Here is a 144,179-nt window from a genome sequence, read left to right as displayed (position 1 = left end):
AAAAATCACCCTAAATATCAACAATATATCATCTTTTCTGACTCACTTCTTGCCTTCAGGCTATTAAAAATATTTCTTGTAAACATCCACTTTTATTAGAAATTATTGAATTATATAATGAGCTTGCTACTGGCCAATGCGACATCGTATTTTGTTGGTTACCTAGCCACGTTGGCATTTCTGGGAACACAATGGCTGATCTTGCTGCTAAGGCAGCCCTCAACAAATCTGTGACACCACTTCTTATCCCATACTCTGATTATAAAGCCAGCATTAGAACATTCATCCGTGATCTAATGCAGAAGAAGTGGGACACCCAAGTAGGTATTAATAAATTACATGCCATAAAACCCTACATTGGTTACACCTACTTGGGTTGTCAGTCCAGATTTGAAGAGGTCAGTGTGCGACGATGTCGCATTGGCCACACTAGATATACTCACCAATATTTACTGAAAGGCGAAGATCCTCCGTTTTGCATCCCTTGTGATGAAAGAATCACAGTCAAGCATGTCCTGCTTGACTGTGTTGAATATTCCATCACAAGGGATAAGTATTTTAATGTCAAGACATTGAAGGATTTTTTTTATAATGTTAATTATCATTTAATAGTTGAATTTTTAAAAGAATTAGATTTGTGGACTGATCTGTAAATAGTTAAATATTATATTGTTTGTAGTTTCTATTAGTAACTGAGATTGTTAGTGGCTGTACCCTTAAAGGGGGTTGACGTAGCGTAAAATTATTGTGCTCCTGAGAGGGTACGTAAGTCCCAAAACTTTCAAAGTCAATTTAAACTTGCCAGGATTTTTAAACGTAGTATTCTTGTTCTTTTAATTTTGGCTAACATTTCTTCCAATCGCCAGCAGCTGAAGGGATGGTGTAAATCCAGCTAGGGTCCATGCAGGTAGCAAAAGTAATGTAAGTCCCCATGGTCCCTAGTATGGTGCTCTACCTTCAGTTGTTGGCGATCTATTGCCTATTTTTATATTGTGCTGTCCCCTAAAGTTAAAATGTTTTAGATTTAATTACTAGTTTTACATGTATGTCTGTGATATTCTAGTTGTTTTACTGTCCTTCGTCGGCAGGTTTTTATAATATCTGTATATATATTCTATTTAAAATGTCAAATGTTCTCGTCACGATATGGCTGAAATATTGCCGATGTGACGTTAAATATTAACTCACTCACTCACTCACTCACTTGGTTTGGCCAAAATAGAAAGTTACTACACAAAAATGCGAAATGTGGTTCCGTTGATGTTGGCATCCTGATTAGACCCTCTCTATTATCATGGTGCACTGTTAATGTTCTTAACTCTGTTGAAGGTATTTTATGGTTATCTATGCAACACGTGTTATCTAACAATGTGTACAATATATGTTTATGCTATCTGCCACCCGAACATTCTTCCAGAAGCGGAGATGTTTTTGACACACTTACCCTCAACATATACTCTTACCAAATGTCAGGGGAAGTCCTGGTATTCGGTGATTTTAACAGCAGATGTGGTGACTTGGAAGATCACGTCGTTGGTGTGCATTTTTACCCGATAGAGATGTTATTGGTTTTAAAACCAATAGGTATGGTGAGTGCATGTGTGCTTTTCTTGCCGGACAAATATGTGTATTCTGAATGGTGGGAACAGCAAAGTTAAATATATTACTTCATTATCCACAAAGGGACGTGCAGTTGTTGACTATTGCCTTGTTGCAGATGAAGACTTGTATATGTTCAGTGAGTTCAAGGTTGAGAGAGCAAGTACACTGGTAGATCGTGCACTTGGTTCTATGGATAATGACCCTCGTACAATATCTGACCACTCGTTCCTCACCTGGACACTGAGTACCCAGGAGACCGTATAGCGTAAACCCACTGTATACACTGATGAAACAGATGAGTATATCAAGTTCCTCATGGATAAGGCACCCAATAATTTCGTGTTGGAAGACAACACTGTACATTTTGTACACCTTTCAATTCTGAACTACAAGCGGTTAAAAAAGGAAAATATAGACTCTACATATGACAGTTTTTGTAAATTGATAAAGGACGAAATGTACGACAAGATCTCTTATAAGTGAATCAAATTGAAAATTGGCGTGTGTAATAAACGGAAGAGTCGGAGTAAAGTTTGGTGGTCAGCTTCTTTGACAAAGCAGTGGAACAATCTGTGCACAGCTGAGTCTGCCTATCTACGAACTGATGATGTCAACAGAAACGTTTGAAGGAAAACTGTTTGATGGAAATGTACCAAAAAACAAAGAGATAATATCGACAGGAGATACAAACTGACATTGCAGATAAAAACTAAAGTTATGTCTGTCTGTCTACGTTCAAGCTTACACCGAAAACTGATTTGAGTAAGGTAACAGAGCGGTGCAAGCGCAAACAAACAAAATCAATGGTGGATTAAGGTATAATGGAGTCTTGTACACCAACTGTCATTTCACATATTCTTAAACACCTTTTAGAGTGTATAGCTTCTATCGTATAAGTTCATAATGTTTTAATTTTGTTTGCCTCAGGTTAACCTTTTATACACTTTTTTTTTTATTCAGGGCCATTACAGTTACAACTCATATATACAACGGATAGTTTTTAATTACTTTGAAATACGGTTGAAAACCGTGTTGCCATATGCCCCAACGCCAGCGTTGTTTTCTCTCTCGGCCGACCTCTCTCTCACAACTGCCCGTGGCTCGCATCGTCTCGCCTGGCTGTCACGTGACCCATACTTTTGCTCTAAATATAGCTTACTGCTGTCAACCAAATGATATAACTGGCATATATGTATGTGTGTGTGTGTGAGAGAGAGAGAGAGAGTGACAAGGGTATGTGACACAGTGACAGGGTTATGTGACAAAGTAACAGGGTTATGTGAGGGTAATGTTACAGGCAGCAACAGGTTGTGTGAGGGTAATGTTACAGACAGTGACGGAAATCCGACAGAGAAACTTGGGTATTTGAGGGGGAATGGGACAGACAGCAACAGGGGTATGTGACAGGAATGGGACAGACAGCAACAGGGGTATGTGGACACAGTGACAGGGGAATGGGACACAGTGACAGGGGAATGTGAGGGGAATGTCACAGACAGGGGTGTGTGAGGGTAATGTCCAAAACAGTGACAGGGGTATGTGAGGGGAATGTCATAAACAGTGACAGGGGTATGTGAGGGGAATGTCACAAACAGTAGCAGGGGTATGTGAGGGGAATGTCACAAACAATGACAGGGGTATGTGAGAGGAATGTCACAGACAGTGACAAGGGTATGTGAGGGGAATGTCACAACAGTGACAGGGGTATGTTAGGGGAATGTCACAGATAGTGACAGGGGGTATGTGAGGGGAATGTCAAAAAAGGGTATGTGTGACAGGGGGTATGTGAGGGGAATGTCACAAACAGTGACAGGGGTATATAAAGGGGTAGGGGAATGTCACAGATAGTGACAGGGGTATGTGAGGGGAATGTCATAAACAGTGACAGGGGTATGTGAGGGGAATGTCACAAACAGTGACAGGGGAATGTCACAAACAGTGACAGGGATATGTGAGGGGAATGTCACAAACAATGACGGGTATGCGAGGGGAATGTCAAACAGTGACAGGGATATGTGAGGGGAATGTCACAAACAGTGACAGGGGTGTGTGAGGGGAATGTCACAGACAGTGACAGGGGTATGTAAGGGGAATGTCACAGACAGTGACAGGGTTATGTGAGGGGAATGTCACAGACAGTGACAGAGGTATGTGAGGGGAATGTCACAAACAGTAGCAGGGGTATGTGAGGAGAATGTCACAGGCAGTGACAGGGGTATGTGAGGGGAATGTGACTCAGTGACAGGGGGATGTGAGGAAAATGTGGCAGATAGTAACACATGTATGTACGAGGAACATGGACGATCTTGGTCGGTACATTTACAATTCGAACAACAAACTTTTGTTTTGAGGCAACAGGGCCACGCAACGTTTCATTTTCAATAACTCTACTCACTCTCAAGACACTGAGCAATACTCGTCAGCATTGTAAGGAACATTACGTAACGATTAAAAGCATAACAAAACACGAAAGTCCCGCGGTTTTATCTAAACAGTGAATACTGTCAGCTGGTAATCACTGACCTGCAGCGTGAGCAGTCTTCGGCTGAAAGTGGGTCGCACAGACCTGTGTCCCAGTGTTCAGTCATTGGGTTGGGAGGTTGACAGACAGAGGAGGAAAAAGATGGACCTTCTGCAGGTTACATCTCGTCTCAATCGTAAATCTGTTGTCAAGTCTGTAGGGACGTCTGTTCTCCTGTACGTTACGTACCGAGTGATCAAGTTCCTGATATGGTATAGGCGTTTATACAGCTTCTTCAACAACTGTCAGGGAGTCAAGGACTTCTCCTGGAGGACAGGCAATCTGCATTTGGTGAGTCAGTTTATCTCGCTCTTGGCCATCGTTTGCTTTGGAACAAAGTCATCTGAGATAGTATACAGACAGTTTTCTGTTACTGTTGCTCTTTCTGCATCGCCGTTTATTTTTGCAGCGTAACCTGCTTCTCATTCAGTCACCGCTAGTCAAGATAGGACGAAATGAAGTTGTCATTACACGTCTGTGTCCGTTCATGCATAGTATATAGGATTAATGATTACGAACTCATTCATGCCAGTAACTATGCAGAGAGTATTAGGTGTGACTAGTTTAAGACTAAGCAATACATGGAAATATAGAGCATAAAAGTTTACGCAGCTAAGATCATTCAAAACATCATTTTATTACCCAGCTTTCGACATTGTTACAGCTAGGACAGGATGACAATTGACTCGCGGCCAGTGACATTATGAACAGCCATTATTTCACTACTCGTGTCTATGCCGTGAGCATGCATGCGTCTGTGAAGGGTCACCCCTGTGAAGCTCAGTCAACTGAGTATCTGTTAGGGACAATGTATGTTACGCAATATGATACACCACTGTGTAAGATCTCTTCTCACACAATAGGCTGCGTCTATAAAAATAGCTGCGTCTCACATGCCGGGGAAAGATATCGCTATGAAAATGCTGATGTCATGTGTAGGTTCACAGAGCGGACAAACCTCGCAGCCGAGGTCACGCTGATTGATTCAACCCGCATCGCAGCGACATGTCTGTGACAGCTATATCTGGTATATATAATGATTCAACGTACACAGATACAGTCCCCATGGGTTCAAATGAGAACGATGAATGATTAAATAACTCGAAATAGGGATAGGTGCACAAAACATAAATACGACACATGGTCCTGAAACCTCTGTACCCAACAGGATCTGAAATCTGACGTTTTATGATCGATCCCTGAAAACGTTGTTTAAGAAACTATCATGTAACATTGTTCTATTTTCACGCTTCACATCGAGGGGATAATACACAGCTGGTGGAACAGCGCCGACCGTCGTTTGCGCCTGAAGTGCGTGCCGGCGCTGTTCCACCAGCCGTGTGTCACCCCTCGGTATGATGCGTGAAAATAAAACAACAGAGGTTTTGCCAAATACAAAAATATCTCTCATTGATTACACAAACATCACAGGGCTTGATTCGACCGCACACCCGTTTTGTACGGATACATCGTCATCCACTTGTGTCAAGATCTTTCAGTTGAGACTCAAACTCGAGTTTCTATCGACTTGCAGCAAAAACAAAAGAAAATTGGTAGGTGTCATGAGTGGTGCTCGATAAGCCAATCATCCACGATTCGGTAAGAGTTCCTCTCGTTCCCCCACCCCAAATAATATTTATAAATATACTAAAATTATTAACAAAACTTAACATAACAATTACTAGAGAACACACAAAATGACTAAAAGTCCAAAATTTAAGTTAGGGTTGGGTTTAGAGTAAGGTTTAGGGTTGGGGGAACGGAAGGAACTCTTTCCCATGATTATGTCTACATTAAGTTTTTAAACGATTGCATGCGCGGCAAAGCAGGCGGTTGGGGTGCAGCGAATTGTCCGGCCTTGTCATGATGTATTGTACTGTGAAGCTTTTTGAGTCGGGAGTCATCTCAAAAACAATATTTGTTCTTCTTTATCCCCGCAAAGACACGAGGGCCTGTTATTCACCGAGGTTGTGTATTTGTTTCAGTTCCCTAAGTTGTTTGAGAAGCGTGTTGCAGTGGAGCAGGACTGGATGAAGAGATACCCCAAGTACTACCGGGTCTGGATAGGGCCCTTCAATCCAGTCATCAGGGTCTACCATCCAGACACAATCAGAGCCATCATCAAGTCCACAGGTGACCATAAAATTACTCCGTTTTGTGTGTTTTGAAATACGTTTCAACGATATCGGAATTGCGAGTTGATTTTCATCACTTTGTTCTTTTTCGGTAGTAAATTGATGAAAATGTTACTTGGCAAATTGGAAATTCTGTGCTAAAACATCTTACCTTGAGTAAATGCCCCTGCAAATCCATAAAATTCCCTTTGGTTGTGTACTAATAGTTACAGGTGTGCTTCGTTTAAAGAGTAATGTTCCAATTAAAAATAAATTTCATTATACAGAAACAAATTTAAAGAATCTTGACCCTCTCGTTGCAATTGTACTTATAGAACCCAAGGCAACGGGATTCGGGGGACCATATGCAACGTTACTGCCCTGGCTTGGGGAGGGTCTCCTGGTTGCTGGGGGACAACGCTGGTACCGATCTCGTCGACTCCTTACCCCCGCCTTCCACTTCGACATCCTCAAACCCTACGTCGACGTCTCCAACAACGCCATTGACACCATGCTGGTTAGTTGAGACTTAATACATACCTCTACGTCACCCCAATAATTCAAATATTACAATTTTATTATGGGGTTGAATCCCAGATCTTTATAAATTTAAATTTGGTTTTTATAGTCCTTGCTGTTTTAACGCCAGTCGCCTGAGACATAATTACGCCCCTTGGACACGCCAGGATCTTGGTTCGAATGCCGGTTTATGTTCCTAGGTTCTTGTTCCTTGTTAGCACTATACCCTTCATGAGTTTTACTAAAGTGGTAAACGTCTTAGACCTTAGGCTTTCGGGGCTTCCTCCCACACGCTGTTACGCGCTGATATAATTGAACCAGGTTAAAAACCGGCGTTGATCCAAAGTCGCTGAACTCCTTCCCATGAGGGCCAGCGACTCTACACTCAATCGAGGGTGTCGTGTTTCTGCAGTGAGTTTTCTTAATCGAAACTCTTGCACAGAAGCAAGAAAGGCAAAGCCAAATCGCTTCAGAAAGCTGACACTTGATTGGTTAAAGTTGAAGTTATCGTCAGATCTCCATAGAGAAGCATTGCATAAAAGTAACAGATATGACTTTAATAATACTGACGCTGCGAACATCACAGTGGACCGTCTATCGAATGAAATCAGAATAAAGGTTGAGTCATGGTAAACATATACCTAAACACATGTAAATGTTTTGATGCCGTTTGTATTGTTAAGAATCAAGATAATGCGCGTTCAAACAATTAATGAAGTTTTCATTGCATGAACGCGTCTGTTAATGTCCCGTACATTTCAATGTCAGTGGGACTACGACAGTGTACCTTTTAGGTATACATATTTGAATATTAGATTACAAATTCACTAGATATTCAAGTACACCAGCTGGTGTCATTGAGACTCGTGGTTATATGACACCAGTATTCCAGGCTCATAATATAGCATGCCAGTTTATTTTTATTAACAAATTTAATTTGTCATTATAATATGTGATATATTTTCATCGTGTCTGCGTTGTGTCGTCAATAAACATGCCTCCGGATAAACTGAACTACTCGTTCAATTTCCTAAACATGTGTTGACAATCAGCTGAGAATATTTGCCGTATGTATTGTGTGCCCTGCTGCCCTGTCTGCGGTATTGGTAATACTTAAATTGCGGTGGCAGTAGGCAATGATAATTAGTACACTCTTGTGGTGTTAATTACCATGTACCATGATTATATTTATATAATCTGTAAGCAACCAATATTCAAGTTTAGATTTGTATCATTATTTTTTGTTCTTTTTATTTATTTTATTTATTTTTTTGGGGAAGGGGGGGTTCATTTGTGTCTTAAATTCTATTTGTCTTCAGAATGGTCGTGATGATGTTATGTATAGTATGTTAGTGAGTGAGACTGGTTTTAGCAATATCCCAGCAATAGGGGTTTCACACATTGTACCCGTGTGCGGAATTGACCCCTGATTTTCGGCGTTGCGAGCGAAAGCTTTAACCGCTGGACTACCCCACCGCCACGATGTTGTTCTAAGGAGCTAGGGATGACGAACTGCTTAATGTGGACGGTTTTACCAGGCCTGGGAAAGGGATCAACCCAGTGGTTGAATTTTGTGACACTGAAGATTCCCCATGTGGTTACTTCGTATGTGACGTGGTGTAAGCATTTACATGTCAACATTTGGTTAACAGGAGAAGATTGACAAACACGTGGATGAAGGCACCAGCTTCGAGTTGTTCAACATAGTCGGTCTCTGTACATTTGACATCCTGTTGAGATGCGCCATGTCGGTAGAGGAAAACATACAGCAACAGGGGTGAGTAGAGGATATGTGATCGATAAAAATAAGGTTGAGTACTGGGAACTTTTGACTACTATAACATTGGTGTGGGAGGGAATTCGACAAACCACAACAGGAGTAAGTACGGGGCACTTGAAGGACCACAACAGGAGTAAGTACGGGGAACTTGAAGGACCACAACAGGAGTAAGTACGGGGAATTCGACAAACCACAACAGGAGTAAGTTCGGGGAATTCGACAAACCACAACAGGAGTAAGTTCGGGGAATTTGAAGGACCACAACAGGAGTAAGTACGGGGAATTTGACAAACCACAACAGGAGTAAGTTCGGGGAATTTGAAGGACCACAACAGGAGTAAGTACGGGGAATTTGACGGTCCACAACAGGAGTAAATACGGGGAATTCGACAAACCACAACAGGAGCAAGTTCGGGGAATTCGACAAACCACAACAGGAGTAAGTACGGGGAATATGACGGACCACAACAGGAGTAAGTACGGGGAATATGACGGACCACAACAGGAGTAAGTACGGGGAATATGACGGACCACAACAGGAGTAAGTACGGGGAATATGACGGACCAAAACAGGAGTAAGTTCGGGGAATTTGACATAGCACAACAGTAGTAAGTTCGGGGAATTTGGCAAACCACAACAGGGGTAAGTACGGGGAATTTGACGGACCACAACAGTAGTAAGTACGGGGAATATGACAAACCACAACAGGAGTAAGTACGGGGAATTTGACAACCACAACAGGGGTAAGTACGGGGAATTTGACGGACCACAACAGTAGTAAGTGCGGGGACTTTGACAAAGGGACTTTGACAAAGCACAACAGTAGTAAGTTCGGGGAATTTGGCAAACCACAACAGGGGTAAGTACGGGGAATTTGACGGACCACAAAAGTAGTAAGTTCGGGGAATTTGACAAACCACAACAGGAGTAAGTGCGGGGAATTTGACGGCCCACAATGGGAGAAAAGTACGGGGAACTTGACGGCCCAGAAGGGGAGTAAGTACGGGGAATGTGACAAACCACAACAGGAGTAAGTGCGGGGAATTTGACGGCCCACAATGGGAGAAAAGTACGGGGAACTTGACGGCCCAGAAGGGGAGTAAATACGGGGAATGTGACAAACCACAACAGGAGTAAGTTCGGGGAATTTGAAGGACCACAACAGGAGTAAGTACGGAGAATTTGACGGCCCACAATGGGAGTAAGTACGGAAAATTTGAAGGACCACATCAGCAGTAAGTACGGGGAATTTGACTAACCACAACAAGATTAAGTACGGGGAATGTGACGGACAACAACAGTAGTAAGTTCAGGAAATTTAATGGACCACAACAGGAGTAAGTTTGGGGAATTCGACAAACCACAACAGGAGTAAGTTTGGGGAATTTCACAAACCACAACATGGGTAAGTACGGGAAATTTGACGGACCACAACAGGGGTAAGTACGGGGAATTTGACAAACCACAACAGTAGTAAGTGCGGAGAATTTGACTAACCACAACAGGAGTAAGTACGGGGCATTTGACGGACCACAACAGGGTTAAGTTCGGGGAATTTGACAAACCACAACAGTAGTAAGTGCGGGGAATTTGACAAACCACAATGGGAGTAATTACGGGGAATTTGACAGCCCACAATGGGAGTAAGTAGGGGGAATTTGACTAACCAGAACAGGAGTAAGAGGGGGAATATGACGGACCGCAACAGGAGTAAGTACGGGGAATTTGACGGACAGCAACAGTAGTAAGTTCGGGAAATTTGACGGACCACAACAGGGGTAAGAACGGGGAATTTGACAAACCACAACAGTAGTAAGTGCGGGGCATTTGACTAACCACAACAAGAGTAAGTACGGGGAATTTGACAAACCACAACGGGAGTAAGTGCAGGGAATTTTACGGCCCACAATGGGAGTAAGTACGGGGAATATGACAAACCACAACAGTAATACTTTCGGGGAATTTGAAGGACCACAACAGGAGTAAGTACGGGAATTTGACGGACCACAACAGTAGTAAGTTCAGGAGGAAAGTACGGGACGGAATTTGAATTTGACGGACCACTACAGGCATAAGTACGGGAAATTTCGAATAACACGAGTGACGGACCACAACAGGAGTAAGTTCGGGAATTTGACAAACCACAACAGGAGTAATTTCGGGGGAAGTTCGGGGAACGGACCACAACACGAGTAAGTAATGGGGAAATTTGACAAACCACAACAGGCATAAGTACGGGGAATTCGACAAAACACAACAGTAGTAAGTTCGGGGAATTTGACTAACCACAACAAGATTAAGTACGGGGAATTTGACGGACAACAACAGTAGTAAGTACGGGGAATTTGACGGACCACAACAGGAGTAAGTACGGGGAATTTGACAAACCACAACAGGAGTAAGTACGGGGAATTTGACCACAACAGGGTAAGTACACAACAGACCACAACAGTAAGTAGAATTTGACAAACCACAACAGAGTAAGTAGGGAAATTTGACGGACCACAACAGAGTAAGTACGGGGAATTTGACGGACCACAACAGGAGTAAGTACGGGGAATTTGACAAACCACAACAGAGTAAGTACGGGGAATTTGACGAACCACAACAGAGTAAGTACGGGGAATTTGACAAACCACAACAGTAGTAAGTTCGGGGAATTTGACAAACCACAACAGGAGTAAGTACGGGAAATTTGACGGACCACAACAGGTAAGTACGGGAATTTGACAACCACAACAGTAGTAAGTACGGGGAATTTGACAAACCACAACAGTAGTAAGTGCGGGGAATTTGACTAACCACAACAGAGTAAGTACGGGGAATTTGACGGACCACAACAGAGTAAGTACGGGGAATTTGACAAACCACAACAGTAGTAAGTTCGGGGAATTTGACAAACCACAACAGGAGTTTGACAAACCACAACAGGTACGGGGAATTTGACGGCCACAACAGGAGTAAGTACGGGGAATTTGACAAACCACAAAAGAGTAAGTTCGGGAATTTGACGGACCACAACAGGAGTAAGTACGGGGAATTTGACGGCCCACAATGGGAGTAAGTACGGGGAATTTGACGGCCCACAACGGGAGTAAGTACGGTCAATGTGACAAACCACAATATGAGTAAGTATGTTAAATTTGACAGACCACAACAGGTGTATGTACGGGTAGTGTGACGGACCACAACAGTAGTAAGTACGGGGAAGTCGACAGACATCAGTATGAGTAAGTACGGGGAATTCGACAGAGCAAAAAGCATAAATGCTGAGGCACGCTGCAACATGAACGTATGGGGGAATTTGACAAACACAATATTTAAGTCATTAGTGCGAACGCCTCGCAACTCTCAAACATAATAGAGTAGTGGTACCCATCTTAACTCGGTTGCTCACTATGCTTGCTGGTGCCATCACTGATTGTAGTCATTTGATATATTTACAGCATTTTGCCCTATTTAACTCAACAGAAATGTTCACTCTGACATCATAAAGTAAAAGTACACTCACCCACGAGTTACCTCCCTTTTCCCGCGCAAACAGTCATGTGACCAGCCTTACTTGTCACTCACTCCTGATTATTTTTTGCCCATGCACCTGGCTCTACTGTGAAATCTGAAGTGTTTCCAGCGGGGAGGTTGGGAGGGCTTGACCTCATGAGTCAGGATAAGTATAAAATATCAATTTTACTTACAAAATTACATATATTTCCTTATCCAGACAATCTTTTCTTACTTCCCTCTTAGACAAGTGAATCTTCTAGATTCATGTGGATTAAGATATACTAGTATCTTCATTTTACTAGTTGTCTATGACTACCCATAGATTATGATAAGATCGTTATCATAAATGAGTTGCAACCCCTTAACGTATCTTTACCCGTACAGAGTCTTAATCACTGATGCTAGCCTAGTCTAGACTGCGCGCATGGACTTTCAAACTAGAACATTTCCGTAGTAAATGTTATCAACAAGTCAACGTGATAAAGGGTGAGATTTCCAACTCAGCGCCTTTGTGGAACAGCTAGTTGTTGTGCTACAACACGAGGCCGAAACTGGTGAATGCCGGAGACGTCTTCGGTGGCTATGTCTCGGAGGTAGTGGTTGGCAAACACCGTATCCGACTTCCAAAAGCAGCACTCCATAATTGATGATATTGAGCAATTTTCATGCAGAGCGAGTGTTGACGCCAGTGCTCTGACTTCATGTGGGTTGGAAGCTCTCGGAGGTTCTAGTCCTGCTGCTTTATAGGCTCTCAATAGGACGGCTCTCATCCAGAACGATATTGTCCTTCTTGAGACTTCTGCTGATGTCTCCGTCGACAAGGGGATGAAATGCTCTTGAATTTTCTTCTCCTTGTTTTAGTCTTTTGAAGATATATTTTCAAAGCTCTGACAGGACACAAGGATTAGTCCTTGGTGTCCTCTGGACCGAGGATCGTAGATAGCGCTGGTACATGGAACTGTCTATCTGGTTGACCAGGTAGTTAATTCTTTGCAATAAAGTCCCATCTAAGTCCTAGATGTACTGCAGCACGGTGCCCCGTGTCGAATCTAGTTCGTCAAAAATCCAGCGCATGTACCTCTGACATTCGAGCTGCCGTGGCTAGGGCAAGTAGAAACAGATGTTTTGTATGAGTAGCTCGAAGGTTGTCTGTTCTAGAGGTTCGTAGGCATCACTCATGAGATGTCGTAGAATTACGTTCAGATCCCAAGCGGGTGCTCTGAATTTATTTTGCTGGTCTTCCAGTTTAAAAGAGCGTAGCAGAGCAAGTAATTCAGGTACTTTCGTCAACTTGATGCCTGACTTCATAGTGACGACTGTACTAATGGCTGCCAGATATGTAGATAGTGTCGAACCTTTCAGATGTCTAGTGTATCTAAGGTGACATAGATATTCCGCCACTTGAGGATGAGAAGCTTTCATAGCTGTGAAGCCTTTCCGCCTTGCATACTGTTCAAACTTCTGCCATTTGTCGTCATACAAATTGCGAGTAGATCTGCGTAACGCTAAGGTTACTGCTTTCGCTGCTCTGGCAGAGTACCCTCTTTTCTTTAGACAAGTTTTGATACGGTCCACACATGTAGCTGGAACAATGTTTGTTTCCTGTGGACTTGTTTGGTGTGCGGATGTGTGAGTAGTTTCGGCCATTCTGGTAGATTGAGGGTTGGACTTCCGAGTTCTTCTATTAGATCTAGGAACCAGACTCTCACTGGCCAATAAGGCGCGACCAAAGTCAGATGTAGCGCCTGTGTCTGTTTGATCTTCAACAGTACTTTCGGTAGTAAGCTCGGAGGTGGAAACGCGTAAGCGTTTAGTCCTTCCCCTGATATGCTCAGTGCATCTGGTACTGGTGAAACAAACGTCGGTAGGTGTTTGTTGAACCTCGTGGCGAACACGTCTATGCATGGGGATCCTATTTCCCTTATGATGAGCCGAAATGCTTCTGGATGGAGCATCCATTCCGTGGGTGACGGGCGAAGTGGTCGGGAAAAAACGTCTGCTAGTACGTTATTGGCTCCTGGTATGTGACACGCCTTTATCCAGATGTGTGCATCCTCCGTGATGTTGAACAACTGGAATGTGAGCTGAAGTAGGCTTGGCGATCTTGTTGAACCTTGCCGATTTATGGAGAATGCCACTGTTGAGTTGTCCGTGTGGACCATCAACATTCTGTTGATCAGCGAGCTCGACCATAGTTCTAAGGCGTTGATCACAGCTTTCATCAGATTGATGTGAAAATGCTGTTTCTGACCACTTCCCTGATCCTACTTGGTTGTTGAGATGCGCACCCCATCCTTGTAGCGATGCATCTACGTAAAGATGTGTGTCGAAGGCCTGCTCTTGTAAATAGCTCCCTCCGCAGACATTCGACCTGTGAGTCCACCTTAGTCCTACTGGCTTCAATCATTCCTATCTCCTAGTCTCATGTCAACACGCCGTACATAAACCTCTTCTATTGTACAAACCAATACCCGCCATGTATATATTTCTCCTTGTGCAAATGTTGTGTATCATTTGCTTGATAACGGTGTTAGGATCTACACCGAAACATCGCAACTACTACTGCAACAAAGAAGTTGTCTATCCATAAAAAGTGTTCCACTTCATCATACCAGCTTCTAAATGCCACTTAAGGAAGCAACGCAATATGTACAACGCAAGGTGGAAGAACATGGCTTAATGCATGACGGGCATTGGGGGTGATGATCAGCCACTGATAGCCGGAACCTGCAAACACTGCAAGATTTCATGAAATGTAAACAAGTTACATTACGATGAAAATACGTCATAAAATACAAATAATATCTTCAAAATGTTTACATATAATACAAGCTAGTTATAGCCAAATACCATACACAGCGTAACTGCGATAAATAGGATCTAAATATAAAGGATATATGCCGCATACGGGACTCCAGGGCTCGCGCAACCATCCGCTTGGGAGAAAAGGGAGAGAGTGACAAGAAAGGCTGGCCGTATGACTGTTTGCGCGGGAGAAGGGAGGTAACTCGTGGGAGAATGTAGTTTTACGTCCGCTTTAGGGAACTACAATTCGTATAGAAAAGGGAGATCAGCAAAGATCATGAGTCAGGATAAGGGAAAATATTATTGTTAAGAATGAGGACATTCTGCTGAGTACTTCAATGTGTGTTCGTATTATAGATAACCGCATTTAGCATGATATAATATGTTTTTTTTCTGGAAGCCGCGTTGACTAAGTGGGTCAGGTGGCAGACTTTGTGTGCTGGCGATTGGGTGCCTGACTCTATGGATGTGGATTCGAATCACGGATGAGATTCAACCTAACACAAGTACCAGAATCTGTACATTATACTGAGAAATTGCCATCCCAAATATACCATGTGTTATCCCATTTAACCACTTTCTAAATGCCATTGTGTATTCATAGTATAATACGACCGTGAAGATACGGGCTGGAATTGATCTTCAGTAACCCATGCTTGTCATAAGAATCGACAAACGGGATCGGGTGGTCAGACTCGCTGACTTGGTTGACACATGACATCGTATCCCAATTGCGTAGATCGATGCTCATGCTGTTGATCACTGGATTATCTGGTCCGGACTCGATTATTTACAGACCACCGCTATATAGCTGCAATATTGCTGAGTGTGGCGTAAAGCTAAACTCACTCACTCTCTCTATCACTTACAGTATAATACGCTTTCAACGGTTGATTGGCGAATGCTTATTTGAGGGAAATAAATCGTTAAAAATTGTTGAATTTAACAGCAGCATGCATTTGTTTCAGACTCACTCACCCATATGTGAACGCAGTTAATGACCTACTCTTCCTGGTTACAGATCGAAATATGTAAGTGTGCGGGTATACTGGATACCATACATTTAAATGTAGACGGCATCTATTTGTGGGGTAGCATAGTGATTAAAGCGTCCGCTCCTCACGCAATGTGAGTGAGTGAGTATGTTTTTACGCCAATTTTAGCAACATTACAGCAATATCACGGCGGGGGAACACCTGAAATGGGCTTCACACATGTACCCATGTTAGAATCGAACCTGGGTCTTCGGCGTGACAAGCGAACACTTTAACCCCATTGACCCACCCACCGCCCCAAAAACTTGTAGAATTGGCGCAACGGTGATAAAAACTACTGTTTCAGGAACCCATGGCACTTCCTTGACTTCATCTTTTACAACTCGTCCTCTGGGAAGAAGTTTAAGAAGCAGTGTGACTTTGTACATCGCTGGGCGGAAGACATCATCGAGAAGAGGCGACAGACCTTGGTCAGTGTCTTACTAAAACAAACAAAAACAAAACAATTTGTATGATACATTTCACAATAATATCCAGAGACGGAATGGTCCTCCATAACATTGTACTGCATGTAACCTAGTTCTGTGTTCTACTACTGGATTCTACTCTCTATACATCATCGGTTTATGTTTAACATTGCCCTCATTGTACGATGTAAATAACATTGTCCTGTGTTTAACATTGTACTATGTAAATACCACTATTGCACTATGTACACAACATTGTCCCATGTTTCACGTTTTACTATGTGAATACCACTATTGCACTATGTACACAACATTGTCCCATGTTTCCCGTTGTACTATGTGAATACCACTATTGCACTATGTACACAACATTGTCCCATGTTTCACGTTGTACTATGTGAATACCACTATTGCACTATGTACACAACATTGTCCCATGTTTCCCGTTGTACTATGTGAATACCACTATTGCACTATGTACACAACATTGTCCCATGTTTCCCGTTGTACTATGTGAATACCACTATTGCACTTTTGCACACACAACATTGTCCCATGTTTCACGTTGTACTATGTGAATACCACTATTGCACTATGTACACAACATTGTCCCATGTTTCACGTTGTACTATGTAAATACCACTATTGCACTATGTACACAACATTGTCCCATGTTTCACGTTGTACTATGTGAATACCACTATTGCACTATGTACACAACATTGTCCCATGTTTCACGTTGTACTATGTGAATACCACTATTGCACTATGTACACAACATTGTCCCATGTTTCCCGTTGTACTATGTGAATACCACTATTGCACTATGTACACAACATTGTCCCATGTTTCACGTTGTACTATGTAAATACCACTATTGCACTATGTACACAACATTGTCCCATGTTTCACGTTGTACTATGTAAATACCACTATTGCACTATGTACACAACATTGTCCCATGTTTCACGTTGTACTATGTAAATACCACTATTGCACTATGTACACAACATTGTCCCATGTTTCACGTTGTACTATGTGAATACCACTATTGCACTATGTACGCAACATTGTCCCATGTTTCACGTTGTACTATGTAAATACCACTATTGCACTATGTACACAACATTGTCCCATGTTTCCCGTTGTACTATGTGAATACCACTATTGCACTATGTACACAACATTGTCCCATGTTTCACGTTGTACTATGTGAATACCACTATTGCACTATGTACACAACATTGTCCCATGTTTGCCGTTGTACTATGTGAATACCACTATTGCACTATGTACACAACATTGTCCCATGTTTCACGTTGTACTATGTGAATACCACTATTGCACTATGTACACAACATTGTCCCATGTTTGCCGTTGTACTATGTGAATACCACTATTGCACTATGTACACAACATTGTCCCATGTTTCACGTTGTACTATGTAAATACGACTATTGCACTATGTACACAACATTGTCCAATGTTTCCCGTTGTACTATGTGAATACCACTATTGCACTATGTACACAACATTGTCCCATGTTTCCCGTTGTACTATGTGAATACCACTATTGCACTATGTACACAACATTGTCCCATGTTTCACGTTGTACTATGTGAATACCACTATTGCACTATGTACACAACATTGTCCCATGTTTCACGTTGTACTATGTGAATACCACTATTGCACTATGTACACAACATTGTCCCATGTTTCACGTTGTACTATGTGAATACCACTATTGCACTATGTACACAACATTGTCCCATGTTTCACGTTGTACTATGTGAATACCACTATTGCACTATGTACACAACATTGTCCCATGTTTCACGTTGTACTATGTGAATACCACTATTGCACTATGTACACAACATTGTCCCATGTTTCACGTTGTACTATGTAAATACCACTATTGCACTATGTACACAACATTGTCTAATGTTTCACGTTGTACTATGTGAATACCACTATTGCACTATGTACACAACATTGTCCCATGTTTCACGTTGTACTATGTGAATACCACTATTGCACTATGTACACAACATTGTCCCATGTTTCACGTTGTACTATGTAAATACCACTATTGCACTATGTACACAACATTGTCCAATGTTTCACGTTGTACTATGTGAATACCACTATTGCACTATGTACACAACATTGTCCCATGTTTCCCGTTGTACTATGTGAATACCACTATTGCACTATGTACACAACATTGTCCCATGTTTCACGTTGTACTATGTAAAACGACTATTGCACTATGTACAATAACATTGTCCCATGTTTCACGTTGTACTATGTGAATACCACTATTGCACTATGTACACAACATTGTCCCATGTTTCCCGTTGTACTATGTGAATACCACTATTGCACTATGTACACAACATTGTCCCATGTTTCACGTTGTACTATGTGAATACCACTATTGCACTATGTACACAACATTTTCCCATGTTTCCCGTTGTACTATGTAAATACCACTATTGCACTATGTACACAACATTGTCCCATGTTTCACGTTGTACTATGTAAATACCACTATTGCACTATGTACACAACATTGTCCCATGTTTCACGTTGTACTATGTAAATACCACTATTGCACTATGTACGCAACATTGTCCCATGTTTCACGTTGTAATATGTAAATACCACTATTGCACTATGTACACAACATTGTCCCATGTTTCACGTTGTACTATGTGAATACCACTATTGCACTTTGTACACAACATTGTCCCATGTTTCACGTTGTACTATGTAAATACCACTATTGCACTATGTACGCAACATTGTCCCATGTTTCACGTTGTACTATGTAAATACCACTATTGCACTATGTAAATAGCACTATTGCACTATGTAAATACCACTACTTCGCTATGTATATACCACTATTGCACTATGTAAATACCACTATGTACACAACATTGTTCCATGTTTCTCATTGCACTGTGTATACAGCATTGTCCCATGATTCACAGGGCGGTGGGGTAGACTTGTGGTTATAACGCTCACTCGTCACGCCGAAAACCCGTGTTCGATCCCCGACATGGGAACAATGTGTGAAACCCATTCCTGGTGTCCCCCGCCGTGATATTACTGGAATATTGCTAAAAGGGATGTAAAAAATAACCACTCATTCACTATCATGTTTCACATTGGACTACGTATACAACATTGTCGAATGTTAAACGGTTTACTATGTATACAACATTTTCCCATGTTTCACACTGGACTATGTATACAAGACTGTCCCATATATAACAGTTTACTGCGGATCTACACAACATTGTCCCATGTTTAACATTGTATTATATATACAGCATTGCCCTTTGTTTATTACAGTGTTATCAATACAACGGTATCCTGTATTTAACATATTGTATACACAGGAGAGAGATGGACCCCCGAAGACCCGCTACCTCGACTTCCTGGACGTCCTGCTCAGTGCCAGAGATGGTGATGGCAAGGGCCTCACCCCGCTAGAGATCAGGAATGAAGTCGACACGTTTCTATTTCAAGGTACAGTCACTAATCATGTCGCTGTTTATTGTATTGTACTGACTGACTGAGTTTAGTTTTACGCCGCTTTTAGCAATATTCCAGCAATATCACGGCGGGAAACACCAGAAATGGGCATAACACTGTTGCCCATATCGAACCCGGGTGTTCGGCGTGACGAGCAAACGCTTTAACCACTAGGCTACCCCGCCGCCCCTGTATTGTATAAAACGCTTTTGAAATATCGTGAATAGTCTCCCAACATACTAATTAACATGCGCACGCACGCACACGCGCACGCACGCACACACACAAACAAACACACGAAATCATACCTGATTTCATTGTTTTCTACAAAAGCAGCCAATAACTACCCTGAACCCAAAATCAGCGCAGTTGCATATAGAAATTCAGTCATGGTCGAGCTCGGGTTGTGACATCATAGTGACGAGACGGACGCCATTTATGAAGTGATTTCCCGTTATTCTCGGTATGTGGAAGACATTGTATTGTCTTTACGAGAAGGGACGTCATATGGTGTTTGTTACCAATATTGCATTGAGGATGCTGTCCTTCCTGATGCTTGTTTTAATATGCTTTACAAATAACTTAAACCCATCTTTGGTTTTAATTGTACATCCGATTTTTAGCCACTGGTAAAACCAGGTGTTGCAAGTAATACCGTGTTCATCTGGCAACAAGCAGCCTTGTTGAAAGCAGTCACAGTTTGATGAACATTGTTCTGGAAACTATTAGTCAAATTTGAAATTTGCCTCATATTTTCGTTTATTAACAAAGGTATAAATGCACCGGATGTAATCAGAAACTTTATGTTATTGCCTTATCTTATAAATAACTATACACTTACCTATACACACATAAGGAACCATACGATGTGTTTATATATGGAGAACATGGGTCTTACTTTTAAGTAGTTGTTTTGGTGTTTCCTTGTGTTTTCCTTTCCAGGTCACGACACAACGGCCAGTGGGATATCATGGACGCTGTTTACCATGGCCTCCAAACCCGAGTTCCAGACCAGGATCCAGGAGGAACTGGACATTCTACTGGATGGAAGAGAATCCAAACACATCACCTGGTAGGGCACATTACCTCGCAGGGCACATCACCTGGTAGGGCACATCACATGGTAGAGCACATCACATGGTAGAGCACATTACTTGTAAGGCACATCACCTAGTAGGGCACATTTAGGACACATCAACTGGTAGGACATATCGCCTAGTAGGGCACAACACCTGGTAATTCACATTAGATGGTAGGACACATCACCTGGTAGGGCACGTCGCCTGGTAGGGTACATCACCTGGTAGGGCACATCACCTGGTAATCCTCATTATCTGGTAGGGCACAACACCTGGTAATTCACATTAGATGGTAGGACACATCAACTGGTAGAGCCCATCACCTGGTAGGGCACATTACTTGGTAGGCACATCACCTGGTAAACTTCATTTTTGGTATGTCACAACACCTGGTAATTAACATTAGCTAGTAGGACACATCACCTGTCAGAGCACATCACCTGGCTGTTAGAGAAATGCTATTGGGGTTGGTGCTGCAACTAACATTTTCGTTACTGTGAGCAGAACACACAGCTGTTCCCATTTTGTTAGAAATCCATAAGAATGTCAGTTGCAGATCACCTTTCCGAAGAGGAATAGCCTGTACATGTCGTACTAATATGGGTTGGGTTGGCGACGACTGATTGGTAAATGAAAAGTGAAATAAATCTGTATATGTTACAGGGATGACATCCCCAAGATGGAGTATCTGACACGATGTCTGAAGGAAGGGATGAGGTTCCACTCGCCTGTTCCGCTGGTCAGTCGGAAACTGGAACACCCCATGGACATCGACGGGAAGGTCTTTCCAGTAGGAACACTCATTTCACTGGGGATATGGAATGTTCATCATAACCCGGAAGTGTGGGAGAACCCGGAAGTGTATGATCCTGATCGGTTTCTGACCGAGAACATCCAGAAGAAAGACCACTATGCATATATCCCCTTCTCCGCTGGCCCGAGGTAATACTAAAATTTAGTTGGCAATTACGATAACTGAGTGAGTGAGTGAGTGAGTGAGTGAGTATTTTTACACAGCTTTTAGCAATAACCCGGCGGGGACACCAGAAATGGGCTAGATATTTTGTACTCATGTCGGGAATCGAATCCGGGTCTTCGGCGTGAAGAGCAAACGTTTTAACCACTAGGTCTGTAAATAATCGAGTCTGGACCAGACAATCCAGTGAGCAACAGCATGAGCATCGATCTGCGCAATTAAGAACCGATGACATGTGGGAACCCAGTCAGCGAGCCTGACCACCCGATTCCCTCTTGGGTAATAAAGTGTACTAGCCACATGAAGAAACTGTGCACACAGAAAATAAATTCCTTCAGAATTGGAATACAACACAGAAAAGACGAAATGATGTAGACACTTTATAAGCTGAAGTATCGGACCACAACAAAATGTCAAAATGTCAAAACACCATAAACAATATCCGTACCGATGACGTCAGAAGTTCAAAATCGAGTAGGGGGTCACACGACGAAGTCAGAAAGTCAACAACGGGTATGACCACCATGTGCGTGAAGCACAGCCGTGCATCGACGACACATAGAGGCTACCAAATGAGCATTGAAGGCCTGGGGAATGGTCTGGGACGTGGTCACTACCGTCTGGAACCTGTGTCCGAGATGAGTCACCCGAATCCATTTGTCCTGTCTTGGCGTCGTTACGTCGGGGGCGCCCAGAACGTGGGTGGTCGGCGACGTCATTACTGTTTCGATAACGCCTGACCAATGCAGATATCGTGATACGATGGCATTGGAAATGTGCTGCCATCTGTTGTTGGCTCATTCCTGCTCGAACCATTCCAATGGCTTCATGACGTTGAGCAGATGTTAATCTTGGCATGATGTGCATGTGACTTCTCATGTGAATTTGTGAACGTTTGAATGACATAAGATCAAGCTTTCGACAGTGACAGCAATTTCTGAGTCTCACATGTTGTGTACAGCTGCACGGGCCGCACGTGCAGTAACACATTGCAAGTCCATAGGCCACCATCAACGACGTCACGTCGTCTGGCACGTGCATGAGCGTTTGATTGTCTCCAATACTTACTATGTTCACACCTGTATTTATGTATAAAGACGCTGTGTGCCTATGTTTATATTTTTGTGTGCACAGTTTCTTTATGTGGCCAGTATATTATCTTACCTTATCTTATGATGTCACAATGCTAAGATCTCTGTCCCAGTGGTATTAGAATTTGCTTGAATCGCGGAAAGCGTCATCACACTGTAGACCGTTTCTATCAGTTTATGTTGGAAAGAAATAAACAGAATACTAAACTGGCTTCCCTGAAATACCATTTGTATAAAACTCGTGAAAAATTTAGTACCAGATCATTAACTCGCTTAATAAAAATGGTATTATACGGAAGGTCGTTTAATATCTTCTATGAATAAGTAATATCATAAATTCATTAGCAGTTTTTGCCGTAATAGATTTGTGACGTTTAACTTCCGCTGGACATTTTAAGAATAAAATGTAACATTAAATGAGAATGTGAGATTGTTCATTATGACTTTTCTTTTCAGAAACTGTATCGGGCAACATTTTGCCATGAACGAGGAAAAGATCATGCTTTCAAGAATACTTCACAGGTATTCAAGAAACCTTTCTCTCTTGACATAAAGTGCACGAAATCTCCTTAAAATAAATATGTTGTTATTGGAATGGGGTTTTTTAATGAGGTTATTTTTATATATTTTTCCTTATCCTGATTCATGCTATATTGCTTATCTCCGTTCTGCTTTCGACGGTTACGTGGAAACCTGAAGCCCAAGTTCCCTAAAGAGAACGAAAATCACACGCCATGAGTTGCCTCCCTTTTCCCATCAAACGTGTCCCATGTGACTAAAGCCAAGCTCTCATTACTCTCTCCTTTATTGCCCAAGCAGACAGCTGAGCGGTCACTATGGGTCCCTTTTGCGACTAATATCTTTCCAATTTCGGCCTATCTATCCAAATTAAGGCCGTTAACTGTATTGAGGCTGGTTAAGAAAAAGAGATCTTCTGCATCGTCTAAGAAATCATCTACGTCGAAAACAACATCATCACATCATTCATCTAGATCTACTAGACCATCAAAGTCTCCCAGTGAGACTACATCGTTCAAGAATGTATTGACGGCATTAGACGATATAGACACATTGCTACCGGTTCTCGAACCACAGATAACTGTGATAACTTCACAGAAGACGACGACAAGTTAAACCTCAGGGTTTGGGAACCCTAGCTCGCAAAAACAACCATGAACTGTTTCAGCGTCGAGGAAAATGCAGCCATCTCAACGTAGACCTTCCTCCACACCATCAGGGCTCGCAAACCCATAGATCAACTCTACACGATCTACGGAAGGGTTAGTGAACCCGTTGGTCAACAATAAACCAGCTTCGTCTCAGTCTACTGATTGTCCTGATTGTCTCTATACAATTCGTGAAAGGGTTCGCGAACCAGTCAACCAGCAGTCAATCTACTGTATCTCTACCTGCCCAGAGAAATATAGAACCCGCGACTGCATTCACGAACCCATCTATGCAGACAACCTCAAATAAGCAGCGTCATCATCAAAGCAAAACAGCTTCAGCTACGTCACAAGCGTTCGCGAACCCTCTAGAGAATGCCAGGCTACTGTTGGACCGGGACTTTGTGTCAAACATTACCAGACAAGTCGTTTTAGCCATGCAATAATAACAACGTTCAACGGAATCACATATTCCTCACAGCCACTCTACTCCAACGGAATCTATCAGTGACTCCATTCAAGACGAAGCAGCGGCCTCATGTGTGAGCGACCATGAAATGGAAGATGACCATGAAATGGAAGATGACCATGAAATGGAAGATGCATCCATATATACAGACTCAGAGGTCTTATCATGGATAGCATACCGATAGCATAATCCCAGCAGAGACCTACTGCATTGTAGAGGAAGACTTAAAAACGCTAACTATCCATCCTATAAAGCCAATATCGCAGGTCCCACCTAACCTCAAGGGCAACATACTCCGGCGTTACTGGGAGAAAATTTCCCTTACACAACATGGAACCTTCTTTCAGGCGCAGGACATAGATGACGACTTCCATCTCCTTGGCGACGCTAAGTCACGCAGCTATAGAGTGGAAGATAAAAAGCTGGCAAATCTAGACACGAGAAGGACCTTCTTCGGGCTGACTAGATCCCAGGCTATCAACGAATCTTTGATCAACAACTTCCAGAACCCTAAGACAGAGACCATCGACTCGCTGTTAGCAAAAAACGCTGTGCAGATCCTAGACCAACGCGGTCTCACTCCCAGCGTTTATTCTCCAATTTTCCCAGTACCAAAAAAGAACTCATCTACAATATGAAGCGTCTCAATCTGGACTATTTACTAGAACCGGACAAGTTAATGTTGCTGCACTTACCACAATTGCGACATCTAATCAGACCCAACGACTACCAGCATAGATCTACTAGATGCCTACCTGCACATCCCTATACATCCGGGCCTCGAGGAAGTATCTGCGCTTCCTGTATAAAAGGCAGCACTACCAGCAGAGGGTCCTCCCCTTGGCCCAGTGGCTATTTACACGTGTAACAAAACCCATCATTGCGTTTCAACATCAAAGGGGCAGGGTACAGGCGCATCAATTAGCAGATCAACTCAGACGTCAACTGCATTTTTTTATCCAGTTACTAACGCAACTGAGCTGGCTACGAAATGATATGAAGTCGGAACTAGAGCCATCACAGGAGCTGAAGTTGCTAAGCATCAAGTTCATCACCACAAAGAACAGCATTGTGGTTCCAGAAGACCGATGCTTAAGCATACAGGCATGTCTTCAAGCAGCTCTCAACTCACCTCTAGAACATGGCAAAGACTACTCAGTCTCCTCACGTCACCACAGGGCCTAACACGCAGAGGAAGATGTTGCGACCACTTCAACACTTCCTACGACCTCATCTCGACAGTCTGCAGAAGATATCCATCCCTCAACACCTGAAGTCGTACCTACTATGGTGGACAGACAATTCGAATGTCTGCGACAGGACTTATTTGTAAGAGCCAGCCTACAACCTACATCTCTTTGTCATCTCTACAAGGATGGGGAGCGCACTTCAGCGAAGAGGTTGCATCTGGAACTTGGTCACTAAAAGAAAGAACCTTGCACATATATCAAGTGGAATTCAAGGTGGTTAGCGAGGCAGTTCAACACTGGACGCACCTACTGAGGAATCAAATCCTTATGATTCACATGGACAACTCAACAGTAGCCTTTTACATAAATTTCCAAGGCTCAATGAGATCAGGGCCTGTACTGCAAATGACGTTCCAACACTTCAAGGAGCAATGAACGTCTTAGCCGACGCCTTATCCAGACTGGTCCAACCATCACCCACAGAGTAGATGCTTCACCTAGAAGCCTTCCAACTGCTGACAGTAGATCAAGCCCGTCCTCTCATAGATCTGTTTGTGACAGGCTTCACTCATCAGATTGCGGCGTTCGTCTCACCAGTACTAGATCCACAAGCCTGGGCCCTCAACACTTAAGCCATCTCTTCGGAGGAACTGAATGCGTACGCATTTCCGCCACTGATCCTGTTTTTCGTTGCGCCCTAGTGGCCACCGAGAACTTGGTTTCCAGACCTTCTACAGCTCTTAGGAAAGCCAGCACTACGCCTACAAGATTGGCCGAATCTACTTATCCACCCTCACACAAACAACATCACTGCAACCAAACAGTACTACGGCTACACGCATGGAACGTATTATGCACTGTTGAAATGAAGAGGGTACTCCTTCAGAGCAGCTAAGGCAGTTACACTGGCCTTAAAACGATCAACTTTGAACCTCTACGATGATAAAAGGAAGAGTTTGGATCAATTTGCTGTACGCAAGGAATTTTCGGCCGTGAAAGCTACACATCCTCAAGTAGCAGAGTACTTATGTCATCTGAGAGCTACTAGACAACTGAAGGGATCTACACTCTCAACATACTTGGTGGCGATCAGCTCTGTTATCACCATGGATACGGGAGTTAAACTCACCAAAGTACCTGAACTCGTTGCTCTGAGAGGTCCTTTAAACTAGAATAGCAGCGGAAATTTAGAGCTCCAGCATGGGACCTTAACGTAGTGCTGCAACATCTTACCAGTGACGACTATGAGCCACTGAGAGACAACTTTTGAGCTGTTAACTCAGAAAACATTATTCCTCCTAGCTCTAGCTGCACCGGCTAGAATGTCAGAAATACATGCCCTCCACTACGAACCACGTTCGACTCCGGAGCATGCTGCAGTCCACCTGGGTCTCAGATGGGACATCATTGCGAAGAATCAGCTACCTCGTCAACCGGGTAGACAGTTCCACGTACCAGCACTGTCTTCGGACCTTGGACCACACGATACGGACGATCTGTCCCTGTGCCCAGTCAGAGCTTTAAAAATCTACTTAGAACGGACTGCTACAGGAAGGAGGAAGTTCAAGCATCTCATTATCCCGCTATCACCCGCCATGACTATTGAAGTCTCCCGAACTGCTATCTCATCTTGGATGAGAGCTGTCATCCTACAAGCTTACAAAGCAGCGGGGCTAGATCCTCCAACCCACACGGACCCGTGAAGATCCGGGGTAGAAAAGGTCTTCAGCAACCCATGTGCTTGCCATAAAAGGCGACTATGCTTGTCGTAAGAGGCGACTAACGGGATCGGGTGGTCAGTTTCGCTGACTTGGTTGACACATGTCATCGGTTTCCAATTGCGCAGATAGATGCTCATGCTGTTGATCACTGGATTGTCTGGTCCAGACTCGATTATTTACAGACCGCCGCCATATAGCTGGGATATTGCTGAGTGCGGCGTAAAACTAAATCACTCACTCACTCACTCCAACCCACACGAAATTAGAGCTTTAGCCTCGACACTCGCACAACATGGGAACTGCTCTTTATCATCCATCATGGAAGGCTGCTTTTGGAAATCGAACAGTGTTCGCCAACCAACATCTGCGACACATTGTTACCTGAGATGTATCTGGTATCCACCATTTCGGCCCTCTTGTAGTAACACAACAACTCCAATTCCAGCCAGACGATGAGAAACTCATGTTGGCTTGTTCACGCCAGGCAACTGACCCATTGCCACTGGTAGAGAGTCCATGTTCCCAGTCTAACAGGATAAGTCAGCGTATGGGTGATTTAGACTCAGTTTCGCTAATAGTCCTTACCTTAACATATGGATCGTTCTAGATAACTAAAATACATTAATTTTGCTTCCTCATTCATGCTAGAGAAGGTGGCCCTGCGGATGTCATCAGGATATTTTGGAAGCTGCAGAGAATAGTTCCCAGGGGGTATGTGAGCAGACGCTACTGATCAGAAAAGAGAACAGTCACAGTGAATCCCGTCAGGTGGCTGACCCCACCACCTATTCCGTCGGATTCAATAAGCAATATAGCATGAGTCAGGATACTGACAAATATGTAATTTTAATGATAAAATTGATATTTTATACTTAACCTGACATGATCTAAAGGCCCTCCCAGCCGCCCCCTCTCAGCACTACAGGCTTATTCAGGAGAGAGTGATGTGAGCTGAGCTTTACTCACGTAGGGCCCTTTTAGCGGGAAAAGGGAGACAACTCGTGGGTGAGTGATTTTACGTTTTCTACAGGGAACTGGGGATTCAAGTTTCTACTTAACCGTCGAAAGGAGAAGGAAGATAAGCAATATAGAATGAGTCAGGATAAGTATAAAATATCAATTTTATCATAAAAATTACATTTTTGATTAACCTCGGTGAATTTATTTACATGTTTGTCTTCATTGCCCATAAAGCATTACACTTTGATATTTCAGATATACGTTACAGGTAGATTTAAGCCACAAAGTGGAACGAAGGAATGCCGGCGTGATGAAGTCAACTGAAGGACTGTGGGTGTTCGCTAGACACCGACACAGTACATCATAGAGAAAACGTCAATTCAAGACAACATACAGTCATCCAAGGACACACATTCCATTATGCTTAACGGCAAAATATCAAAACAATAACACCAGGTATCAACATTCTATTTCCGTGACCACGTGACCATGAACGTGGATTATCATTCACATTATGGATTAACATTGACTTGTAGTCAATAATAATGTTTTATGTCAACTATAAACACGATCAAATACCGTATGGATAAAGTAATCGTTTGTCATTGTTGAAATCCGTGGAGATCCGGGTTAGAATTGTTTTTCAGCAACCCATGCTTGTCGTAAGTCGACTTACCCAATTGCGTAGATCGATGCTCATGCTGGATTGTCTGGTGCAGACTTGATTATTTACGGACCGCCGCCATATAGCTGAGAATATTGCTGAGTCGTTCTCTTTGGGACAAGGAAATAACCCCACGCTCTCACAAGTTGTGTAAAATACATCTTGCTGAGCATAAGTTTGATTTGTATCACTTAGTCTATAATAGACAAGACACGACACATGTGCTGAGACACGAAACAGGAAAAAAGTACCTTGGATTGGCTTTTGAGCGGGAACGGTGGGGTTTCTTAATGGTTAAAGCACTTGTTCGTCACTCTGAAGACCTAGGTTCGATTCCCCACGTGGGTATAAAGCCCATTTCTGGTGGCTCCTGCCGTGATATTGCTGGAATATTGCTAAAAGCGGCGCAAAATCATACCCATTCACTGAAGCCTAAGCGTAGCCCAATTTGTCAGAATATATCCCATTCTATAAAGAAAACAGTGAGTGGGACGCTTGACTTCACTGATGACACTGAATGTGTCAATTATAATCGTTTTGCTACAAAAAAATATATATGGTTATATTAAATTTTCAAAATTGTATTGACTTTATTCGTGAAAGTTCCACGTAAATGATTTTCACAATAAAAAAGAAGAAGAAAATAAGTTCTTTTTCCTGTAAACGTGCCCTTTAAGCAAAATATTTCATATGTTTTGTTAAGACTTTGCTTCATGGAGTAGGCAAACCCTTTATCACCAATTGTATTCCTGACTTTGCTAATCTATTTCAGACCGCCTCCGTGGTGTAGTGGTTAGAGCGTCCGCCCGGAGAGCGGAAGGTCGCGGGTTCGATCCCCGACCGCGTCATACCAAAAAACGTTAAAATATGGTACTTGTTGGTCCCTGCCTGGCTCTCGGCATTAATTGGTACAACAAGGACTGGTCGTCTCGGAGTCAGTATAATGTGTCTGTGTGTGGCATTCATGCTTCACTGCGGCATGGTATCTCAGTGGGCTAGCACTATAAAACCAGTTTAAGTCTGGGCTAGCACAGGCAGCCGCACATACACCTACACACGCATGCACGACGTCATATGAGCAAAATATTCTCAAGCACGACGTAAAACCCAATTTCACCTCACCTCATCTGTTTCATGGTGAAAATAAGTGCATCTGGCTAAGACGTCTAAGTGCTAACAATACGATAAACAGATATCGTTCAATAGCCATAATAGCCAATTCCCTGATTTTCCCATCTGAACTAAAAGTAAAGGAGACCATCTCATCTCTTCAGAACTACGCATAAAGGGCTCCACAAGTCTGTTTAATAATAATAATAATACTTTATTGCCCAAGAAGGGAATTTGTCTTGCGTTATGGACGCTGGAATTACAATAATTACTTATATCCATAACACACATTACAACACGAACAACATCAGTCACACGATCTGAGGAGCTCTCACAAATTACAGTGAGCAATCAACAGTGGTTAAAATGATTTAAAGTACGTTATAACATGACCAAATGTTGTTTTCAAAGATTAAACGAATGTAAAGGGGGAAGGATAAAACTGGACATTAAGAAAATAAATAAATAAACTACAATGTATAACACTTTAAGACTAGCACTGGATACAGAACAGATACATAAAACACAGTAGAATGCTAAGAATAAATAAAACTACTTCTGTTTGTTTAAAATAACAATACTGTATGGGATAAGAGGGATGACTTCAACCCTCCAAAACCAAACTTTCCCTTCATGCTAAGTAATATTTCGCAGCTACAGGGTTTGATGTCGACATTTCGAAATGTTTCGAGCATTCACTTTCTACGAAATCAAGGCGTGTAATTCGTTTACAACATCCGATGTACATGTTGGTAGGTCAGGTTTTAGGGCAACCCTGTGACTGACAAGGACTCTGTGCGCCCAACACTTAACACATTGTTATATAAATGTTTGGTTAAATTATGTCATTCTATCCCGTTTGAATGAGCAGGTTAAACAGCTCTTGCATGCAACCATACATTACATTATCCCCGAGTATTGTGTTAATTGTAAAAATGTTTGGTTTTGTTAAACAGAGTTGTTTTGAGAGCCTGACGTGTTTTTTATGAGCTGGACATTCACTAAGAGTACTGAACCGTTTCTCGGCAGTGTATGTTACAGTATTCACATAGGGGAGAGATGGTATCATCTGCAATACTTCTATGCACATTCAAGCCACGATGGCCTAGCCTGTGGCGAGTCAAAACAACTTCATCTCTACGACAACGCCGACGTATTATAAAATGTTTGCTTACATGACAAGCGCAGTACACGTGTCTACGAGTAGTTTCATTTTCCCATTTGTTTTGCCAAGATGCATTTATTGAAGATGAAATGGCAAATAAGTAATCTCTTGGAATTAATATATTAATTATATTCAATATCTCCGCTTCCAGCTAAACCAACGTGCTAGAATCCAAGCAATATCACAGCATGAGTTTGAGTTTAAATCCGTATCGAGATACAAGCTCATCAAACACCAAACTGTCCGATTCTATAGCTTATAGAAATGAATATTGCGTTAAAATGAAAACATGAAAGAAATTGTCAAGTATGTAGAAATGAAATCTCCTTGGCCATGATATTATTTAGTTCGGTATTGGCAGCTGGTGATATTTCCATTTGCCGCCTTTATTGTCCTTGAAAGGCTTTAGAGTCTTTCATCTAGGAATAATAAGTTTAAGTGCTGGGATTACTTGTATGATATTTAAGGAGAATATATGTGCTGTCATTTACAAAATCGGTACTGGCACATCTTTAGTCGTGATATTAGTTCGTTCACGTGGTGTTGATAGGACCAGGCTGCTGCCTATATTGTCTCGCTGAAAGGCTATCCTATACGATTCATATGCGTTGCGAATATTAGCAGCATGTTTGGTGTAACCAGGAGGCCATATGTGCCTTCATTTATACAATGTACAGGTACCTGACAAAGCTGATACGAAATACACACACACACACACACACACACACACACACACACACACACACACACACACACACACACACACACACACACACACACAACCGTGTCGTAGGATAAGGGAATATTATTTTCAAATTAAATCTGTAAAGCTATTCGTCGAGTACATTTTCCTTTGTCTCAGGTGCTCATTGTAAGGCAAAGTTGAGCTGACCGAAGGTGCTCTATCATATCGATGACTTCAACTGATCAAGTTACAACAAATGGTCTGTTGTGATCAAAGGAAGTTATTTTGCATGAATATACAGCATGAGAGCACAATTTCAATTTCAGCATAAAACGATGCTATGAGAAATGAAATCTCCTTGGCCAGTGACCCGTGAAGGCCCGGGTTAGAATGAATCTTCAGTAACTCATGCTTGTCATAAGAGGCGACTAACGGGATCGGGTGGTCAGGCTCGCTGGTTTGTTTGGCACATGTCATCGATTCCCAATTGCGCAGATCGATGCTCATGCTGTTGATCACTGGATTGTGTAGTCCAGACTCGATTGTTTACAGACCGCCGCCATATAGCTGGAATATTGCTGAGTGCGGCGTAAAACTTAACTCATTCACTCCTTGGCCAGTGAAGCAGGGAGCTCAAAGTTGCTAACAAGATTCATTTTGTCATTTCTATTTTTCATTCTGGTAATGACTTGTGTCATTAAACAAATGATTATTTAGAGACGATTAACCAATTAGATTTCTAATGCCATTAGTACATATTCCTATGAATTGATAGTATCAGACAAGACAAAAAGCCTTTTCAGAATTCGATTCATTACATGACTGACATGGATTCTCACAGTCTTCACCACGTAATACCATAGATCCTGAACATGAGATGAACAGGACACTGGATGGCTGTTTGATACAGCTGACAGAGCGCCAAGAAACATGACCACACTTTAATGCGATATCAAAAGCACAGACGCCATTAACCCGGATGATCTGATGCAGACAAACCAAACACAAAGATGTTTTGACAGAGGAATACAAGACGATATTATTGACATGCTTCATCACAAGGTACATGCGGAAAGAAACTAAAGCCTCATGTACAGATCCAGTACTTAGAACACTATACTCGGCGAAAGAGGAGGGAGTATTTGTTTTACCAAGCAACTGTCTGATTCTCTATACTCATGTGTATGTTAGAACGTCTAAAAATAAAACCTTAAAAAGGACTGGCATTAGTGTGTTGGGAAAAGTCTTTATTCAACAAATAGTTACACATAAAATCACATAACAGATTATGAGAGTCATACAGTCTTAAATCACATTATCACGGTTTGGGGGAATGTTTCTTGTAAGCAAAAAATCAGATGGTTATACATTGTATGTTAATAGCTTGAAATCAGAAAATTGTGCTGAAAACTTTTACAGTTCCGTTCTATTAAACTATCAGCGCAGCTCATGGCGGTTCACTTGGAGATCGTGAGCGAGAAGGTCCTTTACGCTTTAATGGCAGCGATGGAGTGACTTCCATATCCAAAAGTATTATGAACCCCCAGAGCAACTGTCAATGGTAAAGGTACCTCAACATGTTTGAGGCCCTTTGATTTTTTCTTGAGTGTTTCGTTTTCCTTTTTTGTATGCGGTGCATTTCGTTTTAAATCAGTAACAGGTTCAGGTTGACTTTCAGGTTCATCATAATTGTTTGTTTCTGGTATAGTTTTAGCAGACAACAACAGGGGAATGTGAAGGGAATTTGTCAGACAGTGACATGGATTGCAAGTTGTTACGAGAGTGTGTTTTTTGTAATTTGAATTATCATTGATTAAGTGATAGTTGTTATTGGGTCACAATGTTTACAGTTTTGAGTGTGGGTTGTGGGTCACATTTCGCAACATATATGTTCAATGGCAATACTATTTTAGTGGTACGCAGTTTAGATAGTGCTCCAGAGTTACCTGCCCTTGACAATCTTTTGTTTATCTTGTTGACTCCGAGAAAGTATTGAGTGAATAAAGATACAGACACGCTTTGTTCGAATGTTCTAGTAGTATATGCAAGAGCGGTTTTGGATCAAGTCTGGACCAAGTCTGGCCAAGTCCGGGGCCAAGTCCGATATAAGCTTCTTTTGCTTAGTAAAGCCTTTGTCAGACCCTTTTCCCTTTCCACCAGTATGCATACCATTTTCGTCCGCACCCTAAATTTACTGGTCATTATGACCCTCCCTGGTCACTAGGTTATGTTAATCTAAATGAAATATATACATCTAATTTTTTGGGTAAATTTTTTCGTGTCCGTACGCGTACGTGTTGATCCCGTCGATGGCTATCCAACGTTTCGTGTCCATCGGCGACAGGGACGTCTTGTTTATCGTCAGACCGTATATCCTGTGTCTGTCGCGTCTCAGCGTATTCATCTGATGCCTGAAGGTGCGAGTCCTGAACAGGGCCTCCTTGAACTTGGCGTGTCTGATGTGTTGTTTCACCACGTACTTCTTGACCCCCTTCGCCTTTCGGATCTCACCGTTGTCGGCTTTCAGGATGGAATACATCTTGGGCCTCAAGCCTATGTATTCGGCGGTGGCCAGCACACTCGTCCTTCATATTACCGAGGACCTTTTTGTTGACTTGGCTATGCATGGGGTGGTCCTTCAGGTAGTCGCTGGTGTCGTACAGGTGCATGTGTTTCTTCATATCCTCGTACACGTCCTCGGTTCGAATCTCCATCAGCAGGGAGTCCATGTCCGTGTACAGCACCTCGCACCTGTCGCCGTACTGCTTCTTGAGCTCATTGTAGTAGAAGTCGTACATCAGGTGCTTGGAGAGGTCGAGGATGCTAATCCCCACGTAGACGGGCCAGTTGAATTTGATGTGGCTCTTCCTCATGTGCAGGGCCACCAGGTCGTTGGTGAATATTTTGCTCCGGTTGTATGCCGTGCTGGCTATCAGTTTCCTGAGCTTATCTTCCTCTTTTGACCGGACCACTTTCACGGTCACGCGCTTCCTCATATTCTCCATCATCTTACCAAACACCGAGTTGTTCATGAGCATGTAGAGGTTTTTCTCAAAGTCACTGGTGGCCAGCTTTCTCAGCTCGGTGTTCATTCTGATGTAGGGCTCCATCCAGGGGCTTTTGTCGAACTTTAGCACCCCATGAATTTTGGTCAGCCTCATACCCAGTGACAGGTACAGCTGCGGGTTGCGATAGTGGATGATGTACTTGGTCTTATTCAAGTTTGGCACGAGTTTCTCGACGTTGGCTAGCTTATTCTTCCCCAGCAAGTTCTGTTGGTAGTCGGACATTCAGTCTTGGCAGACCATTTACCGTTTGAGGGCCAGCGGGTAGCTGTTGTGGGCAGCGTGCAATGCCTCGGGATACTCCAGATCCATTTCAAGGATGTAGCCTTTGTTTGAATCCAGCACGATGCTCGTGATATCGATCTCATCATCCTACCACTCAAACCCACCCGTAGGCAGAGACTGGCTCATGGCCCAGCCGTACAAGTTGTTGGCGTCAAGATAGAGGAGATGATTGATGGGTTTGCTAGAGTCGTAGCCTTCCACGTACTTATTGTTGGCTCTTGCGTACCGTTTGGCGGCCATGGAAATCCCTCCTCGTAAGCCTTTCTCGATGAACAGGTGCATGTCGTAATCTGTGAGAAATTCCAGCTTAACTCCAGTTTTCTTCAGCAGCGCATCCCACGAGAGACCAGGGCTGGTGTAGTACCATGCTGGGTCGAGTTGATACTGTTTCAAGCACATCGTTCTGAACGTCTCGAACACGTCGGCCAGCAGGAGTACGTCTGTTTTCAAGTACAGGTCATGGTAGTCGCCCAGATTCGTACAGCCCAGTTTCTCCCACACGTTCTGAGCATGGTTGTAATCGTCCTGGGAGATATGGGATTCGGGTAAGCCGCTGTAAAATCTGTCAATGGGTGGTAGTCGGGTCTCATCGAACTTAGACCAATCATCCATGTACTCGTATGGGTACATACCCTTACTCATCAGCAAGGGCCGAGTCTCAGCATCAGTGTATCCATGGGTGATGGTGAAGGTATCATTGGTCTTAACCAAACTATCGAGCGATGACAGGAGGAATTGAGTGCTGTCGATGAATCCGTTAAGCGAGAAGGAGATGTATTTTTCAATGTTGTTGGGGATGCACTTGATATCACCTGATATGGCCTGCATGATCACGTGGGCATCGTACCCTCTCAAATTATGGAAGACCACGGGGATGTTGATTGTTTTAGGGTTGATTCTAAGCTGGAGGTTGCACGCGCTATGGGCGGCACCTCGGTATCGACTGGTGATGTGGCAATGATCTCTCACTGAATCACCGTTCAGGGGTCCCTGGCATACGTGGCAATTCTTAGCACGCTTGTGAGCGACTTCGTCCTTTCACCATCAAGCATATTCTGCTTGAATGCGTGGACTTATCGTCTGCAAGGGACTCACATTATGATGCAACAAACCTAAAAGATCTGTTCTCCCGCGTGAGCGCTCATCTGATAGTGAACTACCTGACAATGTGATGAATATATGTTTTTGAAATAAAACTCATTCCGAGTATGTACTTACAATGTTTATTAATGCAAACTTGTTCTCGTCACTATATGGCTGGAATAATGCCGATGTGACGCAAAACCCAACTCAACTCAACTCACTCGTCCTTTGGCATCATGCGCATGGGAGCGGTGGTGTACAGCCTTTTCCTAATGATTTTCTCTTCCTGTTGCAAACACATGAGGAATTTTTCAGCTGCACTATGGCCTCGGTAGATGATGGGAGTGTTCGTTTGTCCATCACATCGGACGACCACGTACCCGAACCCGCAGGCTTGGTGTTCTCAGATTTTGTACGTAAAACTTTGCTCAGACGTGTTGGGCACGTCGTGGCTGACCCGTTTGATGAGGGCTTCGAAGTCTGCATAGATCATGTAAGGCACAGGCATCTGGTGTTTGTGGTTGGTGAATTTCAAGATGCTGTTGTTTTATCGGGGCATGTCGATTCCGATCGCCATCTCTCCCACACCTCGGCAATTCTCCCGGAGCGCAGGTCAGCTCGCATGAAGCCGTGCAAGCACCATTCGCAGAAGTGTTTCTTTTCTCTGTGCGCTGATTGATCATATAACAGCCGGCTTAGATTTTTAATCGCCGTGTAGTGGTACTGGCCCTTTTTTTTCGATGAGGAATATATTGATTCTGCACACGGTTTTATCACTCACAGGCCTTATCCTGTGCACAATGGTTTTGTCACCTTCGTGGCCGAACACGTTGACGGCCACCTTGTTTTGCTTTTCGAATTGCACCCAGTAGGAGATGTTAAGCGTTAAGTCGAACCCGGATTCTTCGATCAATGGATAGCTGGAACGCCTGCACAGATTACCCGTTGGTTCATGCGGAGCAGCTATGACCGCCACCACCGTGCAGTAATCATTAACATCATTGCCTTTGGTTTCGGGGTTAACAAGGGCCTTTTTAACTCTGAAATGCTTAGGTACCGGTATGTGCAACCAACCTCTGAGCGGTATGTAGTTCGCTATATCGAGATAAACGGTGTTGATTTTATCTACCGCCCATCCAGAGCCCATGTGGGTATATTTCTCCAACGACTCTTGTATTTTCTGTAACAATGCGTCGATGGAGGATTCAACCGATTCTGGTTGAGTTAGGACTTTCTGTTTGCCTCTGAAATAAGGTACGATGGACTCGGTACTGTCGTCCGTCTGCTGTTTTTGGAGCGCCATTTTCATCGTCAGTTGGTACTTGATGCTTTTCAAGTCGTCTAGTTCTTCGCGGAGTTTACTAGCGATAGGGGGTTTGATTGTACTGGTATCAACATTAGAATCGACCACCATTTTCCAGCCCCAGAGATACTTACCCACGGCGTGCTCTGTCGGTACGAATCACAGTTTGAGTGGCTTGGTGTCTTCCAGCAAGGTGATCAGCTCGGATTTTCTCATGCGAGAATAACCCCCCCAATCCCCATTCTTTAGCTCGGAGTTTGAGGTCTCGCACGGTAGGGGGTTTGACATATTTTATACCGAGCAAGGTGAGTAGTTGGGGTTTCCTCATGCGAAAATAACCAACCAATCCACGACTTTTAGCGAGAGAAAAAATGAAGCGCCCCTTAAACTCTCATCCTAAGCAGTCGGTGACGTTTGTTGAGGTAGTCTTTTTTCTTATCGTAAATAAGTTGGTTTCAAACTACATCCCTTCCGTTGGCTTTGCACAACCCATAATGTCCTTTGACCACTATGCCACATGCTTGACATACGTAATTGATATGGCCCTTTCTCACACGGTTGGCATGCAAGTGGCAATATTCAGCATATATACAGCATTTACCGCAGGTTGTGGGTTTACCGAGCAATACCCATTTGCAATAATGAGTTCCCACAGGCCACATGCCGTATACCTGCCGAGTCAAATTTTTAAATGAATGTTACTACATGTGGCGCCAGTAGCTATCGAAAGGTAGGCCCACTTTGGGCTGCTTTCCACACATCTCTACTCCATGTGGAAGGGATCCCAGTGTTTGGTCTTGGGTGTTTTTTCCTTCTTATCAACTGGTGTGCGGAGGGGGTGCACGAAGGGGGAAACTGGTTTGCTATACTTCCAGGTCTTGTGGGCGACCTTCCAGAGAAACAAGGCAGCTATCGAAGGGTAGGTCCACCTTTGGGTTGTTTCTACTATCTGCCGCACCTTTTGGATATCCAGGTGGGTATCTTCTTGTTCCTCTTCTATTTCCTCCAGCAGTTCTTCGTCGTTGTTGTCGTCGTCGTCCTTGTCCAGATTCGACAGGATGTCGACCAATGAATTCGTGGTAGCTGACGACGTATTCGGGGTTTGCTCCACACGAGCCTCGAGCCTCCCCAAGCGGACATAGAAGTCCTGGATCGATGGTTCTGCAGCAGGTAATATGCTGCTGGTAGGCGTCTCGCTAGCGGGTAAGATGGTCGCCGGTTCTGCAGCTATCTCACTGGCGGGCAGAGGTTCTGCAGCAGGCTCTCGCCATAGCTCGTACAGCCTTGTGGATCCAATACTGAAGCGCTTTTTAACCTCACTTGCTGGGAGCACCCCTCGAAGGGAGCATATTTCTTGGATCTTATCCGAAGACAAATCTCTTCTTGGTGGCATGGTTGTTTTTTCCTGGGCATATGTATACCCATACTTCCCATGTGCCTATATGGGAATCCCAATCCTCTCCCAGCAAATACTTAGCAATGCTTAACAAATGCATAGCAAAAGCTTAGCAATGCTTAGCAATGCTTAGCAATGCTTAGCAATGCATAGCAATGCTTAGTAATAACATTCAAACACAACATCTACGGCAACACCCTCAACAAAACGTCGCTGTTGCCCATGGACACCAAACGCTGGATCGTCGCCTGTCTGTCTGTCATCGTCTGACCTACATTCAAGACAGTGCGAGCCTCATTGCTCTGATTGTAAACTACCTTCAATTAGAATATCTGCTCTCACTGTAAATGCCAAGACTCTGGAGAGTTAATATTTCATATTTGTGACCCATTACTTGTGACTCAACTGCATTGTACTAAATATTTGTATTGTCATTCATTGTAGCTTGCTCATTGTTTGCTCAATATATTATTGAGTATTTTAGACTTGTCTGTGTTATATTCTGCTGGTTCAAAGGGGACTCTTATACCTTTTGTCATGGCAATTTATTAACCGTAACAAAATATATGTGACAAACAGCAACAGGAAAGTGTACTGCATTAATCAGGGTCTTGAATGACTTAAGGCTGGGCGTCAATGATAACAAGGTTGGCCTGTAGACGCTGCTAGACCTTAGCTTGGCGTTCAATACCCTTGATCATTAGCGACTTATTGACAGACTCAGGAGTGACGTTCAGATTGTGGGAACCGCTCTTAACTGGTTCAAGTCCTACTTAACTGACAGGTATCAGTCTGTTGTCATACATGGCCAGTATTCACGCAAGATCCCACTCACATGTGGGGTACCTTAAGGGTCAGTCCTCGGACCAGTTCTTTTCTCCCTTTACATCAAAGGAACTGGGATCCGTCATCGATAACCACCTGCTCGGCCGCCACCAACATGCTGACGATTCTCAGGTGTACACATTTTTCATTCCAGACCCAGTGCAATCTTCTTCTGCTCTTAAAGGTCTTGGTCAGTGTTATGATGAGGTGAAGCAGTGGATGTTCAGCAATAAGTTAGAACTCAACAGTGCTAAAACTGAGTGTATTCCTGTTAGGAAGACCAAGCACAGAAGTCAGTGTGAGATCAGTTCTTTCCAGTTTGATGGATCGTCTATCAGTTTCTCTGAGAAAGTCAGAGACCTTGGTGTCATCAAAGATGCTGATCTGTCACTCGATGATAACATCTCTCATATTGTGCAGGTCTCCTTTACGTCCTTCAGTCATATTGGAAATATCACGCAATACCTCATTCGAAACTCAGCAGCTACTCTTACACTATCTTTTGTTGTCTCGAAATTAGACTACTGCAACAGTCTATGGATCGGTGCCACCAAATCTCAGCTACAGCGTTTGCAGCGATTTCACAACACCCGTGCGCGCATTGTCACACGGACAGGGAAGTATGAGTATCAGTCCTGTTCTTCAATCACTCCAGTTGCCTACCAGTTGAACAACGTATTCTCTTCAAAGTCTTATGCATTGTGTTCTGTTGTGTCTCTGGCTCTGCTCCGGTCTACCTCTCCAGTATCCTCACTCCGTATTTGTCTTCTCGATCTCTGCGGTCTCAGAGTAAAAACCCTCTCCAAAGTGCGATCAACCCAACGTGGACGCCTAACCTTCTCCTACTCTGCTGCTGTAGAATGGAACAATCTTCCTGAGCATCTTCGCCTCTGTACTGATCTCTCCTCGTCTCAAGAGCCAACTCAAGACATACCTCTGCAAATTAGCGTTTCACCAGTGACTCCCAATAACCTCTCTTCTCTGACTTACTTGTATATAGTAACTCTGGAACTCTGTTTTGGTGCGCTTTCAAGCATAGTCTATTATTATCATAATGTTTTACAGATTAAAGATGAAAAGCAGAGCAGAGAGGGTTCGGGTGATCCTGGCACAGTCAGGCTGGTAAGGCTCATCATCACCTCAGGGCCCTCGCCCCCTCTACATGCAGGCCAGACAGCGAATGGGACTTCTCCCAGGAAACGCTGCCTAGTCGAACCCTCCAAGAACTTTCCGGAGAATATGAAGGCTCCCCAACACTGCATCCTTCTGCATTACCCAGAGTGGCAGAAGGGCTGTGCTCCCGGTGGAGAACCCGGGCACCCTCCTGATCTGCGCCATGACATCAGGAGGTACCAAACCAAGGGCACCGAGAACAATGGGGAGTCTGACGACAGTGTACTTGGGATGCAAGCAAGACATTTCAAAGGCGAGGTCCGCATATATATCATGCTTTTCCTGAATCTTGCCAATCACATTGCTCTCCAAAGGGACAGAAGATTCAATTATATAAGTTCATTGGCTTTATCAAAAAGGACAAGATCAGATTTGTTGGCAGGAATTCTTCTGAGGCTGTTTATGGGCCTATTCCACAGAAGTTTGAAAGCATCATTTTCCATGACGCTCTGGACATGTTTACGGTCGTACCATGGATGGACCTCAGAGTCAAAGCCACAGGCATGGCGAAGACGATAATATTATTATCACTGGGATTCTGACTGAGTGTAACAGGTGTAAGTAAGGGGGAACGTAGAACATCTATGTCTGTACATATATGTGTATATATCTTAGAAGTCATTCAAAAATCGCCTACATAATTTCCTCCCATAAAAATATATATGTTTTGAGACCACACAACTATCATTTTCAATAAATGCTTTTCGCATTCAACACACTGAGCAATACTTCGTCAGCATTTTAAGGAATATAATTGGAATCTCCATTATATAAAGAATAACAAAACACCTATATGTCGTGGTTTAATCTATACACAGTGAATACCCTCAGCTGTTAATCAATGATTCGTAGCGTTGGGAATCTAGGGTTGGTAGTGACTGTAACAGTGCTCAGTCTGTTATTGCGCTGAGAGGGTGACAAAGGGAGGGTGAAGAAGATGTACTTTCTGCAACTTGCATCTCGTCTCAATCGTGAATCTGTTCTCACGTCTGTTGGGACATCTGTTCTCCTGTACGTTACGTACCGAGCGATCAAGTTCCTGATCTGGTATCAGCGTTTCTACAGCTTCTTCAACAACTGTCAGGGAGTCAAGGACTTCTCCTGGAGGACAGGCAATCTGCATTTGGTGAGTAAGTTTATCTCGCTCTTGGTCATCTTTGCTTTGTAACATATATGTGTATATGTCTCAACAATTGTAGTACTGTCGTGGTATATATCTGTTGAGAAGTCTGTAGTGCACATAATCGATACTCCATTGCGCTCGGCGAATTCGCGGCATGTGAACATGCTACACATATATAGTTTTGAGATATTGTGTGAAACAAGTGCTTTCCATGTGCCTTCCAGTATACTGCTGTTTGGACCAAGTTGCGTGTACTGATGTTCATGATGTTGATCACTGGATTGTCTGGTCCAGACTCGATTACTTACGAGCCGCCGCCATATAGCTGGAATATTGCTGAGTTTGACATTGAACAACAAAGAAACAAAGAAACAAAAAGCCCAAGAGCGACGTCGCTATTGTATATATTCTTTTTGCCTTACTGTTGGGCTATTGATAAACATTCACACTGTTCTTGATTACGGAACGCACGTAGGAAAAGGTCATCTATCAACTAAAGTATCAACCTCCCGAGAAATCAAGTTCAAAACGTTGTTTCTTTTCACAGATAGATAAGAGAAACAGTAATATTCATTGTCGGACGCCAGTTTGACATTGTAACAGATACGCTGCGAGGGTCTCCGCGAAAAGAGACACCTGAATGTCAGAACGTTGACGGATACTCAAGCCCTGTGGTTTTCGTGTTATTTTAATAACTTAAGTCAATGTCGTAAACTATCGGACATGGGTTGGAGTCAATATGGAGTCAGGTGATCACCGCTCGTCCAGTACACAGGATTTTAAGTCTTCGGTATAACGCGACGTAACCAACCCCGACAAATCGCAGGTGTATAAGCAATAAATATTTAAAGATGAGTCCAGATATGTCTTCTTACCAAAACTCCTTTATCTGCACTATATGTCTCTGTGATAAAAGATTCAAATATAGTATTCCTGGGAAATAAGTAAGGTTCAGATTTGAAACCCAGTGGTAAGTAATATATGAGCTGAGTATTGCAAACATTCTCCAGAATAGCAAACATTGTGGATACTTACGTATTAGTACTTGTTTCATGTTCGTGAATACTCCCACCTACCTCAGTATTTATGCACAAAGTAAACTATCCCCAAAAAAGAAACGCATAGGCATTTTGTATTTTTGAAATCTATTAATTACTATTGAGTTCAAACTATCGTCAAAATATGTAACAAAAGTGTTGATAATATGATGTTACCCAACTGTACAAGTCAAACATCGACTTTATCTGAAAATGTTGATTTTTTATGAGATTTCTTACAAGGATTAAGAAAGCATCGCCACAACGTAACAGAAATCATCTTCCAGTTGAAATTGTGCAGCACAGAGCATGCACTGTCTGGCTATAAAGATCCAGATTACTTTTGGAAATCGGCATTCATATTGAAGAGGTTTCAAGGTCAAATCACGACGCCATGTCTTGACGCTGCGACACGGAACATCGCCATTGAAAGAATGCATGCTGGAGATTATCAATCTTCTGTTGCCAGGTGTCTGAATGTTAGTCTGAGCACGATATCACGGCTTGCAAACTCGTACAACCAAACAGGTATAACAACTGAACTTCCCCGTACAGACAGACCTCGAGTAACCACTGCATCCCAAGATCGGTACATCCGGGTACTCCGTTTGCCTGATCGTACTGCCACGGGTGAGAGCACAGCAGCCAAGATGCCTGGACTTCGGAGGATATCCGGCTAAACGGTACGGAACAGGTTGCGAGAGATTGAACTGAGAGCCAGGAGACCCGACGTCGGGACGGTGCTACGTCGTCGCCATCGTGCTCAACGTCTCCGTTAACTAAAATTATCCACTTGGTTGTATAGACATTACCTTCTTCTAACCTGATGTAAAATTCATGTACTAAACTCTATTTATGGACGAGCTATACATGTTTAAAAATACACCATTTTCGCAACAGATTTCTGGGTTATGCGTTTCTTTTTTTTGGAATAGTATATTTGTGGTTATGGTTAGCTACAGTGTCATATATCCATGGCCATGGTTAGCTACTGTGTCATGGTGCCACTTTTGTGGAAATGGTTTTTCCAAGAAATGATAACCTCTATGAACTATTTTGCATGTAGTTTAACAAATACTAAACGCGAGTGACGATTCTGTCACCTAACAGGTAATGGTGGAAAAATGATTGTGTCAGTTATTGCCTTGCTGTTAGTTTTGCTTATTCCTTTTGAAATATTGAAACGAGAACTGTTGGTCAGCAAACATAAAATGTTAAAAGCTATTTCACAGCAGTTTACGCAAGTGTACCGATATTATAATCGATCTAACTTTCAGAAACAAAAATACGATTGATTTAACTTTTTTATCTGCACGAAATCTACAAACGTACAGCGAATTTTGGATCGCAAGGCACGACAATAGGTTGGAGGCTCACCGAAGGTAAGCAACTCTGCTGAACGTAATGCGCTGAAACCGATATGATCACTCGTCCAGTTCACAAGGGGGTTTGTGTTTCAGTTGCCTAAGATGTTTGAGAAGCGTATGTCAGTCGAGCAGGAATGGATGAAGAGATACCCCAAGTACTACCGGGTCTGGATGGGACCCTTCCACCCACTCATCAACGTCTACCACCCAGACACTATCAGAGCCATCATCAAGTCCACAGGTGATTACTCCCTTGTGTGTGTTTTGAAAGACGTACCAACTATATCTGAAATGGATAATACCAGTTGATGTTACTGAGTGTGTACTTTTGTAGTGTAAGTAGATGGAAATGCTGCTTGTCGAATGAAAATGCTAAAACTTTCATCTGGAATACGTGACAATGCAAGAACACAAAATTTTGTCTCAGATTCAGATTGGTTGTTTAAAAAAGGTTTGTTTCGATTAAAGAGTAGAACAATTTCAAAAGAAAAATTCATTATCAAAGAAACAAGAACACAAAATTTTGTCTGAGATTCAGATTGGTTGTTTACTTATGGATGCAGATTTGTTTCGATTAGAGAGTAGAACAATTTAAAAACAAAAATAAATTTCATTATCACAGAAACAAATTTAAGGAACATTGACTCTCTGGTTGCAATTATACTGTAGAACCTAAGTCAACGGGATTTGGAGGACCATATACATCATTACTGCCCTGGCTTGGGGAGAGTCTCCTGATTGCTGGGGGACAACGCTGGTACCGAGCTCGTCGTCTCCTTACCCCCGCCTTCCACTTCGAGATCCTCAAACCCTACGTCGACGTCTCCAACAACGCCATTGACACCATGCTGGTTAGTTGAGTACTTGACTGCACATGTCTTTGACAACGTCACCCAATAATTCAAAGGTTGTAGTTATGAGGTGGAATCCAGATGTTCATAAAAGGCATAGGAATTTAGAATACGATTATAAAGTTTAACTTCCTGTCGTCTGAGGCAGAATTACGCCCCTTGGACACACCAGGAACCTGGTTTGAATGCTGGTTTATGTTCCTCCCACACGCTGACACCAGGTGTCATGGTTAAAAGCCGCGTTGTACCAAACTCGCTGACACCCTTTCTCTAAGAGCCAGCGCATCTGCACTCAGAAGCGCATGCCATCTCGTTATGAACGGAAGCGAGAAAGACGCTTCTTAAGAATCACATCTGACTGGTTCAAGTAGAAGTGAGTGACTGACTGACTGAGTTTAGTTTTACGCCGCTTTTAGCAATATTCCAGCAATATCACGGCGGGGGACACCAGAAATGGGCTTAACACATTGTACCGTAGTGGGGTAACGAACCCGGGTCTTCGGCATAACGAGCAGTCGTTTTAACCAATAGGTTACCCCACCGCCCCGGTTCAAGTAGAAGATATCGTCAGATTTCCATGTTGCGAAGTATTGCATTAGAGTAACAGATCTGACATGATAGTGACGCTGCGAACGTCAAAGTAGACCTTCTATCGAATGAAATCAGAATAAAGGTTGAGTCATGGTAAATATATAGCTGAACACATGTAAATGGTTTCATGCCGTTTGTATAATTAAGAATCAATATAATGCTAGTTGTAACAATTAATGAAGTCTGGTTTTCATTGCATGAACGCTTGTGTTAAATGTCCCGTACGTTTCAACAGGACTGCGACAGTTTACCTTTTAGGTATATATATTTGAATATTAGATTAAAAATTCACTATATATGCAAGTACACCACCTGGTGTCATTGAGACTCGTGGTTATATGCTACCAGTATTCTACGCTCATAATATAGCAAGCCAATAATTATCAACAGATGTAATTTGATTTCAGCGGGTTAGGCGGCTGACTTTGTTTGCTGGCGATTAATATAAGTGCCTGACTCTGAGAGACGGGACTCAACCCAGCAAAAGTACTAGAATCTGTACTTTACTAAGGAAGTGTCCCAAACATAATATATGTTAAATTTAATTTGTCATTATAATATGTGGCATGTTTTCATCTTGTGTGCGTTGTCAATAAAAATGAACTACTAGTTCAATTTCCTAAACATGTCTTGACAAACGGCTGTATATATTTGCCTGTATGTATTATATGCCCTGATATCCTGCATTGGGTATTGGTAATACTTAATGTGCGCGGCTTGCGGCGGCATTTTGCAATGGTAATCAGTACACACTTTTGGTGTAAATTACCATATACCATAATAATGTTGATATAATCTGTAAGCAGCCTATTTTTAGTTTTTTATTTCATGAAATTGCATTGAAGACGATCAAAATGATACCCCATTCCTTTCTATTACTGTGTTGTTTATTTTTGCTTCGGACGTATATACGTTTATTTGTCTTCTGAATGGTCGTGATGATGTATAGTGATTTAGTGTGTAATATTGGTTTCAGCAATATTCCAGCAACAGGGGCTTCGCACACTGTACCCACTGATCCCGGGTTTTCAGCGTGGTAAGCGAAAGCTTTAGCCACTGGACTACTCAACCGCCACGATGATGTTAAATAGAGCTAGACTCTGCATTATAGTGACGGTTTTATCAGGCCTTGGCAAGAGGTTAGACCAGTGGTTAAATCTTGTAATATTGAAGACCCTCCATGTGGTTACCTCGTATGTGACGTGGTGTGAGTATCTTACATATCAACATTTGTTTAACAGGAGAAGATCGACAAACACGTTGAGGAAGGCACCAGCTTTGACTTGTTCAACATGGTCGGTCTGTGTACATTTGACATCCTGTTGAGATGCGCCATGTCGGTCAAGGAAAACATACAGCAACAGGGGTGAGTAGAGGATATGTGATCGATAGATAGTAGATTGAGTACTGGGAATTTGGCCTACTATAACATCGGTGTGTCTGGGGAATTAGGGGCAAAACGTTCATTTCTCCGACGGTAAACACGCTCTATTCCATCTCGCCGTTGAAGAAGAAATCGTGATTCATCGCTGAACCAAACTCACCTCCAGTTTCAAAGGGTCCAGTTCTTGACTCTACGACACCACTGCAAGCAATTGCGCCGATGGAAGTCTCTCAAAACAAGGGCGACAACTGGCCTTCTTGGTCAAAGCTCCACTTCATGCAATCGATTCTTGACAGTTTGGTCGAAAATTCTTCTCAAACCAGGGATGCGTTGTTCAGTCTCCACGGCTGTGGCAAGACGACGACGCCAATGACCAACCCGGATGTAGCGGTCATGGGCTTGGGTGGTAAGTCTTGGACGGCCGCTTCTCGGTCGATCTTTAGCGGATTCGGTTTACAGAAACGATCCCAAAGGCGAGATATGGTGCGCTGATGAACGTTGAAATGTCGGGCAACTGCAGACTGCGATTCCGCAGCTTCAAGGCGGCCTATGGCGATGTTTCCATTGGCGGCACTCAGTCGTGGCAGGATGATTTTGTCTATTCCAGGCAAAAACGAATGATAAAATTACACACAACGTTTGCCTTTGTGTAAATGCGTTTCTTTTCTGAAGAGTCTAATACACTTTAACACTTAATTGTCGAATGCTTAATTGAGAAATAAATCGTTACAAAAATGTTGAATTTAACAGCAGCACGCATTTCTTTCAGACTCACTCACCCATACGTCGACGCAGTGAATGACCTACTCTTCCTGGTTACAGATCGATGCACGTAAGTGTACGGGTATTCTGTATACGATACATTTAAATGTAGACTGCAACTATCAAGGGAGGTGGGGTAACCTAGTGGTTAAAGCGTCCGCTCGTCTCCCCAAAGACCCGGGTTCTATTCCCCACATGGGTACAATGTGTGAAACCCATTTCTGGTGTCCCCGCCGTGATATTGCTGGAATATCCTATAAGCAGCGTAAAACCATACTCACTCACTCACTCACTAACACTTTAACTATTAGCATATCAACTGACTATAAGCACAGTGGTGAGGTGCGTTCAAAATTACTTATATACTAGGGCAGTGCAATATTACCGGTAAACCGGTATATACCGGTACAGTATCTCGCGATACGATTATCGCGATATGGTTCAGATTCTGCAATATATCGGGTCATCCAGAGTTAGCTCTGTTTGCATTATCTGCCCTTGATTTCCAAGCAAACAAATGTGCTCTATTTTTTTAAAGTGTCAAATATACTTTTATTTCTGTTGGTTTCATGTAACATTTTACAAGTGGGAGTATCTTTATAAGTGGCTCCAAAAGTGCCAAATATTCTACCAAATGCGTTACGTTTTGTGGGTTTGAATAGTTTCATATGTGACATTTTGGAGGAATTAAGCACAGTGTATGATCCCATACAGTGCAAACCGGATATAGTGCGCTGTACGCTTGTGCTTTGGTTCATAGATATGTCGTCTGAACAGGTATGCTCGATCAAAAACGTGTATTTAAAGACAAAGTACAGTATAATTTTACATGCAAATAGGCTGCGCTACAACATTAGATAACTTCGATATAACAGTTATAGTAATTATTAGCGAGATGTTTGTATGTTAATGAAAACACAATTCTTTTCACCTCTTGCGCATCGGGCCAAATTCGACAAACTTGTGCGCTTTCGCTTTTACTCACATATACCATCATGTTAGCCTAAAGAGCTACCAGTATTCTTTTCGTAATAGATTTTACAATGTATGTGTGAATTTTCATGTTTCAAAGTTGTTTAGTTATGACGATATCAAATGAATACACTGGCAACAATGCAGCATCACTGTATTGGATTATAGCCGAAACTGTTTGTTACTCTGTATGGAATACAGCGCGTAACTGAAAAACGTCCTGAATGAGGTCTTATTCAAAGGTGCGCTTTATTGATATATTTGGACACATTCAACGTATGTATATATTGTACTGGTATATCTTGTTTTGAGAGACAGCTTTCAGAAATTTGTCATGTGCAGGAGTTTCTCCAACTCTGAATTGTCTAACGTGACCACTGCAAATCTTATTGACATCGTGACCCAACGACTTGAACTACTTTTTTTGTTCGTCTAAACATTTGGAAATTCCAAACAAGTTATAAAGTTCTTTTACAACTTTCCAAAATAGGAGCTTCGTGTGATACTTAACATTTTCCGATAACAGTCGGATGATCCTAAACCCCACATAAATCAACGTCTCCTAACTTTCCACCCGTACAGACATTGGTTTTCTTTCCATTAACACATTTTGTAAGAGTTAACCTGTTTTGGGTCAGTTTTAGCAGTCCTGTCCTGCATTTGCAAGAAGGTACAAGTTTCATTCTGTCCAGAACAGTCTTATCAGGAACTGCGAAGTTTATTTTGGAATCATTAGGAACATACACACCACTAGGGACTTTTCCCTCTGTCACTGTGCCGGTGTTTTTCAGCCTAATTCTCCAAAAACACTTTGTAACCTCACTGTATCTCATCAGTACCGTGTTGTGGAGTGAATACCACGATACCACTTCAGAAAACAGCATGAACGCAATATTGTCCGAGGGAATGAATTTGAAGAAACCAATCGTGTAAAGTTAAGAAACAGCTAATCATGTTATTTTAGCCTAGTGGAAACAATTCTGTCATTTCTATCACAGAACCTCCATCAAAACTCCCACATGCAGGAATAACAATTGTTGACGAGGTCCGAGTGCTAGTTTTATGCAAGAAAATGTTTTTGTATTCCTATCTACACAGTCCGTTTGAGACAAAATGATATCAATGAATTGCAATCTAACACAAAAACAAATAGACATAAAAGAATCAAACCAACGCGGACTGCAATAAAACAACAGTATCATTCATTTCATCGTATCATTTTGTCTTAAACGGACTGTAGTTCCTCTGTTAACTCATTCATTGACAACCCTCCTTCATATCACATTTAGACTTTTTCTTAAGGGGTCTGAATACTTCAGTTTGAAATTTTGGGTTTGAAGAAAACAATTTAAGATAAGATATTAGAATTTGTATTTTAATTCACTGGATGGGTGGTAGATAATAAAGTGGTCACTGATAATGTTGAAAGAATTTGTCCGAAAATCAGAATAATAGCAAACTGAAGTGTTCATTTAGTCGACCTGTGTTGAATTTAGAAGTAAGAGAAAATGATGCAAAATATATAATTAGGAACTTCAATTATTTAGAAATGATAATATGAACTAACTAGAAGCCGTACAGTGATTTGTTTTGAAAGCGCTATCAACCCAACTGTATTAGCGGCTATCAACTTGAAGGGTAATGATGCACCGCCAATATGATGACCATTTTGGTAGGCTTATAGATGTGGCTGTTGTCGTTGTTGGTGGTGGGGCTGCCGTTGCTTCTGCTCCCGTTGTTGGGATCAGTGGTGGTGGGGCTGCTGTCGTACACTCTTCCATTCTGATACCGGTCTTCACTTGCAAGCTTGGTCTACATTGTAGACATTGCTTTCTACCGCAATTTTTTCGGTAAGGGGTTGGTCCGATGGCTTAAACTCGTCTTGTGTCCATGTTGCATAGGGATACTGTCACTTGATGATGATTTGAGGTTTAACGTCGGCTTCTGGCTGTAGCCAATGTCGCCGACGGGGTAGGTGGGAGATAAGATAATAATTAATATGTTTATAATAAGGAATAAACCACCATGCCCCAAAAAATGTAAATGCTGGGGCGTTAACCAGTCGGAAAGGCGGGTACCGTTTATATCAGTGTAGAGTCTTGTGCCCCACAGTGGGTGGTGTGCATTAAAGTCTCCGAGGATAATGGTGTGGGGACCTATGAAATAAGCAAGGATGTCCAAATCTTGGGTGGTAATTTTAAAATGTGGCCTTCTATAAACGTTAATAATGGTTAAGTCTTTGTTTTTTTAGGTTGGGGGGTTGGGTTTTGTTTGTGGGATGGGGTGTGGGTGGTTTGTGTTGGGGGTGGGGGTGGGGGGTTAGTGGTTTTGGATGGGGGTGCGGGGTTTTTGGGGGGGGCGTTGGAGTGGGGAGGAGAGGTTAGGCAGTTGTGGTTTGGGGTGGTGGTTGTGGTGGGTTGGATTTGGGGGGAGGCATGTGGGTGGGGCGGTGTTAGGTGGGGGAGGGTGAATAGAATGAAGAGTTGGGGGGAGGAGGAGGTGTAGGGGGATGATGATGATGATGTGGCTGAGAGGATGGAGTTATATGAGAGTATTGTGCATGCTGGTTTGGGCAGGTCGGTGTTTTTAATGTGTTTGTTGAGTTTGAGAATGTGTTTTTGTTTGATGGCACATGTGTTTTGTGTAGCAGTGTGGCCAGGTGTGTTGCAGTAAATGCAGTATTTGTGTTGTAGACATTCATCAAGGGTGTTTGTGTCCGACCCGCATTTGGGACAAAGCATTGGGAGTTTGCATGAATCGGATATATGTGAAAATGAGAAACAAAATTTGCATTGTTGTGGATTTTTGCGAGTTGGATGTACTTTGTAAGTGAGAGCGCCGAATGTAATGTGAGTGGGAAGTGTAGTGGTGTCGAATGTGAGAAAGGTTGTTTGTGTGTTAGGGTTGTAGGTGGTGGGTTGTCTGTTGTTGATTGCTCTGAAGTTAGTTTTTGGTTGATTGGGGATGGTATTTGCGATGTCAATGTAGTGTTTGATGTCTGATTCAGTTTCCCTTGTGTCTATGTATATGACTCCCTGAATTGATGTTTGCCAACGTGGGTACTGCCAACTTATTTGCTTGCCGTCTATGAGAGTGTGTTTTTGTGTGTTGTTTAGTGATTGTTTGTCCGTGAATATGATTTTAAAGCCTCGGCCGCAATTGTTTATGTATTTGTATTGTATGTTGTGTTGTTTGAGGCAAAGGGCGAATTTATTGATGGAATATGTGTGATTGAGTGGAGTGTGATTGTTTGTGGCAAAGGCTAGGAGTATGAGCTTGTTGTCTTGAGCTTGGGGTGGGGTGGCTTTGTCGCATTGTGTTTTTGTTTGATTGGGAGCTTTCAGAGGGAGAGATGTGTGGACGTTTAGTGGATTTAGTTGTGTTGCTTGGAGGTTGTTGACGCTGGGGTGGTGGTTTTGATGTTGGTTGGGATGGCACTAGGGAATCAAAGTCGATACCGAAGTTTATGGGGATGGGGTTAATTTGGAGTGGGGAGGTAAGGGGTGGGAAATCTTTTGTTGGAGTGGAGAATAGGGAGGGGGTTGAAGTTGGGTGGGGGGCAGTATGGGCTGGGGAAATGTACACAATATACAAATGAGAATACAAACAAATTTAGAGGAAAGAGCATATATACAAGTGAGATAGTAGAAAAAAAAGGTTGGATTTTGTAGTGAGCAACAGCTGGATTGTCTTTAGAGTCTATACAGGCTATATACACTGAGAGTCACACGGGTTAACACCTGTGTGTTTCCTGGCCCGTGGGGGGCCACGGTGCGGAGACCGGTGGGATGTGGTGTTTTGATCTCTGTCGACTGTGATCTGTGAGGAGGAGGAGGTTAGGGATGGCAAGGCCAGCTTTGTAGCAACCCTCACTCTCACTCCACAATGACTTAATGAAAACCTAAACAAGCTTATTGAATTTATATCAGCAGCCATACTCCTCAAAGACCCCACAGCGAAAAAACTACATACTCTTGCCCACAAAAATAAACTCTATCTCAAAAGTCTAGCCAGCCTCCTCATCGCCATCAAAAACCTCTCATAAAACCCAACCGACCTCTAAGCTACCCTAACTGCCCCAACCCATGGTCTTTCTTAAAGGTCACATGCAACGTAAAACACAACTTTGCAGATTCTGATACCTTTCGGTATGGACTTACCGAAACAAAGCGTCAAAAATGCTAATTCAACTTATAAAGTTGAAAAATAACGCGATGAAAAAAACCCCGCGAAATCGGAGTTCAAACGTTTCACTAATTTTCCCCAGACTTTTCTGGGGAATACGGGTTTCAACAGCTGGGCTGCGCTCATAGCACGTGCGCAGTGAAATAGGTTCGCGCAACTTGGAAGCGGGCTGTCTGGTGAATACTCGGTGAAGGCTTTGGTGTGAGCTATTTTCATAATGTTTTGTTGATATCTCACAGGCGCGAGCTTTTTATATGTTATGACAGTAAATAAACTGTTTATATAATTTCATTTGTCTATTTCACCACACGTTCTTCTTACCGAGTAACTTTCTCAGTTCGATACTTAAAAGCAATGTCATTATTTAGCGTTGACAGAATTTTCTAACTGTGATATAGATATGTCGCTGTCACAGACAAAACTCAATGTCTTGTTTTATTGACACCTGTGTGTCTGCTAATGACAATATTCAATACACAACTGCGATCACTGACCACATGCAATTTGAACTTAACACCAATCAGGCTATACACCATAAACAAAACGCATTGATTTATGGCCCAAGTTCGGTCTCTGTCACATTATGTAATTACACAGACAGGCAGGTGTGATACTTGAACACATGACATGTTATGATGTCTGTTGATTGCTAAATGTTATACACAAAAAATGAGCATGTATTTACAAAACCCAACATCTCTATATATACACACACAATAAGCCGTGAAGGCGGCATCTGCTAATGAACCAGCCGTTACACTTGAGTGCACACCCACCCGCTCTGACTGGGTTCGGTATCCCGGCTGCTTCGTTTCGAGGGAGGTAAACCCAAGTACAAAATATTGCACTTTTGATTTGCGATTATACGCTTATAATTTTGTTTATTTGATTTTCATAATCAGCAATGCATATTATATGTCATGAAGAAGTGATAATTGTGTTTTAATTATGTTTGATTTTTTGGTTGCATGTGACCTTTAAACTATTACTCCAAATTACTGCAACCATGGCTTTATTACAGTGGAATTGCAATGGACTCCGAGCCAACGGGCATGAGCTTAAGGCATTCATTGCCCAAAACAAAATTTCCCCCCAACTAATTGCTGTGCAAGAAACCAGATTATCACCCAAAATTGCCTTTAAAATACCAGGCTATATTTTAATTCGGAAGGATAGACCTCGGCCAGTAAATATCCCAGGCCCCCCTTCCGGAGGCCTGGGCATCTTCATATCAGAGAAATTAAACTATACCACTTTCGAAATCCACACCCAAGATCTAGAAGTCCTGGCAATAAAAACAAATCTTAATAATAAAGAATTTACCATTATAAATGTATATAGAAGTCCCACACATAAAATCACTACTAACGATTTAGAAATACTCTCCAAATTCATAAGCCCATATACCATTATCCTCAGAGATTTAAACGCACATCACCCACTGTGGGGCACAAGACCTTTAACCGATATTAATGGAACTGGACTAACCGACTGGCTAGATAAACACAAACTATCCTCACTAAACGACAACCAACCCACAAGATACCCACTCTCCCGCCTACAATCACCTACAGCCATTGATATCACATTCACCTGACCTAAACTAACACAATCATGTACATGGGAGGTCCACGATGACACCTGGGGCAGTGACCACTGCCCCATAAAAATCACAATTACATCACTCCCCCCACACACACACACACAACAACAAACACTACCAACAATACACAATCACACCCCGCTGAACTTAAGTTCAACCTGAAAAAAGCAGACTGGCCCCAATTTACACTTTGCAAACAACTAGACACAAACAACATCTATAGCTACACAAACGCCATCATAAACATCACAAAAAAATGTATCCCCACTATTCGGACCAACACCGCACTAAAAACAGTCCCCTGGTGGAGCACAGATATCATAAATGCCAGAAAGGCAAGGAAAAGGCCCTTAACCAATCATAAAGGGACCGCTCAAAATTATATTTGGCAAACAAACTACGAAATAATAAACAACTTATAAAGGCAGCAAAAATCTAACATTGGAGAAAATTCTGTTCAACCCTTAGGCTAAACAAGTCCAACACTCGGCAAATGTGGAATAAATTTAAAGCCATAAAGGGCATTTCCCAAAAAAATCATTTCACCCAACCTTCCGGACCTGACCGCAAACAAAGATAAGGCTAACGCTATTGCTGTCCACTTTTCGGCCACCAGTAGCTCCACCAACTACCCACCACAATTCCAAAACACCATATAACCACCCCCATAGATTTCAGTAAAGCATTTGACATGGTTTGGCACAACCGCCTCCTACAAAAACTCCAAAACATGCCATATACGGTCGAATCCTAAATTTCATTCATCTTTCTTAAACGACAGACAAATAACAATCAAATCCCACAACACCATTTCGGATCCCTATCCTATAGAAAATGGACTGACTGACTGACTGAGTTTAGTTTTACGCCGCTTTTAGCAATATTCCAGCAATATCACGGCGGGGGACACCAGAAATGGGCTTAACACATTGTGCCCATGTGGGGAATCGAACCCGGGTCTTCGGCGTGACGAGCCAACGCTTTAACCACTAGGCTACCCCACCGCCCCCTATAGAAAATGGAACCCCCCATGGGAGCATAATATCCCAAACTTTATTAAACTTTATGATTAATCATATATTTCCAGAAAAATGGCCTGAAATCTCAACTGCCAAATTTGCCGACGAAATTTCATTTGGACCTCTTCCACCTCAGTAAAACTGGCATCCATTAAAATCCAAAGAATGTTAAACTGTATTCAAAACTGGGCCCAAAATTGGGGGTTCCACATACATGTTAAAAACAACGTGGACATACTATTCAAAACTCAACGAATGCAAAATTATACACCCAAACTACACCTAAATAACCAAGAAATTGAGTTAAAAAAGAAGCCAAAATCCTAGGAGTAACTTTTGACCACCATATGACATGGACACCCGACATTCATAACTTGGTCAACTCATGCCAAAAAGATTTAAACTTAATGCGAGCCATCAGCGGCACAGACTGGGGTGCCGACAAACACACCCATCAAAATATTTATAACGCTCATACTGTCGAAAATGGATTATGCCGCTCCGGTTCTCCATAACCTCACCCCCCAATAACCTGCAAAAATTAAATTCAGTTCAATTCAAGGCCTTCAACTTGCCACGGGCACGAGAAGTGGTACCTCCCTCAATACACTTCTCCTCATCACAGGCCCCTCTTCAGTCACCCATAGAATTAACCAAACCACACTCACTTACTGGGCTGGGCCCAACACAACCCTATCTTCAAACTAATCACAAACAATACAACAACACCTAAAAATCTACACTCAAAAAGTTTAAATGCAACCCATCTAAAGCTCCATGCCTCACCTACCTCAACAGTCTGCTACATGCAAACAGCTAAACACTATACAACACACATCTCCCATTACAAGTTACATTCACGACAAACCACCACTAATTACAGACACCACCCTAGCCTCCACCCTACCAAACTTGCCAAACAACACACACACACACAAAACTAAACATAATAAACAACCACATCAGCACATATTACCCATCCCAAACCCACATCTACACAGACGCATCCATAAACACAAACAACAACATAGGTATCCATGTACAGCAACTCCCCCTTTAACAACAAACCTGCACTATACTAACCATACCACGATCAATACTGCAGAACTAACCGCAATTCTCACTGCACTGCACTTAATACCCACTCTTCAACAATCAAACTTCCTCTTACTCTCCGACTCGCTCAGCTCCATCAGACAACTACACAATATGCACTCAAAATCACGCCCAGATCTAATCCACAATATCACCATTCAAACCGATTCACTTAAACGCTCACATAAAAACATAACATTCATATGGATACCCAGCCACACTAACATACCAGGAAATAACACTGCAGACACAACTCAGCCAGTATCAACTTCCACACATCCAAAACAGAAATCAAACAACTCATTAAATCAAACATAACCGAAACAAACTTTTAACACAACATAAACACCAACAAATCAACATGGTTAAAAACATCATCAAAACACCTATAAAGAAAATTCCTACATTCTCTAACATCAAAAACATTGACACGTGCATAACCCGACTAATTACAGGCATTACAAATCTCAACTCCCCACTATACAAGCAAAATAGACACCTTGATGGACTATGCACCCACTGCAACACACCAGAGGACATTAACCGCATATTCACACAATGCCACCTACAACAAACACACATTAGGGAACTACACAGCTCCATACCTCCAAAATACCATAACAATATACATCTCCTACTCAATCCGCATAATCCCCCCAGCATATTCAAAGCCCTAGCCACTTTCATTCAAAATTCTAACATTATGCATAAAATTTAGACCCTCCCAAACAAATTACCAAACTTGTTTCAAATTTATTCTTAGCACCTATATTTAGAAAAGGGATCTAAATTCACATTCCATAGAGCGGATGTCCTCTCCGACGTCCGCGCGACTCACCTCAAAACAGCCATTTCGATCCCCTTCACCTCTCCCGGCTACGGCTTACCCTTACAACTCTAGCTCCAACCCTACAGCATTCATTGTCTTCTCCGACGTCCGCGCCCCTAGCAATCACTCCATTTCAATCCCGTCTCATCAATCACTCTCACCACCAATCTCCCACTTCTCCCCTCAGGCACGGCCACCCACCCAATCTTCCCTACCAACTCGCCTTCTTTGCTAACACAATACCCCACCCCACCCCTCCCCTCCCCTCCTTTAAACCCTATTTGTTTATTTTATAGGCCCCCTTATCTATACCACAATACAGCTTAACGCCTATGCAAAACCTATTTCTCATTTCCCCCACCCCCACCTTAGGCCCCCGTTTTCTCATAACCTACCAACTAGTTACCACTCCTTCTCTTAGCAAACCACAAACTACCTTTTGTTTTCGCTTCCTTTCCCTTTATAAATTCGGCTTTTCGTTATTTTTATCTTATGTTTTAACGTTTCTATTATAAATTCATTTAGGTTAACGTCCCTACATTTACATTTTTTGGGGCATGGTGTATTATTCCTTATTACCAACTATTCATATTTATTTTTAAAACCCACCTGACCCGTCGGCAAAATTGGCTCCCGCCAGAAGCCGACGTAAAATCATCAAATTCGTCGTTCGTCGTCGTCGGGGGGATGCTATCACTTCATCCGAACAACAGAGTGAATCATTACTAAGACAAACAAATCATGGAAGAGAACTGGGAGTTAGAATTGATTACCTTGGAGACACCATCACCCTCACCCTCGCCACCCTTGCGGGCACGGCAGTGTACTCAGTGCATAGGAGGTTTACCCGTGTATGCCAGCGGCACCATAGAGTACAATGGCACTTTTTGCTGTGTTTACTGTGCCACCATATTGAAAGGTACCTATATTCGCCAGTTGACACATGGCAGTAAGTGTCCGGTAAAAACAAAGCTAGATATTCACTCATGTGAGTGTATATGACCCATCTGTAGACACTGTGAGTGAGGTACACCCTCACTCTACAAAAGAATGCTACATCCAATGCAAACAACACTAATAACCACGATAGGTTGACATTTTGTCAAACGTTTATTTCCCCCCTAACAAGGACACTTTGACAAAAGATGCAGGATTAGGGGCGTCCCTGATCTTTTGTTCCCAGAACTGTGTATTTTCCGAGAACGGCTAATTCAAATAGTCTTTAACGTAGGAGCCCTGCGTTGACATTCTGGGCGATAACATTAAATTCATCTATTGGTTTCCAGTTTCATCTGTGTACCATCTTGGGCACTGGAGATACGTCCTTTTGGCTGAACACTTTAACCCCTAATCCCACCCACTGCCCCAATAACCTAGAATTGGTGCTACAGCGATAAAACTTCTGTTACAGGAACCCATGGCACTTCCTTGACTTCATCTTTTACAACTCTTCCTCTGGTAAGAAGTTTAAGAAACAGTGTGACTTTGTACATCGCTGGGCGGAGGACATCATCGAGAAGAGGCGACAGACCTTGGTCAGTGCCTCACTAAAAGCAAACAAAAAGAAAATAATTTGTATGATGCATTACAGAATAATATCCAGAGACAGAATGGGTCCTCCTTAAGATTGTATTGCATGTAACCTAGTTCTGTGTTGTACTACTGAATTGTATTCATCATTGTACTTTGTATACACCATTGTACTATCTATAAAACATTGTCCTGTGTTTAACATTTTATATATACAGGCGAGAGATGGACCACCAAAGACCCGCTACCTCGACTTCCTGGACGTCCTGCTCAGTGCCAGAGATGCTGATGGCAAGGGTCTCACCCCGCTAGAGATCAGGAATGAAGTCGATACGTTTCTATTTGCAGGTAAGGCCACAACTCCTGTCGCAGTTTAGCGGGGTAAATGTTTGTTACATATTTGCAATTTGTTTTCAAAGCACAAAGTACTAATTTACACGCGCGCACAAACGTAAGCACGCGCGCATACACACAAATCATATCATTTCATTGTTATCTCAACCAACCAACAACTACCCTGACCACCCCGTCTTTCCCGAACTTGGGCTGTGACATCATAGTGGAGAGACGTACGCCAGTTTCTATAAAGTGCATTAATCTACATGGAAAAGAAGTGATTTTCCCGCAAGTCTCGGTATATACAAGACATTGTATTGTGTTTTCGAGTAGGGAAGTCATATTTCTATAGTTTCGGAATACGAGTGGATTTTACTTGTTTGTTACTAACTTTTCATTGAGGACTTTGTCCTCCCCGATGCTTGTAATATGCTTTAAAAATAACTTAAGCCCATCTTTAGTTTTAACAGTATCTCTCCTTTAAGCCATTGATTGCTGAAAGCAAGTGTAATAGCAAATACGGTTTGGTGAACATCGCTCTGGAAACTATTGGTCAAAATTGAAACTTACCGATCCTTCCTCACTGATAATTTTCCATTTGTGTATTTTCGTTTCCTGACAAAGGTATAAATGCACTGGAATGTAATCAGAAACTTTATTTTATTGCTTATTTTAAAAGTGAAAAGGGAATAGTTTCAGGCTGAAGTTTTGTTATTTGGCATCTGGAAGGAATTAGAGTGTATATAAGTTAGAGCGGGCTTTATTGTCTGAATGTTCAAGAACTTACCTATTCGAACATAAGGAACCATACAATGTCTTTTTTATATTTGGAGAACATAAAGGACCCTTTGTTTTATGTCGTTGTTTTTGTCTTTTTTCTGCTGATAAAGGTCACAACACCACGGCCAGTGGAATATCATGGACGCTGTTCACCATGGCCTCCAAACCCGAGTTCCAGACCAGGATCCAGGAGGAACTGGACACACTGCTGGACGGAAAAGAGTCCAAGTACATCACCTGGTAGGGCAGATCAATTGGTAGGGCACATCACATGGTAGGGCAGATCAATTGGTAGGGCACATCACATGGTAGGGCAGATCAGTTGGTAGGGCACATCACCTGGTAGAGCACACCACATGCTAGGGCACATCACCTTGGTAGGGCACACAACCTGGTAGGGCACAATACTTGGTAGGGTACATCACCTGGTAGGGCACATCACCTTGTCATAGGAATGTCACTGGGTGTGGTGCTTCAGTTAAACGTTTCGTGGCTGTGTGAGCACAACACACAAGTGTTCCCAGTTTGCTAGAAGTCCTTAAAAATGTCACTTGCTGGTCACGTGTCCCAAGAGGATTGGCCTGCATATGTCGTAATGCTATGCTTGGCTATTGGGTTTGCGACGATTGATTGGACAATAGAAAGTTCTTTAAATTTCCATATGTTACAGGAATGACATCCCAAAACTGGAGTATCTGACACGATGTCTAAAGGAAGGAATGAGATACCACTCGCCTGTTCCCTTCGTCAGTCGGAAACTGGAACATCCTATGGATATCGACGGGAAGGTCTTCCCAGTAGGTACACTCATTTTACTGGGGATATGGAATGTCCATCACAACCCGGAAGTGTGGGAGGACCCGGATGTGTATGACCCTGATCGGTTCCTACCCGAGAACATCCAGAAGAAGGACAGCTACGCATACATCCCCTTCTCCGCTGGCCCGAGGTAGTGCTAAACTTGTAATTAATGATTACGATAACTTAGCGTGAGTGAGTGAGTATGGTTTTGTGCCGCTTTTAGCAATGTTCCAGCAATACCATGGCGGGGAACACCAGAAATGGGCTTTGCATATTATACTCATGTGGAAAATCGAACCCGGGTCATAGGCATGAAGAGCGAACGTTTTAACCACTAGGGTACTCCACCCACCCTTTAGATTAAAAGAGATCACTGAAGCATTAACATAACGCGTGTTATAAGCCATTCCTAGCTTTTTTCTGTTGTATCTTCGTGTGCATGAATCATAGTCAAGTCTGTAGAAACAGCAGGAAGCATTACGCATACACAATATGTACAAATATAGATCATATTAAATACTAGGCACATAAAGAAACTGTGCTAACACAAATTTAAAATCTAAATTTATCAAACCTGTGTACACACATAAAGGATTTAAGCTCAGAGATTAGTGACGTGTATCCAACATGCATGCACGTGCCACGTGCCACGTTCCGTGACGTCAGTGGGTTCGTCCTTGAGACGTGCAATACGTTGCTGCACGTGCATTCCGGGAAAGAGAAACAGAGCAAATGAATGCCACACAATACTGTCACTTTGGAAAGCTCAACCCCTGCCCTCGCGATCGTTCAAAAAATTAAATGGCTATTGAAACGCATAGCATGCCAAGGCTCACGTCTGCACAACTTCATGAGGCCATTGGGATGGTCCGTGGGGGAATGTCTCAACGACAAGTGGCTGCACATTTCCACTGCCACCGGAACACCATTTCTGCACTGGTGAGACGCTACCAGAACACAAATGACGTCATCGATCGGCCACGTTCTGGACGTCCACGTGTAACAACGCCAAGAAAGGACAGATGGATAAGGGTGACCTATCTTCGCCACAGGTTTCAGACTGCAGTGACGACTGCCCGAACCAGCCCAGGACTTCGCCGTATCCACCCCAACACAGTTTGACAACGTTTACGTCATCACGGGATCATACCACGACGTCCCGCCATACGGCCTATCCTGACACAACGTCATCGACAAGCTCGCCGAATGTGGTGCCGAAATCATGTCCGCAGACCCTTGTTTTGGTGGAGAAATGTTGTTTTTACAGATGAGTCCAGGTTTAAATAGTGATGGACGTCAACGTGCCTATAGACATGTGGGAGAACGTTATGTCTTGGAGAGGAATCGCTTTGGTGGTGGTTCCGTGATGATTTGAGGTGGAATAACAGCACACGAAAGAACTACTTTGGTGATTGTTCAGGGCAACTTAACAGGTGTGGGCTACAGGGATCAGATTCTTCGACCTGTGGCAATTCCTTTTCTGCAACGTCATGGCCCTGGGTTAACATTCCAACAGGAGAATGACCGCCCTCATAAGGCAAGGGTTGCTATGGATTTCTTGCAACACCACAACGTTGACTTACTGCCTTGGCCTGCAAATTCACCGGATCTCTCCCCGATAGAGCATGTTTGGGACGAGATGGATCGACGTCTACGCCGTCTTCCTCATCCGCCAGATAACGTCCTTGACCTTGCAACAGAACTTGAGAGAATCTGGCGTGACATCCCACAAGCCTTCCTTGCACGTTTGATAGGCTCCATGCGTCGTCGATGCACTGCTGTTCTCAATGCCGATGGTGGACATACCCGTTATTGAGCTTGTGACATCGTCGTTTGACATCGTCCTTTGACCCCTGTCCCGCTTGTGGACTCGTGACGTCATTGTGATTGACTTTTCAATTGAAATTCTCCCAACTTGTTATGATCTCATGATCCCTCCATTAAAGTTTATATGTACCTTTGACATTGTTATCGTACTTATCAACTGGGATAATATTTTGACAATGCAGAGTTTCTTTATGTGGCTAGTATATATTAATTAGCAGTTTTTTAAACATTCTATTTGTAATATTTAACTTCTCACGAATCACACTATATGAGAATGTTAGATCGTTCATAATGACTTTTCTTTTCAGAAATTGTATCGGAAAACATTTTGCCATGAACGAGGAAAAGATCATGCTTGCAAGAATACTTCACAGGTATTTAAGAAACCTTTCTCTCTTGACAACATCTTCTTTATATAAGAGTGTTGGCATTGGTAATTTTGAAATAATACTGATGTTATATTATAATTGTAATTAACCTTGGTAGACAACATCATATACATGTTTGTCTTCAATGTCAATACTGCATTGCACCTGGGTATTTGTTTCGTATTTCAGATACACGTTACAGGTAGATACAAGCCATAACGTGGAACGAAGGAATGCCGGCGTGATGAAGTCAACTGAAGGACTGTGGGTGAACGCTAGACACCGACACTGAACAGTCCAGTACATCATAGGGAAAACGTCAATTCAAGATCACATACAGTCATCCAAGGACACACATTATGTTACGTTCGCACGGTTGTTCGGTTGAACTCTACTTGTTGAATATAGGTGTACTTTACCACTTTATAGAATAATAGGTGACACGCAGTCATAAAATCTGCGAGGTCGTCGAACAGCTCTACCACTGGACGTTCGGGTGGGAGATGGTTGACCCGAGTCCACATTTGTCTGATCACCAATAACCTGATCATCAGTGGTCCGGTCGGTGGTAACTGCTTCTGAATCTTCTGCTTTCAGATGTGTGCGTCTGACGATATGCGACAATATCACCTGAATTCTTCAAAAGATGACGTAGATTTCTCCTGTAGGCTTTTCCATCAGATATCTGTATCTGAAAAGATCGAGGAGCATCTTCTGTTTGACAACTACTGCTGGGTTCCATCTGCTTTTTTGTTGTACTCTCACTACATCTCCATCTTCCAATTTTGACGATTCTTTAGAGTTCTTACCAAAATATTTCTTCTGAGTTTTCTGTTTCTTACTGAGCTTAGTGTTGAATTTCTTCTGGATTGATGATGTGAGGTTTAAGTTGAGATGTACTTTTTGGCAGTGTTGATCTGAGTCTTCTACTCATGAGAATTTGTGAAGGTGACCCAATGTCATCAATAGGTGTATTTCTGAATTCAAGTAAGCTGAGGTAAGGATCTTTCTTGTACATCTTCGCTTTCTCCTGCATTCTCTTCACAATCTGAACAGATTTCTCTGCGAGACTGTTGGACTGTGAATGGAACGGACTAGTTGTTACATGCTGAAATCCCCATTGTCTTGCGATGCGAATTGCTGTCCATTGTCACTGCGTACTTCTACTGGTATTCAGTGTCTTTAGAAGATTGACTTCATGGGGGTTATGACTGTTTTGCTGAGAGTGTTCTCCGATTTTGCAAATTTCGATGTATCTGGAGTAGAGATCTGTCACCAAGAATTAGTCTGACATGAATCCATTCCACATGAAAAAATCTGTACATGTCTTCTCCCATGACCAAGTAGGAATAGTTATTGGAATCATAGGTTCTTTATTTTCAGAATTTCTGAGTTCTAAACAAGTAGTACATCTGGAGATATGTCTGTGGTCTGTGTGCTCATAAAATTGTGAGGGCCAGAAAATTACGTCTCTTGCTTGTTGTTTAGACTTCTCGATGCCTATGTGACCAATCAGTATTTTCTGCAGCATTTCCTGCCTCGTAGCTTTTGGGTTGACTATTCTTTCACCTCGAAGATCATGTTGTCTATCTCTGATAGTTCATCTCTGTATTGTATTTCCAGTATTCATGTACTTGACTGGGTACTCATGATTTGGTGTCAGGCCATCTGTTCAAGATGATCAACAACATCTTCAAATCTTCATCATTGAGAGCAGCTTCTCGTAATACTTCCACTTTGGCATCAGTAGCTGGCCTGGAAGACTAGAAGTTAAAGTGTGAAAATATCATTTTCCAGATCTCCACAATTTTCAGTAGCAGAAATGTACGCCCCGGAGAACGTGTCAGCCAATACCATTTGTTTGCCTGGTTTAGATTAATGAGAATGTATACTTTTACAGTCTTAGCAACATCCGATGTAATCTAGGCGGTGCGGATGAGAGTGGTTCCTTGAGAATGGATTCAACTGGTTTGTGATATGATTCTACATACACATCTCGCCCATAAGCATACTGATGAAATCTTTCTAGACTGAACACCACAGTCAAGAGTTCTTTCTCAATTTGTGCATACCTCTGTTCTGCTTGTGTCATGGACCTTGAAGCGTACGCTGTTGGTAGATCATCTTGCAGTAACACTGCCCGGACTTTGATGCATCACAAGTGACTGTAACTCGTTTTGTGACATCTTAGAACTTGAGTACTCAGTGAATGTGAGTGAGTGAGTTTAGTTTTATGCCACACTCAGCAATATTCTAGCTATATGGCGACAGTCTGTAAATAATCGAGTCTGGACCAGACAATCCAGTGATCAACAGCATGAGCATCGATCTGCGCAATTGGGAACCAATGACATGCGTCAACCAAGTGAGCGAGCCTGACCACCCGATCCCGTTAGTCGCCTCTTACGACAAGCATGGGTTACTGAAGATCAATATTATAACCCGAATCTTCACGGGTCAGAACTTGAGTACTGGACCTGGATCTGCATAAAGGTATTCAACAATCTCCACACATGCATTCTGTTGTCCTTGTGACCATATGAACTCTACATCTTTTCTGAGAAGTTGTCTCATTGGTTGAGATATTTCAGATAGATTTGGAATGAACTTTGCTCTTGTTTCCATCTGGTTTAACATCAGGTGGTGGTATTTTCATGAGTTGTAAGTTTGTGGCCTATGTAGTTAACGTCTTCAACAGCAAACTTACAGTTTTCTTTGTTGAGTGTCAAGTTGATATCCTTGCATCTTTGGAGAACTGCTCTTAGTTGTTCACCGTGTTTTTCTGGAGTTCTGCCCCATATCATCAGGTCGTTGATGTTGGTTTCCACGCCAGGAAGATCTTCAAACCGCTGATAGATTCTCTTCTGGAATACCTCATGTGCAGACTTGATCCCAAACGGCATCCTAAGAAAACAGTATCTGCCAGATAGAGTGTTAAATGTTGTAAACAGTTGCGATGGTTCATCTAGCAATACCTGCCATTATCCAGCATTTGCGTCAAAAAATTGAATACAGTTGAGCACAAGAGAGTTTTGTAGTTATTTCTTCTATCGTTGAAATTTTAAGTGTGTTAACGCTTGATTGTCTCATTAAGATGTTTTGGATCCAAACAGATACGAAGTTTATCAGAGTCTGACTTTTCAACTATCACCAAGGAACTGACCTTGATACTGTCCAAAAGAGTCACTGAGTTTATCTCTGATTTCACTAGACACTTTACCTCGAAGATGTATTACAGATGGATCTGTCTCGATATGATAAAGTTCATTTGGACATCCAAATCCTGTGAATAATTCAGAGAATTCATGTACAAGTATTTCTGACTTGACAGACATCACCTTCATTACGTTGGGTTCATGTGAAGAAAGGGGCGTTTGGGTAGCCTAGTGGTTAAAGCGTTGGCTCGTCACGACGAAGACCCGGGTTCGAATCCCCACATGGGTACAATGTGTGAAGCCCATTTCTGGTGTCCCCCACCGTGATGTTGCTGGAAAATTGCTAAAAGCGGCGTAAAACCAAAATCAGTCATGTGAAGTAAATTCTAATTCATTGTCTCTACATGAAAGCTTGCACTTACCAAAATGTGGTATGATGTCGACGGTGTAACTCTTGAGTTTAACAGATGATTTTCGAGGGGGAATTTGTTGGTAATCTTTGATTTGCCTGAATTTGCTAACTGGAATTATGTTGGCTTGTGAACCTGTGTCAACTTTAAACTTCAACTTTGTACCTTGAACTGACAAATTTATGAAAAGCCACTTCTGTTATAGTAACAGTTGATGTAAACAAAACATCTTCATTGTTTTCACATTCTACTGAACCATGGAAACTTCCTGATGATTCTGGTGATACTACTGCCGTTTCTTCAAGTTCATGAACTAATTTGCTTCTGCAGTATTGTTGATAATGGTTTTACACTTGATACAAATCTTTCCATAAGCTGGGCACTGACGTTAAACATAAATATATCCACAGTTTCGACATTTGAATGTCACCTTCTGTTTTCCTGAATTTTGAGACTTTTATGTTCGGTTTTTGGTTAAGCACCATTATTATGTAGTAAATAAAGAATAAATCTTGTTGGCTTCCGACTGAGTGAATGTAAATGCATCATACATGTCTCTGTCGTCTTGTCCTATGGTATACAAGAAAGCATTCCATTTTTTCTCTCCGTTTGCCTTGGACATACCGAACTTCAAATACAAGTCCATACTTTGTTTCCATTTTCTCAAATAGACCGATCAAGTCCCGGCCGGTAAGCCCCGCCCACTTCGTTTTTGACGTTAGGGGGAACGACCACTGACAAATTACAATGGCGTCACTGTCGGCGAAACGTATGTGATTGCGAACGTTGTTCATGAATTCTGCTTGTGGTACTTTGGCATCCGTCGTTTGTGAATGATATTTAAAGAGGCAAGTTATACGTATATGGGTTTTAATATATTTTAGCTGGCAGACTGCAATTGGCGAGTAAAAATGAGTTACATGCCAGATGAAAAATCATCTCGACCAGCTGCTGAGAGTAGGAAGCGTATTTTCTTTCGAATCAATTAATCTGTCTGGCAATTCACCTCCGTCAAAGATATTAGCAGTGGAAGGGTAACTGAATTTTGTTGTTTGTTGTTTTTCAAAAATTCCCATCATAATTTTATAAAAAACGTGAACACAACCACATGTTCATGTTGCACATCGTTTCGGTATCTATAAATAGATTGTCAGCACTGCGCTGAATCTGAAAACATGAGTTTCTGTCTTTTAATGAATTAAAAGAATGGTAAATAAAAAGCTACTTTATGCACCTTATTTGTCTGTATATAATTAATGTAAACAAATCATCAGCATAACCTATTTGATCTTATTTGGAAATCTGGAAAAGGTAATTGGGCTTGTAAACAGTATGTTTCCATGGACGCAACTTGACATACCCAGAAGCAAATATTCAACAGCTGATCGGCAGCAATTATCAGTAAAGTTTCCCTCTTCAAAATCTGAACGTCATCCTAAAATGACACTGAATATAGGGAAATACATTTTTTATTCATCCTTTCCATTTTATTTTTCTATATGTACTTTGTTGTGGAATCCTAATTTACATACAAACTTCCACAATACTTTTTTTCATCAGAGATGTTTAACTGCTAACTACTCGTGTAAATAAGGTGCAAAGAATATATATCCCATGTTCAAGGCTTTTCATCAATACAATTACATATTGACATTATTGCTTCTTAAACAATGATAATCATTTTTTTATTAGATCGGAGACCATATCGCTAGAGGACACAACACTGATTGTGATCTATTTCCTTTTCTGAGATACTTACTAGTGTCATAAAAATTATAGTAAAGTTGATTCAAAATTTGGTAAAAGTCATAACAAAGGTTTAGGAAACACACATGAAAATGTCCTGAAGCGTTCACCTCCTACAAGCCAGTGTGCAATTTAATATGAAGCTCATTTTCCAAATAACCATCAACAAACCTTGAACAATCGTCCCAAACCAACATCTTAATGAACACTTGCTTTGGCTCAGTCTTCAACTATTAGTAACCTCAAAAAAACCTGCTGATTTATAAGAAGAATTACACCAATCTGGGTTAAATATATGTTTCAATAGTTATTCCGTTACATGAAACGTCAACTGAGATTTATGTAAGTTATTCTGTTCCAGAACTGGAAAATGCCTGACCAGGGTGTGACCAAAACGTAGCCTTTGCTTTTTCAGATTCTCTGGATGTTGAAATAACTTTAATGAGTTATGATACTAGCAATCACTTTGAGAATCATCTTATTAGTAAATATAATATTTAAAAACATCGAAAAGCAGGAGCCAAGAAACTAAGTTAATACCAAGTTATTGTCCTGCCATGATATGTATAGTGATTGTTTGCTTAGTTCTGCCTTAAAATCATATGAATCTGATATGTCAATCAATTAAATACATGTACTTATTTATAATTGACTAGATTATTATTTTTTTATTACCCTTCCACGTTTTTAAAAAAAGCAAGATTCTTAAAACATACCTTGCTATCATTGCCAGTGAATTAATCAAATTGACAGTTGCAATATTGTTCCTAAAATATACCAATATATGTGAATAATTTTATGTTGTAACAAAACTTCAAATGTACTCATAATTAAGATACACACTTTATTTCACTCCGCCCAATACCCCAGAAAGTCACGATTCTTCTCACATAGTTTTAGTATTCGATCCACATGGAGGAACGTAATTCAATTCAAAGTCCCATCCATCTCTTTATAAAAATTCTGAAATATTTGAAGCATAGTTTTATAGGCACTCATATGAATTAATTTGGATATTTGGATATTGCATGATAGGCAACTGCTGACACTGACAATATTTTCGTTTGAATATAAAATATTACTCCTCGAATATCTTGCACTATTAACAAGATACTGTGCAATAGGCCTTCCGATTGTGCTTTTGAAACTTAAACATCCTAAAATGTGTGACAAATTTAAGAATATCTCAGAGCGAAGGGAACAGTATCCGCCACATTGTTCTTTAATGTAATAAGTTTTGCTATTTCGGTCGACCCTAGAACCGAAATCAGATCGCTGTCAGATTTGTTTACATTGTGTCACGGCTTTCTCGCCTGTCTCATTTCAGCTTTATGGCGTACCACCTCAATGCCCATTAGTGACTAAAAACGTTAAGTAAAAACAATTTTGTAGTTACAAGAATTGTCCGTGTTTATAACACTTGCAAAGTCTTAAACTGCTATTTATTGTCATCAATTGGTAATGATTTTGCACATGTGCAAAAGTGTGGAAATTCGTGCAAATTCTCATCTGCGGGCATGACGTAGGTTTCGTGAACGATGGTGCAGACAATTATCTGATCGCGAGACCTATCGCGCTCCTTGATCCGCCTCAAATTTTTTTGTCTTGACCGTAATGGTTTTGTGAAAAGTACACATCAATCACAGCAATATGGAATAGATATAGCGTGTGCAAATGGCATAATTCGAAGCACATCGCATCGGAGGCATCGTTTGACCCCGGAAATAAGTCTGACAAATCCACACAGCGCGCCCGGCCTGCTGATTGGCCCAAATTGACGCATGCGCCAGTTTTGATTGACAGACTGGATCGGTCTATCAACTGTATGAAATTCCAGTTCTGATGGTGGCTTTGAATGTTCCATTCTTGCTATATTCTAATTGGTAATTTGTGTTTAAGTTCGGAATTATCCTGCCATGCTCACTCACGAGGTTCCCGAGGGTGAACTTGATGGATGCAGCCATCCTACTCCTGACACAATGATACGTTCGCACGGTTGTTCGGTGAACGACTAGTCAACACGACTTTACTTACAGAACTGACTTGTACATCGATAGGCCAGTGCCCATGTCACCTGGCGATGGTGCTAGCCTACAACTAATCATACAAACACTGCAAACACTTAATTGATTTGTGACTATCTACTCGTCATACAGGTTTTTAGAAATGTATAAATGTATTTTTCTTAGCACATAACTATTTGTCGTCATGATATGGCTGATATATTGCCGGTGTGAAGTTAAATGTTAACTCACTCACTCACTCAGGGCAAAAGTGTACTTTATTACACCATACATCGGGGTCGAGTGAACTGTTCAGCTTTTCTAAGATGCCATATTTGATACACACAGGGATTAATCTTGGCAGAAAACAGAAAAGCGAAGGTGTCGGTGACCTAAATTAACAATCCTCGTTCAGGGCTAACTGACGGGCTCTTCCAGCGATGTGTCTGCCCGCTACGTTGCCGCGGAAACAAATGTTTAAGGACAAACTTTATGGATGAACAACTTTCTTCTTTCAGGTGATGCGACGATTCTTGTATGATTGTTCCTGTGTTTCATATTACGTTTACCTCCGTGTTTCTTTATATGCAAACACCGTAAAATATATAAAACTTAATGTTGTTGTCTAGCCTATGACTGTCGTTGTTGAAATCAACATATACTTTTCTTGAGATATTTCACGACAAAACCTCGAACTGTGAATACACAATGCCATTTAGAAACTGATCAAATGTGAGATATGTTATATTTGAGATTACACTTTCTCAGTAAATTTCAGATTCTGGTGCTTTTGATAGGTTGAGTCACATCTAGGATTCGAACCCTCACTCTCAGAGTTAGGCACCTAATCGCCAATACACAATATCGCCAATACAATAAAATGTTTGCGGATTCTTCTTTTAAGATTATGTTCAGATTTTATTTTCTAATTTCAAAGGGTTGTATTTCCCGCTGGGACAAGGAAATAACCACAAGTTATCATACTTTGAGTAATATACATCTTACTCAGCATAAGTTGACTTTTATCACTTAGTTTATAATAGACACGAACATGGAATGTCAAGGGAATGAGACAGAGGGTGACGTGGGTATGTGAAGGGAATGAGACAGAGGGTGACGTGGGTATGTGAAGGGAGTGAGACAGAGGATGATATGGGAATGTGAAGGGAATGAGACAGAGGGTGACATGGGTATGTGAAGGGAATGAGACGGAGGGTGACATGGGTATGTGAAGGGAGTGAGACAGAGGGTGACGTGGGTATGTGAAGGGAGAGACAGAGGGTGACGTGGGTATAGGAAGGGAGTGAGACAGAGGGTGACGTGGGTATGTGAAGGAATGAGACAGAGGGTGACATGGGTATGTGAAGGGAATGAGACAGAGGATGATATGGGTATGTGAAGGGAGTGAGACAGAGGGTGACATGGGTATGTGAAGGGAGTGAGACAGAGGGTGACGTGGGTATGTGAAGGGTGGAGACAGAGGGTGACATGGGGTATGTGAAGGGAATTGAGACAGAGAGGCGACATGGGTATGACAGAGGAGATGGTGACAGATGGGGTATGTGAAGGGAATGAGACAGAGGATGATGTGGGTATGTGAAGGGAGTGAGACAGAGGGTGACATGGGTATGTGAAGGGAGTGAGACAGAGGGTGACGTGGGTATGTGAAGGGAGTGAGACAGAGGGTGATATGGGTATGTGAAGGGAGTGAGACAGAGGGTGACATGGGTATGTGAAGGGAGTGAGACAGAGGGTGACGTGGGTATGTGAAGGAGAGTGAGACAGAGGGTGACGTGGGTATGTGAAGGGAGACAGATGAGATGTGAATGGTGAGACATGGGTGATGGGTATGAAGGGTGAGACAGAGGGGTGACGTGGGTATGTGAAGGAAGTATGAGACAGAGGGTGACGATGGGTATGTGAAGGGAGTGAGACAGAGGGTGACATGGGTATGTGAAGGGGATAGAGACAGACAGAGGGTATGGATGAGACAGAGAGGGGTGATGGGTATGTGAAGGGAATGAGACAGAGGGTGACATGGGTATGTGAAGGGAATAGAGACAGAGAGGGATGATATATGGGTATGTGAAGGGGAGTGAGACAGAGGGTGACATGGGTATGTGAAGGGAGTGAGACAGAGGGTGACGATGGGTATGTGAAGGGAGTGAGACAGAGGGTGACGTGGGTATGTGAAGGGAGTGAGACAGAGGGTGACATGGGTATGTGAAGGGAATGAGACAGAGGATGATATAGGGTATGTGAGGGAGTGAGACAAGAGAGGGTGACATGGGTATGTGAAGGAATGAGACAGAGGATGATATGGGTATGTGAAAGTAGGGAACAGAGAGGGAGACGTGGGTATGTGAAGGGAATGGAGACAGGGGTGACGTGGGTATGTGAAGGGAAGTGAGACAGAGGGTGACGTGGGTATGTGAAGGGTGAGACAAGAAATTGTGACATGGGTATGTGAAGGGAGATGAGACAGAGGGTGACGTGGGTATGTGAGAGGAGTGAGACAGAGGGGGTGACATGGGTATGTGAGAGGGAATGAGACAGACGAGAATGGTATGGGTATGTGAAGGGAGTGAGACAGGGTGACATGGGTATGTGAAGGAGTGAGACAAGAAGGTGACGCGTGGGTATGAAGGGAATAGAGACAGAGGGTGACGTGGGTATGTGAAGGGAATGAGACAGAGGGTGACATGGGTATGTGAAGGGAATGAGACAGAGGATGATATGGGTATGTGAAGGGAGTGAGACAGAGGGTGACATGGGTATGTGGAAGGAATGAGACGAGGGATGATATGTGAATGTGAAGGGAATGAGACAGAGAGGTGACGTGGGTATGTAGAAGGGAGGAATGAGACAGAGAATTGACATGGGTATGTGAAGGGAATGAGACAGAGAGGGTGACATTGGGTATGTGAAGGGAATTAAGAGACAGAGGTGACATAGGTATGTGAAGGGAATGAGAGACAGGGTGACATGGGAATGTGAAGGGAATGAGACAGAGGGTGACATGGGAATGTGACGAGGAATGAGACAGTGGGGGTGACGATGGGTATGAAGGGAATAGAGACAAGTTGCATGGGTATGTGACAGGAATAGAGACAGAGGTGACATGGTTATGTGAAGGAGTAGAGACAAGAAGGATGATATATAGGGAATGTAGAAAGGGAATGAACAAGGGTGACATGGGAATGTAGAAGAGAATAGAACAGGAGTGACGATAAGGTATGTAGAAGGGAATGAGACAGGGTGACGATAGAATGTGAAGGAATGAGAACAGGGTGACGTGGGTATGTATAGAAGAGAATACGAACAAAGGTGACAATGGGTTATGTAGAAGGGGAATGAGAACAGAGGGTGACATATGGAGTATAGTGAAGTGAGACAGAGAGAGGTGACATTAGGTATGTAAGTAGAAGGGAATGAAGACAGAGGGTGACATAAGGTATGTGAAGAGGAGGAATAGAGACAGAGAATTGTATATAGGTATGTAGAAAGGGAATAGAACAAGGGTGACCATAGAGATGTAAGAAGGAATGAAGACAAGGAGTGAGTGGTCGTATGTGAAGAGAATGGGAACAAGAGGTGACATGGGATATGTGAAGGGGAATGAGAGCAGAATTGACGATAGGTATGTAGAAGAGGAATGAGACAGAAGAGGGTGACATGGGTATGTGAAGGGGAGTGGGACAGAAGGTGACATTAGGTATGTATGAAGGGAATGAGACAGAGGTGACATGGGTATGTAGAAGGGAATGAGACAGAAGGATGATATAGAATGTGAAGACATGGAGACAGAGGGGTGACATAGAATGTGAAGAAAGGGAGAAATGAGACAAGGGTGACATGGGTATGTGAAGGACATAGAGACAGAGGGGACGATAGGTATGTAGAAGGGAATAGAGACAGAGGGTGACATGGAGTATGTGAAGGGAATATAGAGACAGAAGGTGACATGGGTATGTGAAGAGGTACAGACAGAGAAGTGACGAGGGTACAGAAAGGAATGAGACAGAGGGTGACATGGGTATGTGAAGGAATGAGACAGAGGGTTACATGGGAATGTGAAAGGAATGAGACAGAGGGAATGACGATGGGTATGTGAAGGGAGTGAGACAGAGGGTGACATGGGAATGGCTGAAGAGACAGAGGTGACATGAGGGTGACGTGGGTATGTGAAGGGAATGAGACAGAGGTGACATGGGTATGTGAAGGAAGGAGACAGAGGGTGACATGGGTATGTGAAGGAATGAGACAGAGGGTGACATGGGTATGTGAAGGGAGGAGACAGAGGGTGACATGGGTATGTGAAGGGAATGAGACAGAGGGTGACGTGGGTATGTGAAGGGAATGAGACAGAGGTGACATGGGTATGTGAAGGAATGAGACAGAGGTGACGTGGGTATGTGAAGGAGGGGCAGAATGAGACAGAAGGTGACACAGAGGATGATATGGGTATGTGAAGGAAGTGAGACAGAGGGTGACGTGGGTATGTGAAGGGAATGAGACAGAGGGTGACATGGGTATGTGAAGGGAATGAGACAGGGTGACATGGGTATGTGAAGGGAATGAGACAGGGATGACATGGGTATGTGAAGGGAATGAGACAGAGGGTGACATGGGAATGTGAAGGGAATGAGACAGGGTGACATGGGTATGGAGGGAATGAGACAGAGGGTGACGTGGGTATGTGACGGGAATGAGACAGAGGGTGACGTGGGTATGTGAAGGGAATGAGACAGAGGGTGACATGGGTATGTGAAGGGAATGAGACAGAGGGTGACGTGGGTATGTGAAGGGAATGAGACAGAGGGTGACATGGGTATGTGAAGGGAATGAGACAGAGGGTGACATGGGAATGTGAAGGGAATGAGACAGGGTGACATGGGTATGTGACGGGAATGTGATGACTGTGACAGCGGTATGCAAGTGCATGTGACAGACAGCAACAGGAACGTGTTCTGGAAATGTGACTGAGTGTAACCGGTGTAAGTACGGGGACGTGGAACATCTGTGTCGGTACGTATGTGTCACAAGTCACGGCCTTTCAGACGAGCTACAAGATGTGGGAGAAGAAAGCAAAGACAAATTAAAAACCTGGATGTTCAACAACAAGTTGAAACTCGATGAAACTAAGACCAAATGTCTTCTCTTTGGAACTGATGTCCGCTCAGGTTTGCATCTCCACTTTTGATGTTACCAGCTTCTGATAGTGTTAGAGACTTGGGTTTCACAATTCACTCCGATCTTTCTTTAAACAGTCAATCAACAATGTTGTGAAAATGTGTCTCCTCCGGCTACGAAACATCGGATCTGTTAGAAAATATCTAACTAAAAACTCTGCTATTTTTTTAGTCCTTTCACTGGTGATGTGGATACTCGACTATTGCAACAGTCCCCTTTCCGGCGCAACTAAAGCTCAGCTTTACAACTTCAACGTGAAGAATGAGGACAATTCTTTTATGGATATACAACTTCTTTATTCTGTTTAGGCGACGTTTCGACACAGATACAAATGCTGCTTGACAGCAAACTTTACACCCTTTACCCTCAGAAAATAAAAACCTGTTAACTGTCCCTAAAGTAAGAACACCACAACATGTCAAATGGACTTTTACTTATGCAGCATTAATCCTATGAGACAGCCTGCCACAATACCTGAGAGACTGTACAGACTGGACTCTTTCTAGGTCACAACTTAAGACCTATCTCTTCTCCCAAACCTTTTCTGACTGTGCGCTGTGAGCATGTAATCAGTCATGGATATATGCGCATAACAAGTGTTCTGTTATCATGTATATATGCATATGACCTCATTTGAAAATCGAATATTTAATTTCGACCGACAAACCAATATATATTTTCGGACAACAGGACCACACAACGTATCATGTTCAATAAACGCTTCTCACATTCAACACACTCAGAAATACTTCGACAGCATTCTAAAGAACATAATTGGAATCTCTATTATACCAAAGCATAGCAGAACACGTATATGTCGTGGTTTAATCTATACACGATGAATACCCTCAGCTGTTAATCAATAATTCGTAGCGGGAGGAATCTAGGGTTGGTAGTGAGTGTAACAGTGCTCAGTCTGTTATTGTGCTGAGAAGGTGACAAAGAGAGGGCGAAGAAGATGGACTTTCTGCAACTCGCATCTCGTCTGAATCGAGAAACTGTTGTCAAGTCTGTAGCAACATCTGTTCTCCTGTACGTGATATACCGCATCATCAAGTTCCTGATCTGGTATCGGTGTCTCTACAGCTTCTTCAACAACTGCCAGGGGGTCAAGGACTTCTCCTGGAGGACAGGCAACCTGCATTTGGTGAGTGAGTTTATCTCGTTCTAGGCCATCGTTGCTTAGTAACAAAGTCATCTAAGATCGTGTATAGATATAGTTTTACTATTTACTGACATCGCAGTCTCGAACCGAGAACCGTGAACCGGTCAGCATACTTATAACGTTGAAAGCTATTTCAGCAGCAGGTTAAGCATGTATATCAATACTCCAGTCTATCCAACTTTCAGAAGCAAAAATACGATTGAGTTAACTTGTAAATCCGCACGAAGTCTAGAAACATACAGCGATCTCAAGGCACGACTTTTGACTTGAGGCTCACCGAAAGGAAGCAACTCTGCACAGCGAAGTGCACAGTGTCAAACCAACCTCGGTGACTCAATCCTCTAAGGGCCAGCGCCCATCCAAACGGCACCATGGGCACAGTGAAGTGCACAGAAACCGAATTGGTCACTCATCTCCTTCACCGGGTTTGTGTATATGTTTCAGTTCCCTAAGTTGTTTGAGAAACGTGTTGTAGTGGAGCAGGAATGGATGAGGAGATACCCCAAGTACTACCGGATCTGGATGGGTCCCTTCCTCCCAGTCATCAGGGTCTATCATCCAGACACGATCAGAGCCATCATCAAGTCCACGGGTGACCATTAAATTACTCATTTGTCGGGTTTTGATATACGTTCCAACGATATCTGAAATGGATGATGAGAGTTAATGTTACTGATTATTGATTGAAAGTAGATGGAAATGATGCTTATCGACAAGTGCCGCTGCAAAATCACAAAGTTTTGGTGGTTTACTAATGGTTGCAGGTGTGTTTCGGTTAAGAAAGGGTAGAATTTTTTTTTTTAAGTGTAATTTCATTATCAAAGAAACACGTTCAGAGCATCTTGACCCTCTGGTTACAAATGTACTGTAGAACCTAAATCAACGGGATTTGGAGGAGCATATGCAACGTTACTACCCTGGCTTGGGGATGGTCTCCTGACTGCTAGGGGTCAACGCTGGTACAGATCTCGTAGCCTCCTTACTCCCGCCTTCCACTTCGACATCCTCAAAACCTACGTCGACGTCTCCAACAACGCCATTGACACCATGCTGGTCAGTTGAGTACTTGACTGTACATGTCACCCCCAAAGTTCAAAGGTTGCAGCTATGGGATGGTGTCCCAGATGTTTATAAGACATAATTTAGAATAGGGTTTACTCCTTGTTTCTGAGGTAAAGTCATATAAGGCATTGTAATTCACCATGCAGTATTGCGCCCCTTGGACACATAAGGAACCTGGTTCGAATTCCGGTATATCTTCCTACTTTTGTTACCATCATACCCATATTTCACGAAAGTGGTAACCGATCTCAGACGTGAATCTTTCGGGACTTTCCTCCAAGAAGCTGACACACGGTGATGTGATTGGATCATTGGTAGAAGCGAGTTAAACCACCCTCACTGACACCCGCATGTACACCCAAACACTATCGAGGGTATAGTGTTTCTGTAGTGATTTTTATCAAAACTTACAAACGGATAAAGCCAAATCACTTTAGTAAGCTGGCAGCTGATTGGTTCATTTATAGGTTATCGGGTCTCAATGTATGTACTATTGCATTAGTGCAAATATCGAATTTGTTTGAGTGGCATTCTAGAAGTTGGTGGTATAGAGATGACAAGATTTTATGGATGATCAACTTCTTTATTTTAACAATGGCGACGTTTCGGAATAGATTATTATACCGTTTTCAAGCATCTTGCTTGAAAAAGTCTTGTCATCTGCAAATATCTGGTTTTAATGACATCGATGCGTCGAATGTCTATCGAATGAAATGAGAATAAATGTTGAGTCATAGCAAAAGCACAGCTAAAATCATACGAAAATGGTTTTGATACCGTTTGTAGTGTTAAGTATGAAGATAAAGCTAGTTCTAAAACTTAATAAAGTATTCATTTGCATGAACGCTTCTATTTATGTCCCGTACATTGACAGGTGAAACATGAAGAAATTTTAATATTAAATTTCAGATTTACTAGAAATTCAACGTTGACGCCACCTGGTTCCATTTAGATTCGTGGTTATATGATAACAGTATTCTTCCCGCATGATATAGCATGCCAACGTTAACAATCAAACAAAATTCGAACAGCAACGATTTTTTATGGATAGACAACTTCTTTATAGCAATGTAAGCGACGATTCGGTGTAGATGTTAACACCGTTATCAAGAAACCCGTTCCAATACAAAAGTTGTCTATCCATAACAATCGTTCCTGTTTATTAATCCAGCATCTAAACGCCACATAAAGAAGTGAAAAAATATTGTATGATCAATGAACATGCCTCGCGGATCAAATGAGCTACTCGGTTCGATTTCGTACACACCTATTGACCATCAGATGAATAGATTTGTCTGTTTGTGATATTTGCCAGCAACATGAAGTTGGATACAAATTTCGACCTCAAATCTGAGTTTCTTTAAACATTCGGGTTTCGGGACTTGAATCCCGAATCTGAATATTTTTTTCAGATTCGGTATGTTTGCAGATTCGACACTCGGCATTTGGCATTTGAACTCTTATATGTCATCCCCCTTCTAATGTACTGGGTGCTCATTGTAAAACCATAAACATCCAACTGCAGTTTTCGATATTTGGACCTTAAATCTGAGTTTCTTTAAACATTCGGGTTTCGATTTTGAATCCCGAATCTGAATATATTTTGTTCAGATTCGGGATTCGAATCTCGAAAAGAATATTCAGATTCGGGATTCGAATCCCAAATGTGAAAAAATACCCAATCCCCAATTCCCAATCCCCAATCCGTTTCTAACTTCATGTTCCCATATTTGCCGTGATATCCAACGTGCGGTATTGGTAATCACGTGCGATGATAATTAATACACTCTTTTGGTCTAAACTACCATATGCATGTGTAAGCTGTCAAATTTAAAGTTTTAATTTAATGAAATGGCACAGAGGACTCTCAAAACGAGACCCCTTCCTTTCATTACTGTGTTGTTTTTGGGTTTTTTGTTTTGTTTTGTTTTTTTGGGGGTTATTCTTAAGTATCTTAGCAATTTGAGAATCTCGTCTTACCCTGAAGGTTATTTGTCTTGAAAATGGACGTTATAAATACTATAAGGATATAAACTTTGCACTATGCATTAAGTGACGATGGTTTTATCAGATCTGGGAAAAGGGTTAGCCTAGTGGTTGAAGCTTGTCACACTGAAGACCCAGGTTCGATTCTCCATGTGGTTACCTGGTGTGTGACCTGTTGTGAGTATCTTACATATCAACATTTGGTTAACAGGAGAAGATCGATAAACACGTTGAGGAAGGCACCAGTTTCGAGTTGTTCAACATGGTCGGTCTGTGTACACTTGACATCCTGTTGAGATGCGCCATGTCGGTCAAGGAAAACATACAGCAACAGGGGTGAGTACGGGGAATTTGATACATGACAACAGGGTGAGTACAGGGGAATTTGATATATGATAACAGGGGTGAGTACGGGGAATTTGATATATGACAACAGGGGTGAGTACGGGGAATTTGATACATGACAACAGGGGTGAGTACAGGGAATTTGATATATGACAACAGGGGTGAGTACGGGGAATTTGATATATGACAACAGGGGTGAGTACGGGGAATTTGATACATGACAACAGGGGTGAGTACGGGGAATTAGATATATGACAACAGGGTGAGTACAGGGAATTTGATATATGACAACAGGGGTGAGTACGGGGAATTTGATATATGACAACAGGGGTGAGTACGGAGAATTTGGTATATGACTACATGGGTGAGTATGGAGAATTTGGTATATGACAACAGGGTGAGTACAGGGAATTTGATATATGACAACAGGGTGAGTACGGGAATTAGATATATGACAACAGGGTGAGTACAGGGAATTTGTTATATGACAACAGGGGAGTACGGGGAATTTGATACATGACAACAGGGTGAGTACAGGGAATTTGATATATGACAACAGGGTGAGTACTGAGAATTTGATATATGACAACAGGGTGAGTACGGAGAATTTGATATATGACAACAGGGGTGAGTATGGAGAATTTGATACATGACAACAGGGGTGAGTACGGGGAATTTGATATATGACAACAGGGGTGAGTACGGGGATTTGATGTCTAACATGGTCGAATACGGCGGATCTGGCAGACAGCACCATGGGTAAGTGTGGTGATTGACAGACAGGGACATTTGAAGAGCGGGGAATTACACATATAGCACCATAGGAAAGTGTGGGGAATTATCATATTTTACAACTCGTCCTTTGGGAAGACGTTTAAGAAGCAGTGTGACTTTGTACATCGCTGTAATACCCGCATGTTACAAACAAAACCATAGTTTTCCTCAGATGATATATTCAAATATAAAATTAACAATTAATCCTTATTTGAGAAACACACTGTGAAAAAACTGTTGACTTACACAGCTGAATATTGTTTTTCAGGCAAACACACCCGTATGTAAGTGCAGTGAATGATTTATTCGCCATGGCTACCGATCGAGCCCTGTAAGTATGAGAGAATACCTCAGTATAAATTTAATACAGACCTAGACTAAGTAAACGCCCAATCTTCCCAGTCAGGTTTTACAACTGTTATGGGACGAGAAACATGTATATTTGGCTTAGCTTGACTTGTGTTCAGGCGGTGTGTGGACAAAAAAACCTTGGACAAAAACAAAGTCCAATAATGACAAAAAACTAAAAGCTCCAAATGAATGATGAAGATTGTTTATTATTCAAATATTCTATTTAGCCGACATCATATACATTATGAGCAACAATGAGCACTATCATAAACTGGGTACATCCCAATTTGAGCACTAATTTGCCTCTCAACGCAACCTGATGTTATATCCTACACCGATTAGAAAGTCTTCAATGGAGATCTTAGCATCTCTTCGACCTGACCATAGGTTCAACAACATTGCAGCCCTGTGGTCTCTTGATTCCATTGCTCTCTTGAGTGGACGTACTCCTCGGGCATACTGGTAGAGGAGTGTTGACACTAAGCACTCGTCTCTCTGGAACCCCTGGACAACATAACCTTTAGCTTAACTTAACTTACCCTTATTGTTCTTCAATATCTCCATGCTAGAATGCTACTGCCTGCTTAGTTTATGGAGCACATACGTATACCAGTTGTAATATGACAGTGAGTTGAACGACTTTATAATGTGTACATATCTAAATACTAAGTTGATTAATTAAACTTTAAATACTCTTGAAGTCAGTTAATCCTCATCATTACTAAAGTTTCACCCTTAATAATAGCAGTTAAAACATGGTTGGGGGTTTTGTCCAAAGGACCTCATTTGGGTGTTTAGTCCTTATGGGTTTTTGTCCTAGGGTTTTTTGCCCTAGGGGGCTTTTGTCCACAGGGATGTTTGTCCTACAATCCTCCCATATCGTGTTCAGGCAGTGGATCGGGTACCAATACTTCAATCTTGGTGAATCCAGTTTTAAGGTTATTTTTCCACACAACTATTAATCATACACGTGTTCGGCATAAAATCTGATTGAGCTCATACTGGATCTGAATAGATCATATAAGCAATTACCTATGCAGATATCACGTGGATTAAAAAAACGATTCTTTAGGTCCATATTCTTAAAACTATCTAAAAAGTGCCTGCAATACTTCATTGTGCTTTCAGCGTATTGCATTCAGTGCATCTGACAACGGAAAGACAGCATTATTCGAAGTATATTTTATTGTAGGAATGCCGTTATTAACACAAATATCATATTAAATATGACGTATTTTGAAGGTTTTTGCTTGAACTTGTAGAACTAATACTGTCGGGAATATGGATGGTGATAACTATATTTTCAGCACCCCATGGCATTTCCCTGACTTTATCTTCTTCAACTCGTCCGTCGGGAAGAAGTTTAAGAAGCAGTGTGACTTTGTACATCGCTGGGCGGAAGACATCATCGAGAAGAGGCGACAGACCTTGGTGAGTGTCTTACTAAAAACCATTCATTTAACATAACTACCCTTAGTGATGCAAGAGTTTTCCAAAATAATATATTGCATATGTGCACCATTGTACTGTGTAGCATTGTACTCCGTTGGTAACATTGTACTGAGAGTTACATACCGGTAATACTGAGAGTAACATTGCACTGTGTATATTACTATGACTGTGTGCAACAATATGCTCTGAGTAATATTGTATTGTGTGTATAAAATTGCGTTGTATTGTGCTTGGCATTTCCCTTGTGTGTACAACTGCACTATGTGTGTAACATTACACGGGGTCTCTTTGTGCAACAATGTATGCAAACGTGTTCTGTGTCTGTACCATTGTCATGAGTGTCTGTATAATTGTGTGACAAGTATGTAACATTGGTCTGATGATGCAAACTTGCAGTACGTGTAAATGAGTGTATTATATATTTAAATATAAGCGTTTCTTTTGTGTGTAACATATTTTTATGTATTGTGTGGCATGTAACACTGAATTATGTGTAGGAGAGAGATGGACCCCCAAAAACCCGCTACCTCGACTTCCTGGACGTCCTGCTCAGTGCCAGAGATGCTGATGGCAAGGGCCTCACCCCGCTAGAGATCAGGAATGAAGTGGACACGTTTCTACTTGGAGGTACGGCCACTAATCAGGCGAGCTGTTGTCTGTGGCACGAGTCGTTACCAATACTCCAACAGGGACAGAGTAGTTGCCCTTTAACTATTGATGAAAACAAGTTTTGCAAGCAGTAGCATGTTAGCTCTGTAACATTACATTTAAGTAATATATTGTTTATTTCCCACTGATCATTTTCTTGATGTTTCCTCGTCTAAATACCCATGTACTTTCCTTGTAGATCCAGATCTGGTGCCTTTCTGTACCATTGTTCTCTCTATAGGTTTAAACGGAAATGGTTCACTTGTGGCATGAGTATCTTGAAATGTTGGAACGGAAATCTGAACCAGGAATTGTTGATGTCTGCAAATGCGTTGATGTCACTGTCTTCCGCTTCGTTATTGCTGTAAATACAAAAACTGCGTATCGTTACCTGACACACTATCTTGCAACTGACGGGGGTTTTCACTCCACCAACATGAAAATTTCGAAACCTTCATCTGTGTGGCTGCCTGCATGCGTGCTTGCTTAAAGTAGATCTCTTCATGCGTATTTTGTTACAAAGGTCACGACACGACAGCAAGTGGGATATCATGGACGCTGTTCACCATAACCTCCAAACCTGAGTTCCAGACCAGAATCCAGAAGGAACTGGACACATTGCTGGACGGAAGAGAGTCCAAGCACATCACCTGGTAGGGCACATCACATAGTAGGGCACATCACACGGTTGGGTAGATAACCTGGTACGGAACATCACATGTTAGAGAACATCACATCGTAGGAAACATCACCTGGTAGAGCACATCACCTGGTTGGGCACTTGATGTACATTCCATGGTAGGGCACATCCTGAGATAGGGCACATCACTTGATTGGGCATGTCACATATACGAACATATCATTTGTTAGGGAACACAACAGGAAGGACACATATCAGAATCCAAGCACATCACCTGGTAGGGCACATCACCTGGTAGAACACATCACCTGGTAGAGCACATCACCTGGTAGGGCACATTACCTGGTAGAGCACACCACCTGGTAGAGCACATCACCTGGTAGGGCACATCGCCTGGTAGGGCACATTACCTGTTAGAGTACATTACCTGGTAGAGCACATCACCTGGTAGGGCAGATTACATGGTAGGGCACTTCACCTGGTAGAGCACTTTACCCAGCAGGGCAGTTGACATGGTAGAGCATCTGGCTGGGCACCTGATATACATTCCCGGGTAGAGCACATTCTCAGATAGGGCACATGATTTGTTGGGGCTTATATTCTGGGAGAGCACATCACATGCCTGGGCACATCCTATATAAGAGCATATCAATCGGTAGGGAGCGCAACAAGAAGGGTACATCTCATGACCGTGTGAATCACCCGGTAAGGCATCGCACATGGTATCGAACACAAGTAGAGGTAAACATCTTCTGGAAATGAATATCAACTGGAATGACACATCCCCTGGTATGACATATCCGCCCTGTTTTGTTCGAAATCCCCAACTAGATCCCAATTTGTAGATCAATCCTCCAAACTGATATGATTGATGGATTGTGTGTAACGGGAACGTTCATGCAACAACATGTATATTTTATTAATTAGGGATGACATCCCCAAGATGGAGTATCTGACACGATGTCTGAAGGAAGGAATGAGGTTCCACTCGCCTGCTCCGTTCATCAGTCGGCAACTGGAACATCCTATGAACATCGACGGGAAGGTCTTTCCAGTAGGAACCCACATTGCAGTGGGGATATGGCATGTCCATCACAACCCGGAAGTGTGGGAGGACCCGGATGTGTATGACCCTGATCGGTTTCTACCCGAGAACATCCAGAAGAAGGACAGCTACGCATACATCCCCTTCTCCGCTGGCCCGAGGTAATCCTCCATGTTCTCTAGCAACCAATAGAACTACTGCACATTTAATAATAGACCTTAACTGTCCACAACTTTACGATAACCTTAAGCTTGTGTTTACGATATAGTTCATCGATCCATAATCTTTTCTGTACATATATATATACACAGACAGACGCATACAGACACATTGACGTGCCACAGAAGTAATACACTTTGAATCTGGAATTTCAAGTTTGTCAAATATCTTACAATACTGTGCTTCATCATGTTGGATCAGTAAACTGATTACAAATAGAACCTAAACCACGTTTGGAAAAAAATGGACAGACCCTTTGTTAGATTTTCCAGAAAATGTCTTCACGCATTGTACCCATGAAGTGAATCAAGCCCCGGTTTCCGGTGTGGCGAGGCAAAGCTTTAACCGTTGGGCTAACCTACCGCCCCAAAAGATTAAGAAATATGTTTTAGCATTCTGATAACAGTATCAAAACGTGCTGTAAGCCATCCCTGCATCTTCAGGCGCATGAATCGTATTTAAGTTTGTAAGAACACGAGAAAGCTGTATGTATCCAAAATATATGCAAACTGTAGTCACATCATTAATCAGCACGCTGATAAATTCGTGATATTTATCTTCCGATGGACATCTAACGGATATAGTCAGGTTATATGAGAATACGAGATTGATCATTGCACTTTTTTTCAGAAACTGTATCGGACAACATTTTGCCATGAACGAGGAAAAGATTATGCTGGCAAGGATACTTCACAGGTATTCAAGAAATCGTTCTCTCTTGACGTAAAGTGCACAGAATCTTTGAATAAGAGTGTTGTCATTGAGAAAACTTAAGTTTGTTTTATAAATAAAATTTAAATATGTTTTCGTATTTCAGATACAAGTTAGAGGTAGATACAAGGCACAAAGTGGAACGAAGGAATGCCGGTGTGATGAAGTCTACTGAAGGACTGTGGGTGTTCGCTAGACACAGACACTGAACATTCCAGTGTATCACAGAAGGCACGCCCATTCAAGATAACATACAGTCCTAGGACACACATTCCATTATGCTTAACGGCAAAATACCTATGAAAACCATTTGAATAGCACACTGAAAATCAGGAACACCAGGTATTCATTTCCGTGACCACCATGGATTATGATTCACGTTCTGGATCAACACTGAATTGTTTTGAATAATAATATGTTTCGTTGACGCATGTCGTATCCCAACTGCCTAGATCGATGCCCATGCTATCGATCACTGGATTGTCTGGTCTACACTCACATGCCGTCGCCACATAGATGAAATATTGCTGAGCGCAGCATTAAACAACAAACAAAGGAATCATTGTTGAAAGCCTGGTCGCGTATTCAGGAATTAATGAGCATTTTGAACAATGTTCAGCGTTTGCTTGCATGTTTCATTTAATTCAATCATGTTCCTTTAAGCAACCATCATAAAATATATAACATTGAATGCTGTTGTCCAGTCTATGATTATCGTCGTTGAAATAAACAGATACGTTTCGTGAAATGTATCACCACCAAACCTCGATTTTACTGTCGTTTGTAAATAGAAATTGCCATTAGAAAACGGTCAAATGTAACATATGCTATATTTGGAATTACACTTTCTCTGTAAAGTATATATTCTAGTGCTTTTATTAGGTTGAGTCCATCCGGGATTTGAACCCTCTCTCAGAGTCAAGCATCTAATCGCCAGCACACAATGTCAGCGATCTAACCTACTCAGCCAACGGAGCTTCCACTGAGAAAGTGTAATCCCAAATATAACATATGCTGTCGTTTGAAGGACTAAACCGTTTGCGGATTCTTCTTTTCAGATTATGGTGAGATTATATTTTCCCAGTCCAAAGGGTTGCACTTCTTTTGGGGTTATGGAAATAACCACACAATACCACAATTTGAGTAATATACATCTTACTCTGCATAATTTGACTTTCATCACTTAGTCTATAATCGACATGGCACATGACACTTCACCTGAACATGTGCTGCGACACGAACATGGCACATGACACTTCACCTGAACATGTGCTGCGACACGAACATGGCACATGACACTTCACCTGAACATGTGCTGCGACACGAAAGGGAAAGAGATTTGTTTTGAGCGACGGAGCAAGCATAAACACACGCTAATATATACTATTCACTCTTTGCTAAGGATCAAATCATTGATTCAACAGAAAACTATGATGTGGTGTCAAATTTGGTTTAAATATCTTAGCTTATTGTAAGCAAGGATCTTAGGTTTCAGTATGTCATTGCATCTCGTGGATCCCATACCTGCTATTCACAGGTGTTGTGTACTTGTCAATGACTCGCTCCATGATTTGCAAAATAGTTGGTTGGTGCCATGAAAACCATTTTTATGGTTACTCATGTATCAAGTGCATAAGGTTAGATTATAGTGGCTGTTGAGGGGTTACCATATCACTATTTATCCAGTTTTAAATGGATACAATTTCACATTATAAATCTACTTTTAAGTAAAGTTGTGATTTTTGTGATCCTTAGCAAAGTGCAAGTAGTATATGCTAAAACGAAAACATATGTCATTTTATATAGAAACAGATTGGAAAGCTGGACCTCACTGAAAGTATTTAAGTGAAATAATAAATATTTTGGATAAAATTTTGAGGCATGGAGAAGGAAATCCTTTGGCATCAATTGTAATCCCCACTTTGCTGATCTGTTTCTAATTCAAAGCAAGTACATCTCGCTAAGACGTGGAAGTGTTAGAAATACGATAAACGGATATCGTTCAATAACCAACATAACCAATTTAACCTTCTGAACCTGATTTAACCTTCTGAACTAAACGTAATGGAGACAAATGAGACCATATCATCTCTTCAGAAACACGCATGAAGGTCTCCACACGTCTTTATGTGAAGAGAGATGACTTCAACCTTCAAAACCCCAACTTTCTTTCATGGCAAGTATTATTTCGGCAGTTCAATGGCATGTTTGATGTCGACATTTCACAACTTTTCGAGGAGTCCCTTTCCACGAACTCAAGGTGTGCAACTCGTTTACAGCATTCGAGGTAGATAGGGAAGGTTTTAGGGGCACCTTGGGTCTGAAAAAGGCCTATATGCGCCCAGCACTAACAAACTGTTACATTTATATTCAGTTAAATTATGCCATACGTCCACGTTTGAATGAGCAAGTTAACACGACTCTTGTATGCAAACATACGATACATTATCCCCGAGTATTGTGTTAATTGTAAAAATGTTTTTGGTTTTGTTAAGGACAGTTAATTTGAGAGCCTATTGTTTTTCGTGCGTTGGACATTCCACGAGATAGTGCTGAACCGTTTCTGGGCAGTGTAAGTCTGGGTAGTATTCACGTTGAGGAGAAATGTCTTTATCTATAATACTTCCACATGCATTCATTCAAGCCACAATGTCCTAGCCGAGGAGGGGTGTCGAAACAAGTTTATCTCAACGACAACGCTGACGAATTTTAAAATGTTTGTTTACATCTGGACAAGCAAAGTACATCAGTGTCTACTATTTTTCCCTTTCTATTGCCAAGATGAATGGTAGGGTATCCTAATGGTTAAGGTGTTCGCTCGTCACGCCGAAGACCCGGGTTCGATTGCCTTTTCTGGTGTCCCCCGCCGTGATATTGGTGGAATATTGCTGCAAGCGGCGTAAAACTAAACTCACTCACTATTTTGCCAAGATCCCGATGATAGGATCTGCCTGGACACCTTTGATTCTTTCACTGAGGGTGAGATAGCTGCACTCATCAAACGGTCAAAAAAGACATTGTGTCTTCTCGATCCGATGCCAACTCGTCTCCTTGATGACTTTTTTGGAGACTCTTTTGCCAGTTATCACGAAACTGATCAACTTGAGCTTAGTTAATGGTGTCTTTCCAGAGGTGTTCAAGCAAGCTGTGGTAAAGCCATTACTTAAGAAAGACAATTTGGATATCAATACTCTCAAGAATTACAGACCTGTCTCCAACCTTTCTTTCCTTTCCAAGATCCTTGAACGTGCAGTTGATGTCAGACTCAGATCCTATCTCTCTTCAAATGATTTTCTGAACAGATTCCAATCAGCCTATCGTCCTAGGCACAGTACTGAGACCGCCTTACTTCAAATTCTGAATAACCTGAGATGCCATGCGGACTTGGGTAATGTGTCACTTCTCCTCTTGCTTGATTTCTCAGCGGCGTTCGACACGGTCAACCATCAGAAGCTCCTTAGCCGTCATCAGGATGACTATAACATACAAGGGGATGCATTGGCCTGGTTCCGTTCCTATCTGAGCATGAGGAGTCAGTCAGTTCTTGTCTCTGAAAGCATGTCTGAGTCAACGATCCTAGAGTGTGGTGTACCCCAGGGCTCAGTCCTTGGGCCGCTTCTCTTTGTGTTATACACAAACCCTTTGGAGAAGGTCATTGATAACTTTGATCTGAATCACCACGCATTGGCAGACGACCTCCAATTGATGGATTCCTTCAAACCAGAGGATGTACAAATAGCCAGATCAAGAGTGAGTCAGTGCACGAAGGCAATTAGTTCATGGATGATGACAAATGAGCTGAAGCTCAATGATGATAAGACTGAGGCTATGTTGATTGGCACATCGCAACGTCTGAAAAGGATAAACTCTACGGACATCACAGTAGCCAACTCAGATATCCCACTTTCATCCAGTGTAAAAAACCTAGGTGTTTATCTTGATCCTTGTCTCACCATGGAGCAACATGTCAACCATCTCTGTAGAGTAGGCTACTTCCATCTCCACTCTATTGGTAACATCCGCCATCTTGTAACCACAGATGCTGCTAAAGTTTTCACTCAGTCACTTGTTCTCTCTCCAGGATTGACTATTGCAATAGCCTACTGTTTGGAATCTCCAATGATCTTCTCTTCAGACTTCAAAACTTCCAGAATGCTGCCGCCAGAGTTGTCACTAAAACATCCAAATGGACTCACATAACCCCAATCCTCCAGAGTCTGCATTGGCTGCCGGTTGAAGCAAGAATTCATTTCAAGATCTGCACTCTTGTTTTCCGCTGCAAACACGGCCTAGCTCCTCCATACCTCTCTGAGATGTTGTCAACATATATGCCTGCCCGTTCTCTCCGATCTCAGAATCAACATCTTCTCTCAGTTCCCCAAGTTCGTCTCAAACACTTTGGCCATAGGTCATTCATATTTGCAGCACCAACCCTATGGAACAGTCTTCCTACTCCCATAAAAAATGCTTCATCCCTAGAAGCATTCAAATCGGGACTCAAAACCTTCCTCTTCAAAAAAGGTCTACAACCTATAACTGCGAAATATTCTCACGGTTAATTTTGGCTAATTGTCATATCTTCCTCTTGAACTCTAGTGACTCTTTTTATATGTAGCGCTTTGAGCATGCTCTGGATGGACTATGGCGCATAAGAAATATCCATTTATTATTATATTATTAAGATGCATTTATTGAAGATGAACATTGCTTTAAATAACAATGAATATTGCATTAAACAACAAACAAGCAAATCATTGTCGAAAGCCTGTCGAAACTTGTTGCGTATTCACGGATTAATGAGCATTTGAACAGCGTTTTCTTGCACGTTTCATTTGCCTTAGTGTTTCTTTATTCCATCATCATAAAATATATAAAACTTAATGCTGTTGTCCAGCCTATTATTGCCGTTGTTGAAATGAACAGATACGTTACGTGAAATGTATCACCACAAAACCTTGATCTAACTGTCGTGTGTGAATACAAATTGCCATTTAGAAAGTGGTCAAATGTAACATATGTCATATTTGGAATTACACTTTCTTAGTAAAGTACAGTACGGCTTTCATAGCTTTAAGCCGTGGGAGCCGTGCCAAATAGTACTTATCAGAGGGGTACACAAAGCCCGCAGTCTAGACTACCAGTAGTCCGACTTCCATTTTGTGGAAGCCGCGGTGGCTGAGCGGTCTAGGCGTCTGACTTTGTGTGCTGGCGATTAGGTGCCTGACTCTGAGGGTGTGGGTTCGAATCCGGATGGGACTCAACCCAAAAAGAACTGAAATCTGTACTTTACTAAGAAAGTGTAATCCCAAATATAACATCCGTTACATTTGACAACTTTCTAAAATGGCATTGTGTATTTCGAAGCGGATTTAACTGAGTACATAAATTGAATTGAAGTGGATCGAAATAAATGGTATTATTTATTAATCGCAAGCTGGCTTTAGAAGTAATTATTCTACAGTTGATAACATATTTACTTTACAAGCACTATGTCAGAAATATTTGAGAAACCAAAACATCGTTTTTATGTAGTCTTCATCGACTTCCGCAAAGCCTTTGATTTAGTAAATCGACCAAAGCTTACGTATGTTCTTAATAAAAGGGGTATAGGTGGCAAATTATTTAATGTTCTTACGATATGTACTCAAAGGTCAAGGCTTGTGTCAAGGCGAAAGAAGGTAGAACAGATATTTTAGTACTTCTGCTGGTGTTCGACAGGGATGCATGTTAAGCCCAGTTCTCTTTATCCTCTTTATTGACGGGCTAGTGGCAGAATTTGAACAGAGCGAGTTGAGGGGGATATTTGTCCAAGAAAACTTGAAATTTGTGTTACTTTTATTTGCCGATGATCTTGCTTTGGTCGATGATACAATTTTAGGATTACAAAGGAAATTAGACTTTCTTGAGAAAGCTTGTATTAAATGGGGCTTTGAAGTTAATTTGGATAAGTCAAATGTAGTAACATTTAGAAATGGTGGCCCATTAAAAAGGACAGAGCGGTGGTTTTATGCTGGTACAGAATTGAAGTGTGTTTCGTATTATAAATATTTAGGACTCATATTTTCCTAAAGATTGATTTGGTCCAGGGCGTGTGAAACTCTGGCTATTCAGGCCAAGAAGGCGCTGTTTCCTGTTTACAGATTATAGACATATCTCCCCTCGTTACCATTTAATTCTGTAACTAAAATATTTGATTCAAAAGTTTCTCCAATCCTCTTATACGACTCAGAGATATGGGGCCATGCATTCAGGCAGTCAAAAGAAACGGTTCAAACTGATATTTTAAAGAAGTGTCTGGGGGTCTCCAGAAGAACATCAAGCACTGCAATTCTTGGTGATACAGGCAGAAGTTATTTGTGTGTTAATTATTATAGTCGTTGTATGAGCTACTGGTGCAGACTTACTCGAATGGATAGATCAAGGTATCAAAGGCTAGTTATGAAATGCTGAAACATTTTGATGAACAGGATAAAGTATGTTGGGTTTCTGGCATTCAAATATTATTGTTTGAAACTGGCGTTTCGTACGTATGGTTCACTCAAGATTGCGGTAGTATTAACGTTTTCATGAATTTGTTTTCACAAAGCTGTAGAGACATACAATTCCAAAATTGGCATTGTAAGATCTTAAGGTCATCATTTCTAAAACATTACAGTGGTTATAAATCTCTTTTGGATGTTGAGAAGTATATTCTTGAATTGTTTCCCGAAAAAGACCTGTTGAGGGTATATTGTAAGTTTCGCTGTGCATCTCATTAATTGAAAGTTCAGTTAGATAGATTTAAATGTTATGATAACCCAAATGCGTTACTATGTACCGAATGTCTCCTGGGCTGTATTGAAGACGAATTTCACTTTTGATTTATTTGCCCTTACTATAAGATAAGCAGACAACAGTTTTACCTGAATATTATCATAAGAATCCGTCTGCTTCAAAAATGTATCAACTGCTAGCATCCACTGACACAAAACTTATCAAATCTTTGTCGTTGTATTTGAAAAGAAACTTGCCCGGTTGATATTTTTTGTGAATGAATGATATACCGGTAGGTGCACTTTGTGCAGTTATTATGTATTAGTAATATGGGTCACGTGGCCCCAAATACTAATAAACTTGTCACTTGTCAAATTGAATTTAATACGGTATTTGAGTCAAATTATGGCGTGTTAGTTTCTGCTTGTAGGAGGCTCAGATCATAGGTTCTAGTCCACCGTTAACCGCTTTGGTGGAACGAGCAAAGCCATGGTGCATGCAAACCAAGCATCTGAATCAGGGCAAATATAGGATTCGAATTCAAGGATCCTTTTGCGACAAACTGACTTAACTCTGCAAATATAATGACTTAAATATATAATTATGATTAATTCATAAGGATTTGTCACACGATTATTTATAAGATGGAAACAATGGTAACCAATGTATAACTGAAATCTTTCTATCAATACATGTTATCTGCTCGTGAGAACCATGGTAGAACTGGTATGATAGAATATCCAATTGTGTTCATGATGTCAGTCTCTAGATTGCTGATCCAGATACGGTTATTTTCAGACTGACGTATTAAGGCTGTTTTATTGGAGAGTGAGTGCGTTTAGTGTTTCAAATCAGAATGACAGTGTTATCACGGAGTGTCCGGTCAATGACAATAGGAATGTCTTCATTGAATTCAAACCCGTGAAGATCCGGGTTAGACTTGATCTTCAGTAACCCATGCTTGTCGTAAGAGGCGACTAACGGGATCGGGTGGTCAGACTCGCTGACTGTGTTGCCACATGTCATCGAATCTCATTTGCGTAGATTGATGTCCATGCTGTTGATCCCTGGATTGTCTGTTCCAGATCCAACTAATTACAGACCGCCGCCATATAGAAGGAATATTGCTGAGTGCGGCGTAAAACTAAACTCACTCATTCATTGAATTCAGCTCATTTACAGCTGAGAAGGTATTTACAGCTTAGAAGTGCACGAACAATTGTCTGAATGATTTTAAGCCCGTGAGTGCAGAATATTATTAGTTCTTAAATCTGTCTGGCGTGCAGGATTTTGTTTGTTTGTTCACTGAACACCGCATCCAGCTATATGACGGCGGTCTGTAAATAATCGTGTCTGAATCAGACAATCCAGTGACCAACAGCATGAGCATCGATCTATGCAATTGGGATACAATGACATCTGTCAACCAAGTCAGCGAACCTGACCACCCGATCTCTTACGACAAGCATAGAATGCAGTAGAGCAACTCTAATTTACGGGTATTTGGTCTAGCATATACACGTGACTGAAACACGAGATCGAGGGTGTACACCCTTGTTGAACCCGATTGGTGACAGGTGAATAACTGGGACACACCGAAGCATGAAGGATATAAAAGGCCTGCTTTCCATATTAAAGCGCAAAGTGCTTTCGTCACCTGTTAAAACGGAGCACATGCCTTGCGAAGCACATGCCTCTAGAATAAGACCCCACATTCGAAAGAGGTCGCAGTCAGTGAGTCAGCCTTTTAAACAGGTCAACCAGCGACACGCTTAATCTTTGGAGCGGGGCCTGCTGTGGGCGAGAGACGTTTACAAACATGGGCCCACTGGAGCTTGTATCTCGTCTCAATCGCAAATCTGTTGTCAAGTCTGTAGGAACATCTGTTCTCCTGTACGTGATATACCGCATCATCAAGTTCCTGATCTGGTATCGGCGTCTCTACAGATTCTTCAACAACTGTCAGGGGGTCAAGGACTTCTCCTGGAGGACAGGCAACCTGCATTTGGTGAGTCGCCTAAAATTATGTACAGATGGATATTTTTACGAGTACTTCTGCCACAACTGCAGTTGATGCGTTGTTTACTGTTGCAACGTGTTCTACAACGTTATCTGCTGCAGACACTGGTCATCACTGTCAACACGGTACATTTTATAATATTCCGGGGCTGTGGGGTAGCCTTGTAGTTACAGCTATCGCCCATCACACCGAAGACCAGGTTCGATACCCCACATGGGTACATTGTGTGAAGCCCATTTCTGGTGCCCCGCCGTGATATTGCTGGGATATTGTTAAATGCGGCGCAAAACCAAACTCACTCACTGCACGAACTGGGCTTTGCACAAATATCATTAGTAAATGATCATAAAAGCATCCGAGTCCGTGGACATGTAAACAGAGAATAGTTAATTGTAGGTGAATTATATATGTTTTGCAATATATTGAGATAAACTGTTCGGTTGCTTCGACCATTCAAATGTCCTATTTTTACCCAGCTGTCAATGCAAGTCAAGCTGTGTCACGACGACCTTTGACCTTTTGGGGCTAGGTCAGACAAATGATGAGCTAGTCTGTCTCACAGTCCCTGAACCACATTATTTTCCCTACTGCCAAACCCTCTCTGCAGGGCTAAAGCCCTAATAAAGCAAGTCTAGATTTCCTCAGGTTCTCTGGTCTCCCTGGGGCTCCTTTTCAATTTAAATGGGCTTGTTTGTTACTATCAAAAAATACATATTCAGAGACTAAGCTTTAGTGAGCACTAATCATGAGCGTGCGCGCATAATTATCAGCTCACGTCCCTGTCCATGAATACACCCTATCAGCTGGGAATCTGTTCTGTCCCAGTGCCATGAGTGTTCTATAAATAGGATGAGGCGGTGGGGTAGCCTAGTGGTTAACGCGTTCGCTCGTAATGTCGGAGGCCTGGGTTCGATTCCTCAAGTGGGTACTATGCGTGAAGCTCATTTCTATTGTCCCCCGCCGTGATATTGCTGGAATATTGCTAAAGACGGCGTAAAACCACAGCTCACTCTCATTGATACATGCCGGGGAGAAAGACAGTGGTCAAGTAAAATATATTCACAGCATCCAATTTAAGAAGGAGAAGCCCAAAAGACACAAATGATTATATCTATATCAGCGACTGAGTAGTATATCCCACATAATCAATAAGAACGGATGTTTCAAATGTCCGATCACAAATTTCTGAGACACCTATGGAGTGAGTGAGTGAGTTTGGCTTTACGCCGCACTCAGCAATATTCCATCTATATGGCGGCGGTCTGTAAGTAACCGAGTCTGGACCATACGATCCAGTGATCAACAGCATGAGCATCGATCTACACAACTGAGATACGATGACATGTATCAACCCAGTCAACCAGCCCGAAGACCACCTGATCCCGTTAGTCGCATCTTACGACAAGCATGGGTTACTGAAGATCAATTCTAACCCGGATCTTCACGGGTTCTAACACACTTAAGGGAAGTAACTCTGTACAGACGATATGGTCGAGGTACCGCTTGATGAGGGTTATAGGTATATATTTCAGTACCCTAAGCTGTTTGAGAAGCGCGTTGCAGTGGAGCAGGAATGGATGAGGAAATACCCCAAGTACTACCGGGTCTGGATAGGGCCCTTCAATCCACTCATCAGAGTCTACCATCCAGACACAATCAGAGCTATCATCAAGTCCACAGGTGATATTTTAAATATATTTATTTTCTCAATCACCTATGTATTGAATTATGTTCCAGTGATATCTGAACGGAAGTTTCATTCGACCGAAGGAAATGCGGACTCTAACGGGTCGTACCGTCGTATACCACCTTGCAAACGGCCAACACGTCACAATTTAATTCTGACTCACAAAAGTCCAGAAACTCTCCGCACTGTGGGCACTTTCTGACAAGGGATTTGACCTAATTAAACATGCAGTTGTTATGAATATATGCCAAGGATGAAAAAACACGAAAAAATTTTCTTTCGAAAACTTTAAATTTAACTCGCTCGCCCATGGGCAGGCCCATGGGCGAACAGTGGCCCATGGGCCGGCCCATGGGCGAGAATGTTTAATTTCGATCAGAATTCATGTTTTGGAGGTTGTAAATGAATGAGTGTATGTTTGTAAGCATCATGAAACAAATTTCAACTCATTTTGACTTAATTCGACTAATTTAGAGCGATATTAAAAAATCTCGCCCATGGGCGAAAAACATTTTGGCCCATGGGCGAGAATATTGACTTTACTCAAAATATATGTTTTTCCATGTTTTGAAGTTGTAAATGAATGAATGTATGTTTATAAGTATCATGAAACAAAATTCAACTCATATTGACTTAATTCGACTAACTTAGAGCGATATTAAAAAATCTCGCCCATGGGCGAAACACATTTTGGCCCATGGGCGAGAATAATGACTTTTATTCAAAATATGTGTTTTTCCATGTTTTGGAGGTTGTAAATGAATGAGTGTATGTTTATAAGTACCATGAAACAAAATTCAACTCATATTGACTTAATTCGACGAACTTAGAACGATATTAAAAAATCTCGCCCATGGGCGAAAAATAGGTTGGCCCATGGGCGAGAATATTTACTTACTTTTACTCAAAATATGTGTTTTTCCATGTTTTGGAGGTTGTAAATGAATGAGTGTATGTTTGTAAGCATCATGAAACAAATTTCAACTCATTTTGACTTAATTCGACTAATTTAGAGCGATATTAAAAAATCTCGCCCATGGGCGAAAAACATTTTGGCCCATGGGCGAGAATATTGACTTTTACTCAAAATATATGTTTTTCCATGTTTTGGAAGTTGTAAATGAATGAATGTATGTTTATAAGTATCATGAAACAAAATTCAACTCATATTGACTTAATTCGACTAACTTAGAGCGATATTAAAAAATCTCGCCCATGGGCGAAAAACATTTTGGCCCATGGGCGAGAATAATGACTTTTATTCAAAATATGTGTTTTTCCATGTTTTGGAGGTTGTAAATGAATGAGTGTATGTTTATAAGTACCATGAAACAAAATTCAACTCATATTGACTTAATTCGACTAACTTAGAACGATATTAAAAAATCTCGCCCATGGGCGAAAAATAGGTTGGCCCATGGGCGAGAATATTGACTTTTACTCAAAATATATGTTTTTCCATGTTTTGGAGGTTGTAAATGAATGAGTGTATGTTTGTAAGCATCATGAAACAAATTTCAACTCATTTTGACTTAATTCGACTAATTTAGAGCGATATTAAAAAATCTCGCCCATGGGCGAAAAACATTTTGGCCCATGGGCGAGAATATTGACTTTTACTCAAAATATATGTTTTTCCATGTTTTGGAAGTTGCAAATGAATGAATGTATGTTTATAAGTATCATGAAACAAAATTCAACTCATATTGACTTAATTCGACTAACTTAGAGCGATATTAAAAATCTCGCCCATGGGCGAAAACAGTTTGGCCCATGGGCGAGAATAATGACTTTTATTCAAAATATGTGTTTTTCCATGTTTTGGAGGTTGTAAATGAATGAGTGTATGTTTATAAGTATCATGAAACAAAATTCAACTCATATTGACTTAATTCGACTAACTTAGAACGATATTAAAAATCTCGCCCATGGGCGAAAAATAGGTTGGCCCATGGGCGAGAATATTGACTTTTACTCAAAATATATGTTTTTCCATGTTTTGGGAGGTTGTAAATGAATGAATGTATGTTTATAAGCATCATGAAACAAAATTCAACTCATATTGACTTAATTCGACTAACTTAGAGCGATATTAAAAAAAATCTCGCCCATGGGCGAAAAACAGTTTGGCCCATGGGCGAGAATAATGACTTTTATTCAAAATATGTGTTTTTCCATGTTTTGGAGGTTGTAAATGAATGAGTGTATGTTTATAAGTATCATGAAACAAAATTCAACTCATATTGACTTAATTCGACTAACTTAGAACGATATTAAAAAATCTCGCCCATGGGCGAAAAATAGGTTGGCCCATGGGCGAGAATATTTACTTTTACTCAAAATATGTGTTTTTCCATGTTTTGGAGGTTGTAAATGAATGAGTGTATGTTTGTAAGCATCATGAAACAAATTTCAACTCATTTTGACTTAATTCGACTAATTTAGAGCGATATTAAAAAATCTCGCCCATGGGCGAAAAACATTTTGGCCCATGGGCGAGAATATTGACTTTTACTCAAAATATATGTTTTTCCATGTTTTGGAAGTTGTAAAATGAATGAATGTATGTTTATAAGTATCATGAAACAAAATTCAACTCATATTGACTTAATTCGACTAACTTAGAACGATATTAAAAAATCTCGCCCATGGGCGAAAAAATAGGTTGGCCCATGGGCGAGAATATTTACTTTTACTCAAAATATGTGTTTTTCCATGTTTTGAAGTTGTAAATGAATGAATGTATGTTTATAAGTATCATGAAACAAAAATTCAACTCATATTGACTTAATTCGACTAACTTAGAACGATATTAAAAATCTCGCCCATGGGCGAAAAATAGGTTGGCCCATGGGCGAGAATATTTACTTTTACTCAAAATATGTGTTTTTCCATGTTTTGGAGGTTGTAAATGAATGAGTGTATGTTTATAAGTATCATGAAACAAAATTCAACTCATTTTGACTTAATTCGACTAATTTTAGAGCGATATTAAAAAATCTCGCCCATGGGCGAAAATATTTTGGCCCATGGGCGAGAATATTGACTTTTACTCAAAATATATGTTTTTCCATGTTTTGAGGTTGTAAATGAATGAGTGTATGTTTATAAGTATCATGAAACAAAATTTCAACTCATATTGACTTAATTCGACTAACTTAGAGCGATATTAAAAAATCTCGCCCATGGGCGAAAATTTTGGCCCATGGGCGAGAATATTGACTTTTACTCAAAATATGTGTTTTTCCATGTTTTGGAGGTTGTAAATGAATGAGTGTATGTTTATAAGTATCATGAAACAAAATTCAACTCATATTGACTTAATTCGACTAACTTAGAACGATATTAAAAATCTCGCCCATGGGCGAAAAATAGGTTGGCCCATGGGCGAGAATATTGACTTTTACTCAAAATATGTGTTTTTCCATGTTTTGAGGTTGTAAATGAATGAGTGTATGTTTGTAAGCATCATGAAACAAATTTCAACTCATTTTGACTTAATTCGACTAATTTAGAGCGATATTAAAAATCTCGCCCATGGGCGAAAAACATTTTGGCCCATGGGCGAGAATATTGACTTTTACTCAAAATATATGTTTTTCCATGTTTTGAAGTTGCAAAATGAATGAATGTATGTTTATAAGTATCATGAAACAAAATTCAACTCATATTGACTTAATTCGACTAACTTAGAGCGATATTAAAATCTCGCCCATGGGCGAAAAACATTTTGGCCCATGGGCGAGAATAATGACTTTTATTCAAAATATGTGTTTTTCCATGTTTTGGAGGTTGTAAATGAATGAGTGTATGTTTATAAGTATCCATGAAACAAAATTCAACTCATATTGACTTAATTCGACTAACTTAGAACGATATTAAAAAATCTCGCCCATGGGCGAAAAATAGGTTGGCCCATGGGCGAGAATATTTACTTTTACTCAAAATATGTGTTTTTCCATGTTTTGGAGGTTGTAAATGAATGAGTGTATGTTTGTAAGCATCATGACAACAAATTTCAACTCATTTTGACTTAATTCGACTAATTTAGAGCGATATTAAAAATCTCGCCCATGGGCGAAAACATTTTGGCCCATGGGCGAGAATATTGACTTTTACTCAAAATATATGTTTTTCCATGTTTTGAAGTTGTAAATGAATGAATGTATGTTTATAAGTATCATGAAACAAAATTCAACTCATATTGACTTAATTCGACTAACTTAGAGCGATATTAAAAATCTCGCCCATGGGCGAAAACATAGTTTGGCCCATGGGCGAGAATAATGACTTTTATTCAAAATATGTGTTTTTCCATGTTTTGGAGGTTGTAAATGAATGAGTGTATGTTTATAAGTATCATGAAACAAAATTCAACTCATATTGACTTAATTCGACTAACTTAGAACGATATTAAAAAATCTCGCCCATGGGCGAAAAAATAGGTTGGCCCATGGGCGAGAATATTTACTTTTACTCAAAATATATGTTTTTCCATGTTTTGGAGGTTGTAAATGAATGAATGTATGTTTATAAGTATCATGAAACAAAAATTCAACTCATATTGACTTAATTCGACTAACTTAGAGCGATATTAAAAAATCTCGCCCATGGGCGAAAAACAGTTTGGCCCATGGGCGAGAATATTGACTTTTACTCAAAATATGTGTTTTTCCATGTTTTGAGGTTGTAAATGAATGAATGTATGTTTATAAGTATCATGAAACAAAATTCAACTCATATTGACTTAATTCGACTAACTTAGAACGATATTAAAAAAATCTCGCCCATGGGCGAAAAATAGGTTGGCCCATGGGCGAGAATATTTTACTTTTACTCAAAATATGTGTTTTTCCATGTTTTGGAGGTTGTAAATGAATGAGTGTATGTTTATAAGTATCATGAAACAAAATTCAACTCATTTTGACTTAATTCGACTAACTTTAGAGCGATATTAAAAAATCTCGCCCATGGGCGAAAAAATAGTTTGGCCCATGGGCGAGAATATTGACTTTTACTCAAAATATGATTTTCCATGTTTTGGAAGTTGTAAATGAATGAATGTATGTTTATAAGTATCATGAAACAAAATTCAACTCATATTGACTTAATTCGACTAACTTAGAGCGATATTAAAAAATCTCGCCCATGGGCGAAAAATAGGTTGGCCCATGGGCGAGAATATTTACTTTTACTCAAAATATGTGTTTTTCCATGTTTTGGAGGTTGTAAATGAATGAGTGTATGTTTATAAGTATCATGAAACAAAATTCAACTCATATTGACTTAATTCGACTAACTTAGAACGATATTAAAAAATCTCGCCCATGGGCGAAAAATAGGTTGGCCCATTGGCGAGAATAATTACTTTTACTCAAAATATATGTTTTCCATGTTTTGGGGTATGGTGGTTTATCCCTTATTATAAACATATTAATTATTACTTTAGCTCTCACCTACCTCATCATATGTAGTCACTAGGCACTTAAAACATTAGAAGTAATGCCATGAAATGTGGCTCGTCAATGGTATGCGTGTACGAACAGATAATATCAAAACATACACGTCAGAACAGTCAAAATTAAGAAATTGTTGAATATGAAATATTACTGTTAATTTGTAATTCTTGGAACATAAACAGTATTGTGAGAGCTTAAAAAAATGTAACTGCATTGAAATATGTCTTGTCAATCCTATTGACATTTGCCAATAACCACTTCCAAATAAAATAAATAGTCCATGCTGCTTCAGAACAAATAAAGGTCAATTAGGGAGCCCCAACTGGGTAATTAAGGAGAGAAGTCAATACACTGTCACTTCCTGCCCAGGACGTCACACGTCACCACTCGGGAGCGAAGGGCCTTGTCAAACCTCCTCACAAAGGAAAAAAAAGCATCAAAACTGTGTTTTTATTCTACGTGACACTCGGTATGTCGTCATAGTATTCATTGTTGAATAACTTCTATCGTGGGCAACCCCACACTTGCGAGGTGTACCTACCCAGGTTCGCACGTTTCTGTTTTAATATTTTGTGATCAATTATTTTGTAATTCCCGTCTGCCCGTCACGGCTATTCTTCGCCCGAGGTTTAAGGGAGTGAGTCTATTATATTAATTGTATTTTTATTGTGTCGTTTAACGAGCTGGACACGGAGTGCTGTTATCATGAATGTTATCATATATTAGTGGGATGCATTGATAGTAATGAAAACTTATAAGAAGATAGTGTACCTCAACATACAAACCTATCCCGATAGCTCTCATCGTCACTCTCATGTCAATCCATTGTGACTGTTGCAGTCCTCCTGTACATCCTGTATATATAAGCAAGTTGGGTTTTTTTATTTAGGATTTATTATTGCTAAACACACATTTAACCGAGATGAAGAAGGGGGTCTCAAATTCCATGTATGCTTTTGCTCTCATAAGTTAGACATCCCATTTGTCAGACACGCCAATTATCAGACAACTTTGGATCAATCAGGCGTGACTGTGATTACAAACCTAGTTTTACCCAGTGGCGTAATAGACCCGTCCCATAGACTAACGAGATGTTTTCATATTAGTGGTTAGTGGTATATTTTAACACTAATTATGAGTTTGTTACTTTTTTGTGCAGAAATACTTTGATCAGAATACTAATATTAATTGACTTCGGCTTCTCACAGTTTGTGTTCATAATGTTCACTTTGATCAAAACAGGATTATAGATTTCCCATGTAACTAATTGAGTTACTCCCAGCGGTACAATGGTGGATACGAATGGCTGTTGGGCTTCCTCTGCTCCCCCCTATGAATAACTGACAAGAAACTTGAAACCAAGATGGAGTAAACAGTTAAAACATAAACTCAATGAAGCTGCAGGTTTGCACCTTAACAATAAAAAAAATCAAAACAACACAAATATTTAATAAGAATAAATAACCATCACTAAGCTATCGATAGTCACACATTCTATTGATGGATCGATAATTTTTCATTTCTACCATCGATTAATTGCTTTCGGAATAATTGCAATTCATCGATAGTTTGATGCATCATTACAGCCCTATTAATTATATGGCTTAATATATTCTTAAGCACATAACTTTGTTAAAGGTAACAGTGCAGTGTACCTGCGTGCAACCAACCATAACTTATGTTGATTTGACGTGTCTGGGACGTCTAACTGATCGGAGGACACCAGAGAGTAAGTTGCATGCAATATTTTAAATATTGCCCTTGTGGATTGCCATTATGATTTGCACACATTATGTTTTGCAGACAGTGTACATCACTATCTATGTAATTGTATTATTGTTATGGAGCGGCATTGACATGCATGTTTATGTTTGTTTGCCAATCCCGTCATGATTACTTGAAGAAAACATGTTTAAACTATACATTGAACTATCCATAGTATTAATATGTAGTCTTTACATTAGGCAATGAGGAATACACAATATATTCAAGACTGAGTTTGATTTTACCTTTTAAAAATTGTCAATATTTTGCAACAGCCGAAAAGATTTACCTTGACCTCGTTATGCACAGGTCCGTGGATGTGGTCTCTCGGTATTTTAGAAACTATGTCGTTAAGACAGTTGAGAGTGTTGATCTGTATGCAGTCTTTCTGCATGCATTTTCACGAGATCCATTCTCCCCTTTTCCTCTTTTCACTATGAACTTATAACCATTTACACAAAGGTATCTTTCACCACGAAATGTAGGGTGAGCTGAGTTAACACATTTTACATTTGGTAGAAAGCTAGTGTCCTATTCCCTTAAAACAACACCGTCGTCACAACATCAAACATCCAAGGATTTTACCTCGACCCAGTAGTCTAACCAGAGACCATATAATAGATCTATTATATGGTCTCTGGTCTAACTTACGGGTCTACCCAGTAGACATCAGTTGCTTGATAACGGTTTTAGCAGCTACGCCGAAACGGGGTGTCCCCAGTTTGCCAGCAGATATTTTAAAGGTTTCAGGTCACTGAACCATGCTAATCTCTTGAAACAACAGGTGATACACTTTTTAGGCCTAAAATTATCCAGTTAGGCAGATACCGCTCATTAGGCTATGTGGGACTTCATGCCTCACTGGTTTTATGGGATTACGGTTCACCTTACCACTGCGCTGAGCCCGTGAACAGAGTTCACCTGAACTGACACTAACACGAGTGAGTCATTAAATTAATGATTGGTGTTATGTTTAAACTGAACACATCACTTATCTCGTTGACATATCAATCTGATAAGGTCATAACAGAACTACACAGAAATAACATTGATGTAGTTGCAGGGTCGTGGTTGTGTGAGACCTAAGAAAACAAATATCGCCAGCTTGAAGAACGGCTAGGTAGACTGCTGCAAGATGATGTCGAGACTCCACTTGCTTACGGTGTGTCTCACCTTGTGGGACTATGAATAATGATGTATGCTTGTGATATTGTGTATAATGTGATATTTTATAATAATGTATGTTTGTATCATGGTGGTAGTGCTAATATTGCCTAATGGTTGTATTTCATAATACTGTTGATGAGATTGATGATGATGATAATATGTATATTGACATAAATGAATGAATGAAGTCACAGCGTCAATTTTATGGGCAGCCAAAATATCCTGGACCATATTACAAACGGAACAACCTGCCCTGCACGCTCATTCATGTGTGTCCTCGTATCCCAGGTAACCCCTGCTGCCTGTTAGGGGCGCCGAAACGCCGCTTTACAATATAATAAAGAAGTTGTATATCCATATAACTTTCTCCGTTGTTCAAATTATCATGGTCTCAACAGATATTGCATTGTCATAAGAATTCAAGAGAGATTTTCAAGCTATTGTGTTGTCATCCACATGTTGATTTAGCTGGTTTCTTCCTCATTTCCAATTTCATCATTCTGAGTTTCACCTTAGTTGAGTATTTCAGTGTGGCTCGCAAAGACGAGGTCACGGAGCGGAACGATGACGTTTAGTGTATCTCCGCGTTCAGTTACGTAATTTCCGCAAAGCGCCTGCGGCAATTTGCGTCGAAAAGTCGTTGTGTCCCATCCGTTGGTCTTGTGTATTGGAGTTATACAGCCACGACTTTCAAGTGTATTTTGCTTTCCAAATATATACAATCCATTGATCACTCTGGGCTAGGTGTGAGATGTACAGGTGCTCGTGAGGGTGTTTTTAAAAAGACTGACTGCGCTTATCGCGCAGCCAAATATCGTACATTCTAAGGAAATCTCGAATTGATTGTATTATAAGGTGTCGAAATGGTGTTAAATTCTCTTTGTGCATCAACTTATTTGTCATGCAAAATTGGTGTGTATATATGTGTGATTGAACAACCCTGTTTACTGAGACAGGAATAGGAACTTTGACCTTTCTCAAGACGTGCACATTTATGCGTATATGCTCTTGAAAACCTTTGTTTGGCAAGATGTGCTTTTCAATTTTGCTATTGTGTGCATGTTCATATTGTATTTCAGTTTTGAACATATGGTTTAAACATATTTATATTATCAGAGAATCTGGTTTGGTAAACAAGCAAAACATTGCTTTTATTAATACCTCACCGGTACATATAAAATATAACAGAATACACAAGAACTGGATAAACAAAACGTCAAATTAATTCCTATCATAAGTAGTAGCAACTGTCACTGACACCTTCGGCTAGGTGGATAAAACGGGACGCAAAAATCCTCGAATACACCGCATCACAATAGTAAACAGAATTTATCTTAACGAATGTTTAAAGACAGACAGACAGCTAGACATAGTTTATCAAAGTGCCCCATGTATGTAAACAAGATATATAATACATATAACATAAACGCATAATGTTTTATATACATCCAGCCTTAACAGGCTTATGAAACACTGTTATCTAGAGGGTCAAAATATACATCATAGAAAGATTTTATAAAACCATATTTATACATAACCTTAGGCAAAAATATCTTAAATCTCTCTTCATGTAAATATAGCTTGAAATTCAGTCATATATTTCACTAACAAGGTATTGACCAGTCGATTTGAACCACTGCTTCACGGTTTACTGACTGCCGTGGATGCACATTTTCAAGGGTACAGCTTCATTAAGCCTTATGCAACCAACCATAAAACGTGCTGTTTTAAGCGGTCTGGCTTTTTGGGAGGTCTATCTTATGTACATTCACGTGACACATAAATAAACTATTTTGTCTGTCTTATGGGAAGATACCGTTTTTTCAATGGGGCGGGATATAAATGATTTATTCTGCCTAATGATTTGTACAACACCACCTAAGCAGTGCACAACCGTGCACCCGGCATACATTGTAATTTGTTCGGTTGTAGAAAAAGTCATAGGGAAAAAAGTAATAGATTTGGGTAGGAAAAAAGTCATAGGAAAAAGTCATAAACTCAAAAAGGTCAGTATTGATGATGTATTTTTTTAACAAGTCATAACAATATTATCATCAACAGCACTACCACATTTGAACCTAACTTATAAAATTAATGTAATCATTCAAGTAAAATACATGACATCAGAAAATGCACTGTCATCATAACACTTTGATCTGCAACAGCACTACATCAGTCAGTTGTCCCAGCATATTTTTATTATATTTAACCGAATGTTCCAGCCAATGCCATGAAGAGTTTGGATCACAGTCTGACGGCCAGCGAGTCTTATATTAGCTGCTAGAAGGGAGCCATTTGAGTAAGAGCATTAACTGATAATCCCATGAGTTCATTAATCGCTGTGATATCGTCAAGCTCAAAGCTAGTTAAATAAACAATCAGGTGACTTGTGACTTTAAATCCCACAATCTGTTCATCTCTCCTGTTTTGATAAGATCCAATTGCTTAAAGCGTCACACTAAAGGAATAATTAACTTGAAAGTGAAATAGTATAAACAAAGTAAATAACTGGAGGACATGATGTTTTATAATAGTTATTTTTCTATGTCTTTTTTCATGACTTTTTTTCCTATGACTTTTTTCCGTCCACCATTTGTTCAAGGTCACGTGAATCAATCAGAGATGGACATTATTACATGAGGTAGGGTAAATGTGCATTGTACGTACGTGCTTAGGAACCTTGAACTTGCAGTTACATTTAATTATTTGCGTACAGATATTGGTCTAGAATAATTTATCGATTCGTTTAGTCTTGAAGATGTATTGATGCAGGGACTCCATTATGTTCTTGTTGACATTGTTGGTAGCTAGAGGTGTTCCTAATTTTCACAGTTTGGAGTGAGTGAGCGAGTAAGTTTAGTTTTAGGCTGCACTCAGCAATATTCCAGCTATATGGCGACGGTCTGTAAATAATCGAGTCTATACCAGACGATCCAGTGATCAACAAATTGAGCATCGATCTAAGCAGTTGGATGAGTCAGTTTAGTTTTACGCCACACTCAGCAATATTCCAACTATATGGCAGCGGTCTGTAAATAATCGAGCCTGGACCAGACAATCCAGTGATCAACAGCATGAACATCGATCAGCGCAATTGGGAACCGATGACATGTGTCAACCAAGCCAGCGAGCCTGACCACCCGATCCCGTTAGTCGCCTCTTACGATAAGCATGGGTTACTGAAGATCAATTCTAACCCGGATCTTCACGGGTTCGGCGCAATCGGGAACCGATGACATGTGTCAATCAAGCCAGCGAGCCTGACCACCCGATCCCGGTAGTCACCTTTACGATAAGCATGGGTTACTGAAGGCCAATTCTGACCCGGACCTTTACGGGTTTCACAGTTTTGTCTTCTTGAGAGGGTACGTATGTCTAAAAACATTTGAAGTAAATTTAGATACACCAGGTTTATAATAGTAGGATACTTGTGTTTTAAGTGATGGCTAAATTTGTGCACAGTCGCCAACGTATGAAAGGACCTTGTAAGTCCTTCTAGGGTGGGTGGGGTGAAGGGGTGGTATGGGAGCATTGAGGGGGCAAGGCAGGCTGAGCGAGTGTAGTAATTGAGGGGCTATGGGCGGCCTTGACCGTGGAGTTTGTTATGGATGGTACTTGAGAGGCGGCGGGGTCGGTGGTGGCTGTAGGCGCGCGGACCTCGGAGGAGACAGTAGTTGTTGGAGGTAGAGTTGTGAAGGAATATAGAGGCGGCTGAGAAGACAGGTGGTTGGATGAAGTGAGATGGCATAGTGAGCAGAAAGTGGATCGAGATTGCTAGGGTTGAGAGGTGGGCGCGGACGTCGGAGAGGACAGTCACGCACATATGGGTGAATTTGGAGTGACTACATACCAATCCGTGAAACAATTAAGTAATGAAACAATAGGCGAGAGCTTCAATAATACAACTGATAGCTCATGACAGGTAATTAATGACAGATGGTCGGATTGGGGTGTGCTGATAGCTATAGTCCGGGAAAGCCACTTTTAAGAGAACAAGAGTTGAAAATGGTTTGGCTCAACCGGCAATGGGTATGGTTGAGTGATCGTGTGAAAGTGGGTCTCCCGGCAATTCGCTATTAGCTAATCCATGTTACCGTAAATAATCCAGATTTTTAATGTCTCTCTAAGTTAGTCAAATTAAGTCAAAATGAGTTGAAATTTGTGTCATGATGCTTTTAAACATACACTCATTCATTTACAACCTCCCAAACATGACTTCTGATCGAAATTATACATTCTCGCCCATGGGCTAACCTCTTTTTCGCCCATGGGCGAGATTTTTTAATATCACTCTAAGTTAGTCAAATTAAGTCAATATGAGTTGAATTTTGTTTCATGATACTTATAAACATACACTCATTCATTTACAACCTCCAAAACATGGAAAACATATACTTTGAATAAAAGTAAATATTCTCGCCCATGGGCCAACCTATTTTTCGCCCATGGGCGAGATTTTTAACATCCATCTAAGTTAGTCGAACTAAGTCAATATGAGTTGAATTTTGTTTCATGGTACTTATAAACATACACTCATTCATTTACAACCTCCAAAACATGGAAAATCATGTATTTTAGTAAAAGCCAATATTCTCGCCCATGGGCCAAAATGTGTTTCGCCCATGGGCGAGATTTTTTAACATCGCTCTAAGTTAGTCAAATGGAGTCAATATGAGTTGAAATTTGTTTCAAGGTACTTATAAACATACACTCATTCATTTACAACCTCCAAAACATGGAAAATCACGTATTTTGAGTAAAAGTCAATATTCTCGCCCATGGGCCAAAATGTGTTTCGCCCATGGGCGAGATTTTTTAACATCGCTCTAAGTTAGTCAAATGGAGTCAATATGAGTTGAAATTTGTTTCAAGGTACTTATAAACATACACTCATTCATTTACAACCTCCAAAACATGGAAAATCATGTATTTTGAGTAAAAGTCAATATTCTCGCCCATGGGCCAAAATGTGTTTCGCCCATGGGCGAGATTTTTTAATATCGTTCTAAGTTAGTCGAATTAAGTCAATGTGAGTTGAATTTTGTTTCATGATACTTATAAACATACACTCATTCATTTACAACCTCCAAAACATGGAAAATCATGTATTTTGAGTAAAAGTCAATATTCTCGCCCATGGGCCAAAATGTGTTTCGCCCATGGGCGAGATTTTTTAATATCGTTCTAAGTTAGTCGAATTAAGTCAATGTGAGTTGAGTTTTGTTTCATGATACTTATAAACATACACTCATTCATTTACAACCTCCAAAACATGGAAAATCATGTATTTTGAGTAAAAGTCAATATTCTCGCCCATGGGCCAAAATGTGTTTCGCCCATGGGCGAGATTTTTTAATATCGTTCTATGTTAGTCGAATTAAGTCAATGTGAGTTGAGTTTTGTTTCATGATACTTATAAACATACACTCATTCATTTACAACCTCCAAAACATGGAAAATCATGTATTTTGAGTAAAAGTCAATATTCTCGCCCATGGGCCAACCTATTTTTCGCCCATGGGCGAGATTTTTTAATATCGCTCTAAGTTAGTCAAATTAAGTTAAAATGAGTTGAAATTTGTGTCATGATGCTTATAAACATACACTCATTCATTTACAACCTCAAAAACATGGGAAAACATGTATTTTGAGTAAAAGTCAATATTCTCGCCCATGGGCCAAAATGTTTTTCGCCCATGGGCGAGATTTTTTAATATCGCTCTAAATTAGTCGAATTAAGTCAAAATGAGTCGAAATTTGTTTCATGATGCTTACAAACATACACTCATTCATTTACAACCTCCAAAACATGAATTCTGATCGAAATTAAACATTCTCGCCCATGGGCCACTGTTCGCCCATGGGCCTGCCCATGGGCGAGCGAGTTTAAATTTAAAGTTTTCGAAAGAATTTTTTTTCATTTTTTCATCCTTGGCATATATTCATAACAACTGCATGTTTAATTAGGTCAAATCCCTTGTCAGAAAGTGCCCACAGTGCGGAGAGTTTCTGGACTTTTGTGAGTCCAGAATTAAATTGTGACGTGTTATTAGAATTTTCTTCAAAATACTGTTAATACGTTCCCATCTGATCAGTATAAGCTCCCAAACGGAACCATTTTCACACATGATGACCTTTGTATCCGTGTTATTTGAGAAAGTGCGAAATTGTCATGTACAAAATGCTAAAAGCCTGTTGCACGTGCAAATCGTTGAAAACACAGTTCATGTAGAGGGTTTTAAAAGCACGCGTAGTTTGTAATTTTTCTCTCATATTTTGCTCTGCAAATCAAGTTCGAAAATGCCCCGTTTGAGTACAGCAAATCGAAATATTGCCATTGGTCGCATTGAGGCCGGGGAAAGCTTTGGAACAGTTGCCCGTCATCTAAACGTACACAAAACAACAATCTCACGACTTTGGAATCGTTACACACATTTCCATGCAATTGAAGATCGTCCCAGGAGCGGTAGACCTAGGATCACCACACCGGCTCAGGATCGCTTTATTCGACTCAGCCACCTACGTAATCGGCATGCCACACCCACCATCACTGCAACACAGGTGCCAGGTTTGAGGAGAGTATCGGCCCAAACCATCAGGAACCGTTTACATGAGGCAAATTTACGTGCAAGAAGACCAGTTGTTGGGCCCGTCTTGAAACGCCAACATCGACGCCAACGTCTCAGGTGGTGTACTAACGTAAGGAGATGGACCCTCAGAAACTGGAGAAGAGTCTGGTTTAGTGACTAGTCTCGTTTTCTTCTTCAACGACGTGACGGTAGACAACGTGTCTATAGACGAGCAAATGAACGTTTTGCACCGAACTGCGTTCGACAGGTTGACAGATTTGGAGGAGGAAGCATCATGGTATGGGGAGCCATGTCTTACAACCAACGGTCAGACTTGGTCATCATTCGTGGCAATTTGACGGCACAACGGTACATTGATGACGTCTTACAGCCACATCTTCTGCCGATAATCGACCAACAGAGGGAGTTGTTTCAACATGACAATGCCCGTCCTCATACAGCTCGTGCAACAGTGGCATTCCTACAGAATTCAAACGTCAACGTGATGCCGTGGCCCTCCAGATCGCCAGACATCAATCCTATCGAACATCTGTGGGACCAGCTGGATCGTCGTGTTCGTGCACGTACACCACAACCGCACACGTTGGTTGAACTGGCCGCAGCACTCCAGGAAGAGTGGAGAGCAATCCCCCCAGGAAAACATCCGCCGTCTGATTCGTTCTGTTCCGAGGAGGTGCACTGCTGTGATTAGAGCTCGTGGCTCTACAACGAGATACTGAAGACAACGCCCCCTAGCGTAAATTGAGAGTTCGATACTGACCTGCATTAACTGTTACCTTATACCGTGCTGACCTAAGGTTCACCATGTCAAATTTCATGGCATTCTCTTTAAAAATACAAATGTAATAACCAGTTAAAATTGATATAAACATTACCCCAAAAAACAGGGGTTGCGTTTCTTTTTTGAGAGAGTGTATTTGAAATGTGTTTCCATGCAAATATGATAAGAACTATCATTCAGGGATATTTCACCCTTGATATTGCACAGAGCCAAAACCAAGGGGAATAGGAGTCTCATATGAACCACTGGTACCCTGGCTTGGGGAGGGTCTCCTGATTGCCGGGGGGACAACGCTGGTACCGAGCTCGTCGTCTCCTTACCCCCGCCTTCCACTTCGACATCCTCAAACCCTACATCGACGTCTCAAACAACGCCATTGACACCATGCTGGTAAGCCAATTACGACATGTTACATGCATACAACACATATAACTTCAAGTTTGCAATGTTCAAATGATACCTCACTTGTGTGATAGGGCACACCTGCTGATTAGTTAACACAGGTTTGTGTCAATAGCAATCATGGTTGGTGATGATGGAGATGGTTGGTGATGATGGAGATGGTTGGTGATGATGGACGATGATGATGGATGATGGTGATTGATGATGGCTTATGATTGATGATGATGATGACGATGGATGATGATGATGGTTGATGGTGGATGATGATGATGCATGATGGTTGATGAAGGATAATGATGATGGATGGTGGTTGATGATGATGATGATGATCGATGATGGTTGATGATGATGGATGATGGATGATGATGATGGATGATGTCTGATGACGGATGATGATAATGGATGGTGTTTGATGATGATGGATGGTGTTTGATGATGATGGATGATGGTTGATGATGATGGATTATGGTTGATGATGATGGATGGTGGTGGGTGATGATGAGGGATGATGGATGATGATGGTGGTTGATGATGATGGTTGATAGTGATGTTTGATGATGTTGATGCTGATGAAAGATGGTTGATGATGATGAAAGATGGTTGATAATGAAAGATGGTTGATGATGATGGATGATGGTTGAGGATGATGGATGATGTTGATGACGACGGATGATGACGGTTGATGGCTGATGATGCTGGATGATGGTTGATGATGCTGGATGATGGTTGATGATGATGGATGATGATGATGACGATTGATGATGGTTGATGATGACGGATGATGTTGATGACAATGGATGATGACGGATGATGATGATGGTTGATGGATGATGATGCTGGATGATGATGATTGATGATGATGATGATGATGATGATGATGATGATGATGATGATGGATGATGATGGATGATGATGATGATGATTGATGATGATGATGATCGATGGATGATGATGGATGATGATGATGGATGATGATGATGATGATGATGATGATGATGATGATGATGATGATGATGATGATGATGATGATGATGATGATGATGATGATGATGATGATGATGATGATGATGATGATGATGATGATGATGATGATGATGATGATGATGATGATGATGATGATGATGGATGATGATGATGGATGATGATGATGATGATGATGATTGATGATGGATGATGATGATGATGATGATGATGATGATGATGATGGATGATGATGATGACGATTTGATGATGATGATGATGATGATGATGGATGATGATGATGATGATGATGATGATGATGATGATGATGATGATGGATGATGGATGATGATGGATGATGGATGATGATGATGATGATGATGATGGATGATGATGATGATGATGATGATGATGATGATGATTGATGATGATGATGATGATGATGATGATGATGATGATGATGATGATGGATGATGATGATGGATGATGATGATGATGATGATGATGATGATGATGATGATGATGATGATGATGATGATGATGATGGATGGATGATGATGATGATGATGATGATGATGATGATGATGATGATGATGATGATGGATGATGATGATGATGATGATGATGATGATGATGATGATGATGATGATGATGATGATGATGATGATGATGATGATGATGATGATGATGATGATGATGGATGATGATGATGATGATGGATGATGATGATGATGATGATGATGATGATGATGATGATGATGATGATGATGATGATGATGATGATGATGATGATGATGATGATGATGATGATGATGATGATGATGATGATGATGGATGATGATGATGGATGATGATTGATGATGATGGATGATGATGATGATGATGATGATGATGATGATGATGATGATGATGATGATGATGATGATGGATGATGATGGATGATGGATGATGGATGATGATGGACGATGGATGGATGATGATGATGGATGATGATGATGATGATGATGATGATGATGATGGATGATGATGATGATGATGATGGATGATGATGATGATGATGATGATGATGATGGATGATGATGATGATGTGTAATGATGGATGATGATGATGATGATGATTGATGATGATGATGATGGATGATGATGGATGATGATGATGGTGATGATGATGATGATGATGATGATGATGATGGATGATGATGACGATGATGATGATGATGATGATGGATGATGATGATGATGATGATGATGATGATGATGATGATGGTGGATGATGATGATGATGGATGATGATGATGATGATGGTGATGATGATGATGATGATGATGATGATGATGATGGATGATGATGGATGATGATGATGATGATGATGGATGATGATGATGATGATGATGGATGATGATGATGATGATGGATGATGATGATGATGATGATGATGATGATGATGATGATGATGGATGATGATGATGATGATGATGATGATGATGGATGATGGATGATGATGATGATGATGATGATGATGATGATGATGATGATGATGATGATGGATGATGATTGATGATGATCGATGATGGTGATGATGATCGATGATGATCGATGATGATGATGATGATGATGGATGATGATGATGATGATGATGATGATGATGATGATGGATGACGGATGATGAAGGTGGATGAAGGTTTATGATGATGGATGGTGGTTGATGACATTGGATGATGGTTGATAATGACGGATTATGGCGTTTGATGATAATGGATGATGATTGATGAAGATCGATGATGTTTAATGATGATGGTTGATGATGGTGGATGATGGTTGATGATGGCCGATGATGGATGATGATAATTTATTATGATGGATGGTGATGATGGCTGATGATGATGGATGATGGCTGAAGATGATGATTGATGATAATTGATGATGATGTTGATATTGTGACTGTATATAGTTCTTCCTGTATACTTCCTTTAACTATCACTGTCCCTGAGTTGTCCTATCCTTCAGCGTCAGCTTATACGTCAGGCTTTAGGTGACATATTATACAGAATAAGTATTATCCACTATGCTTGACCTGACCACGGTATAGTTGAAGCTTGAGACACTGAAGTTCCGGGTTTGACTACCTGTATATAGGAGGGTCAAGTCGTGTTAGGTGCCCCAATTCAGAGCGAGCTTCACAACAGTTGGTCGCGATATACTTGGGTGAGTGAGTGAGTTTAGTTTACACCGCGCTCAGAAATATTCCAGCTATATGGCGGCGGTCTGTAAATAATGAAGTCTGGCCCAGACAATCCAGTGATCAACAACATGGGCATCATTCTACGCAGTTGTTATACGATGACATGTGTCAACCAAGTTATCGAGCCTGACCACACGATCCCGTTAGTCGCCTCTTACGACAAGCATGGGTTACTGAAGACCAATTTTAACCCGGATGTTCACGATTGCTATTTACTTGAAATAGTGAGGACTCGGATTCAGTTATTCACATGATTCCAATGTAAGCTGAGATCATTCTGCGACGTGAGCATCTTACCTAACACGATTTGGTTAACAGGAGAAGATTGACAAGCACGTGGAGGAAGGCACCAGCTTCGAGTTGTTCAACATGGTCGGCCTGTGTACATTTGACATCCTGTTGAGATGCGCCATGTCGGTCAAGGAAAACATACAGCAACAGGGGTGAGTACGGGAGTTAGATATCTTACATCTCGGGCGAATACGGCGGATCTGTCAGACAGCAGTATGTGTAAGAACGGTGAATGACAGACAGGGTCATTTGAAGTAATGAGAATAAAAAATGATGCACCATCGGAAAGTGTGGAGAATTTTTTAGACAGCAGCAAGGACTAGTACGGAGAACTGGACATGGGACAGCAACATAGGCGAAAACGAGGACTTATAATAAGCAGTTTGTCATAATACGAGGAATTATTACCCGTGAAGATCCAGGTTAGAATTCATTTTCAGTAACCCACGCGTGTCGTAAGAGGCGACTGACGGGATCCGGTGATCAAGCTCGCTGACTTGGTTGTGACAATATGGGTGAGTTCGGAGAATGTGATATGCACCAACACGGGTGAGAACGGACACAATATGACAATATGGGTGAGTTCGGAGAATGTGGCATGCACTAACACGGGTGAGAAAGGACACAATATGACAATATGGGTGAGTTCGGTGATTGTGACATGCACGAACAGGGATGAGAACGGACAAAATATGACAATATGGGTGAGTTCGGTGATTGTGACATGCACTAACACGGGTGAGAACGGACACAATATGGCAATATGTGTGAGTTCGGTTAATGTGACATGCACTAACACGGGTGAGAACGGACACAATATGACAATATGGGTGAGTTCGGTGATTGTGACATGCACGAACAGGGATGAGAACGGACACAATATGGCAATATGGGTGAGTTCGGTGATTGTGACATGCACGAACAGGGATGAGAACGGACACAATATGGCAATATGGGTGAGTTCGGTGATTGTGACATGCACGAACAGGGATGAGAACGGACACAATATGGCAATATGTGTGAGTTCGGTGAAGATAAGATACAGCAACACGGATAAGAACGGACACAATATGACAATATAAGTGAGTTCGGGGAATGTACGAATGTCTTATAGCATTATTATCCGATTTTTACGAACAAAAGATATATTTTGCTTCAGATAATATATTTTAATGTATATGTATATAATTAACGATTTACGTTCGAACCCTGTATTTTTAAACAGCTGAGTACTTTGCTTTCAGGGAAACACACCCGTATGTAAACGCAGTGAATGACTTACTCGCCCTGGCTACCGATCGAGTCCTGTAAGTATGAGAGAATACCTCGGGCCACGAGGTGTCCGGCAAAAACTTATACAAAGTGTTTGCTTGTTTGTTTGTTTGCTTGCTTGCTTGCTTGCTTGTTATTTAGCGCCGCATTAAGTATGTTCCAGCTGTATGGCGGCGGTCTGTATATAGGCGAGTCTGGACCAGATTGTCTAGTGATGAACAACAGCATGATTTCTGGCTTCTGGCGGGAATGCTTTTGAAGAAATAAGTTTAGCATACATGTCCTAGAGCTTCTACTGCGTGCGAATAGATCATCTAGGCAATGGAGCACGTAGAAATCGCGTAGATTAAAGAAAACGGCATCAGTTATGTAAGTCCATAGTTTAAAAAAAAAATTCTTTACAAGTGCCTGCAACCCATCATTGTGCCTTCAATATATTATATTTAGTTCTTCTGAGAGCAAAAAGCCCAAACTATTTTTGTAGAATGATGTCATTTACACAAAATAGCAGACAGAGTGAGTGAGTTTAGTTTTCCGCCGCTTTTAGCAATGTTCCAGCGAAATCACGGCGAGGGGAGAACGGAAAAGGGCTTCACACATTGTACCCGTGTGAGGAATCGATCCCGGGTCTTCGGCGTGACGAGCGTACGCTTTTACCAGTAGGCTACACCACCGCCCCACATTATATCAGAGGAGCTTTATTGTATTTTGAAGGCAATATTTGAACTTGTAAAAGTAATATTGTCCAGAGAGTAGATGGTGATACATTTGCTTTCAGTACCCCATGGCATCACCCTGACTTTATCTTCTTCAACTCTTCCTCTGGTAAGAAGTTTAAGAAACAGTGTGACTTTGTACATCGCTGGGCGGAGGACATCATCGAGAAGAGGCGACAGGCCTTGGTCAGTGTCAAACTTTGAAACCATTCATTTGTAGAAATGTCCTTGGTGATTGAAGGCCGAAATAGGACACACACACACACACACACACACACACACACCCAAATATACTGAGTAGTGTAACATTGTACCGTGTGTGGCCTTCATGTGAAACATTGTACTGTTTAGAATTGTACTTCATATGTAACATTGTATGGTAACATTGCAGTGTGTATGTAACTGTCTGTTTGTAAGATTGTAACGAGTATGTAACATTGCAGTGTATATTGTTGGAAATATTGTCCAGTGAATGTACTAATGTAGTGTTTTGTAACACTGTGGGAAGTGTATTATATGTGTAGTATTGTAATGATACTATAATAATGTGTACTTCTATAGCGCTATGTTCCATACACCAAGTGCATGCTCAAAGAGTATTCAAATAGACAGTTATTATAGGCAATTTTGAACAAACTCACTTGCCTAAGGTAAGACCACATGTATCACTTGTGCTTCGTTGTGGTGAAGTACTGAAGTCCTGGAAACTCTCAGGAGTCTAGCAGCTAAATACAGTCACCCATCCAAGGACTCTCCGCGCCCATCGTTGCTTAACTTCAACTGATTTGTGGCCTGGGCTCTAATAGGACCACGATCCACCACTGTAATTGTACTCTGTGTGGACATTGTACTGTGTGGACATTGTACTGTGTATGTACATGTGACATTGTACTCTGTGTGGACATTGTACTGTGTATGTACATGTGACATTGTACTCTGTGTGCACATTGTATTGTGTATGTACATTTGACATTGTAGTCTGGACATTGTACTGTGTATGTACATGTGACATTGTACTGTGTATGTACAAGTGACAATGTACTCTCTGTGGACATTGTACTGTGTATGTACATGTGACATTGTATTGTGTATGGACATTGTACTGTGTATGTACATGTGACATTGTACTCTGTGTGGACATTGTATAGTGTATGTACATGTGACATTGTACTCTGTGTGCACATTGTATTGTCTATGTACATTTGACATTGTACTCTGTGTGGACATTGTACTGTGTATGTACATGTAACATTGTACTCTGTGTGGACATTGTAGTGTGTATGTACATGTGACATTGTTCTCTGTGTGGACATTGTTGTGTGTATGTACATGTGACTTTGTACTCTGTGTGCACATTGTATTGTGTATGTACATTTGACATTGTAGTCTGGACATTGTACTGTGTGTGGACATTGTAGTGTGTATGTACATGTGACATTGTACTCTGTATGGATATTGTAGTGTGTATGTACATGTGACATTGTACTCTGTGTGGATATTGTACTGTGTATGTACATGTGACATTGTACTGTGTATGTACATGTGACATTGTACTGTGTATGTACATGTGACATTGTACTGTGTATGTACAAGTGACAATATACTGTGTGTGGACATTGTACTGTGTATGTACATGTGACATTGTACTCTGCGTGGACATTCTATTGTGTATGTACATGTGACTTTGTACTGTGTGTTGACATGCGACAGCGTAACACTGGTCTGTGGGTGTAAAACTGCAATAAGTGTACAAAAGTGTATTGTGTGACATTATGTTGTATACGTGTGGGTTCCCTTTGCGTGTTGCAGTTTTGTGTTCTGGTGTCCCCCGCCGTGATATTGCTGGAATATTGCTAAAAGCGGTGTACAACTCACTCATAGTTTGTGTTTGTAATATTGTGTGGTATGTAACATACGGTGTATTGTGTGTAGGAGAGAGATGGACCCCCGAAGACCCGCTACCTCGACTTCCTGGACGTCCTGCTCAGTGCCAGAGATGGTGATGGCAAGGGTCTCACCCCGCTAGAGATCAGGAATGAAGTCGACACGTTTCTATTTGAAGGTACGGTCACTATCCCTATATCAGGGATACTGTCTGTGGCATATATCATTACTCAAACAGGGACAGTGTTGTTGCCCTTAGCCTTTTTGATGAAACAGGTATTGCAAGCATGAGCATGTGCATCTGACTGACTGAGTTTGGTTTTACGCCGTTTTTAGCAATATTCCAGCAACATCACGGCGGGGGACACCAGAAATGGGCTTCACACATTGTACCCATGTGGGGATTCGAACCCGGGTCTTCGGCGTGACAAGCTAACGCTTTAACCATTAGGCTACCCCACCGCCCCGCATGTGCATCTGACAATATACAATCCTAATGCAAGGCCTCACTGTTTTAGAAACATCGTTGTAGCTCTCTGATCCAAAATTAAATAAGCAAAAGGTCTATTTTAACTGATAAGTGTCTTTATGTTTATTTCCATTTCCTGGAAAAAGTTTCCTTGCCTAATGTACTTTCATGTACTTTGCATTGGCCAGGACAGGGATCCAGAGCTGACGCTTTTCTGTAGTATTGCTCTCTATATAAATTTAAATGGAAGAGTTCACTTGTGGCAGGGGTATCTTGAAAAGGTGGGACGGAAGTCTGCAAATGCTTTGCTGTTCACCGCCTTCAGATTCGTTATTGCTGTCAGGAAAAGTGTGTCAGCATATCTTTTAAAGTAGATCTTTTGTTGTAAAGGTCACGACACAACGGCCAGTGGGATATCATGGACGCTGTTCACCATGGCCTCCAAACCGGAGTTCCAGACCAGGATACAGGAGGAACTGGACACACTCCTGGACGGAAGAGAGTCCAAGTACATCACCTGGTAGGGCACATTACGTGGTATAACGCATTATCTGGAAGGGCACATTACATGGTATTGCAGATTACATGGTAGAACGCATTATCTGGAAGGGCACATCACATGGTAGGGCACATTACCTGGTACAACGCATTATCTGGAAGGGCACATCACATGGTAGAAAGCATTACCTGGAAGGGCACACCACATGGTAGGGCAGATTACATGGTAGGGCACGTCACCTGGCAGGAGACATCAACTGGTAGTGCAGATCACCTGGTTGGGCACCTGACGTACATACCCCAGTAGGGCATATTCCTAGGTCGGGCACATAACTTGAAGGGCTCATATTCGGGGAGAGCAGATCACATGCCACATCTCGGGGTTGTTATACCCGGTAAGGCATTGCACCTGGTAGTGAACACAAGTAGAAATAAACATTTCCTGGAAATGCATAAAACGGTATGATTCTTCCCCTGGTATGGCATATTCCTGTTGTTTTTGAAATCCGAGATCCCCACTTACAGATTACTCTTCAGAACTAGTTTCTGGCTTGGTTTGACGCCACACCAAACACTTTTTCAGATCTTCAGAAACCGATTAGCCTCATATTTGGACATTGATGAGCCTTCTGTAGGTGGAACCTTCATGCAACCTGTATATGTTATTAATTAGGGATGACATCCCCAAGATGGAGTACCTGACACGATGTCTAAAGGAAGGGATGAGGTTCCACTCGCCTGTTCCGTTCGTCAGTCGGGAACTGGAACATCCTATGGACATCGACGGGAAGGTTTTTCCGGTTGGAACACTCATTTCACTAGGAATATGGCAAGTCCATCACAACCCGGACGTATGGGAGGACCCAGATGTATATGACCCTGATCGGTTTCTGCCCGAGAACATCCAGAAGAAGGACAGCTACGCATACATCCCCTTCTCCGCTGGCCCGAGGTAATCCTCCATGCTCTCGGGGCTCTCTGTAGATTTACATACTAGAGCGTTAGTGGGTGTGTCAAGCTGTTACCCTGAAGGGTAAGGAATACCTTATGGCCCATGGTAATACCACAACAGCGGTGGGTGTGTCGAGCCAGTCTCTCTGTAAGGCTAGGATCGCATTGGTTCCCATAGTAATACCACATCTTTAGTGAGTCTATCTGTACAGTTAAGATAACGTAGTGCCCGATGGTAATGCTACACCTTAAGTGGATGGGTCAAGTCAGTCTCTGTCGGATTGAGATAACCTATTGCCCCATGGTAATACTACAACTTTAGCGGGTGTGTCAAGCCAGTCTCTCTGTAGGGTTAGGTTTGTTGTGATAGCTTTCTTACTCATAATGGCGGATTCTAATGCTCTAGTTTATACAGAAACATGAAATATTACTCGTATCCCCAAGATTGAACCTGACCATCGAAAGTAAGAAATTAGTTCGTTCTTTTCACTTAAAATGAGCGACAATCCATCATTCATTATCCGATTCCTACTAAAGATATTGTTAAAGTTCAATGTGTAACAAAAATCACTTTTGCAGCCCCTTTTCTATGAATTAAACCGTGTAGAAACATGATAATCTATTGACAATACAAATTACGTCTCTATAGGGTTTTTTCGGGAACCGATTTGTGATATTTCATTTCCGCTTCACAAATATATCCGAAAAGAACATGTGATCATGCTGATATTTACTTTCCAGAAACTGTATCGGACAACATTTTGCCCTGAACGAAGAGAAGCTCATGCTTGGAAGAATCCTTCAAAGGTATATTGTCTTTAACGATTGATCATTATATGATTTCAATCACGGGTAACCTGTGATGTGATGTCAATCACGAGTTAAAATTGGTCTTTGGCAACCCATGTTTGTCCAAAGAGTCGACCAACGGGGTCAGGCGACTTGGTTGACACACGTCATAGCATACCACTTGCGTAAATCAATGTTCATGCTGTTGACCATTGGCTAGTCTGATCCAAAATCGATTATTTACTGACCGCCGCCATATTGCTAGAATATTGCCGAGTGCGGTGTTAGACAACAAACATATATGCTGCAATGTGGAAAATGCGTGTTTATTTCGTGTTCCAGATACAAGTTAGAGGTAGATACAAGCCACAAAGTGGGACGAAGGAATGCCGCCGTGATGAAGTCAACTGAAGGACTGTGGGTGTTCGCTAGACACAGACACTGAACATTCCAACAGAGGGCCTACTTTCTATTTCCTTGACCACGCTGAATGCGGATAATGATATTAATCAATTACCTTCAGTTGATCAAACATCTTTGCATACGACATGAAGCAGGAGAGCTCTGGGCTCTGGCTTCTGGTCATAGATATTTAAGTTAGTGAGTGAGTTTAATTGCACTCAGCAATATTCCAGCTATATGGCGGCGGTCTGTAAATAATCGAGTCTGGACCAGACAATCCAGTTATCAACAGCATGAGTATCGATCTGCGCAATTGGGAACTGATGACATGTGTCAATCAAGCCAGCGAGCCTGACCATCCGATCCCGTTAGTCGCCTCTTACGACAAGCATGGGTAACTGAAGGCTCATTCTAACCCGGACCTTCACGGGTCATAGATATTTAAGAGCATCAGACAACTCTTCTTCAAAATAAGGGTTGCAAATCAAAGGCCTTAAAAATTTCAAAACATCTTAAAATGTGGAGAACATTATATAAATTTGACGCATCCTGGAAGAAAATGTACTTTCGTAGTTTTACTTCTTCGTATGGTACCGAGTTTCTGCAGTTGAACAAGTGACATGCCTATGCAAGTGTTTGTATCAAATGCCATCGGTTCACATCACCTTGTATCATCAGCATTTCATGATGTGTCAATAATTGTGATATAGTCGTAATTCAATAATCTGATTGTGATGAGATTATTCCTGTCAAAATACTTCATATTTTACTAACATAACACCATATGTTATTGGATGGGATATTTCAGATATGTTAATGCAGAAACAAATTATTGAGATGTTTTGTTAGACTTAGTCGCTTACTGATCAAACTATCAGATCAATGATTTGTGTTCTTATTGTTGTTAACACTCAGCAATAGACCAACTGTACAGCGGCGGTCTGTTATACTCAAGGCAATCCGACGATCAACAGCATGAGCATCAATTTACGCAATTGGGGTACGATGACATGTGTCAACCAATCAGCGAGCCTGACCACCCGATCCCGTTAGTGGCCTCCTACAAGCATGGGTTGCTGAAGACCAATTTTAACCCGGATCTTGAAGAGTCATCAGATCATTGATGCCATTATGACAGTGGTAACAGCCATCACTGTTGAGTGAGTGAGGACATTGTGTTCTACTTCATCACTGCGGTGAGCAGAGTGATGAAGGAACAGAGCAGATGGGGAACGAAAACACTCGGCCAACCAGCTCACAGTTTGTACCTGACCTATTGTCAACAGTTGCGTCTTAAATACATGGGGTTCTCTGGATGTACTTAACCCGGAAACACCTGGCGCGGTTCTTACTTGTGGCTGGACAGGTGGGGTAGCCTCGTGGTTAAAGCGTTCGCTCGTCACGCCGATGACCCTGGTTCGATTCCACACATGGGTGCAATGTGTGAATCTCATTTCTGGTGTCCCCTGCAGTGGTACTGCTGGAGTATTGCTGAAAGCGGCGGAAAAGACTCTTACTCGTGGTTGTAAACACACACAGGACACTTTGCTCATGAACAACACACTACGTTATAGAAGCATGTAACAAATGAATGTAATGATTGTCGAATATACATATAAAGTATTTCAACCCGAATTGTTCGTCGTGTTAGAACTCTTTTCAAGGATTCATAATGGGAATGACACAGCTAAAACAAAAAACTACAGCCACCCACCCCACCCCCACCCACCCCCACCCACCCCATCAGAAGAGACCAAATCATCTGACAGTTACTTAAAGAAGTCCAAATCATTTCCATAGGAATCGAAACAAAACACAAATGCCAACAATCTGCAAATAGCAAAAGACACCACAAGATCTGTTTGATATATCTGCCAAGTCTTGTTGAAAGATATTGAACGGTTGTGCTCCGGAAACGATGCCCACCGCTCTCTTTGGAGACTAAGTCCAAATTGACGAACGCGAATTGCCCGATGGATTGGTTTGAAAGAAAATACGCTTCCCACTCTGAGCAGCTGGCCAATACGAATTTTCATCGGCAATCTCAAAATCAAAATACGGGTAACTATTCTGTATAAAATATCATTCACAAACGCTGAGTAGCAAAGTTCAGCTGTTGGACAAATCTTGGTCTACTGTAAAAATTGTAGTTACAAGATATGAACCCAACGGCGAAGCGAACGAAGAAATCTGTTTACGGATCGTGACCGTTGTTGATAAGGTGTGTCAAAAAAACAATCGTCGGGCAACATCGGGGAATATTACAAACAAATTCAATGCAAAAAATATCCAAACATTCAGTGAGAGAACTGTCAGAAGAAAATGAAATTTGAAAGGAGTGAGTACTTTAGTTTTAGTTTTAAATAATCAAGTCTGGATCAGACAACCCATTGATCAAAAGCATGAGCATCGACCTGTGCAATTGGGAAACGATGAAATTTTAAAGGATTTAAACAGCATCATTTGAGGAAGTCAGTTTGAAATAAACACAGGTTGTGGTGTTGGGGACGGAAGAATTTCACAGTTGGTAATTACTGGAGCTTCCTACGAAAGTCAGGTTGTTATTGGAGGGGACACGCGTGTGTATGTGTGGAGAAAGGGTGATGAAGTAAACTGACCTCAGTTAGTATGTCGGCCCTTGCTGCATACAGAGTCTTTGATGGTATGGGGCCGCGTCACCTTCAAGAAATTGGAAGTAGTAGCATTCAAGAAATCAATCTGTGGCCAGTATTATCATGACGTCTTACCAATGAACCATTCCAACTCATAGTTATCAATGCCCCTGTACTTTGGGCCAGAATTATTAAAAACTACCAGGAGGAACATGAGGTTATTGGCAGAAAATAGCCCCCACGGTCTCTCGATTTCGGTATTATAGGCCTTTCTAAACCTTAAAAAGGACAGTAAAGTCAAAATTATCTGAATAGTGTTCTTGATTCTCATTTATTGTAATTGATATTATAATTTCTCGCGTTCTCTGCTTTTCAAACTTTTGGCAACTGACTGACTGACTGACTGACTGAGTTTAGTTTTACGCCGCTTTTAGCAATATTCCAGCAATATCACGGCGGGGGTCACCAGAAATGGGCTACTTTTGGCAACTGAGAAAAAGATAACAGTATTTAATGATAAAACTCACCCAAAATAAGATAACACCTATGAATAAAATACTAGCATTAAATAATGAAATCTTTGCAGATCAATCGATTTTAATAGAATGTTTTGCAATTAAATTCAAGATACATTCTCGTAAATGTGTTTCAGTTATTCTGTAAAAAGTGACAGTTTGACAGTTAGACATCAATTAGACAGTCAGGGCTCACAGACATAGGAAGCTGACAGTCCCCGAGCCGGCGGTGTTGGAATGAAAAAATAAATTGTTTTCTATTTTTGGTCGGCAATAAAATGAGGGTCGGTCAGGCGATGAGATACACAGAAAATAAGAATGATGCCCTAAGAAGAAACATTCGTGATACTAGGAGGTGGTGCAGCTCAACAAGAGCATGAAAGGAAAGACCAATATTAAATCTGACACCTAAAACAAAGACTCAATTAAAACTCAATATACTTGGTGGTGGTGTCACAGCTCGAGCTAAAGCAATGAAAGCCAAACTTATTTTACTTGGAATAAGTGTATAGCTTCTGGACCTGAAACATTAAAAGATAGCTCATTATACCTGGAAGGAGAGTGCAACTGCTGGAGCTAAAACATTAAACGATAGCTCATTATATCATGAAGGAGAGTGCATCTGCTGGAGCTAAAACATTAAAAAAGAGCTCATTATACCTGGAAGGAGAGTGCAACTGCTGGAGCTAAAACATTAAAAGACAGCTCATTATACCTGGAAGGAGAATGCAACTGCTGAAGCTAAAACATTAAATGATAGCTCATTATACCTGGAAGGAGAGTGCATCTGCTGGAGCTAAAACATTAAAAAGACAGCTCATTATACCTGGAAGGAGAGTGCATCTGCTGGAGCTAAAACATTAAAAGACAGCTCATTATACCTGGAAGGAGAGTGCAACTGCTGGAGCTAAAACATTAAAAGACAGCTCATTATACCTGGAAGGAGAGTGCATCTGCTGGACCTAAAACATTAAAAGACAGCTCATTATACCTGGAAGGAGAGAAACTGCTGGAGCTAAAACATTAAAAGATAGCTCATTATATCTTGAAGGAGAGTGCATCTGCTCGAGCTAAAACATTAAAAGATAGCTCATTATACCTGGAAGGAGAGTGCATCTGCTGGAGCTAAAGCATTAAAAGATAGCTCATTATACCTGGAAGGAGAGTGCATCTGCTGGAGCTAAAACATTAAAAAGATAGCTCATTATACCTGGAAGGAGAGTGCAACTGCTGGAGCTAAAACATTAAAAGACAGCTCATTATACCTGGAAGGAGAGTGCATCTGCTGGAGCTAAAACATTAAAAGACAGCTCATTATACCTGGAAGGAGAGTGAAACTGCTGGAGCTAAAACATTAAAAGATAGCTCATTATATCTGGAAGGAGAGTGCAACTGCTGGAGCTAAAAACATTAAAAGATAGCTCATTATACCTGGAAGGAGAGTGCATCTGCTGGAGCTAAAACATTAAAAGATAGCTCATTATACCTGGAAGGAGAGTGCATCTGCTGGAGCTAAAACATTAAAAGATAGCTCATTATACCTGGAAGGAGAGTGCAACTGCTGGAGCTAAAACATTAAAATAGCTCATTATACCTGGAAGGAGAGTGCAACTGCTGGAGCTAAAACATTAAAAGACAGCTCATTATACCTGGAAGGAGAGTGCAACTGCTGGAGCTAAAACATTAAAAGACAGCTCATTATACCTGGAAGGAGAGTGCAACTGCTGAAGCTAAAACATTAAAAAACAGCTCATTATACCTGGAAGGAGAGTGTAACTGCTGGAGCTAAAACATTAAAAGACAGCTTATTATACCTGGAAGGAGAGTGCAACTGCTGGAGCTAAAGCATTAAAGATAGCTCATTATACCTGGAAGGAGAGAGCAACTGCTGGAGCTAAAGCATTAAAGATAGCTCATTATACCTGGAAGGAGAGAGCAACTGCTGGAGCTAAAACATTAAAAGATAGCTCATTATACCTGGAAGGAGAGAGCAACTGCTGGAGCTAAAACATTAAAAGATAGCTCATTATACCTGGAAGGAGAGTGCAACTGCTGGAGCTAAAACATTAAACGATAGCTCATTACACCTGGAAGGAGAGTGCAACTGCTGGAGCTAAAACATTAAAAGATAGCTCATTATATCTGGAAGGAGAGTGCAACTGCTGGAGCTAAAACATTAAAAGATAGCTCATTATACCTGGAAGGAGAGTGCAACTGCTGGAGCTAAAACATTAAAAGATAGCTCATTATACCTGGAAGGAGAGTGCAACTGCTGGAGCTAAAACATTAAAAGATAGCTCATTATACCTGGAAGGAGAGTGCAACTGCTGGAGCTAAAACATTAAAAGATAGCTCATTATACCTGGAAGGAGAGTGAACTGCTGGAGCTAAAACATTAAAAAGATAGCTCATTATATCTGGAAGGAGAGTGCAACTGCTGGAGCTAAAACATTAAAAGATAGCTCATTATACCTGGAAGGAGAGTGCAACTGCTGGAGCTAAAGCATTAAAAGACAGCTCATTATACCTGGAAGGAGAGTGCAACTGCTGGAGCTAAAACATTAAAGATAGCTCATTATACCTGGAAGGAGAGTGCAACTGCTGGAGCTAAAGCATTAAAGATAGCTCATTATACCTGGAAGGAGAGTGCAACTGCTGGAGCTAAAACATTAAAAGATAGCTCATTATACCTGGAAGGAGAGTGCAACTGCTGGAGCTAAAACATTAAAAGACAGCTCATTATACCTGGAAGGAGAGTGCAACTGCTGGAGCTAAAACATTAAAAAACAGCTCATTATACCTGGAAGGAGAGTGCAACTGCTGGAGCTAAAACATTAAAAGATAGCTCATTATATCTGGAAGGAGAGTGCAACTGCTGGAGCTAAAACATTAAAAGATAGCTCATTATACCTGGAAGGAGAGTGCATCTGCTGGAGCTAAAACATTAAAAGATAGCTCATTATACCTGGAAGGAGAGTGCAACTGCTGGAGCTAAAACATTAAAAGATAGCTCATTATACCTGGAAGGAGAGTGCATCTGCTGGAGCTAAAACATTAAAAGATAGCTCATTATACCTGGAAGGAGAGTGCAACTGCTGAGCTAAAACATTAAAAAACAGCTCATTATACCTGGAAGGAGAGTGCAACTGCTGGAGCTAAAACATTAAAAGATAGCTCATTATACCTGGAAGGAGAGTGCAACTGCTGGAGCTAAAACATTAAAAAGATAGCTCATTATACCTGGAAGGAGAGTGCAACTGCTGGAGCTAAAACATTAAAAGATAGCTCATTATACCTGGAAGGAGAGTGCAACTGCTGGAGCTAAAACATTAAAAGATAGCTCATTATACCTGGAAGGAGAGTGCAACTGCTGGAGCTAAAGCATTAAAAGATAGCTCATTATACCTGGAAGGAGAGTGCAACTGCTGGAGCTAAAACATTAAAAGATAGCTCATTATATACCTGGAAGGAGAGTGCAACTGCTGGAGCTAAAAACATTAAAAGATAGCTCATTATATCTGGAAGGAGAGTGCAACTGCTGGAGCTAAAACATTAAAAGATAGCTCATTATACCTGGAAGGAGAGAGCAACTGCTGGAGCTAAAGCATTAAAAGATAGCTCATTATACCTGGAAGGAGAGTGCAACTGCTGGAGCTAAAACATTAAAAGATAGCTCATTATACCTGGAAGGAGAGAGCAACTGCTGGAGCTAAAACATTAAAAGATAGCTCATTATACCTGGAAGGAGAGTGCAACTGCTGGAGCTAAAACATTAAAAGATAGCTCATTATACCTGGAAGGAGAGTGCAACTGCTGGAGCTAAAACATTAAAAGATAGCTCATTATACCTGGAAGGAGAGGCAACTGCTGGAGCTAAAACATTAAAAGATAGCTCATTATACCTGGAAGGAGAGTGCAACTGCTGGAGCTAAAGCATTAAAGATAGCTCATTATACCTGGAAGGAGAGAGCAACTGCTGGAGCTAAAACATTAAAAGATAGCTCATTATACCTGGAAGGAGAGTGCAACTGCTGGAGCTAAAACATTAAAAGATAGCTCATTATACCTGGAAGGAGAGTGCAACTGCTGGAGCTAAAACATTAAAAGATAGCTCATTATACCTGGAAGGAGAGTGCAACTGCTGGAGCTAAAACATTAAAAGATAGCTCATTATACCTGGAAGGAGAGTGCAACTGCTGGAGCTAAAACATTAAAAGATAGCTCATTATACCTGGAAGGAGAGTGCAACTGCTGGAGCTAAAACATTAAAAGATAGCTCATTATACCTGGAAGGAGAGTGCAACTGCTGGAGCTAAAACATTAAAAAGATAGCTCATTATACCTGGAAGGAGAGTGCAACTGCTGGAGCTAAAAACATTAAAAGATAGCTCATTATACCTGGAAGGAGAGTGCAACTGCTGGAGCTAAAACATTAAAAAGATAGCTCATTATACCTGGAAGGAGAGTGCAACTGCTGGAGCTAAAACATTAAAAGATAGCTCATTATACCTGGAAGGAGAGTGCAACTGCTGGAGCTAAAGCATTAAAAGATAGCTCATTATACCTGGAAGGAGAGTAACAACTGCTGGAGCTAAAACATTAAAAGATAGCTCATTATACCTGGAAGGAGAGTGCAACTGCTGGAGCTAAAACATTAAAAAGATAGCTCATTATACCTGGAAGGAGAGTGCAACTGCTGGAGCTAAAACATTAAAAAGATAGCTCATTATACCTGGAAGGAGAGTGCAACTGCTGGAGCTAAAACATTAAAAGATAGCTCATTATACCTGGAAGGAGAGTGCAACTGCTGGAGCTAAAACATTAAAAGATAGCTCATTATACCTGGAAGGAGAGTGCAACTGCTGGAGCTAAAACATTAAAAGATAGCTCATTATACCTGGAAGGAGAGTGCAGTATAGACGTCAGGCTGGAGACCCGTGCTCGATTCCCCACATGGGTACAACGTGTCCCACCGCAGTGTTATTATTGGAATATTGCTAAAAGCAGCGTCAAGCCATACTCACTCACTCACTCACTCACTCACTCACTCACACTCACTCTCACTCACTCACTCACTCGTTTATTTGTTGCTTTTAGGCCACCGGACGATAACAAAAGTTGTACAGTAATATTTACATTTTCTGCCAAACAAATTTCCTTTTTTCTTCTAATTTTGAATGGTGCGACGACTGAAGTGTTTCGCTGGCAATGGAGATAACGTTGGAGTTGTGGAGATGCCGAATTGGGTGTTTTAGACATCCACGGGGACATTGTCAGATTGAGTCGATACTACCCTAGCAGCCATATGCACGATGGTCGGACGGAATGGATGTCTCGGATATTTGTGTGTTTCGTTGTTTGGATAAGCATAGTGATACTAGGATCTGCTCTTTCAAGGTACTTATTACAACTATGATGGTAGTTTGAAAATGATTTGTACAGATAACCAGTGTATTATACAATTTGTATTTTACACAGTGTACTTTTCCATCACAGGCCCCCACTGCGGGTCAGAAAATCGATAAACTAGGCCCCGGTTTAGTATCAACACCCCCTACTATATAATACATAAAGGTTCATCACAGAAACACGGTGACATGATCGAAAACCGGACAATTACGCACATGTCAATGAATATACCGTTTTTAAAAGGTCTCACAAGTATCAAAAGCTTTTGTCCATATCTCCGATGTATGTAAGAGGCATATACATGTGCTCTCCGTGGCGATGCATTTGATGGGTTTTATTAAATCGCCAAAGACCGAGTTGTTGTGACGGAAGTGTACAAAACTAGGTCGTCAGCGCAATCAAATTGGTTAATAAAATGACAACGAATGCACGTGCGAAAATGAGAGGGAAACTCAAACGTCTATCATCCAAGATGTCACTATCTGATATTTTATCTTGGTAAGAATAATTTTAAAAACGAGTACAAATATTTTTTAAAGAAACACATTCATTCAGTGTAATGTGTTAGCCAATCAGATCGCCGGAGGTAGTGAAGCCAAGCGCCGACGAGCTAGTTTTGTATACTTCCGGCACAGCAACTCGGTCTTTGGCGATTTAATAAAACCCATCAAATGCATCACCACGGAGAGCACATGTATATGCCTCTTACATACATCGGAGATATGGACAAAAGCTTTTGATACTTGTGAGACCTTTTAAATACGGTATATTCATTGACATGTGCGTAATTGTCCGGTTTTCGATCATGTCACCGTATTTCTGTGATGAACCTTTATGTATTATATAGTAGAGGGTGTTGATACTAAACCGGGGCCTAGTTTACCGATTTTCTGACCCGCAGTGGGGGCCTGTGTTTTCCATCTACCGGTACGCTGACAGCAAGAATCCTGTGGGGCCACCATGACCCGACCTTGACCCCAGCTACTGGTTTGTTTACATATGGTAATTTGTTGTTGTTGTTGTGTGCGGGTGATGTCGAGCAAGACCCCAGTCCAGTGAACCAAGCGGATCTGGAAACGCTATTCACTCAAATGACGGAACATACGGACAAACGAAGTGATGAAACTAACAGATATTTAAACGACAAGTTTGGATTGGTTGAGAAAGAGTTGCATGATTTAAGGACGAACTTTGATAAAGTAAGTGTTGAGTTTAAGAACATGGCAGAGCCAGTTGATAGATTGGAAGTGAGGTGAGGTGAAATTGGGTTTAACGTCGTGCTTGAGAATATTTCGCTTATATGACGACGTGCATGCGTGTGTTTTTCATGTCCGGCTGCTTGTACTAGCCCCGACTAAAGCTGGTTTTATAGTGCTAGCCCACTGAGATACCATGCCGCAGTGAAGCATGAATACCCGACTCAGACACATTACATTGGCTCGACCGGTCCTGTCGCATTATGGTAACGTCGCGTTGTCGCCCTCTCAAATACAAGCAAAATTAAACAAAACGCGATTGAACACGCGACATCGCGACAACGCGACATTTCGCCCATTTGTCGCATTGTCGCGATGTCGCGTGTCGCGTTTTGAATAATATATTTTTCGTTCGCTCCATAGGGCGACAAGCGACATAGCGACAATTTTCAAGGTCAAAATATGTCGCGTTGTCGCGCGTCGCCCTATGTAAGATGTGTAAAACAGCCTAAAAATTTATAAAACAAACACGCGACAATGCGACAACGCGACATTTTGATGAAATGTCGCGTTGTGGCATTGTCGCGTGTCGCGCTTTGTTAAAATATTGAGTATAGTATGTATTATAACATATGACTAAAACGCGACAATGCGACATATTATACGTCGCATTGTCGCGTGTCGCGTTTTCGCCCTTTTCGATTACAGGTGCGCATGTGTAGAAAGTCAATTAGTCTACGCATGCGCAGACAATGTTATACTCTATTTCAGACTTCACTGGTCTTTTGTTACCTCCAATGGTTTTTACAATGAAGTAGTGCTCGTAATGGCAATGGGGGCTGCTTTTCTTGAACTTAATGGAAATCTTTCATTGTTGCTTTATTATTTTATATATTGTAACTGTGTTTAGCCAATCAAGTGTGTTTTAGCAGCAAGACAAATTATTAGCGCTACTATTCATTGTAATGACGGCACACGGTGGCCCTGTCATTCAAGGCGAGGCAATTTGCTATGCAGGGTTGTGTCTCTTAGTCACACTAGATAACTATGATCATAGGTTCTAATCCCAGCACCATACACATTCATCACTTTGAACATTTCACCTATATCAAGCTCACAGGTTGTGAAAAAACTCAAATATTGTTAAAATTCAGGCCACATCGGCATAAACATCAGGTGAAGTCCTCCAATGGGTCACTATGTTCGACAGTGTGGCTCCTGACAGAGTTTCTTAATTGGTACAGTCCTGTCCGACGCTGATGAATTTGTCCGACATCTGCCTCTGTTCAACCAGCAGTGGATGGATACCAGGTAGAATGAGATGGTAATATCACTTAACCATCCAGCACCTCAAAGACAGTCTAGGTCGGCTTTGAACGTGATATTCTTCTTGGGAAAACGCCTTACAAATGGACTGTTATCATTATGATATTAGAAACGATGAAATCGCTTAGCAGAGTTGCGTACCCTTGGAGTGGCAGAAATCAACCCTCCCTCTCTCACTCAGCTCCACTCCATTGCGCTCCGCTCCGCCCCACTCCGCTCTTCTCCACCCTGCTCCTCTCCGCTCCACTCCACTCCTCTCCTCTCCTCTCCACTCCTCTCCTCTCCTCTCCGCACCTCTCCACTCCTCTCCTCTCCTCTCCTCACCTCTCCTCTCCTCTCCACTCCACTCCTCTCCTCTCCTCTACACTCCTCTCCTCTCCTCTCCGCTCCACTACACTTTCACTCCTCACTCACTCACTCACTCAAGGTTTAGGGAACTTGGTAAATTAGCAAGATATTTCATTACAATAATGTGTCGTGATGTCTGTTTTTCAATTCTATTTGAATCCTATATTATTTATAATAATAATAATAATATACCAAGCGATACACATGTACTTGTATCGTTTCAAACATACACCTACTCAATCAAAATAATTTTCAGCAAAATGGCAAAATGGCCATTTTCAACACATCCATTCCATTAACCAAGAACTCTTAACCCACAGACTTCACGGCCACATTTATTATTACTCTGAGTTCGATCCCTGTGTATCTTAGCCCTTTAAAAAACATCTCAACATAATCATCCTTGTAATAGTTTTGAAATTCCGCGGTAACTAATAAAACGCGACACGCGACAATGCGACAACGCGACATTTTGATGAAATGTCGCGTTGTCGCGCGTCGCGTGTCGCGCTTTGTTAAAATATTGAGTATAGTATGTATTATAACGTATTTGATTAAAACGCGACACGCGACAATGCGACAACGCGACATTTTGATGAAATGTCGCGTTGTCGCGCGTCGCGCGTCGCGCTTTGTTAAAATATTGAGTAAAATATTGAGTACAGTATGTATTATAACGTATTTTGATGAAACGCGACACGCGATAAAAATATTGAGTATAATATGTATTATAACGTATTTGACTACAACGCGACATTTTTGATGAAATGTCGCGTTGTCGCGCGTCGCGTGTCGCGCTTTGTTAAAATATTGAGTATAGTATGTATTATAACGTATTTGACTAAAACGCGACACGCGACAATGCGACAACGCGACATTTTGATGAAATGTCGCGTTGTCGCGCGTCGCGTGTCGCGCTTTGTTGAAATATTGAGTACAGTATGTATTATATAACCACAGGAGTTCGAATCACTGTTTGGACAATACAAATAAAAGTCTAGACTGTTGCAATCGTATATTGTTGTTTTTTATGTTATGATTAACCTATATTTCAAATTTGAACGAGATCGGTGAAGAAATGAATTTTTAAGAAAATTCTACCGCTACACTCATTACATACAATACTCAAAGGGTGACACTGGCGATGCTCAAAACCTTATCGAAAACCGGACAGCCCGACTATTTTAACGTGCGGTTCAATCAAAACTTACGTTTTTCACAAAACATTGTTTTGAGCTTGTAGGTTATTCTTTTACCTTTCTGCTCATTGTATTCAATTTGTCTACCCGCTTTTGATATTTGAACACTGACCCTCGCATTAGCACTACCCTCTGCTTTGAACAAATGTCTGGCCTCTCTTCGGTAAACATCGACAGTTTCCGTAAATCTTTCCGTGTACGAAAACGTTATTTATGCAGGTTCGAGACACGAAAATCGTTACAATAACAAAGACCCCAATTTCAACACCGACATTTGCGTTGATATTTCCTGCCATCTCGCTATTGTGTCAAAATCGTACACATAAAACATGGTTCTGAACGACCACATTGATTGAATATAGTTAGCATCTTTATTTTAACATAGTTGATGACGTATAATTCGATGATTTGGTCCCATTTTTTCCTGTTGTATGCTGGAAATAAACTGAACACCCAGTAATAGTAACTAGAAAATTGTTGTTTACCACATTATGTAATCAATAATAAATAGATCTAATACATGTGTAACATAACTGATTAATTCAACCATTTGTTTTGACAATGTATGTGAAGAAGAATATATTTATTATTTTTACTCATTTTGCATATATCATTTCAAAATAACATCCATTTCTATTCTTCCATTTTGCATGAGGTTGATCATGGTGATGGAATAGACATAATGATCTTCAGTGACCATGGCATTACAACATCTGCGTGATGCCTGTCATTTTCTGGATATGTAAAATCACATGACTATGATAAAAATAAAACTGAATGTACCCCATTACCCATCCCACTCCAGATACAGCTACAGTTGTTTTTATGTAATCGGAAACGGACACATTATGGAATATAAATAGAAGGAATCAGATAAACTGTTGATAGAACAACACCATGATAGTTGTAGGTTGTTAAATAATCATGGTTTAAAAAGGAGAATATATATCTTCACTTTTCCCACATCTTGTGTTAACCACACATATTCAAATCCAGGTCTAAACAGAATATCTTTAATATGAGTAGCCCATGTGGTACAGCCAGAGTCATCCATTAGGTAGCCTTGGCAGTCTGCATTCATCCAAATGCAGTAGCCTGCACCAATACTTAATAGCCCTTGTGGTGTTGATAAGTTGGAGAGGGGCTGTGCCACATTCTCCCAAAACGATACCATTGTTTTGAGAAACCATTTATACATTTTATACTGAACATCTTCAATAGTTCAATAAGAATGAGGTACCATATACCTCTGCACCATAACACACCATAGGAACAATCATAGCATGAAATATATACTGAGTCAAAAAAGAAACTTCACAAAATGTAATTTGAAAAATAATGAATAGTTTTCTCTGATGATACATCTATGTATCCGAAATGGGATCCCTATCTTTCGACTCTAGAAAAACGTTAGCAAAACCCACTCAAACCCATCCATTCCTCGTGCAAATGACGTTAGTGCCAAATCAGGTTTTGCACGTGCAGTCGATCACGTGATCTTCGCATCGACGTTTTCTTCATATGCACGTGTTTGCATTGGCCTCACGAATTGAAAAAACACTTTAAACCACAGTTCTAACGGTACTTGAAATGCCACGATTGTCAAATGTGCAACGTGAACGTGCCGTCGGCATGTTGCAAGCGGGAAGATCAGTTATTGACGTCGCAAGAGCAATGGGATGCAGCCGTCGTACTGTGTATGACTTGCGAGGTCGTCTACAACAAACTGGCACCACTTCTGATCGCCCAAGGTCGGGTCGTCCACGTGTGACGTCACGAGCAGAAGACCGTCAAATCGTCCTACGTCACCTACGTGACGCCGGCTACACGAACCAGGGCTGAGATGTTTAGAGGTCGACTGTCCTCACAGACCATTCGAAATCGGTTGCGGGCTGCCAATCTCCATTCTCGACGTCCATATCGTGGGCCAATATTGACGCCGTTTCATCAACGTCAACGTCTGCTGTGGGCCCAACGTCACCTCCGATGGACCCAGAGAGACTGGAATCGAGTCGTCTTTTGCGATGAATCCAGGTTTACCCTCAGATTCGCGGACGGCAGGCATAGAGTCTGGAGACGACGCCGTGAACGGTAAACAGTAAGTCGACAGATTCGGGGGCGGAAGTTGCATGGTGTGGGGTGCTTTCTGTGGGAACAACCGTTCCCGACTTCTGGTCATCCGTGGAAACCTCACAGCTGCTGCTTACCGCGACCAGGTGCTCACCCCTGAACTCGTTCCTTTCATGGCGGCTCATGGCCCAGGTCTACATTTCCAGCATGATAATGCTCGGCCGCATACCGCGATGTTGACACGAAATTTCCTTCAATCAACGTCATGGACTGGCCATTGAGGTCCCCTGACCTTAATCCAATAAAGCACGTTTGGGATGCACTTAGGGAGAAGGCTTCGTGGTCTTAGGAACCAACCTCCGAATTTGCAGGAACTTGGCGCTGCCTTGCAAGAGCAATGGCGCAGAATCCCCAACCACGTGTTCACAAGCATCAGGTAGTCGATGAGGAGACGGTGTTTGGCAGTGGTGAATGCGCGGGGCGGCCATACACGATATTGAACTGAGAAATTTCGCATTTTTCTTCTTGTGACTTGACATTCTGTATACCCATGTTTTGGAACGGCGGCGTAGACTAATGGAACTGATTATGGCACTGTCAGTGTATCGAGTACATCACACAGATCTCAGCAATGAAATAATAACAATTTAACCATCTTTTGTTCTTTTATAGTGCCCTGAAGAAAGAATGTGAAGTTTCTTTTTTGACTCAGTAGGCTCCTTGGCTTTAGTTCTATCTAGCCTATTGTGTCTGTCACATAACTGATGAAAGTAGTAATAGTTTTAGTTAATATGAATCATATCACTGCTAGTCGAATGCTCTTCGACTGGAAGCACTGGAAGGTCTTTAAGTTTCGATAAATTCATCACCAAACCTTTTTTCTTAGATTAGAAAATATCACTTGGGTATCATGAATCTCAAAACAGAAGAACCCTTTGTTCAAACATCTATCTTAATTACCTCTAACAAAAAATCATGAAGAAGATATGTACCAAACGGTGATACTTTTCACATGAACCGTAGAACAGAAACTGATCAGCTAAAGTTTGAGATACATACGGCTAACTTTCATTGTGTTCTCTAGAGAACCGATGAAGATAGCAACTAAATTGTGGAAAATATAATTTCACTTGTCCCTTTGTTGTCTTTGGAGATACATTACTGCAATCGTTAGTTATAATCCCCACTTGTACAGGTACATTTTGGTCGAAATCGGACTGTTGGTTTCAGAGTTACGGGTGTTTGAATTGTATTTGAGGGCTAGAAATCGCCCCAAACGCAGCAAGAAGACGTTTTGACACGGGAGCGAATCATTGAAATGCAGCCGGGGTCGCGGGGGTCATGTTCCTTTTAAGAAGTTCTTAAGAAGAAATAGTTCCCTCTTTAAAAGTCGGTATCTCAGTTGACTTTAGTCAACGGTCAAAACAATTAGTGTTCTGGAATCACCAAGACTTTGTCTATCGTCCTGGGTGCCGTTCCACTAACCGATCTTAGCCCTATGTCAAACGTAAACCCCTAAAATCCCAATCTTAGCGTGACGTTACGGCGTACCGTTCCACTAACCAATCTTACCTAAGTCAATCGTAAAGTTAAGATTCAAAGTCTAAGTTGCCCATGACCAACTTAGGATAGCTAAAATCAGTCGTAGAGAAACCAAAATGGTAGCTTTCCTATTCTATGTGAAAAATAAGAGCGAGCATTTCACCGTGAGCGTCCCCTAAAATCCCCCATGAAATGAATTTGTATATTTCTGTGATGTAAACAAACACTGCACTGAAGCCTTACAAATGTCAGGCCAGTCTGACCACTGTCGTCATGGGAACACAACCGAGCGAGTCGTTGTAACACATTTGTACAACATAACGACAGCCGTAAAGTGAACAATGTTCTGAAACAAAAAGATACAAATATGTTTGATTTCACGTGCGCTTGTTTGGTGGGGGATTCTAAATACAGGCCGCGTGTTATTCAAGACCACTGACAGATTCTACATACGTTATAGAGGATGCCTCCTCACGCCTTGTTTATTCTGATTGACAAGGTTCAGGCACTGACACAATTGACATTTTTAAAGTCCAGACTTAAAACCTGTTCTCAGTATATTAGTAATACTTATAATCTCGGCTGTAAATACTCTCGTGTAAATTATCTGTACATAGCGTTTTGAGCATGCCCCAGGATGTGGAATAGGCGCACTATAAATATGCATTTATTATTATCATATTATGCCTGATACCCAGCGTTCACACGCACTTGCACCTGAAACCAAGGTGCTCACTACCCTAATATTTTGCTCTAGGTTTTTTCTACGCGTTTACACTTTGTTGGAAAAATATCCATGAAGGCCCGGGTTAGAATATTGAGCTTCAATAACCCATGCTTGTCGTAAGAGGCGACTAACGGGATCGGGTGGTCAGGCTCGCTGACTTGGTTGACACATGTCATCGGTTCCCAACTGCGCAGATCGATGCTCATGCTGTTGATCACTGGATTGTCTGGTCCAGACTCGATTATTTACAGGCCGCCGCCATATAGCTGGACTATTGCTGAATGCGGTGTAAATCTAAACTCACTCACTCACTCAGTTGGTTCGTAAACTACTTCCATCATTATTACTGCTTGTCTCAACAGTATATTCTCTGATTTCACAGTGGCAAGACCCGTGAAGGTCCGGGTTAGAATATTGATCTTCAGTAACCCATGCTTGTCGTAAGAGGCGACTAACGGGATCGGATGGTCAGGTTCGCTGACTTGGTTGACACATGTCATCGATTCCCAATTGCGCAGATCGATGCTCATGCTGTTGATCACTGGACGGTCTGGTCCAGACTTGATTATTTACAGACCACTGCCATATAGCTGGAATATTGCTGAGTGCGGCATAAAACTAAACTCACTCACTCTTAGTGGCAACTTTGTTTGATGCAATGCACTCTCTAATAGCAACATGGTGTTTCCATAAATTAAAATAAATTCGAGCCAGTTTTAGTTTTATCTTGATTCACTAGTCCTGCTATTATGTAATTGTGTATTATCTATGCATTTCAATAAATTCTTTCGAAAAGTCCAATAAACCTTTTGTAGATATACTTTATAACAATAACAGCGAATTTGATATTGTTAGAATTGTTGTCAGCATGTGTTGTTTTATATCATGTTACAAACTGCAATATAATACGAAACGTATCATTTTAGAGTTCAAATAATCATTCTAAATATCTTTAAATGCATCACTTATAGCAACGAAAAAATTACCAAAGTCACTTGAGAAATATGACACGCGCACAAATCTCCTTTCGAGAAGACTTCATACAAACATACACAGTGTACTCGCGCAAAATGGAAAGATTTTGAGTGTAAACAAAATGTTTCGACAATAATTCCCTTTGGTCCCGATATTTATCATTATTTCATGTATGGTTAGTTTGTATTTGTGTCAACTATCGACGTGTAATAATGCTAGATAGATAATTAAATAATGACAAGCTAATTGTAATTGGTAAATTACAAGTACAGTTGTTTTTAGTTCCTTTCATTTCTACTCCACATTGTCCTACTGTAATTATTGTTATTAGGTCAGAAATCTGAGCAGCGAATGTGTCTGTCCGAAAAACAACTGGCCAATTATTACGGTCATCGTAAGTTCGGCTGTTAACATCAGACTAGTCCGACCGGAGGGTAAAATATGTTATATTTGGGATTACATTTTCTTAAGTTGAGTCACATCCGAGATTCGAACCCATACCCTCACAGTCAGGCACCTAATTGCAAGCATATTGTTTTGCAATATGTTATACGAGGGGCGTTCAAAAAGTAGTCAGACCAACTATAATTTCGATGTCCAATGTTTGAAAAGCTTCCATTATATTTTGAAGGAATCATTAGCAACGTCATGTCCAAAATTTCACATATGTGAGTAATGTGGTTAACGAGATATTAGTCATCACAACACACTGGGGTATAATATTTCTTAAACAATTGCAGAAAATGAAAAACCATCTGTCGTTTGGTGCCTCTTGGATAATGGTATGCCCTCAGATACTATCATATAACATATGTCCAGTATTGTATTGGATGACTACCCGTCATAATACAAGATTTGGATTGCTTGGTTTATATTTAGACGGAGACACCCCCATTTTAATCTTTTAAAAACTTTGTGTCCAGATATTCAGGCTGGTACTGCAGGCTCGTAGCAAGCCAATTATTTCGTGTAAGCCCGATAGGTTTGAAAGCTTTATATCTAGATAGTACTGAGGGCTTACACAACCTTTTTAGCAAAGCCCGGGCTTTTTTGTAATGGTACCTATGCCACTGCACTGTTTATAATATATTGAGAGCTCACACTTGTGTGACCATTCAGTATTTAGTTTGAATCCTTGGTATCGTGTATGAATAATCGAAAACCTTAGAATAAGTTATGTCGTCATGATTAAGTCATCTGAAAAGGGTGTGGATAGTGTCTCCAAAACAACCTCTTTCAGCAAACATGAAAGGGGAAGTCACTTTAACAAGCGATTGTTGTTTCATATAATAGTTTGATTCTAGCGGACTTCAAACACACAAAAGGTTTCTCGTATAATTTGTTTCTTGAAGTTTATAATGCATTTATTGCAGATTCTGCGCCTTAGAGAGGTACCAAGATAAAAAGTCAAACAAAATACATATGGGGATCGTGAGTCTGGAACATAGCAAAACCGATTTTCCTGAGGTTGATCATGCATCACATTGCTGAAATGCATGTGCAAATATCTTGCATGTGAACAGCTGCGTTTTGGTGTAAAGTTTTGTTAAGAATTTGCCAATTTTCACTGATATTTTTATTGAACTCATGACAATAATCTTTTCAACGTTACAAATTTGTTTTACAATACATTTTAAACATTACAGTACTTTTAAACATTACAGAGTATTTTGCAAAATTTAGTTTAGAACAGTTGCCTGAAGTCAGTGGCTATATTTACACTAGTGAGTCTAAACGTTTGATGGGTAGTATATGTCCATTACCAATAAACAGTAATTACATGTATACACTGCTGAATGTTGTACGTACCCTGTCGTTGTACTCAGCCTTCTCTCCAAGCAAACACAATATGGCAGGGCAGAAGAACCGCGTTGAAATATGTTTCTACTTAGGCAGTCTTCGTAATGCAGAATGTAAACCAACATGAAGACACAACGTTCACCGTAGAGCATGAATAATGTAAAAAACGCGGGAAATCTAGGCGCATCTTAATATCGATTTTAAACTGAATATTCTCGACAGCTTGTTCGAATTATTTTGACGTGCACCGTGTCACTGATAAATTTCGTCACGTCTGCTTCGACCTCTGACACTGAAGAACACGCATGTAAAACTCGTGCAACGGAGGTTTATGCCGGTTGGCTAAACTCGTTACCATGACAGCACATGACAATTGAAATGTACAACGTATTTGTCCTGCTTTGACACTTGTAATCTTACGAGACGAAGCCATGGCGGTTGTGTAGCATTCTGTCCCTTAAGGCACACCCCACAATGCACAAAAAGCAATGTATGTTACACTCAGGAAGTCTCGAAATATCAACTTACCGCTAGACTGTTTATTATCAGCTTTTGAAACTTTGGTTGTTCCAATTTTAACATATGGCTAAGTGGTTTAGGGTTTGAAAACCTACACTTAATTGAACAAGTTCATCTAAAATTCCTGAAGCCCGCTGCCGGCCTACGAAACGCTACACCAAATTTTATGGTATATTGGGAACTAGGAAGAGAACCTTTATATATCAAGATATACAG

At 41.3% G+C, this 144,179-nt stretch overlaps 5 protein-coding genes and 1 long non-coding RNA gene across 6 annotated transcripts; all 6 read left to right on the top strand.

Moving 5' to 3' along the window:
* Positions 1–4,118: 4,118 nt before the first annotated feature.
* Positions 4,119–29,096, top strand: LOC124265615 (cytochrome P450 4F6-like). The gene is made up of 11 exons (XM_046700402.1): positions 4,119–4,414; positions 6,109–6,256; positions 6,573–6,754; positions 8,409–8,533; positions 15,815–15,877; positions 16,188–16,311; positions 19,722–19,851; positions 20,800–20,929; positions 21,600–21,878; positions 23,460–23,525; positions 28,765–29,096. Exons 1-11 carry the CDS (start codon positions 4,226–4,228, stop codon positions 28,874–28,876), a joined length of 1,548 nt encoding a protein of 515 aa, XP_046556358.1. The 5' UTR covers positions 4,119–4,225; the 3' UTR covers positions 28,877–29,096.
* A 29,726-nt stretch (positions 29,097–58,822) lies between these two features.
* LOC124265612 (cytochrome P450 4F6-like) lies at positions 58,823–64,357 on the top strand. The gene is made up of 7 exons (XM_046700400.1): positions 58,823–58,953; positions 59,493–59,616; positions 59,830–59,959; positions 60,838–60,967; positions 61,398–61,676; positions 63,664–63,729; positions 64,321–64,357. The coding sequence occupies exons 1-7, from the start codon at positions 58,823–58,825 to the stop codon at positions 64,355–64,357; spliced, it is 897 nt and encodes a 298-aa protein (XP_046556356.1).
* Positions 64,358–77,149: 12,792 nt separating this feature from the next.
* LOC124265618 (cytochrome P450 4F12-like) lies at positions 77,150–78,068 on the top strand. Its single transcript, XM_046700405.1, has 2 exons — positions 77,150–77,377; positions 77,840–78,068. The coding sequence occupies exons 1-2, from the start codon at positions 77,189–77,191 to the stop codon at positions 77,996–77,998; spliced, it is 348 nt and encodes a 115-aa protein (XP_046556361.1). The 5' UTR covers positions 77,150–77,188; the 3' UTR covers positions 77,999–78,068.
* Positions 78,069–80,661: 2,593 nt separating this feature from the next.
* Positions 80,662–87,319, top strand: LOC124265617 (ultra-long-chain fatty acid omega-hydroxylase-like). The gene is made up of 8 exons (XM_046700404.1): positions 80,662–80,779; positions 81,831–81,893; positions 83,221–83,344; positions 83,863–83,992; positions 84,537–84,666; positions 85,581–85,859; positions 86,548–86,613; positions 86,735–87,319. The coding sequence occupies exons 1-8, from the start codon at positions 80,706–80,708 to the stop codon at positions 86,835–86,837; spliced, it is 969 nt and encodes a 322-aa protein (XP_046556360.1). The 5' UTR covers positions 80,662–80,705; the 3' UTR covers positions 86,838–87,319.
* A 7,706-nt stretch (positions 87,320–95,025) lies between these two features.
* Positions 95,026–124,012, top strand: LOC124265616 (ultra-long-chain fatty acid omega-hydroxylase-like). Its single transcript, XM_046700403.1, has 11 exons — positions 95,026–95,389; positions 96,934–97,081; positions 113,057–113,239; positions 116,772–116,896; positions 117,989–118,051; positions 118,795–118,918; positions 120,665–120,794; positions 121,476–121,605; positions 122,257–122,535; positions 123,276–123,341; positions 123,666–124,012. Exons 3-11 carry the CDS (start codon positions 113,234–113,236, stop codon positions 123,766–123,768), a joined length of 1,026 nt encoding a protein of 341 aa, XP_046556359.1. The 5' UTR covers positions 95,026–95,389; positions 96,934–97,081; positions 113,057–113,233; the 3' UTR covers positions 123,769–124,012.
* Positions 124,013–124,080: 68 nt separating this feature from the next.
* LOC124265614 lies at positions 124,081–125,360 on the top strand. The gene is made up of 2 exons (XR_006895494.1): positions 124,081–124,902; positions 124,948–125,360. It is a non-coding gene; the product is annotated as an uncharacterized LOC124265614 (long non-coding RNA).
* Positions 125,361–144,179: the final 18,819 nt, after the last annotated feature.

This window comes from Haliotis rubra, unplaced genomic scaffold (assembly GCF_003918875.1).
Source record: "Haliotis rubra isolate DU_JTF1 unplaced genomic scaffold, ASM391887v1 Scf988, whole genome shotgun sequence".
NCBI lineage: Eukaryota > Metazoa > Mollusca > Gastropoda > Lepetellida > Haliotidae > Haliotis > Haliotis rubra.
This window is presented reverse-complemented; position numbering and strand designations above follow the sequence as displayed.

What these genes read in the sequence shown, in the direction of transcription:
- LOC124265615 (XM_046700402.1), top strand. Translation starts at nt 4,226, where the DNA reads ATGGACCTTCTGCAGGTTACATCTCGTCTCAATCGTAAATCTGTTGTC. An exon ending in CGACACGTTTCTATTTCAAG is followed by an intron (nt 19,852 to 20,799) that starts GTACAGTCACTA and finishes TTTCCTTTCCAG; the next exon opens with GTCACGACACAACGGCCAGT. An exon ending in CTTTCAAGAATACTTCACAG is followed by an intron (nt 23,526 to 28,764) that starts GTATTCAAGAAA and finishes TTGATATTTCAG; the next exon opens with ATATACGTTACAGGTAGATT.
- LOC124265612 (XM_046700400.1), top strand. Translation starts at nt 58,823, where the DNA reads ATGGAAGAGAACTGGGAGTTAGAATTGATTACCTTGGAGACACCATCA. An exon ending in AGAAGAGGCGACAGACCTTG is followed by an intron (nt 59,617 to 59,829) that starts GTCAGTGCCTCA and finishes TTATATATACAG; the next exon opens with GCGAGAGATGGACCACCAAA. An exon ending in GAGTCCAAGTACATCACCTG is followed by an intron (nt 60,968 to 61,397) that starts GTAGGGCAGATC and finishes CATATGTTACAG; the next exon opens with GAATGACATCCCAAAACTGG.
- LOC124265618 (XM_046700405.1), top strand. Translation starts at nt 77,189, where the DNA reads ATGGACTTTCTGCAACTCGCATCTCGTCTGAATCGAGAAACTGTTGTC. An exon ending in GGACAGGCAACCTGCATTTG is followed by an intron (nt 77,378 to 77,839) that starts GTGAGTGAGTTT and finishes TATATGTTTCAG; the next exon opens with TTCCCTAAGTTGTTTGAGAA.
- LOC124265617 (XM_046700404.1), top strand. Translation starts at nt 80,706, where the DNA reads ATGGTCGGTCTGTGTACACTTGACATCCTGTTGAGATGCGCCATGTCG. An exon ending in ATGGCTACCGATCGAGCCCT is followed by an intron (nt 81,894 to 83,220) that starts GTAAGTATGAGA and finishes CTATATTTTCAG; the next exon opens with CACCCCATGGCATTTCCCTG. An exon ending in GAGTCCAAGCACATCACCTG is followed by an intron (nt 84,667 to 85,580) that starts GTAGGGCACATC and finishes TTTATTAATTAG; the next exon opens with GGATGACATCCCCAAGATGG.
- LOC124265616 (XM_046700403.1), top strand. An exon ending in GAAAACATACAGCAACAGGG is followed by an intron (nt 116,897 to 117,988) that starts GTGAGTACGGGA and finishes CTTTGCTTTCAG; the next exon opens with GGAAACACACCCGTATGTAA. An exon ending in GAGTCCAAGTACATCACCTG is followed by an intron (nt 121,606 to 122,256) that starts GTAGGGCACATT and finishes GTTATTAATTAG; the next exon opens with GGATGACATCCCCAAGATGG.